Here is a 144,179-nt window from a genome sequence, read left to right as displayed (position 1 = left end):
CTGAATTATACTATAATATAAACAGGCTTGCATGTATAGAACAAACAATTATCACCTGAGTGTGAACTGTATAGTCAATAATACATATAGAGAAATACATTGGTCCTTAGCTAGAGTTAGATGTACGTCCAAAACAAAAGATCAAAATGCGCTTTTCAATACAAAAATACTAAAAAGGAGTATGTATCATTCAATATACATACTGAGACATATGAGGCGAGAGAGAGAGAGAGAGAGAGAATACTGTTTCTCAGCATTAACTTCTTGCAGGTCACACTAATCTAACTTTGAATAATCTGTACCCCACCCTTCTTACCTGGGTGCTCTGGATAAGCAGGCGGGTAGTCGGTGACTCAGCTCTGAGTGCTCGGTGTCTGTGCTCCGGATGGCTTATAAAGCCATCCGTTTCGGCACAAAGTGTTTGTCACTGAACTTAAGGAAGAATCCCTGACATCTCCGACCTGTTTAAAAATAGCATATATGTCCTTGGTATGTGTAACCGGAGAGAGGTGAAGAGGCAGCATGGTATCAGAAGCCGACTGCCCCAGAGCATTGCAGATTGTCTCAAGATAGCTGCTGGACGAGCTATCTTGAGACAATCATACAGATTAGCTGGATACAGCAGCCACACGCAGTAAAAAAATGCTGGATTATTCAGTCATTTAGTTTCACAGTGGAATGCATGTGCGTTTCGCTGACAGGAAGTTCGGCATTTGGAACTCACGTTTGCATTCTGCTTTTCCAATAGTCTAATTAAAGGAATGACTTGGCTCAAACTAGCAGAGTCTGCACTCACCTCACACGTCACAACTTCAAATGGTTTCAGAACCTTGCACAGCACTGAAAGGATTCCCCACTGTGCAAGAGTGAAATACATCCCCCCTCCTTTCCCGATGTCATTGCTTGTGCAATACGCTTGGATGGCTTTGCGCTGTTCCTCCATCCTCTGAAGCATGTACAGGGTGGAATTCCACCTAGTTACCACCTCTTGCTTAAGTTGGTGGCAGGGCAAGTTAAACTGCTCTTGGAGCTGCTGTAATCTCCTACATGCTGTGGCTGAATGCCTGAAATGGCCTGAAATTTTACGGGCCACCGAAAGCATCTCCTGCACCTCATGGTTATTTCGTAGGAAGCTCTGCACCACCAAGTTGATGGTGTGAGCAAAACAGGGAATGTGTTGGAAATCACCCAGCTGTAATGCTCACACTATATTTTTGGCGTTATCAGAAATGACATATCCTGGGGAGAGTCCGAGTGGTATAAGCCATGTATCAATCACATCTCTCAGTTTGCGTAACAAATTGTCAGCTGTATGCCTGTTAGTGAAGCCGGTGATGCAAAGAGTGGCCTGCCTATGACAAATGTTATGTAGTGGTGTAAATGCTCCTGCTGTTCCTGCTGGTGAAGGTGAATGACCAACCCAGTGGGCTGTCACAGTCATATAGTCTTTGGTTTGGCCACTTTCACTTATCCACATATCTGTGGTTAAGTGGACAGTGGGCAGAATGGCATTTTCAGCGCAATCTCTACATTTTGTTTTGGTAAAGTTGTGGAATTGCTTTACGGGAGAAATGGTGTCGCAATGGAATTTTGTAACGTGGACACAAAACCTCAATTAACTGTGAAAAACCAGCTGCGTTTATTGTGGAGATTGGACGCAGATCTAACACTAGCATTGCAGCCATGGCGTCTGTGATTCGCTTGGCGACTGGGTAACTGCTGTCATATTTGCTTCCCCTCGCAAATGATTGTTTTACAGTTAATTGCTGAAATGTAGGACTGCTCATTTTCTTGACCTGCCTCTGGGCTGACGATTCACCCCCAGCAGCAGCAAAAGCAGCAGCAACAGTGGGACTAACACTTTCTTCAGAGGAATCAATAATAGTGCAGGAGTCATCCAACCTTAATAAGTGGGATGCCGGGCTAACTCCGAGCACTACTGAGGATATTGATGAGGATGGTGTGGTGGGTGTATTTGGTAGACGTCGGGATGTCGGTGAGCGGAGGGTCTTAGCTGATGATGGAGAGCTTGTAATTTTTTTGCCAGAACTTTCAGCTTTTCCCAACACTTTGCCATGAACTCTCGTTAAATGGCGTAACATAGACGAGGTTCCAAGATGGTTAAGGTCCCTCCCTCGACTGACTGTGGCTTGACATACACTACAAATGGCTATACAATTGTTGTCTGGGTTTGGGTAGAAATATTTCCACACATAAGAAGTGGATTTTTTTGTTTTATGCCCAGGCATGACAATGGCCTTTTTCTTGTCACATGCCAGAACTGCTGCCACTGGTGCAGGACTTACACAAACAACCTCATCCTCATCAACATCCTCATTAGCGCCCTCGTCGCCTACACAAATCTCCCCCTCATCCTCTTCTAATTCCAAAGTGGCATCCTCAATTTGTGTATCACCGGCTACACTCAGGCTATTAAGGCACACATCAGCAGAATGCTCACAATTAGATATACCACTGTTGGATGGACTCTCCACAGGGATTGGTGTCATTTATGAATCAGAGCAAACATTATCCTCTAATGCCTTACTGGTATCTTGCAGCTCGGCTTTGACGCGTAACAGTAGTAACTTTTTGGGATCTGCCACTAATAGCCAAAGGTGAAGGCCTCCTTCTCTCTTTGTCACTGCGTGTGTAGAGTGGCATGTTGGCATTTTTTTTTTTATCGGCACTTAACTTTTGATCAGTAACACTTCTTTTTCGCTTCAACGCAGTAAATTTGTTTTTGGTTTTTGCTTTTCTGACTGATTTCGAAACACTGTGTAGTTTGAAATCGCCTTGCCCAGATGACGTACTGGGAAAACTAACATCAGGACTGGTGACAGAACCTGGTTGCTCATTCTGCTCATATGTGGACTGCTTTGAATCCATTCTTAGCTCAAAGCACTTGTAGTGCTAAAAATTATTTGGTAGATACTGCTGACAGATAGTAATTTTGACAACCAGAAATATTTATGCACAATTATGGGGGACACCCCAAAAGCACTGGGGAGTTCTAAAAATTATTTGGTAGATACTGCTGACAGATAGTCATTTTGACAGGCAGAAATATTTATGCACAATTATGGGGGACACCCCAAAAGCACTGGGGAGTGCTTATAATTATTTGGTAGATACTGCTGACAGATAGTCATTTTGAGAGCCAGAAATATTTATGCACAATTATGGGGGACACCCCAAAAGCACTGGGGAGTGCTAAAAATTATTTGGTAGATACTACTGACAGATACAAATTTTTACAGCCAGAAATATTTATGCACAATTATGGGGGACACCCCAAAAGCACTGGGGAATGCTAAAAATTATTTGGTAGATACTGCTGACAGATAGTAATTTTGACAGCCAGAAATATTTATGCACAATTATGTGGGACACCCAAAAAGCACTTTGAGTGCCAAATATTGAAAAAAAAAAAAAAAACCCTCTATCCTCCTCTCTTCTCTAGCGATTTTTGTTAGCACAATTGGAATCAGAATATTGTATTCTCTGTCCCTGCTCTAATCAGCCTGTGACTACACCCTGCTCTCTCCCTCTGTCAAATGGCGATGGATTGCTGTGGAGGCGTGTATTTATAATCTTCAAGTATCGCGAGAACCGAGCCCCGAGATCCGACGACGTCTTGATGACGTTCGGCCTCGATTTGGATTCCGAGCGGGCGGGAGAGTACCGGCTCGGTACTCGGATACCCAAAGTTCAGGTGGGTTTGGGTTCTCGGGAAACCAAGCCCGCCCATCTCTACTAAAAATCACTGTCAGCGATGGAATGAGGTCGGGTAAATCCTGCAGTGTGTACGCACTTCTGCCTACACTACTGATCATATCTCCATAGAGATTAGTCATCATTTTTTCAGCAAATAGTTATGACAGCTGATGAGCACAAATCTGAAGGTAATTTGTGTAGGTGTGTACGTAGAAATCGACATGCTGATTGGGACTTTCGGTCATTGGTAAAATCGTTAAAGATATCATCGGGAGAATTTTTTTGTAGTGTGTACCCATACTAGAGTCTGAGTTAGATAGCCTGTCCTATCAATTCTGTGCCTGTCAACTATAGAATAGAATGAATACACGGGGAAGGAGGGTGGGGGGTTACCAATAGCTTAATAGAAAAGGAGATACAACTTGTATCCTTGCCTAAATGCTGCAATATGGGATTCATGCAGAAGACTGCCATGAAAATGCTGGAAAGTAATAATCCATGTTAATGTTTCTGTAGGTAGGGCTGCAGGCATTAGCTGCAGTGGTGGATGGTCTGTGACATGGTAGGAGATTGCTGGAGGGTTATTTACTGGGCTGGCTAACCATGAGCTGCCTACATAGTAAAACTGTCAAATTTCATTCACTTATATTCCCATTAAATTTTTTCATACCGCCACTTCAAAAATTCTAAATTTCCACTTCGACCACTGATAAATACAAAATGTAACTATATAAATGACTTATCTGTTCCAATATGCCAGGAATATTGGCCAACAAATAAGCAACCAATGTTTCTAAACATAGTAAATCGGTATGCCAGATGACTATAATCATCTATTTATATATCACCACCAATATCACCACAGAGCTTTATAGAGAATATTTGTCATTCACAACATCAGTCCCTTCCCAAATGGAGCTTACCTAACAGACTAGGGTTCATTGTTGCCAGCAACGAGGATGTTTGTGGAGTGTGAGAGGAGACTGGAGCATACAGACGAAACCCACAAACATACTCTCCACCAAGAAGTCCCTGGTCAGGAATCAAACTCATGACCCCAGCGCTGTGAGGTAGGAGTGCTAACCACTGAGCCACCTTGCTGCCCTTTGCTATAAATAATACTACGCTATCTAGGTGTTTCATTCCTTATACATTTATACCCATATATTTAAGTGAACTTGCCAATATATGGGCTGATCTCTTGCAGCATTGTAAAATGCTGAATATACAGTAGAAGAAACTATACAGCTCTAATCATAGTTACATAATTACATACAATGGGACTTATGTACATCCAACTTTCAAGTGCAAATCTCTGCCTTGTTTTACTATGCATGTACAATAAAAACAACGAGGAATGTAGTTTCACATAAGTTACCCATGGTCACCTACAGCTGCTGCCGAGGTGGATTGGAGACATACAAATACAACTGAAGTACAGTAAGGGCGAACACACGTAAGCCACATCTCCATTGTTATGTCTGTATTATTGCTACCAATAAACATTTTCCAACGTGATTAATGTGGTTCCAACGCACAAAGATATTTAATAGTAAATGTAGCAGAATTGCAGCAAACTATGATAAAATACAAGAAATCCAGTTTAAACCAACCTATTAACATGTGCTGCATACAGTATTAATCTTGTGCGATTGCTTAGCCGCTGATACCGGATTTCTTCTGGTGAAATGAAGAATTATATAAGACCAAACACCATACATTTATTCGGACCTGAACCATAAATACCTTTAATTTAAATGTATCTTTCAATAAATAAACTTTAAGTCTTACTAATAAAATGATGTGAGTTGGAACGTTATTGAAAGTGAACTATTTACAAATGTACGTGTGAATGTAAGTGTATTTGTTGTGTTTTCCTATGTGATTGCATAACTAACCCTTTTATGCCATTGCATACCAATCACAATCGCATGGAAAAACCATTACAATTGTTTAATAATTGAAATGAGTCATCCAATTATTCAACTTCAACACCATATGCGAGTGTGTCCAGGCATATATCCCTTGGGAGCAAGGATGAGTGTTGATCATGATATTTGAAATGTTAATAAAAAGAACATAAAACAGCCACCCCCCTTCCCAAAAAAAGTGAGCCAACTACCTGCAATCATAGTATGGGACAGTTACAGCTAATGTGGGGGGAAGAAGGTTGTGCCGCCATTACCAGGCAATGTCTGTTTGGTGGGCCTCACTATGCAGCATGGGGTATCCCTGTTATAGTGGGACTATAAGGGGACAGCATGGGCAGGGCCGGATTAAGGGAATGGAGGACCCTGGGCTAAGGGGGCCTCCATTCCCACGTGAGGGCCCCCCCCCGTGATCGGAGCTGCCCGAGCTGCCCACACGCCCCCCTCCCCTCCCAGCACTTACCTCCTTCTCCGGCGCGCTGTGCTCTCTTTACTGAGGAGATCTCATGAGAGTGAGACTCACGAGATCTCCTCAGTAAGGAGACTACAGTGCGCCGGAGAAGGACTGCAGGGGAAGTGCTCAGCAGCAATGATCACGCTGGGGGCGCCCCCCGACCGATCAATACTGCTGCTGAGCACTTTAAAGGGCCCCCTGGATGCCATAGGCCCCTGGGCTATAGCCCAGTTAGCCCTATGGTTAATCCGGCCCTGAGCATGGGTCTGAATTCCCTAAGGTAGTCGAGGCTGCAAAAAAATGTCCCCTCCCCAGGAAAAAACAGCCCTATGTTGATAATACTGGGGCTCATTCCAACATCCAAGGCGATAGGTGCTGGGGTAGTAAGGTTAAAATGTAAAAATATATTTTTTTAATATATAACACTACTGTTCCCAGCAAGCCCTGGCAGCCATACACTGTTTGCATGTGCTGGTGCCTGAAGAACTTGTAGAACGAGTCTTCCAGGCTATATTTGGTCTCTGGCCTGGGTAAGGGAAGCTAGGTTAAATTGAATCATTTTAAAGTCACAAAGCTGATTCCAATCCCTAAGGTAAGAAAAACCAGTTCTTCTTACAAACTGTAACACAAGCAAGTGGTAATTTTAAACAAAAGATCCAATTGCTAACACCACAAATTGCTACCACCTCCCATATTATGATTGTTTCACCTCACTTACAAGTCATGGAATGTAGACAAGAATCCTTGGAATCAGGCACCTTATAATTGGTATAATACCCTAATAGACAATTAGACAACTCAGCTTGGGCTGTAAAACCAGATTGTTTCCTTTTTGTTAAGCACAAGACCATTCTCTCAACTACAAATATAAAAACAGGCTGCTAGTTGGAGGGTTGGTGATAAAAGAGAGCAACAGAGACAAGAGGTGTGCAGCAGACAAGTGTAACGGGGCAGATGGTTCGCACCCCAAAAGTAGTATAAGGAAGGATTCTACAGGCCCGGTGGTGTGGTGGAGAGGCGAAGCTCTCCCCAGTAGTCTTGGAATGAAACAAGAAACAAAGGGCTAAAACTGCATAAACTCATGGGTTTATTATCTTTGCTTGTGACATAAGGATTTACCACAGCAGCAGATCAGTAGCTATAGTGTAGAGAAGTAATGGCACAATACCATCAACATGCAATGTTATTCAACATGTGACAAAATAAATCACATTTTAGGAATCTTGGTTCAACAATATTCAAACATAAATCAACACAATACTTTTAATGCAATTTTACCGATTATACTTATCAGACAAAAATACCCAATAAATTATACCCATTGGGGTAAAGTATAATCCACAGGTTTAAGAGAAGTTCAGCTGACACATGAAGCTTATTTACTTGTACAAGTTGAAATCAGTAAGCCACTTAGCAAATCAGTCTAATGGAATAAGCAACTCTGTCCCAGCAACTGTTAAGGTTTTACACTACTTGCAATTCTCTCATCAGAATCCAGTTTAGGCAGCTTGTCAGCTTGTAGATAACTTTAAATACAGCAGATTTGGCTGGAACAAACTCTTCCTTTAGCCAGTGCTATAACACCTCTCAATAGCAATATTACAGTCCAGGCCAGAGGTTTTAATAGCACAGTTTGATGTCTCAATTAAATCACTTGAACATAGCAAAAAAAAGAAACTTATCTGTCTTCATATGAGTGCTGCTGACATCTCATGGGCAGTGGCAAGTTAGCTCTCTTCCTATATTGCGAAGGTGCTTCTTTCTGGGCTGGCTGCAAACATCTCTCAGGACAATTCAATCCACAGATTCAGTGGCTCTTTCTGGGAAGATCCTTCATCAGTTCAGCCAGCAGCTGATTAATTGGGTGTTAGAGAGTTTAGAGTAGTGGCTACTGGTTGTTATTAAAGCATATATATCTGTACTAGTATTTAGTGGAGGAAAAACAGGGTGCTGTTGCTGTATGACTCTGAGCAGCACACACCAAAAAACAAATGTATTTCTTTCTTTTAAAATCCAAAGTATGTAGCTGAAATCTTGTGAGGGGTAGTGACATCTGTATTAATTGGGCACACTGAGTGTTCTTTGACTCTGAGCAGCAAAAAACAATTGTCTAAATTTGAATTTTATTGTGGAATAGTTGCAGAAGAATTGTAAGGTACCATTATCTCCTTTCCCTATCTCATTTGGCATTCCTCTGGTATATTGGCAGGCATCTACAAGTAGCTCCAACTTGTCCAAGTAGTATTACTCCTCTTGGCAACAATGGGTCACTATACAATTCAGGAGCATCCCAGTACCAGTACTGGCAGTAGTAGCACTTTTAAGACCTCTACTAGTAAAAAAGGCAATGTGGGACAAAGGTGTAAGAAAGCGTCCTCAAAATCTAAACACTGTTTGTCAATCTCAAAGAAAACATGAGCTCTTGATGTAAGGAGGATTAAGAGATACACCATGCACCACCCGCACTATAGGCTCAAACCATGCTCAATTTTTGCTAGTAGGTGTCCTGCTACTGCTGGTACACATACTAGAATGCCCATTGCTAAAGAGAGTGCTCAAGACGGTCATGCATCTTACTTAACTTCCCATGTACAACCTTCTTGCTCACAGTGTAGATCTGTCACCTCCAAAACAGGTAAATCAGTGCATGAAAAGAACACTGAAGAACAACGTGGGTACTCACAGAAACCTGAGTCTAAGGCTATCCATAAGTGCTATATGTGAGTCTGACATTTCAGATTCTGACACTGTAATTACAGAGCAGCCTCCTTTCAAAATGTCTCAACCATTTAGAAATGTGAGGATGAGTAGCAGTAATGATAATGATATACACATACAAATTGAGAATGTTATTTTGGAACTTGCAAATGTGTAAGATGGTGGGGGGATAGTTGTGAATCTGAAAATGAATGTGTTGTACTTGAACAAGATAATGAGGATGATGATTGTGTTGAACTAAGGCAGCCATGAGTGATATCACCGCATGCCCATGATATGTGCATTGTCATGCCAGGGGACAAGACCAAAACAGCACCTGTTTGGAAAAAAAAACCCACCCCAGACAACATTTGTCATGGAGAGACATTCTTGCACGCTACAGCTGCTTCAGCTGTGGGTGATACATCTATTCAGAAGGGAACCATGAAGAGTTAAGCTGGGTACACACTACAGAAATGACCGTGAGTTCATCTTCTTCTTCTGAAACATTACCTTTGACATGACTTAATACAGAATACAAGTTAATAGTTTAATTTTTAACATTTTTGGTATCGGCTGTACTTACCACCCCAACCGCACTTGGCGGCGGGGGCACGCTTGCGCTCACTTCTTTTCACTTTGCAGCGCTTACTTCCGGTACGCATGTATTACCCTGCCACGTGTTACCTTCCTGTTGCCACAGATTTATGCAGTCATTGTGTTTAATTCTCTTTTCCTTTGATTTAGTCAAACATATTTTATCTCTAACAGTACTTAGTCCCTCTGAATCAAAACTACCTTCCTTGGGAAAAGGTCTCACACACTCCCGGGTCATCTTGACCCATTTGTCACAGTACACAGTTGCATACGCCCATATTTCTTATGCATAATGTACCTCGCCGAATCAATCGGCCAATCCATAGGTATCACCCCCCTGACCATCTCTAGCATTTTCATATACACACCTACCACTAGAGATTTTATTGGCCGTGGACGAATTATACAAGTTGCGTCCACGCGCTTCTTCTCGACCAAGTACACCTGAGCAATAACACACGATTGTCACCGTACTCACCGTGGAACTCCTAACACAACAACTGGGATTAGAAAAGTACCAACTTCTCAATACCCTGCCTTTCCAGTTTGAGTACTTTACAACTGTTAGAACTTGATATTTATTATAATATCAGCGGTTGCAGCGTATTTCCCCCCACAACTCCCTAGTCACAATCACGGTTGCACAACCAACCATATGGTCCAATCGCATCACTTATAGATACTATCAGTAAGCTTGACGATTATTATTGGGAGTGCGACGAAAACATCGTTTTCGCTTCCAGTATACCTGCCATGTATACTCTGGCATCTATTTGCACCCTGTTCTCTTTTAGAACAGAACGCCACAAAGGTTTCTTTACAAACTGTTCTCTTTTCAAACAGAACCTTTGTCCCTCAGGTTATCTCTATACCCTGTCTCTTTCAAAAGTAACCTGGAACCTCAAATTTCTCTTCACAATCACACAATTCACATACATATACACATTGTTTTCTGCGCAGAAAATTAGAGATGAGCGCACTCGGATTTCTGAAATCCGAGCCCGCCCGAACATTGCGGATCCGAGCTGGATCCGAGACAGATCCGGGTATTCCCGCCAATTGCAAAACTGAAAGCGAGGCTCTGAGTCATAATCCCGCTGTCGGATCTCGCGATACTCGGATCCTATAAATTCCCCGCTAGTCGCCGCCATCTTCACTCGGGCATTGATCATGGTAGAGGGAGGGTGTGTTAGGTGGTCCTCTGTCCTGCTATATCTCGTGCTGTTCAGTTCTGTGCTGTGCTGTGCTCTGTGTTCTGTGCAGTCCAGTGGTGCTGTGTCCTGTACTCTGTCCTTCTGAGTTCAGTGGTGCTGCTGGTTCCTGTGCTCTGTCCTGTTTAGTCCAGTGGTGCTGTTTCCTGTGCTCTGTCCTTCTAAGGGCATTGTTATTTCCCCATTATTCCCAAATTATAAAAAATTTCAAAAAAAGTTATAAAAAAAATAACATAAAAAGTAATTATAAAAAAAAAATATCCCAAAACAATCCTGCAGTATAAGTCCATTGGTACTGCAATATTACAAAGTTCACTCATTCTGCAGTATAAGTCCAGTGGTACTGCAATATTACAAAGTTCACTGATTCAGCAGTATAAGTCTAGTGGTACTGCTATATTACAAAGTTCACTGATTTTGCAGTATAAGTCCAGTGGTACTGCAATATTACAAAGTTCACTGATTCAGCAGTATAAGTCCAGTGGTACTGCTATGTTACCGGCAGGAAAAAAAGGCAGTTTGGAAGCCCCTGTACAAACTGGCTCTATTTTACCTGAGTTGACCCCCCTCCAGTGTGTACTCGGAAAGAGTTTTTAGTGCAGCGGGGAACCTGGTCAGTGAGCGGTGAAGGAGGTTGCTTCCTCAGAACATTGAAAAAATGATGTTCATAAAAATGAATTATCAATTCCTCAATCAAGTACAGCACTGCCCTTCAGATAGTACAGAGGGACCTGTGGTTGTGGAGTCCAGCGGGGATGAATTGATAATGTGTGAGGAGGAGGAAGTACACACTGTAGGGGGAGAGGAATCAGAGGTTGAGGATGAGGACCACATCTTGCCTCAGTAGAGCCTGTTTAGTTTGTACAGGGAGAGATGAATAGATTTTTTGGTGTGGGGGCCCAAACAAACCAATCATTTCAGCCACAGTTGTTTGGTAGGCCCTGTCGCTGAAATAATTGGTTTGTTAAAGTGTGCATGTCCTATTTCAACAACATAAGGGTGGGTGGGAGGGCCCAAGGACAATTTCATCTTGCAACTCTTTTTTTGCCATTATGTGACCATTTAACAGTCGTTTGCCATGAGCACAAAGTAAAACAAAATTAAAACAAATTCAACAAATTAAACCAAAAGTAAAATGCCCTGTCATAATCAAAAACAAGAGGTATTGACGTGCTTGAACTAATGTAGTGTTTATAACTTATAAACACTACACTTGAAAGCTTGAGCCTTTAAATGAAAAAGTCACTCTTCATTGCATGAATATTTGCAACAGGGACAGTTTTTTTGTTAACAAAGTCAACAAATAACACTTCGTCGCTGTCTGTCTTTCACATACTTGATGGGATCTCAATGATGAATGCTCTATACCATGGTCGTCTAAAACAAAAGTTATTGACGTGCTATAACTACTGTAGTTTTTATAAATTATAAACACTACACTTGAAAGTTGGAAGAGGTATTGTGGCCCCGGTACCAAATTGGGTACCGGGGCCACTCCACTATGCAGTCCAGATAGAGGCATATCAGATATTAAACAACGTTGACTGTTGCTGCCAAATCATAAATTAATGAAAATGACCTGTCATCTTCAAAAACAAGAGGTATTGAAACGCTCGAACTACACCCTGTATATGCTGCAGAGGATGTAGGAGCAGGCAGCTGTGCAGTGGAATTCAGACCATTTGAAGGCAGAGGTATTGTGGCCCCGGTACCAAATTGTGTACCGGGACCACTGCACTATGCAGTCCAGAAAGCTACCTCGGTGAAACGTTTTGGACTAAAAACAATATTGTGAGGTGTGAGGTGTTCAGAATAGACTGGGAATTATTGAATGTTATTGAGGGTAATAATAGCGTAGGAGTGAAAATAAACCAAAAAACTTGATTTTAACACTTTTTATGTTTTTTTCAAAATAAATCCGAATCCAAAACCTTAAATCCGAACCAAAACCTTTCGTCAGGTGTTTTGCGAAACAAATCCGAACCCAAAACCTCAAGCAAATCCGAATCCAAAACACAAAACACGAGACACCAAAAGTGGCAGGTGCACATCCCTACAGAAAATATGCTTTCCCAAGCAAACGTAATAATTTTTCAGAGGCTTTAACAAGTGATTATACTATAAATATATAACAGACTATCAAAACGACTGCTTAAACATGTGGCAACAATACCGGAAATACACATATGCAATGCAGGAAATACATATACGCTAATATACATTTAAAAAGCAAAATGACAATAAAAAGAAACAGTTTTCTTTCTTGTCCCTAGGTTCAAGTTAGCCCTCCTTGGATTACACAAAAACTGAGATTTGGTTTCACAACACAGAATGATTAACAGGTTTTGAACACATTGCGTTCTTACCCTTATATGACGCATCTCACCACCCTTTGTTGAGGAACCGAAATCAGTAGGCTTTGTGAATCTTCCGGTAGCCTAACCTCTGCTGCGAGCCCCCAAATTATTAAAGTTATTTTATCGTTTACCAAATATTCATTGTCTATGCGATTTGTGTGGTTCCAACTCACAAAGCGATTTATTAGCAAAAGCAAAAGAATAACAATTAAATAAATAAGTACAGCCGATACATGCGCCGCACCCTGGATCCAGCTTACACTCATTTAATCCTGAAGTCTGTGGTCAAAGAGACTGTAAACTGATTCCACAGAGCAATATATATACATTTGGTGTTACAATAAATACAATACAGAGGACTTGGCATATTTCCATAGGTTCAGGCTCCAGGACAGTCCAGTATAATTTAGTTCATAGGTCAGTTCAAATGATAATCTTCCCGCCAAAGGCTAGTTTATACTGGTCTATTTACATTATACACACAATACCATTCTGATCACTAATTCCCTATATTCCATAACTAACATACGCGAAGCGCGATCTCATAGCCGATGGAACCGAATGACTGAGGATAAATAGGGGATTAGAATGACACCAAACATGATATGTTTCCTGTAACCTGAACCTTAGATCTCAATAAAGTGCTTCTTAACATTATCATATATAACTATAAATTCAATAACATTTGTTCATAAATGACTGTGGGTTGGAACTATTATAAAAAATGAACTATGTACAAGTGAATGTGTAAGTGTAAGTGTATGCATGCGTTATTTATCATGCGATTGCGCCATGACACATGGCGTACTCATCGCAATCGCACAGTAAAGCAATATCAATCAATATTGTTTATTTCATCCAATTATTCGACTTTGACAATATACAGTATTATACGTAGTCAACTTTTTTTAAAAAAAAATCCTATTCATCATCATCATCATCATCATTTATTTATATAGCGCCACTAATTCCGCAGCGCTGTACAGAGAACTCATTCACATCAGTCCCTGCCCCATTGGAGCTTACAGTCTAAATTCCCTACTATAGACACACACTCACACACAGAGACAGACAGACAGACAGAGAGGGAGAGACTAGGGTCAATTTTTTTTTTTTGATTGCAGCCAATTACCCTACCAGTATGTTTTTGGAGTGTGGGAGGAAACCGGAGCACCCGGAGGAAACCCACGCAAACACAGGGAGATCATACAAACTCCACACAGATAAGGCCATGGTCGGGAATCGAACTCATGACCCCAGTGCTGTGAGGCAGACGTGCTAACCACTAGGCCACTGTGCTGTCCAATTATTCGACTTTGACAATATACAGTATTATACGTAGTCAACTTTTTTTTAAAAAAAATCCTATTTAATGTTTAGTAAAAACAATATATAAACATGACATTGTATAAATTAGCGTTAAACAGAAAAAATATAACAATAGTTGACCAGTCCGAATGTAATAAAAAATATCCGAGTCCAGGATCGATCATGAATTCAAAGAGTTAGTTAAAAGTTTTTATATATGTATGTGTATATGAATGTATGTGTGTATATATATATATTAGAGATGTGCACTGTTTCGGTTTTGTCGAACAAGCACAAAAGGTTTTGGATTTGGATCTGGATTTCATTAAAAATAGTGAAAAATAGAATAAATGACATTTTGAGCTGTTTTTCTCCTATTTATAGCATAAACATCCATTTCCAGTCATTTCCAGTCTATTTTCTAATGATCCCTTTACAGAGGTCTCAATTTTCACCAATTTTGGTCAAAGTCTGTAGCGATCTGGCTGGCCAAAAGTAGTGACAGAGCACTGGCACAAATATATGGTACAAATACATTGCAGTTTATTGAAAGATACAATCCCTAGACTAAGGGGCACAATAGATGATCTGGCAACCTTACAAAAAAGCACTTTAGACATCATAAGTAGCTTCATTAAAAGTGGATTACTTTTATGATACCTCTCTACTTTCTGATCTACTTCATAATCAAAATAGAATGTAACAGAGAATCCCTCATAGACACATATACTACAGAAACAGGCAACCTTCATTGGATAGATAGTGGTAGAATGTATACAGTTAATATAGACATTGATAAAACTAAATAGACAAAGGTGGCCTGCACCTTCATCTATTTCTTACTGTGCACTTATCGGTAAATAGAGTATTCACTGGGAACTAAGAGTAGAGGTTTCAAACACCTTGTTTTACTACTTTTACTAAAGTGCTTTTTATGTTATGAGTATGGTAGATCTGGGCTAAAAACCTCTTCCAAGCTAACTTTCCCTGCATTCTCTCCCAAATTAAATTGGTCCTTACTCATATATATTTGCAAGTATATAAATGTCAGGTATAATATGTCATATATATCAATATGGAATGTTTTTAAATATGGAATGTTTAAATACATATACAGATTTAGGGAAGTAGAAGCTACCTAATTGTAAAGTGTAATGTAATTTCATACCACTATATAAATACATTTGGATAATGACTAAGGTGGAGTGCATCCACAAGAAAAAAAATCAAAGACAAGGCATGCAATAAATTTGGAATGTAACAGAGCATCCATCATAGACACTTATGCTATTTAGTATGCACTTATCATTGGGGAGAGTATACATCAAGAGTCACGTGCATAGCTTTCAAGATCTTGTTTTACTGTAAGTGCCTGTTATGGTATGAGTAAGGTAGATCTGGCTGAATAGAGATTAGTGTGTGCTGTAATGTTGCCCTTTGAATCAAACAAGGGGACTCACCACTCGTATGTATATTTGCAAGTATATAAATGTCATGTATAAAATGCTTCCGAGAAATCCACGGGGAGGGGAGGGGGGAAGGGGCTATGAATCTTACCTGCATTAAGCTGCTCCTCTCTGCTCTGTCTCCTCCCCTCCGCTCACTGACTGTCGGGTGTGACATCATCATCACGGCCCGACAGTGTCTGTGAGTGAAGGGGAGAAGACAGAGCAGAGAGGAGCAGCTTAATGCAGGTAAGATAAGGAAACACGTGGGGAGGGGAGGGAAGCGCCAATTTGGACAGGGTACCCACGACGGCGAGCGGTGATTTTTAAAGTGGAGGGGCGCCGAATTTTCACAGTGTGCCTAGGGCGCCAAGGACCCTAGCACCGGCGCTGAATATGGAATATATATCCATATGGAATGTATAAAAAATACATATCATATATGTTGTAATAGTGAAAGGTAAAAAAATATGCAAACCTGTCAGTTCAGATTGGGCAATAGTTGGCTTTCCCACACAAGTATGTATGACTTGAATTGATGCAGATTTTTGTGCCAAGCATTTGTCTTGAGAAAATAAGAGTCATAATTTGGCATATTGCTTAACCAAACAGTAGTCAGTTGACAGTTTCCAGTTGGCAGCATTATTAGCTGACAACAGTTAGGCATTGCAATGAGTTACAAAAAGTCCCTCAGAAATGGAATTTTGGTGCAAGAATGTACTGCAATGAAGGGTTCAGAAGATTCTTGGGGAAAAGTGGAGGAGTCAGAATCATGCAAGATGGCATTGTCCTTGGGGCCAAACATGCACCCACCCATATGTTGAAAAGGACATGCACAAAGGTTAACAAACCAAGCAATCTAATGACATGCACTGCCCATTTTGTGGCTTAAGTGCTTTATTTGTTTAGGCCCCAACAAAAGCCAATTTTTTGGTTGTTGGTTGTTCAACTGCAAATTAGATAGGGATGTTAAGAAATGAATCATAGGCATTTGGATAACAGTTATCATCTTCCGAATGGTAACCAATCATTACCCTCATCATCATCCTCATTGAAGATGTCTGCATCAATTACATTTTCTTTAAATATAGATGATACACTAAGTAGGTACTCATTAGGCAGGGTGTGAGACACATTGGAGAGGGTCAACAACTAATACATTGGAGAGGGTCAGCAACAAATACATTGGAGAGAGTCAGCACTGCAGCAAATACATTGGTGAGGGTCCGCAGCAAATACAGTGGAGAGGGTCAGCACTGCAGCATGTACATTGGAGAGGAAGCATATGCATTGGAAAGGGTCAGGAACAAATATATTGAAGAGGGTCAGCAGCAAATACATTGGATAGGGAACAGCGGTGGCAGTATCAGAGCCCATTCAACAGACAGCATTTGTATCAGTAGACATTATTTAACAGATGATGATACAATAAGGGAACAATGTTAAATGGTGCAAGATGGCATTGTACTAGGGGCCACACATCCAGGTGTGATACATACATGGGTTCGACAGCTACAGGATTAATGATAGGTGGGAAGCAGAATAGACAGGGTTACAAAGTAGACAATATAATGACATTGACACTATTATTAGGACAGTCATTGAAATGTAGAGAGTATTTTTTAGGGTGACAGTATTATCCCTAACTCTAACCTTATCCCTTCACCTGTCCCTAGCCATATCCCTAGACCTATATCTGTCTCTAACCCTAGATTTGTTCCTATCCCTGCCCCTATCCCTATAATAAAAATGTCAATATTTGAATTGTCTACCTAATCATACTGTCCACTGTTAACACGTGAATTATTGACTTAACAAAGTAGATAGACCAAGGAAAAAATGTAAAATAGTGCAAAATCGAATTGTCAACCATATGTTAGAAAGGATATGCATATAGTTCAACAAATCGAGCACAGACAGTGTTTGATTTGTTTTTTGGAACACAAAGGAGAACATTTTGGTTGTTGGTGGATGAACTGGACAGAATAGATAGCAGTTTAATGTATTTTTATTTTTTTTAAAAATTACTAATGGTCATTTGGCTGACAGTGGTCATTTTCCTACATGTTGATGACCATGTCACCACCCTCATTATACTCATCACTAGTGTCATGATCATCATGACACAATATTAATTCATCCTCACTGGAATATACACATTCTGCTAGTATTTAGTGGCAAGAATGGTGCTCTTCATACAATCTGTGCTAAACACTGGCAGTTTGTACAAGAGGCTTCAAATTTCCTTTTTTTCCCTCCCAGTATTCAAAGGTACTATCTGTCATTAACGTAATCCTCCACCATACATCTTGTCTACTAAGACAAGGTGTAGCCAATCCAATTGAGACAAACTAGAGGTGTCAGTATACATTTGGGCAATTCTTCAAAGCCTGACCAGATGTCATATAACTTCACATTGGTGTGCTGCTGTGCTATGTTAAGAAGTTGCAAACCCTTGGGTCCTGGCGATGTCAATAAAGAACTTGATCCACAAGTCACACATACTTTGCCGAATCACTAACTTTCATCTCCTCCTTCAGCTTCTCCAGCTGCTTTTCAGTAGTTTGATTAGAAATCTGACTGGGCTCAGGGTGACAGTGTCTGAGCTCAATTAATTTGTTACAATTTTGAAGGGTTTCAGAAGCTTATATAAAACACTAAGGATTCTCCAATGTGCTGGTGTAAGAAAACATTTCCCCCCTCTCCCTATCTCATAGTTTGTTGTGTAGGTCTTGATGGCTTGTTGCTGTTCTTCCAGTCGTTGAAGCATATAAAGCGTGGAATTCCACCTTGTTACTACATCTTGCTTCATTGGTGGCATGGCAGAGGACATTTTTTGCAGTCTATGTAAAGGTCTACATGCGGACGCAGAATGTCTAAAATTTTACAAGCCACAAACAACATCTCCTGCACCGACCTCCCATTTTTTTAGAAATTCTGCACCACCAAGTTTATTGTGTGTGCAAAGCATGGTACATGTTGACATTCACCAAGTCATAATTTACACACAATGGTAGCTCCATTATTGGCAATGAGGAATCCTGAGGAGCGTCTTAGTGGGGTGAGCAATTCTGCTATGATATTCCTGAGTTTTTCTAAAAGATTGACACCAATATGTCCAGTCTCGGTGCCATTGCTCACACAGAAACAGGGGTAGCAGTGTAATTGTCACTCTCCAGTCTCCAGTCACATTGTCCTTGTCACTCTCCAGTCTCATTGCTGTTGCTCACACAGAAACAGTGGTAGCAGTGTTCTTGTCACTCTCCAGTCTCAGTGCTGTTGGCCACACAGAAACAGTGGTAACAGTGTTCTTCTCACTCTCCAGTCACATTGCTTTGTGCCATCGATATGGATTCACATCAGTCCACAGAAGACCAGAAACACCAAGCAGCTGCTGGCACCAGTGATGATGATACTATTACCTCTATGTAATCTGCTATAGCCAAGTGCATAGTGGTTCTAAGTGAAGGGAAAAAAAATGCAAAAAAAAAAAAGCTTTTACCTTTTTAAAGAAAAAACAGAGTAGATTGCAGGTTATTGTCATCATCCTCCCCCTCATCCGTACCCATATTAGTGTGTACATAATCCTCACACAATACGAATTCATCCCCGCTGGAATCCACCATTACAAAAGTCTCTGTACTTTGGTGTATTTGCCAGTAATGGCCTTCCTCATGGAATTTGTGGTTCATTTTACGAAAGAGCTGTCACAATTTTTTTGGAAATTCTTTTAGATCAGACCAAATGTCAAAATGTTGCGCTGACTCATCTGCATCACCACTGAGTGTCTTAATAAAGCTGAATATTTTCCTAGCAGCAGTTGCCAAAGAAACTGAGGAAGGATGAGTTGTCGTGTGATGTACCACATAAGCTGTCAGCTTGCTGACCAGGGGCCTGATTCATTAAGGATCTTAAATGAAGAGCTATCTTATTTCAGTCTCCTGGACAAAACCATGTTACATTGCAAGGGGTGCAAACTAGATTTCTGTTTTGCACATAAGTTAAATACTGCCTGTTTTTTCATGTAGCACACAAATATCAACTTTAAATTTCAGTGTACAAATAAGCTATCAAGTATTTATGTGATACATGAAAAAACAGTCAGTATTTAACTTATGTGCAAAACAGAAAACTAGTTTGCATCCTTTGCAATGTAACATGGTTTTGTCCAGGAGACTGAAATAAGATACCTCTTCATTTAAGATCCTTAATGATTCAGGCCCCAGGAGCTCAGTGCATCTCTTGAGAACTGGGTCAGTTGGAAAGAAAGAAAAGACATAGCCCTTTAACCTAGGATTAAGCATTGTCGTCAACATATAGTGATCCGATTTCAAGATGTTGATAACTCTTCGATCCTGGCAAAGCGAATAAAGTACTTGATCTACAAGTCCGACATACTTAACACAATTGCTTTGTTTCATCTCCTCTAATTTCTCAAGATGCTTTTCCAAATGTCTAATTAAGTAAATCACTTTGCTCAAGCTAGCAGTGTCTGGACTCACTTCACAGGTGACAACATGGCATGTTGGCAATTTTATGTTTTTCTACAATAAAGTTTCACCTTTATTAAAGATGTTTTTTCTTTAAAAAGGTAAAAGGTTTTTTGTTTTTTTTTACATTTTTGCTTTTTACATTAATGTCACAGAAAATTCTGTAATGGTGGATTCCTGCAGGGATGAATTAATATTGTGTGAGGATGATGTACACACTGATGAGGGTGAGGATGAGGCTGAAGATGATGACAACAACATCTTGCCACTGTAGAGTTCATTGACAGCACTGTTAGCTTAGCTGCCTTAAGCCCATTGTTAGCTTATTTTGTGGGAGGCCCAAACAAACCAAACACTTCAGCCACAAAAGTGGCACTCCTTGTCACTGAAGTGCTTGGTTTGTTAAACTCTGCATGTCCTTTTTAAGATCCAACATCAGGGTGGCTAGGAGGGCCCAAGAACAATTCCATCTTGCACCACTTTTCTTTCCTGACACTGCTGTGTGGCACTGGCAATGTTTCCTAGATGTGATATAAACTGCTGTGTGTTTGTGCCATTGCTCTAACCAGCTTCTTGCTGCAGTCTTACAGTTTTATGATAGCACTGTTAGCTTAGTTAGCTGCCTTAATCCCATTGTTAGCTTGTTTTGTGGGGGGGCCATAAAACAAACCAAGCACTTCAGCCACAAAAGTGGCTGTCACTCACCAGACTGTGAGTGCTTCTTCCCGTGTGTTTAGGAACCGTGGCCGTCCACCATCCTGAGGGTCTGCGCATGCGCAGCCCTTTCAAAACTTTCAGTACCTGTCCCTTTACTTAATTGGCTGATCAGGCAACACTCCCTATTTAAAGCACCTGCTGTCCATACCTGGTTGCCTGATCTTGGAGTCTCATTCCCCATGAGCCTCTGAAGGTGTTCCTGTGTTTCCTCGTGTATTCAGCGCTGCTGATTCCTGTGGTTTCCAGACCACTTCTACTCCTGTGGTTTCCAGTCCACTTCAACTCACCTGTGTTTCATCGTGACTGTTAGCTGATTCCTATCCGCTGCCTCCATGCACTACAGTCCTCAGACCACTTCAACTCACCTGTGTTTCATCGTGACTGTTAGCTGATTTCTATCCGCTGCCTCCGTGCACTACAGTCCTTAGACCAATTCAACTCTCCTGTGTTTCATCGTGACTGTTTGGCTGATTCCTATCCGCTGCCTCCGTGCACTACAGTCTTCAGCTCATCTCAACTCTCCTGTGTTTCCTCGAGACTGCTACAACTGATTCCTATCCGCTGCTCTCCGTGCTCAACAGTTCCAGCTCAGCTCTACTCTCCCGTGTTTCATCGTGGCTGCACCTGCTGGTTGCTATCCGCTACCTCCGTGTACCTGCAGAGTCCTGCTGGCTGCTACTCCTCAGTTCTACTCGTGTCTGCAGCAGCTGATCCGCTCTCCGTGCTTCTCAGTGTTCCTGCTGGTGTCTACTCGCCAGTCTGCATCGGATCTGCGCCTCACTGCTTTCATCTCGTCTAGACCATCGCTACTCTTCAGGGTCCTCCAGGAGTCCAATTCTACATACTACTGCTTCCTGAGTATTTGTTCCCCTGCTGGTCTACCTACCTGTGCGCTGCACCTACTTGATTACCGCTTCACCCTCCAGGGACTTCGCATCCTGCCGGCCTCCAGCCGTTCAGGTATCTCTGCACTCCTGTCTGACAGCCTGCTCCTGAACCACGGTATGCATACTTCTCATTGACTGTGCTGGTGTATTGCATATCTTGCTGGACTGAGTTGTTCTCCTCTGGAGCTTACTATCCGCTGAGACTTTTGCCATCATTGACTGTGTTATCTTTTGCCCGGATAGTTTCTATGACTTTGTATTATTGCAGTGCTGTTCAGTCATTATTATATTGTGCATGTCAGTGTGGATCAAGTTCAAGGTGCCCGTGTATCCTCTGTATTGCAGTCTCTCCCCGTGCTCCTCCTCACTCATATATTCAGTGGTACAACTTGCTAGAGGCAGACCACTGATTCCTGTTTCCTGTGTCACCTGTGCCAGTGTCCTCTCACATAGCAGTGGTATAACTTGCTAACGCAGACCACTGACTCCCCGGATACCTTCACCTGGATTCTATTCCTTCACCCAGACAGTGGTACAACTTGCTAAACGCAGACCGCTGACTCTCATCACCTCCTCGTTTCTGTTGGACATTCCTCCTCACTATAGCAGTGGTACAACTTGCTACCGCAGACCACTGACTACCCTCACGTGTCCTTTGTCCATTCAGTTCCTCGTGTATTTCCACATATATATTACCAGTGCTGCTAGTCATAGACTTTCCCGAGCATCTCTATCATCTGCTGTCTCCTGTTCCGTGATCACCCCGCTACCAGAGTACTATATTACCACCTATACTGCTCTGGTAAGCTTATCACCTGGTGATCCCTGGGTAAAGACTCCTAGTGCCCGTGACAGTAAGATCAGGCCATGACAGACCCAGATACGGAACCTACAGCCAAAGAGATGCTGCAGCATCTGGTCACTCGTGTGGAGCAACAGGATGCTCGCCAACAGCTGTTACTTCAATGCTACCAGTCGTTAGCCTCCCAAGGAACATCTGGACAGACCGTTACAGCTAATGTTGAAGCTGCTGTGCTTTCCTCCGTTTCCCCAGTGCCATCCCAGGTGTCTACGGCTTCCACGCTTCACCTGCCTACTCCGTCAAAATACGATGGAGACCCCAAAACTTGTAGGGGTTTTCTCAACCAATGCTCAGTTCATTTTGAGCTCCAACCTCAAAATTTTTCTACCCGTCGTTCCAGAGTGGCCTATCTTATCTCATTGTTTTCTGGACAAGCTCTGGCTTGGGCCTCCCCTCTGTGGGAGAGAAACGATCCTGTATTACAAGATAGTGCCAAATTCATTTCTATGTTCCGAAGTGTGTTCGATGAACCAGGTCGCGTGACCTCCGCTGCTTCCAGCATTCTTCGTTTACGTCAGGGTTCTCATACAGTAGGCCAGTACGTCATTCAATTTAGGATATTAGCCTCTGAACTTCAGTGGAACACTGAAGCATTAATTGCCGCCTTCTGGCAGGGGCTCTCCGATAAAATTAAAGATGCACTGACTACCCAAGAGCTTCCTACGTCATTAGAAGATTTGATCTCTCTTTGCCATCATGTAGACATGAGGTTTCGTGAAAGAGAATTGGAGAAAACAACTTCAGTTAAAGCACCTCTTCGCTCAACCCCTCAATTTCGTCCAGCTTCCCCTTCTGTGATCCCCATGGAGATAGGACGTTCCAAATTAACTTCAGAGGAGAGGAACCGAAGAGTAAAGAATAGACTTTGTATCTATTGTGCTGATTCCACACATATGCTCAGTTCTTGCCCTAAGAAATCGGGAAATGCCAGGCCCTAACTAGTTCTGGAGAGGTGAAGTTAGGGTCCCTGGAGTCCTCTCCATCTTCTACAAAATTAAAAGTCTGCGCTTTTGATGTTACGATTTCCTTTGCTACCAAATCCTTTGAGTCTCAAGCACTGATTGATTCTGGAGCAGCAGGAAATTTCATTTCTAAATCCCTAGTGAATCAATGGTCCCTACCAGTGATTACTTTGAAAACACCGATTACTGTGACTGCAATAGATGGATCACGTCTCATCAATGGTCTTATCACCCAGAGTACATCTCCAGTAACGCTTCAGATTGGTGTGCTACACCATGAAGAGATTTCGTTTTTAATTCTTCCTGTTACGACAAGTCCGATTGTCTTAGGCCTTCCATGGCTTCAATGTCATTCTCCCCAGATTGACTGGCGCACTCCTCAAGTTACGTCTTGGGGAGCTGAATGTCATCATCGTTGTCTTTCTCAAGTCATTCCTCTTAAAATACAGCAATCTTCCATCTCATCTTCCTCACCGGGACTCCCTCCTCAGTATGCTTCATTTGCCGATGTTTTTGATAAAGCTCAGTCTGAACGTCTTCCTCCTCATCGTTCATGGGATTGTCCGATCGATCTTCTACCTGGCAAGACTCCTCCTAGGGGTCGGGTCTATCCTCTTTCGTTACCTGAAACTCAAGCTACATCTGATTACATCCAGGAGAATCTCCAGCGAGGGTTTATTCGACCTTCCACCTCTCCCGCTGGAGCCGGGTTCTTCTTCGTAAAAAAGAAGGATGGATCACTACGCCCCTGCATAGATTTTCGTGGACTCAATGCCATTACTATTAAAAATCGGTATCCCATTCCGTTGATCACTGAGTTATTTGATCACATCAAGGGAGCTCGTATCTTTACCAAGTTGGATCTTCGTGGTGCCTATAATTTAATTAGAATCCGGCCCGGTGACGAATGGAAGACAGCGTTCAACACCAGAGATGGGCATTATGAATATCTAGTAATGCCTTTCGAGTTGTGTAATGCCCCCGCTGTTTTCCAGGGCTTCGTTAATGAGATCTTTCGGGACTTGTTATATTCATGTGTCGTTGTCTACCTGGACGACATATTGATCTTTTCACAGGACCTGCCTTCTCATCACCAACATGTGGCAGATGTCCTTTCCAGACTCCGGAAAAATTCATTATTCTGCAAACTAGAAAAATGTTCATTCGAGTTGCCCCAGATTCCATTTTTGGGGTATATTGTTTCCGGAGTTGGCCTAAAAATGGATCCAGAAAAGGTGACTGCTGTATTACATTGGCCCCAGCCAACTACTCTTCGTGCTATCCAGCGTTTTTTAGGTTTTGCCAATTGCTATAGACGCTTCATTCAAGACTTCTCGTCCATTGCATCTCCTATTGTGGCCCTGACTCGTAAAGGGGCCAATACTAAGCAATGGTCATCCGAAGCCCTCCAAGCCTTTCAATTTCTTAAAGAGTCCTTCTCCTCTGCTCCCATTCTTCGACAGCCTGATGCGACACGTCCCTTCTTCCTAGAAGTAGATGCCTCTAATGTGGGCTTAGGAGCCATTCTCTCCCAACGATCGGAGCAACAAAAATTCCATCCTTGTGCCTTTTACTCTCGGGGCCTCCTGCCTGCGGAGAAAAATTACACTATCGGGGACAAGGAGTTGCTGGCTATCAAAGTTGCATTAGAAGAGTGGAGATACTTATTGGAAGGAGCTCGTCACCCTGTGACGATTTTCACGGATCATAAGAACTTGTCATAACTACAGTCTGCCCAATGCTTGAATCCTCGTCAAGCAAGATGGTCTCTTTTCTTTTCCCGTTTCGAATTAATCATAACCTTCAAACCAGCTGCCAAGAACAAGAAAGCTGACGCTCTATCTAGAGCTTTTGTGACGTCCTCTGACGTTGAAGAGGTTCCCAACCATTCTATACTAGACCCCAAATGTATCTCGCTGGCTGCTTCTTCCACTAAAGTGCTACCATTTGGGAAGACCCCCGTGCCTCCTACTCTTAGGAGGAAAATCCTTTCGTGGTTCCATTCTTCTCGTTTTTCTGGACATGCTGGTGAACGCAAGACCTTTGAGATTCTCTCTCGAAGTTACTGGTGGCCCTCGATGAGGAGAGACGTCAAAGAGTTTGTTGCTTCTTGTGAATTGTGTTCTCAGTTTAAATCCTCCCGCAGAACTCCAGCGGGGTTGCTGCAACCACTACCCATTCCGTCCAAGCCCTGGACCCATATTAGTATGGACTTTGTTACTGATCTGCCATCTAGTAAAAATTGTAATACTATTTGGGTAGTGGTAGACAGATTTTCGAAGATGGCTCATTTTGTCCCTTTGTCTGGTTTGCCTTCCTCGTCTACTCTGGCTGAACATTTCGTTAAGGAAATCTTTCGTATTCATGGATGTCCGTCTGAGATTGTGTCAGATAGAGGAGTACAATTCGTTTCCAGATTCTGGCGGGCCCTTTGTAAAACCTTGGGCATACGATTAGCACTCTCATCTTCTTACCATCCGCAATCAAACGGACAAACTGAACGGGTCAATCAAGATCTCGAGACCTTTATAAGGATGTTCTCATCAGCCAATCAAGACAACTGGGTAGAATTGCTTCCTTGGGCTGAATTCGCTCATAACAACATGTACCATGAGTCATCGTCCAAAACTCCATTCTTTGTGGTTTACGGTCACCATCCGTCTTTTCCGGAATTTCCTGCCCTCCCTCCCACCCAAGTTCCTGCTGTAGAGACTGTTTGTCAGACCTTCAAAAATATTTGGTCTCAGGTCAAAACCTGTTTAAAGAAGACATCTGCCAAATATAAGTCTTTCGCAGATAAGAAGAGGCGGGCTATTCCACCACTGAAAATTGGAGATCGTGTCTGGTTATCTACCAAAAATATTCGTTTGAAGGTCCCATCTATGAAATTCGCTCCCCGTTTTATTGGTCCATATAGGATCATTCAAGTGATAAATCCAGTTTGTTTCAAACTTCTACTTCCTAAGAACCTTCGTATTTCCAATGCCTTCCATGTGTCCTTGCTCAAACCTCTCATCATCAACCGTTTCTCGGCTCCTCCTTCAGCACCTCAGCCAGTTCAAGTTCATCAGGAGGAAGATTTCGAGATTACTCATGTACTGCAAAAATTTCGCGAGGAGTTCTCCGTTTCCTCGTTCATTGGAAGGGCTTTGGTCCTGAGGAGCGTTCATGGATCAAAGCTGAAGATCTCAATGCCCCAGCTCTTCTTAAGAAGTTTTATTCCAAAAATCCGGACAAGCCCGGTTCCAGGTGTTCTGTGCCCACCTTTAAAAGGGGGGGTACTGTCACTCACCAGACTGTGAGTGCTTCTTCCCGTGTGTTTAGGAACCGTGGCCGTCCACCATCCTGAGGGTCTGCGCATGCGCAGCCCTTTCAAAACCTTCAGTACCTGTCACTTTACTTAATTGGCTGATCAGGCAACACTCCTTATTTAAAGCACCTGCTGTCCATACCTGGTTGCCTGATCTTGGAGTCTCATTCCCCATGAGCCTCTGATGGTGTTCCTGTGTTTCCTCGTGTATTCAGCGCTGCTGATTCCTGTGGTTTCCAGACCACTTCTACTCCTGTGGTTTCCAGTCCACTTCAACTCACCTGTGTTTCATCGTGACTGTTAGCTGATTTCTATCCGCTGCCTCCGTGCACTACAGTCCTTAGACCACTTCAACTCTCCTGTGTTTCATCGTGACTGTTTGGCTGATTCCTTTCCGCTGCCTCCGTGCGCTACAGTCTTCAGCTCATCTCAACTCTCCTGTGTTTCCTCGAGACTGCTACAACTGATTCCTATCCGCTGCTCTCTGTGCTCAACAGTTCCAGCTCAGCTCTACTCTCCCGTGTTTCATCGTGGCTGCACCTGCTGGTTGCTATCCGCTACCTCCGTGTACCTGCAGAGTCCTGCTGGCTGCTACTCCTCAGTTCTACTCGTGTCTGCAGCAGCTGATCCGCTCTCCGTGCTTCTCAGTGTTCCTGCTGGTGTCTACTCGCCAGTCTGCATCGGATCTGCGCCTCACTGCTTTCATCTCGTCTAGACCATCGCTACTCTTCAGGGTCCTCCAGGAGTCCAGTTCTACATACTACTGCTTCCTGAGTATTTGTTCCCCTGCTGGTCTACCTACCTGTGCGCTGCACCTACTTGATTACCGCTTCACCCTCCAGGGACTTCGCATCCTGCCGGCCTCCAGCCGTTCAGGTATCTCTGCACACCTGTCTGACAGCCTGCTCCTGAACCACGGTATGCATACTTCTCATTGACTGTGCTGGTGTATTGCATATCTTGCTGGACTGAGTTGTTCTCCTCTGGAGCTTACTATCCGCTGAGACTTTTGCCATCCTTGACTGTGTTATCTTTTGCCCGGATAGTTTCTATGACTTTGTATTATTGCAGTGCTGTTCAGTTATTATTATATTGTGCATGTCAGTGTGGATCAAGTTCAAGGTGCCCGTGTATCCTCTGTATTGCAGTCTCTCCCCGTGCTCCTCCTCACTCATATATTCAGTGGTACAACTTGCTAGAGGCAGACCACTGATTCCTGTTTCCTGTGTCACCTGTGCCAGTGTCCTCTCACATAGCAGTGGTACAACTTGCTAATGCAGACCACTGACTCCCCGGATACCTTCACCTGGATTCTATTCCTTCACCCAGACAGTGGTACAACTTGCTAAACGCAGACCGCTGACTCTCATCACCTCCTCGTTTCTGTTGGACATTCCTCCTCACTATAGCAGTGGTACAACTTGCTACCGCAGACCACTGACTACCCTCACGTGTCCTTTGTCCATTCAGTTCCTCGTGTATTTCCACATATATATTACCAGTGCTGCTAGTCATAGACTTTCCCGAGCATCTCTATCATCTGCTGTCTCCTGTTCCGTGATCACCCCGCTACAAAAGTACTATATTACCACCTATACTGCTCTGGTAAGCTTATCACCTGGTGATCCCTGGGTAAAGACTCCTAGTGCCCGTGACAGTGGCACTCCTTGTCGCTGAAGTGCTTGCTTTATTAAACTGTACCTGCTATCCCTTCTGTTTCTGAGTGAGTTTGTTAAAGTTTTTAAACATATGGGTGAGTGGGAAGTCCCAAGGGCAATTCCATCATGCACCACTTTTATTTTCTGCCACTGCTGTGTGGAAATGTTTCCTAGATGTGCTATGAACTGCCATGTGTTTGTGTCATTGCTCTGTCGCTTACCATCCAGCCAGCTCGCTGGCATTATCTTGTTTGAAAGTTTATGAAAATAATATTGTGACTAGAGATGATGGTTTTGGTTTTGGATCTGGATTACCGTCATGTTTTGGTTTTGGTTTTGGTTTTGCCAACCCGCCATTGCGTGTTTTGGTTTTGTTTGGTTTTGTTTTGCAATTTGTTAAAAAAATTTAAAATTTTTTGGGCTACAATAACATAATTTAGGTATTATTTTGTACCTACATTATTAGTAACCTCACTAACACAATTTCCAGTCATTTCCATTCATTTATGACCACTTCCTAGATCAAAATATGATTTTCATACACTTTCAAAGAAATATTGCTGCAGTTCTTGCCAGTGATAAGAAAAAGGTCATTGTCATGCCTGGGCATAAGACCAAAAATTGACGTTTAAGTGTGGAATTATTTTTACAGAAATCCTGACAACAGTTGTTTAGCCATTTGTAGCGTTTTTAAAGCCACACTCAGTGGTAGGGACCTTAACCATCTGGAGTCCTCATCCATGTTACGTCATTTTTCAGCGAGTTCTTAGAAAGCTGTTGGGAAAATCAGAAACTTAGGTTAAAAAAAATAACACCAAGCAGTCCAGCATCATCTTCCTCCCTTCTCTCATCTACATCCCAGCACCTGCAATCTACCCCCCCAACACCTTCATCATCAAGGTGTCATCCCCTGAACCAATAATTTACAGTTAAACAATCCTTTGCAAGAGGAAGCAAGTATGAAATCTGTCACCCAGTCGCAAAGCGGATCACAGACGCCATAAGGATTATGCTAGTATTAGATCTGCGTCCAATGTCCATTACTAATGCAGATGGTTTTAGACAGTTACTTGAGGTCTTCTGTCCCTATTACCAAATTCCATCACGACACCATTTTACTAGAAAAGCTATTCCTCACCTCTACCAGAAAGTTCAGAAAAATGTAATCATTGGGCTACAAAATGCCATTCTACCCACTGTACACTTAACCACAGATATGTGGGCAAGTGGAACTGGGCAAAGTAAAGATTATATGACTGTGACAGCCCACTGGGTTGGTCATTCGCCTTCACCAACAGGGTCAGCAGCAGCATATACCCAAGTACGTCACATTTTTCAGAAGTAGGCTACTCTGTGTATCAGCAGCTTCACTAAGAGGCATACAGCTGACAATCTGTTCCAAAAACTAAAGGATGTCATTGAAAGATGGCTAATCCTGCTTGGACTCTCCTGAGAATATGTCATTTCTAATGACGACCCCAATATTGTTCAAGCAATACAGCGGGGTTGAATTCCATCACATATCCTATTTTGCACACACAATCAACTTGCTGTTACTGAACTTTTAAAAAATCACATGCAGGAGATGCTGTTTGTGTCCGGAAAAATTTAGGGCCAATTTCTGTTTTCTGCAACAGCATGTAGGAGAATGCAGCAGTTGCAAGAAGACTAGCATTTGAGGGGAATGTACTTTAGTCCAGCGAAGTAGTCACCTGTGAAGAGAGCAGACACGGTTAGCTTGAGTCAAGTGATTTCCTTAATAATACATTTTGACAAGGAGCTACAGAAATTTAACGTGTGAAATAAAACAAAGTAAATGTGCTAACTATATTTTAATTGTAGACGAAATACTTAATTTGCTTTTCAAGAATCCAAGACCTATCAACATCTTGTTTAGACGTCTTCTCCTTCAGTTTCTCTGGCAACTGCTTGTTGTACAAAAAATTGCTTTCTCAAGACACCCAGTGGTGATGCAGATGATTCCACACAACATTTTGATATTTGCTCTGCTGTAAAAGAATTGGCCAAAAATCGTGACATCTCTGCCCTAAAATGAACTACTAATTCCATTTGAAAGGCCATTATCGGCAATTACATCATAGTACACAGACTTCTATGATGGGGGGATGAATTAGTATTGTTTGAGGAAGATTAGCACTGAACCCTGCCACCTCTCCTGTTTCTGAGTGAGCTATGGTACAATAAAATGTAACTGCAGATTTAGACCAAGCTGTCAGCCCTATTATTTCTATTTCAGCAATTACAATTAGCAATGGAGCAATGGAGCTCTTCTCTTTGGGTGTTACCTATATAACGCAGTAGAATTTGCCTGCAAATTCTACAGACAAGCCTGCTTGTCTTCCTCTCCATCAATGACTGTTAGCAATTCAGCACTCGACTTTGGGTGTATATTACACCCAAACCGTATTAGTGCAAATTATAAAAAATACAGTTTAATCCCTGCTAGGCCCTCCACCATCCTTTGCATGTTAATAGTAGGATTGATTGCAGTTATGGGCAAGGTCACACATTTTTTTGTCAAATCCTTCAAACCAGCCCAGTTGTCAAACTGTTGTGGTGTGCCACCTGCGTCATCCCTGCTTGTGTTGGAAAGTGCAAATTGGTGCCAGAACCTCACGTGCCAGAACTGCTGCCACTGGTGCCACCCTGCTGCCACTAACGCAGGACTTACACAATCAACCGCATCCTCATCAGCGCCCTCATCGGCTACCCAAATCTCCCCCTCATCCTCTTCTAATCCTAAAGAGTCATCCTCACTTGGTGTATCACCGGCTACCCTCGGGCTGTTCAGGCACACATCAGCAGAACTGCTGGAAGGGCCCTTCTTTATGGGTACATTATCAGAATGCTCACGATTAGACATACCACTGGTGGATGGACTCTCCACAGGGATTGGTGTAATTTCTGATTCTGAGCATACATTATCCTCTAATGCCTTACTGTTTTCTTGCAGCTCGGCTTTCACGCGTAACAGTACGTGTGCACCACTTTTAGACTCCAAATTACTTGGTCTTGCTTGCTCACGAGTGACCTTACAAGAAGAAGGCTTGGTAAAATTTTTGGATTTGCCACTAATAGAGAAAGGCGAAGGCCTCATTCTTTCTTTGCCACTGCGTGTGTAGAATGGCATGTTGGCAATTTTTTTTTTATCGGCACTTAACTTTTACTCAGTTACAATTCTTTTTCGCTTCAACACTGTAAAATTTTTTGGGGTGTGTGTTTTTTTCCCTGATTTAAAAAGACTATGTACTTTTACATCGCCTCTCCCAGATGATGTACTGGGAACACTACCATCAGGACTGGTGACAGAACCTGGTTACTGATTCTGCTCATATGTGGACTGCTTTGAAACCATTTTAATGAGCCCAAAGCACTTGTAGTGCCAAAAATTGTATTAGATAGATTCTGCTGACAAATATGATTTTTTTTGACAGCCAGAAAAATTTGTGTTTCACACGGGGGAATATGGGACACCCCAAAAGCACTTGGAGTGCAAAATATTGTTTAAGATACTACTAACAAATATGACTTTTGACAGCTAGAAAAATTACTGTGAAACACTGGGGAATATGGGACACCCCAAAAGCACTTGGAGTGCCAAAAATTGAAAAAAAAGCCTCCTCTATCCTCCTCTCTTACTGCTCTAACAATTGCTAATACAATTGGTATTAATATTAGAATTGTATAGAATAGAATAGAAACAATAATGTGTGCAGTTATTGCTCTGTGCCTGCGCTAATATAGCCTGTGACCTAACCCTGCTCTCTCCCTCTGTCAAATGGCGATGGATTGCTGTGGAGGCGGGTATTTATGCTTTTCAAATCTTGCTCAGAAATTAGAATATGTCACAATGGCGTTTTTCCTCAATTTAGATTCCGAATGGGCGGGAGAGTACCGAGCTTGCTCGGATAGGCCAAATTTGGATGGATTCGGATCTCGGGGGAACCGAGCCCGCCCATCTCTAGTTTATTGTGTGAGTTTAGTTCTGTCTGTGTATGTCATTAGGAAATTCAGTAACTGTTTTGCCTCTGTATGTTTCTCAAATAAATGTACGGTGAAAGCACCTGTATATATAAGATATAAGGGGCAAGTTTAATGACTAGGAAAGCCAGATATTTGGTTCTACGGTTTGAGCCTAAGTAGCCGATTTACTAAACATTCCAAAAAGGAAAAAGTGGAGGTGTTATCCATTGCAACCAATCAGATTCTATCTAGCATTTACTAGTACATTCTAATAAAAGATAGCTAAAATCTAATTGGGTGCTATGGGCAAAACCTCCACTTTTCCTTTTTAGAAAGAGAGGTCGGTTAAAAGTAAACAGGTTCCCCTGCACATATAAGTTTAGTGACATGTTGGTAGGTCAACATGCAGACACAGATGTACAGTAGTGGCGTAGTACACTCACAGTTCTTTGTTCAGACTGTGGCTCAAATGGATGATTACAATATCTGACACTCTCCCTTCTTCAGGACTGTCATACTCTCCTATTTGTCATACTTGAGGGGCAGACTTGATTGATATGCCCGTGCCAACCGTCTTCCTGGCTGGGCTTCTTAACCATCATTATTGAATTCAGTGTTACTAAACTCTGCACTAGTTTCTTACATAAAGCATTTATGTACTTAGCATCCTTCCAACTGCTCATGATATCCGCTGGCACTCACAACCAAAACAGATCCTCCCCCAAAAAAACAGATTAAGCCTAGTTCTGACAGCCTTGGCTGTTAGCAGCACAGTCGGGAGGACAAGCAGCGTTGGGTCCCACTGAGTTTAGCGCTAGACTTAGCCAGCCGGGGCTGGTGGCACTATAGCAGGGAAACCGCAGCATGGGGAACCTCTGCCATAATCACAGCCAGCCCCAAGCTGGTCAGTAGGGGGGCTGGATTCTCTAGGGAGATGGAGTCCACAATGAGTGGCCTTTTTCTTTAATTCAAAGAATCCAATACTTTTTCATCCAAACAGTGGCACAATCACTTTCATAATTTGAATAATATGATAAATATAAACTTCCAAATTCCAGAGAATAATGCGTGGCACATACTGGCATTTACTGTTTAGTTGTTCCAGTGTTATTTTAAATGCAAGTGGTGGTTAGAGAGCACTTTTACTTGCATTTAATGCAATATATGGAGGACACTCCATTGGCCTCAATGCGTTCAACTTGCTTTGAATGCAAAAAAATAGAGCAGGAAGCGTCCAAGAAACCACACGGCTTCTTAAATGCAATTACATACAAAGTGGGTATGGTGACCTTGGAAATCATGCGTTCCAGAGTCAGCCTCATTTACATACATATTACTATAAATAATAACGTGTGTTAATTTCTTTTAACCCCAGTGGGTATGAGGCCTTAGATGCCATATTAAGATTTGAATATAATATGTAGAAAATAGACAGCTGTTCAATACAGAAAAATATGGACCTTTCTAGGAGAAAGTCTTTAAAACCTGGGACTGTATCTTGAAAGTGGTTAAAGTTGACCACTAGGTTTGCTTCCTTCTAAGTATGAAGTTTTTGACCTTTTTTAAACCTCTAGACTTCATTGTTGCAACTTGAAAGCAATTGGTCGACAACTAAATCTCTCCAGAACAACGGAAGCAATAACATTTTAAGACTCAAAAAAATAAAAAATATTTTAATAAATGTGATCACATTATGTCATAGTTTCCGAGGGTGACCTATGAATCCCCTGAATCTGCCTGATGACGCGAATCTCCCAAGGGCGCGGAGTCTAACGAGTAGGTGGCATATACCAGGAACCCCCGCAAGGAGGTATGGTCTTAACAGTCCCTATCCCTCAGGTCGCGGTCCCTTTTTGAGGGAGTAATAGGCAGAGTGGTAGGAGGAGCCCGGAACCAAGAAAACAGGTGGGAGGTGCACTCTAAGGAGGTAACTCAGGGTGGAAGCAATGGAGTCACTGGAAAGTGGAAGTACAATATAGCCAGCGGGCTGGAGAGGTAGAACTGTAGCTGACACAATAGTAGTAATGCAGGATAGCAGCGATGAAGCCACTGGAATAGCGGAAATTCAATATAGTCAACGGGCTGGAGAGGTAGAACTGTAGCTGACACAATAGTAGTAACTCAGGATAGCAGCAATGGAGTCACTGGAACAGCAGGAGAACAATATCAGGAACAGGAAGAGAATGAGTCAGGTCCTTACTGCTGCAGGGAGTGAGCACAAAGAACAGGTACCTGACAGGAGAATCAGGTGCTTTATATACCCCTCCAGGAGTCTGTGGCCAATGAGGAGGGAGTGGGGGTTCAGAAGAAGGGGCAAGATGGCGCCCGGAATCGGACGGATGCGGCCGATGCGCCGGGATCACCGTCTGCAGTAAGAGGGTAAGGGCACCGGTACCCGCTCGCAGGTGTGTGACACATTATTAGTGATAAAAATGGTCTTATATTAAACCATAGAAATATCATCATATAATTGTTCTTTCAGACAGTGGTACAATCATCATCATCATCATCATCATTTATATAGCGCCACTAATTCCGCAGCGCTGTACAGAGAACTCATTCACATCAGTCCCTGCCCCATTAGAGCATACAGTCTAAATTCCCTAATATAGAAACACAGAGACAGACAAAGAGGGAGACAGACAGACAGAGACTAGGGTCAATTTTTGATAGCAGCCAATTAACCTACCAGTATGTGTGGGAGGAAACCGGAGCACCCGGAGGAAACCCACGCAAACACAGGGAGAACATACAAACTCCACACAGATAAGGCCATGGTCGGGAATCAAACTCATGACCCCAGTGCTGTGATGCAGAAGTGCTAACCACTGAGCCACTGTGCTGCCTTATGGCCATCACAAGACTTTTATTTTGTCCTCAGGCTGAAATTAAGATATTAGGAATGGGATTACTTGTCACTGATATTGTTTATGCAAACCCCTGCAAACAGCCGTCCCACATCAGATATACAGCCAAGCATGGAGTCAACAGGATGACGTTTGACTGAGAGCAAACTGGTCGCAAAGAATCATCCAGCTGGCGAGTAAGTGAAGGACCACAGTCTAGAGAACCCGCTTTTTTAGAATATGTCCCATACTCCCAGAAGACGCCACCCACACTTTTATCATTATCTGCCTTCACTAATGTACTTTCCCTCTATTTCAATAACAAGACTATCCCCATTAAAGACATCTACTCATCATGGGATTCCTTATCTGCTTCTCCATCCTGTTAGTCTTTACTTTGGGTTTCCACACTCCTGTCTTTAAAAACCAATTACTAACCCCCCCTTCCTTTCTATATTATAATACTTTGATGTGGGACCACACATTAACAGAATTTAGCAGGGTCCCCTCATTAACAGATAGCCGCAACCTATGCCGATCCCCTTTGGTGATATTTTGGTTTCACCACAGTAGGAGTCATCTGACCAATGTCCTCTAAATGAATGCCTAATAGCTGCTGTGCCTGATCTTATGAGAGAGCTGAGCCATGCTGATGGTAGTTGGCAGAGGTCTTGGCTATATGTGAGTGTAACACCCCTTTTCCCAGCTAGGAGGTGTGTACAGGTATATGTATGTGTGTGTATTATTATTTTTTGAGTATTCACCTTTTATCTTGATGTCTTCTACGCAGTGCCTCCACCTTAGTCAGGGTTCAGTAAGATCTTCATTGGGTAATGTTGATGGAATAATAACACCAGAAAGAGACTAAAGAACCCTCCAGCCACCTACTTAGGACAACAGACACACAAATGATATATCAATACACCAAATGGATCTTTAGAAGCCACACAAGCTCATTTATTGGTGGGTATGGACTCCTAAAGTTATTTATAAGTTTTTACTATCAAATATTACATATCTCAAGTTCAAAGGGGTAATTGGGGGTAGTTTGTAAGCCTAGAGTAAAGAGCAATTATTTACAATGTTATTTTTTTAAACTGTAGAAACATAGTTGTCAGGCAATAATCACAGTTAATTTTTATACAAATCACAATACTCTATATTTCTAAGAGGTACCGCTTTCCCACTTATCCTAGCTAACTACTAATCTACAATTGTACTATAATCTCTAAACCCGTTTAATATAAATAATCACATATCATAAACTAGCATTGACATCATAAACATATAATAGCAAGTATATTTTTCAAACTTGACTTTAAATATAATTCTCTATTTTGCTTCCTCAGAAACAACTTGAATCCACTGATCAGAATCCATAGAATAATGGGATAGTCCTCTGACTCTCTCAAGTGGGCACAATTTGCAACTTCTTAGATAATCATTTATGCTACAAATCACACTTGTAATATTTTTCCTTCATTTAAAAAATCCTATCTCCATTGTCAAAAACTTCAATTCTCATTTCGAACATCACACTTATTTACAGTTTCCATTCAATCCATTCAAATACACTATAATCCATTTTCACAAACTAGCCGACCCCTAATATAAATGGTCTTCCAGGCCACCTCTCACACACACAAACCTCCATTCCATTTCAGTGGTAGTCAGCATATCTGTAACGATACTTACCTTTCCTCGCTCCCCCGCCGCTCCGTCGGACCCGGAAGCCGCACTTCCAGGTTCAGCGGTCACATGACCGCCAGATCTGGGCGGGGAATTCAAATCTGGACTTCCTATTTAAACAGCGCTCTGACACTCTAGAAGTGCCAGAGCAACTTACCTCTTCCTGGCTCCTGATTCCTGTGTCCTCCTGGTTTCTGCTCCTTCTGTGTATTGATCTCCTGTGTACCGACCCGGTTTGCTTAACCCTTCTGGACTCTGTTACCCCTGTGTACCGACCCGGCTTGCTGACCTTCCTGTTTGCCTGTGCTCCTGACCCGGATTGTCTGATGCTCCTTCCTCTATACGTTTACCTGCATTGCCTACCGGTGTACCAACCCGGCCTGTCCGACTATTCTCATCCTGCTCCTACTCCGCTGTACTACACCTTGAGGCAAACCTGAGGGCCGAGACCTGCGACTCCTGGCAGCAAAGCCCATCCGGCCTTGAGGCGGTTCTTGGTGAATACCGGGGAATTCGTTAGACTCCGCGCCTCAGGTAAGCCAGCGCTAATCAAGGTTAGTAGCGTATCCAGTAATCCGTTACAATATCGTTGCTAACTACAGCGACAACACTTAGCCCGACGTCTGGAGTCCGGCTGCCTTGTTCCACGACGAGGATCCATCACGACTGTTGCACTTCACGACTTCAAGCAATCCCAAACACAGAAGACGCCGGCTGCACTGGATGACGTCACTGACCTCGCCGACGCTGTTATCGCTGCTCTTAAGAGGGTAATGTAAGTATGGGGCCATGTACAATGTACTTTACCGATATGGATCAGCAGCTTCTGTTGTATAGAGGTTAGAGAATACTTGAACAATGGTCTCTAAAAATAAACCCTCCGCTAATGCTAATATAGTAAGTACCTTCTTGTAAAAAAGACGGGACGTGGAGTGTGGAGATTTATCCAAGTGTAGCATTCACAAAAGCTTCACCATCTCATAACTTTCTTCTAATGGTGATGGACTTAATCTTAGTGCACTGGTCAATTATAATAATAGTGTATTGATTAGCAGGGGGTCACTAATCAGTAACTGAGGGAGAATAGCATTTGGGAGCAAACATAAATTGACAGGATGTGCAGGTTGGGGGATTATTCAGAGATGGATGGATTATATGCATAGTAAGACTGAAATAGTAACCAATAGAAGGCATCAGACAGAACAAGATAGAGAGTCCATCCCACTTATTCATATAGCAAAGCATTAAAATCATAACAGGTAGTCAGCTGGGCAAGGGTGACTATGAAGAAATAAAAATGAACAGGGCACAAACACAATGGTGTTATGTGCGTATTGTCGCTAACCAATAACGATTGCCGAGTCTCGATTTGTGTTCCCAACGCACAAAGATTTATTCGCAAAAGGTAGTATAATATGTTCAAGCGAAGTGATAATAAATACAGCCGTTACTTATCGCAGGCGCTCTGGATCCAGTGCAGTCATTCAATCCTGAAGTCTGGGGACAAGATGTCTGAACACTGGATGAGAAGCTGCTGCTTATATGCACACAGAATTACAGTAATACAATGGAGATGGTATAGCTTGCTTCTATTGGTACAGGTTTCAGGAAGGTCCAAGGGGTCATCATCATTGGCTAGTTCATACCAAAGAATCCAGAGGAGGGGGTCATCTCTGCAGGGGGTATGCTCTGCTCTTCCCGCCAAGATTCCTTAGTCTTAAGTAGTTCATAATTCCCTATCATTCATAACTTGTGTATGCACTCTGCGATTCCTTCGCAGAGTGAACCAAACAGTAGCAAATGTTAAAAGGTTTATTATGATACCACATATGATATGATTCCTTCAACCTGTTCCATATATTTCACTTATGTGCATATAACATATAATATATAACATAAATACTACTACATTTCGACATAAATGACTATGTGTTGCAACTACCATTAATGTGTACTATTTTACAAGTATGCGTGTTTGTGCGAATGTATGGTAAAAGACCAAATACTGTTGCTGCCACGTGTAGTAGCTGCGTACGCCCTTTTACGCTGTAGCGTCCCCTTTTACGCCGTAGCGTACCGTACGCATCTTTTCAGACAAAGACAACCAAGTTTGCTCGACTGTAATTGAAATGACTTTATCCAATTTGCTGACTTCGACAGCTCCACCCTTTGATAGTGTAATAAACTATCACCCAATCACTGTTTCAAGTACAGGATTATACAGTACTTCTTCACAGACCATGATCTCGGTATCTGGTGCCACACTTTCAGTCTCGTTCTCTGTGTTACTCCTATGAGACCATTTTCCACACTTCAACACAGTAGGAACACATTTGACAACTAAACCAATTGCTAAGATGACACCCAGTATAAGGAGAAGGAGCTTACCTACACTAGCAACCATTTCCTGTACCCACTCCCCCAGACCAGAGAACCATTTCACAGGTTTAACCACGAGAACCAACCCGCCACCTTTTCCCCGACCTCATATAACGAAGAATTATGGCTCTTTCAAAATTCCCATTTCAGCTGCAAATTTTCGTCCATCTTCCGGTCTATAACCTCTTTAGGGTCATCCGTATTATTAGTGATGTACATGCAACATTTGACACCGAACTGGGTGGCCAGTGTCACACAGTACCCACCAGTAATAGAGGTGAGATAATTTAGTATCAGTCTATGTTGCACCAACTCCTTCTTGTACGCTTGTAGCTCCCTTCCAGTATACCTGAAAGTGTCATCATACATCTCGGTGATATTATCTATTAATTTAGCTAGGTCTTGGATATATTTAAAGTTTAATGTTCCCCGAGCGGTCCTGGTGAGATCTAGAGCAACCATAACTTGAAAACCAGCAGTTTCACTAATCAATTTTGTAGCTATGGGTTCCTCACCAGGAATCATATTTCTCTTGCCACGGTGTTCATACTGTGTGTGTATGTATGGTGGTGATGTAGTCTTGTGAATACCAACCATTTCTTCATGAGTAATAGTCATGATTTCAGGAACCAGTTTAGCTAAGAAACACAAGCCCTTGGAACTCGGAGTCACCCAGGAATAAGCTTTCCTTCCACAAACAAAATACACATCATCAGGGAGAACATAAGGAACCATATGCCCATGAATTATATCACACAGAGTTTTAATAAAATTACCCATGCCTAGTGTCTCCATTTGCTTTAGACACGTGTCGGTATTAATGACATTTTTACATTTATCTGTAGAGACTTTTCCAATGGATACCTTCTTATGTTTGGTTATACGCCCTAATTTGTGACTTCCATCAACATTCCTGCTTATTAGTGACCTTGTGAGTCTCCCTCTAAAATGAGTGTGGCGAGCCATTGTCTGATCTGATAGGTCAGCCTCCCAATTCTCCAGGCGCTTTGCATGAGATATATTTAGGCACATCAAAGATCTGCCTATGGAGTATTGTCGAAGCGTCAGACTAGGGGACCTAGTGTTGTTGTACCTCCCGTCTATGGGCCTCCCACCCCTCAATTCGAGTACTTCGGATATGTTTAGAGGGAATGGCACTAGTCCTATATTATGCTGCCCTTGCGGCACGTGAGAGCACACCCAACACTCGGTCTGGTTTAGCACCTTACCCACCAGGGAGTGATAATCCTCCAAAGAATGCCCGCCTATATTCAGAGTACTGGGGGACTGGCATCGTTGGATGCATCTCTCTTCAACTAGGGAGTCGCAGAACTTGCAGATACAATACTCATCAGACAATAGCCCCTCACACTGCCTCCGAGTTCCTGAGCTAGCAGACCTTTTCATAACCCCCGGACCAAGCTTGATAATGGGCTGCTCGGAGTATCCTCATAACTTTTCCTCTGCCTCCATCTCATCCGTATCACTACCAGAACTTTCCTCCGTCCTCCATCCTCCTTCACAAAAAACGAATGTCCTAGAAAGAGTAAAAACAAGGAAAATCCTGGAACAAAAGAAAAACAAAAACCGCCACTCCATCGCTGGAAAGATAGTTCTGAGGCAACGTCTCTGGTTCAGGTGTCTCAACTGCAGGCTTTAGGTCTCCCGGAACAGGCTCACAAGTGACAGTTTTATGTCGTCGGTCTGAGTTTTGTCTTGCACTTTCTCCGGATTATGGACTCTCCTGCAGTGGGTGGAATGGACCCAAGTGTCTCTCTCTGCAACCTTCAGTGATGTAGTACTGGTCAGCAGCACTTGGTACGGGCCTTCCCAACGGTCTGTTAAACAACCTGAACGTAAGAAATTGCGGATCATAACATAGTCTCCAGGTTCAACATCATGACAGTTCGTTTCTGCCATACCAGGTGACAGCATTTTTAGTTTTTGTTGTTGGTGCTTTAGCTGTCTACTCATTCTTATAAGATATTGTACAATCACTTTATTATTACACTTCAAGTCGTCTTGTGGACTCACTGTTCGGACGACAGCCTCATTTGATCGTATCTCAAAGGGGGACAGATTAAGAGGAGGTCTAGGAGTGGTTCGAATGCTATGGAGGACCAATGGCAAAGCCTCAGGCCATGCCAACCCAGTTTCAGCCATTATCTTACCAAGCTTGTTCTTTATAGTACCGTTTACTCTCTCCACCTTACCACTGGCTTGTGGTCGGTAAGGGGTGTGAAGTCTGCTACAGATTCCCATGAGTTTACACATATTTTGGAAGATATCACCAGTAAAGTGGGTACCCCTATCACTTTCAATGATTCTAGGGATACCGAACCTACATACAAAGTCTTGTTTAATTTTCTTTGCAGTGAACACAGCAGTATTAGTGGCTGCCGGATATGCTTCTACCCAACCGGAAAACACATCGATACACACTAACACATATTTTAGATTCCTGCACTGTGGTAATTGGATATAGTCAATTTGTATTACCTGAAAAGGTCCGTCTGTAGGAGGGATGTGGGATGGCTCAGTTGGAATAGTTTTCCCAACATTTTTCCTCAAACAAGTAAGACGTGACATTGCTTTCTTACCAGCCTGAGAGGAAAATCCGGGAGCACACCAGTATGCTCTCACCAGTTTGCACATACCTTCTTTATCCAGGTGAGTCAGACCGTGTGCTGCTTCAGCCAGGCTTGAATAGTATGTTCGGGGAGCTACAGTCTTACCTTGTCCATCCCTCCAGAGTCCTGAGGACTCTTGACCACATCCCTTCGCCTTCCAGACCGCCTTTTCCTGCAGGGAACACAAATCTTGCATTTCAATTATTTTCTGCATGTCTAATGTCTGAAAAACCATCATAGTCTTGGTCGATACAGTCATAGGTTGCCCTGCTGCCCATTTAGCAGCTTCGTCTGCCCTGTTGTTGCCCAATGACACTGGGTCTTCTTCAAAGGTATGGGCTTTGCACTTTATGACGGCTACCGTTCTGGGTAACTGTATCGCTGTCAGAAGTCCTTTTATGTGTTGTGAGTGTGCCACTGGCGTACCTGCTGCTGTCGTAAAGTTCCTAAGATGCCAAAGGGCCCCAAAATCGTGCACTACCCCGAAGGCGTACCTAGAGTCAGTATATATATTGGCTGAATTACCCTCTGCCAACTCACACGCTCTCCTTAATGCTACTAGTTCCGCCACTTGGGCTGAGTAAGGTGGGCCAAGGGGTTCAGCTTCTACCACATCCTGATCGTCTACCACAGCGTAACCAGTACATAGCTCTCCCGTCTCTGTCTGTCTATGACAACTCCCGTCTGTATAAAACGTAAAATCTACATTTTCTAAGGGGGTGTCACGTATGTCGGGCCTTGCAGTAAAGGTCTGATTCAGGTGTTCCATACAGTCATGCGTGTCAGTATTCTTGCCTAACTCATCATCAGCCAGGGTCTCCTCACCTCCCACCCTTTGTGTATCTAGAGACACATATGGAAGGTATGTAGCTGGATTTAAGGTGCTACATCGTTTGATGGTGATGTTTGAGGGTGCCATCAGGGCTAGTTCCCACTTTGTGAATCTAGCTGAAGAAACATGTCTGGTTTGGGCTGAATTTAACAGAGCTGATACAGCATGGGGTGTATAGATAGTTGAATTATGTCCTAATACTACGTCCTCGCTCTTACTTACCAGAAGAGCCGTTGCTGCTACACTTCTGAGACATGTTGGGAGTGATCTTGCCACATTGTCTAATTGTGCACTGTAGTATGCTACCGGTCTGCTAGCGTCACCATGTTTCTGTGCGAGGACACCTGCTGCACAACCATCAGCTTCTGTACAGAATAGCTCAAAAGGCTTTTCATAATCAGGTATTCCCAATGCAGGTGCTCTTGTCAGACTATCTTTAAGATTAAAGAACGCTTGCTCTGACTCTTCTGTGTGTACAACACGTTCTGGTTTTGAGGAAGAGACTAGCTCCTGCAGTGGTAATGCCAGAATAGAAAAACCTGGGATCCAGGATCTACAGTATCCACACATCCCCAGGAAAGTACGAATCTGCTTCTGGCTCTGCGGCAGAGTCATGTGTTGTATGGCCTCAATCCTGTCGGTTGTCAGGTGTCTTAGCCCCTTAGTGAGGCAGTGTCCTAAGTATTTGACCTTAGTCTGACATGGCTGTAATTTATCCTTTGCCACCTTGTGCCCTGTTTGTGAAAGATGGAGCAACAACAATTTAGTATCATGTGAACATGACATAAAAGAATCAGAGCACAACAACAAATCGTCCACATATTGAATTAGAACAGACCCATTGTGGGGTTAAAAGGATTGCAAACAGTCATGTAAGGCTTGGGAGAAAATACTGGGGCTGCCAATGAACCCCTGGGGTAGTCTGGTCCATGTGTATTGCACTCCCCTGTAGGAGAATGCAAAAAGGTATTGGCAGTCAGGGTGAAGAGGGATTGAGAAGAAAGCAGAACATAGATCAATGACAGTAAAATGGCTGGCAGACGGTGAAATCTGCATGAGGATGACAGCTGGATTCGGCACTACGGGGAATTGGCTCTCAACAACTTTGTTAATTCCCCTTAAATCCTGAACTAATCTATAGCCCCTCCCCCCACTCTTCTTCACAGGGAAAATGGGACTATTTGCTGTACTAGCTGTACGGATTAAAATCCCTTGTTGTAACAACAGCCTCTCAATAACAGGCTATACCCCTAGTTCCACTTCCGGTTTTAATGGATACTGTGGGATTTTTGGAGCTATCCTACCACTTTTTAGATTGACCATGACAGGGGCTACGTTTGCCATCAGTCCAGTGTCCTGTCCATCTCTGGTCCATAGGGAACCTGGTATTTCCAGCAACATCCCCTTTACTTGAGATGGACTTTGTTCTATAACAGGAGAGTGTAACATTAACCTTTGAGGGGTGTCCAATATGTCCTGTACCTCATGTGCGACCTCCGGTATATCTAAGAACACACCATCAGAAGTACAGTATATGACACATCCCATTTTACATAACAAGTCTCTTCCCAGCAAGTTAGTAGGAGCCGCCGCAGCCAAGAGAAACGAATGCTTGGTATGCAGGGGCCCGATATTAACCTCAGCCGGTTTAGTTAGTGGGTAATGCAACACTCTTCCCGTTACTCCCATAGCTGGAACAGTTTTGCTGGTCACCTGTAGATTGAAAGGAGAGGTTATTACAGATCGGGCCGCCCCTGTATCTACAAGAAAAGTTTGCTTCCTACCAGCTATGTCAACTATCATTGTTGGTTCTTCCATCTGACTCTCAGTTAACCTCACTGGCTGTAGACTACAGGTATGACCTGACCCCTAGCGCTGACTATTGCTTTCCCGTGCAGCATTTACTGCTGTGACATGCGCGGGCAGGCGTGAGTCTTCTAGTCTATGCGAATCCCTCCTTGGAGGATATCTATGTGACCCTTCATTAGGATTATACCTTCCCTTTGTACAATCTTTTCTCATATGTCCTTCTTCTTTGCAATTGTAACATCTCAACATTCTGCGTTTCCCGTTATGTGGGTTATATGCTGGTGGTCATGTATGCATTCCCCCTAATGCCTGTATACTCACCGTCATCAACTTGTCACTCTATTCTTCCCTTTTCCTAAAAATAATTTTGTCATGTTCCACAGCAACTTCTCTAAGAGAATCTACCGTGCTGCCTCTCCAACCAGGGGTTGAGGTTTGTACTCTTGTTTTTAGATTTTCCTTTAAACTATCCATCAGTACTGTTACCGCTACTTCCCGTTGATGTGGGTTCTCCCTTATATCTGATACCCCTGTAAACTGTGTCATTGATGCAAGAGCTCTACCAAAATAATCTTCTGCAGTTTCACTGTCTTTTTGTTTTATGGTGAAAATCTTACTCCAATTTACCACTACTGGAAAATATATGGCTAAATGTTTGACAATTTTTTCTATATTCCCTTGATTAATCTCATCAGTCAAGGTGTCATCTTCATCCAACGAACAATCTTTAACAAATTTTGGTATGTCAGTATTGGGAGGAAGACACGCCCTCAACACTACACGCCAATCCTTATTGGTTGGTTCGTGAGCATTTCCTAAGTCTTTAACAAATTTCTGACACTTAGCCAACTCTTTTCTAGGATCTGGGAATTCAGTCATAATGGAACGTAATTCTAAACTAGTCCAGGGACAATGCATTGTAACATTTCTTAAAGGAACTACACCATCCTTATACGGTTTCCCATTGGGAACTGATATTGTGCGGACTGGGTACGCACCCGCTGGTTCACTGTCTTCAGGGGACACTACAGAATTTTCTGTTTCAAGATTTAGAATGCTTTCACTCCTAGTGATCACGCTACTCTCACCTATCTCAGCCATTTTCTCATACTTACGCTGAGCCTCTAGTACACTAACAGCATGGGCAATGGCCGAAATCACAGTGGGTTCATCTTCATCTTCTGATACACTTGTTTTAAACTGGCTTAAAACAGGATACAACTTAGCAATTTATCTTTTTTCAGTTTTAATAACGGCTGTACATACCCCTCCTGCCACATAATGTGGCGGGGGCGCGCTTGAGCTGAGTTCGCCGCGCTTCACAACGGTTACTTCCGCTTTGCGGCCGCTTTTCGCCACGCCTACTTCCGCTTTGCATTCACTGCTCTGCCACGTGTTACCTTCCATTTGCCACAATTTTAAACAATCATTATGTTTATTCCTCACTTTCGATGAGTTAATCACAATCTTTGGTCATCTTGACCCACGTGTCGCAATACGCAGTTGCGTATGCACCATATTTCTTACACATGAGAAATCTCGCTGACCCAATAGGCCCTTCCTTAGGCAGTACTTTGGCCTTCTCTAGCATTTGCTTAGCACCCATGTTCAACAATAGGGTTCCAGAAATATCACAATATCCTGCCACAAAATAGGGTTCCAGAAATATCACAATATCCTGCCACAAAATAGGGTTCCAGAAATAACACAATATCCTGCCACAAGTTTCAACACTACCGTTAGAGATATTTTACCGGCCTGTGGACGTATTTGCTACAAGCCGCATCCACTCGCTTCCTCTCGTATTAAACGAGGACCCCTAATACAAAAATATCATTGCGGACTAAGGGGTTATCAGCTCCTCGATTACCCCTGACTCTCCAACAAAATCTGTTGAGTTTATTACGCCCGGCAGCATCCGGTAAAGTCAATTACCAGCCTTACCAACGTAATTCCTCCCCATTACTCCCAAGTCACAATCGCAGCTTTCCTTGCCGTGCGGTGCAATCGCAACGCTTAAAGCTAATCTGTAAGCGATACGATTGCCCTTGGGTGCACGTCGCGAAAACGTATTCAGTTTCCGCCCCCCGGTATACCTGCCTTGTATACCGTACACCAGTTGGACATCTGCCTCGTCAAACAGCAACTGACACTCTGATTTACAATAAATAAAACCTTAGTGTATTTAAAGTCAACAAATCACACGACATACACCTTTTCTGCGCAGAAAATAAAAGAATTCCCAACAATAGTAATAATGTCCCAGAGGTTTTCACAAGTGATTTATACTATGCATGTATAACTATCAAACCGATAGTTTAACCACGTGGCAAAACTACCGGAAGTTCGCCTACGCACAGCAGGAAATACACATACGCAAAGCAATGTAATACAGTTAAAACGCACAATGACAGTAAAAAGAAACAGTTTTCTCTTTTGTCCCTAGGTTCTAGTTAGCGTGCCTTAGACAATGCAAAACGGACATTCGGTTTCACAACACAGAGTAAAAATCAGGTTTTGAACACATTGCGTTCTTACCCGTATATGACGCGTCTCCACCCTTTGTTGAGGAACCGAAATCCGTTGGTCTTGCGTATCATCGGCAACGAAACCTCCAAAGCTCACGAGCCCCCAAATTGTTATGTGCGTATTGTCGCTAACCAATAACGATTGCCGAGTCTCGATTTGTGTTCCCAACGAACAAAGATTTATTCGCAAAAGGTAGTATAATATGTTCAAGCGAAGTGATAATAAATACAGTCGTTACTTATCGCAGGCGCTCTGAATTCAGTGCAGTCATTCAATCCTGAAGTCTGAGGACAAGATGTCTGAACACTGGATGAGAAGCTGCTGCTTATATGCACACAGAATTACAGTAATACAATGAAGATGGTATAGCTTGCTTCTATTGGTACAGGTTTCAGGAAGGTCCAAGGGGTCGTCATCATTGGCTAGTTCATCCTAAGGAATCCAAAGGAGGGGGTCATCTCTGCAAGGGGTATGCTCTGCTCTTCCCGCCAAGATTCCTTAGTCTTAAGTAGTTCATAATTCCCTATCATTCATAACTTGTGTATGCACTCTGCGATTCCTTCGCACATACCAAGTAGCAAATGTTAAAAGGTTTATTATGATACCACACATGATATGATTCCTTCAACCTGTTCCGTGTATTTCACTAATGTGCATATAACATATAATATATAACATAAATACTACTATATTTCGACATAAATGACTATGTGATGCAACTACCATTAATGTGTACTATTTTACAAGTATGCGTGTTTGTGCGAATGTATGGTAAAAGACCAAATACTGTTGCTGCCACGAGTAGTAGCTGCATACGCTCTTCCACGCCGTAGCGTACCCTTGTACGCCGTAGCGTACCGTACGCATCTTTTCAGACAAAGACAACCAAGTTTGCTCGACTTTAATTGAAATGACTTTATCCAATTTGCTGACTTCGACAATGGATATCAGATGAGACTGATACAGTAATAACACATAAGTGAGAATGGGAAAGGGCCTCTCATCCACACCACAACAGGAGAACAGAGTTATGGTCTCAGTGTGCTCTTGGGCCTATATCTGGTTCTTTTCCCTTTATGACTGTGCTTAGGTACTCAGATGCCCCAGATGTCACTGATCTGTTGAACTACAGCAGGGAAAACTGAGGGTGACAGGACCGTATCAATGTCTTGCTCATAGAGCTTGCTCTAATCCTGTATACTGGATGTTAGGGGGAGGAAAGCTGGACTGGACTCCGTACTGAAAGAGATGACTGGAATCTGGACCAGATGTACCGGAACCTGGACGTGGGGATAGGGATGACCTGAACACACGACCAGAAACTCAGTACCTCCAGGAACTCAGAAACTCAGACAAATATAGTACCACAACTGTAATTGGGAAGACTCAGAACTCAGGCAGAGGATATACAGGGGTGGCAACCTCCTGAATAGAATACGCCTGGAACTGCCCCTGGACAACTCAGAACCTGGGTTAGGCCTGGAACTGGAAGTTGGTATCCCGAGACACAGAGATGGCTCCAGAAAGTGGATGACTCAGATAGCCAGTAGGAGAGAAAGGAATAGATTGGTGAGAGGAGGATCCACACAGAAGGTAACAACTAGAATCTGTACATGAGCAGATAGAATGAAGGTGAATCCAAACGAGGGATATTTAGCCAAAGTCTTTATTTAAGCAGGAAGAATGAAGCCAAAATCACACAAAGGGTTAATGGCTAAAGTTTGTATCACAGCAAGCAGAGTGAAGCTGAATTCACACAAAGGGTTAATGGTTTGAAGTCCATATAACAGCAACAGGATGAATTAGAATTCACTTAGAGGGTAAATGGTTGAGATCTGTATACAGCAGGCAGAATGAAGCAGCAAACAAACTGCAACTGTGGTAATCTGGAATCAGGAACTAGGAAAGTGTTGCACTGGCAATTGGCTGAGTGTAGGAGGAGACTCTTATAGTTTGCAGAGGAAGCTAATTGGTAGATGAGATCAGGTGTTCAGACTTAGCAGGATGTTTAGCAAATGTCTCACCCAAGATGGCAGCCTCCAGTACTGCAGACAGAAGTCACGCTTGTCCTAGGATAGAATGCTGCATTAGACCAGGAGGGAGATGTACAGTGATATGGTACAACCGAGTGGTGTAAACAGGACTAAGACCCGGATTTGTGACAGGACTATGGCAACTGGGGAAAGGAGGATGACAAGATGGACCGTATCAAAAGGGGAAGAATGAGGACAATATGTACTGTGGCAACAGGGGGAAGGAGGAGGACAAGATAGACTGTGGCAACAGGGGGATGGAGGGGGACAAGATGGACTGTGGCAACAGGGGGAAGTATGATGACAAGATGGACTGTGACAACAGGGGGAAGAATGAGGACACAATGGAAATTAGCAACAGAGGGGTGGGGAGAGGAGGACTAGATGGACAGTGGCAACAGACAAACTCCAGACATATAGCACCCACGTTGTCATCAAACTCAAGGCAAGTCTACCACTTTTAAACGCCCTTACCACCACTTTGACCACTGGCCACAGTTATAAAATATATAATAATGTTTCTGGTAAAAATGTTCAATAAAGTTTATTTTAGAATATAATATGTAAATGAAAGGAGTATATTTAAGAATATATAATCAGTATATGTTAGAAATAAGACAGATAACATGTGATGCACCACCACAGTAAAAAGCAAAAGCTAAATATTCTGCAATTAGTATTGTATATGAAAACTTAAAATGAGAAAAGGCCTATAGATATATATTGCTCAACTTGTGATAGTTTCTCAAATATCTTCTATTTTCTTTGCTGAGAATGTAATTCACATTTGGAGAAGGAAATCCGTTAAAGATGGTTCTCAGAGTCATGTGATAAGCTCCCATATTTTGGAAAATGATCCAATCCCCCATTTCCAGCTCTGGTAGCTCAATTTCTTCAAAGAGTATATCCTTTTCTGTGCAGCAGGGTCCCCAAAGTTTACTGGGGAAACATTCTGCCAAAGGGAGCATGTCCTGTGGGGAGAGAGTTATAAAACATGGTTATACTTATTAGATTGGCTTATTAGAATAGCTGGGACCTTCTCTCTAGGAAGTAAATTACATGGATTGGTAAATCCAATAGTGATAAGGTTTGAATGACATATTCAGAGTCAATGGTTCTCCTAATCAGACGGCTTCCTCCACTGACATATAATAATTGAATCACTGTGGCTAAGTGGTTAGCACTTCTGCCTCACAGCGCTGAGGTCATGAGTTCAATACCCGACCAGAGCCTTAACTAGTAGGTTAATTGGCTGCTATCAAAATTGACCCAAGTCTCTCTCTCTCTCTCTCTCTCTCTCTGTCTGTCTGTCTGTGTATGTTAGGGAATTTAGACTGTAAGCTCCAATGGGGCAGGGACTGATGTGAATGAGTTCTCTGTACAGCACTGCGGAATCAGTGGCGCTATAGAAATAAATGATGATGAAGATGCTGAAAGTGTTAGAATAAATCTACACACTGAAGGATGGAAGCAATAACCTTTATGCTCACCAGAGTTTCTTTGTTATGTTAGGGCTCAGGGTAGTGATGGGTTTAAAAAAAACATTTACATTTAGGACCTAAAGGACCCACAAAAAAAAACATATTTTTTTTTAAACCACCCCTCTCCCATCACAATAAATCATGCTTTCCAATTTTGTAGACCTAGCTTCTGCGAGATACAGAGGAAAGGTCTAAAAAGTCAGGGCAACCTAATATATGTATGTATGGCCGTCCAAAGGATGCTGTCACGGGCACTAGGAGTCTTTACCCAGGGATCACCAGGTGATAGGCTTACCAGAGCAGTATAGGTGGTAATATGGTACTCTGGTAGCAGGGTGATCACGGAACAGGAAATAGCAGATGATGAGATGCTCAGGAAAGTCTATGACTAGCAGCACTGGCAATATGGAGGTAGTAATACACGAGGAACTGTATGGACAAAGGACACGTGAAGGTAGTCAGTGGTCTGCGGTAGCAAGTTGTACCACTGCTATAGTGAGGAGGAATGTCCAACAGAAACGAGGAGGTGATGAGAGTCAGCGGTCTGCGGATAGCAAGTTGTACCGCTGTCTGAGTGAAGGAATGGAATCCAAGTGGAGATATCCGGGGAGTCAGTGGTCTGCGTTAGCAAGTTGTACTACTGAATATATATGTGAGGAGGTGCACGGGGAGAGACTGCAACACAATATATACACGGGCACCTTGACTTTGATCCACAGTAATATGCACAATATAAATGTATAAATGACTGAACAATACTGCCAATATAGAAAGTCTCTTGAAGTAGTCCAGCATAAGATAACACAGTCAATGATGGCAATAGACTCAGCGGATAGCACACTCCAGAGGAGAACCAACACAGTCCAGCAAGGTATGCAATACACAGCACAGTCAATGAGAAGTATGCATACCGTGGTTCAGGAGGCAGTCAGACAGGAGTGCAGAGATACCTGAACGGCAGGAGGCCGGCAGGATGCGAAGTCCCTGGATGGGTGAAGCGGTGGTCTAGTAGGTGCAGCGCACGGGAAGGTAGACCAGCAGGGAACACAGGAAAGCGTGGAGAGCGGATCAGCAGTAGATGGATGAGTAGTGCTGAGGAGTAGCAGCAGCGGGTCTCTGCGGGAACACGGAGGTAGCCAATAGCAACCAGCAGGTGCAGTAACGATGGGACACGGGAGAGCAGAGTTGAACAGGCACTGTTGATCACGGAGAATAGCGGGTAGCAATAGTGGAGGCAGACTCAAGAAAACACGGGAGCGTTGACAAGGACTGAAGACTGAAGCGCACAGAGGCAGCGGATAGGAATCAGCCAAACAGTCACGATGAAACACAGACGGGTTGCAGGTTGAAGACTGTAGTGCACGGAGGCAGCGGATAGGAATCAGCTAGCAGTCACGATGATGAAACACAGACGAGTTGCAGGTTGAAGCCTGTAGTGCACGGAGGCAGCGGATAGGAATCAGCTGGCAGTCACAATCATGAACAGGTGAGTGGATGTGGTTGAAGCCTGTAATGCACGGAGGCAGCGGATAGGCATCAGCTAACAGTCCCAATGATACATGGTAGAGTTGAAGTGATTAGAAGACTGTAGTGCACGGAGGCAGCGGATAGGAATCAGCTCACAGTCGCGATGATTCAGCAGATGGTAGAAGTGGTATGGGAACCACAGTAGCAGAAGTGGTTTGGAAACCACAGAGGTAGAAGTGGTTTGGAAACCACAGGAATCAGCAGGGCTGAATAAACAAGGAAACACAGGAACACCTTCAGAGACTCACGGGGAATGAGACTCCAAGATCAGGCACTGTGGTGATGACCACAGGTGCTTAATATAGGGAGGTTGCCTGATCTGCCAATTAAGTTAAAGGAACATACACTGGAGGTATAGAAAGGGCTGCGCATGCGCAGTCCCTCAGGATGGAGGACGGCCACGGTTCCTAAATGTCCGGGAGGAAGCACTCACAGTCCGGTGAGTGACAGTACCCCCCCTTTTAAAGGTGGGCACAGAACGCCTGGAACCGGGCTTGTCCGGATTTTTGGAATAAAACTTCTTCAGAAGGGCAGGAGCATTAAGATCTTCAGCTTTGATCCATGAACGCTCCTCAGGACCAAAGCCCTTCCAATGAACGAGGAAACGGAGGACTCCTCGCGAAATTTTTGCATCCAATACCTCAGTAATCTCGAAATCCTCCTCCTGATGAACTTGAACTGGCTGCGGTGCTGAGGAAGGAGTCGAGAAACGGTTGATGATGAGAGGTTTGAGCAAGGACACATGGAAGGCATTGGAGATCCGAAGATTCTTAGGAAGAAGAAGTTTAACACATACTGGATTGATAACTTGAATGATCCTATATGGACCAATAAAACGAGGGGCGAATTTCATAGATGGAACCTTCAAACGAATATTTTTGGTAGATAACCAGACACGATCTCCAATTTTTAGTGGTGGAATAGCCCGCCTCTTCTTATCTGCGAAAGACTTATATTTGTTAGATGTCTTCTTTAAACAGGTTTTGACCTGAGACCAGATATTTTTGAAGGTCTGACAAGCAGTCTCCACAGCAGGAACTTGGGTGGGCGGGAGGGCAGGAAATTCCGGAAAAGACGGATGGTGACCGTAGACCACAAAGAATGGAGTTTTGGATGATGACTCATGGTACATGTTGTTATGGGCGAATTCAGCCCAAGGGAGCAATTCTACCCAGTTGTCTTGGTTGGCTGAAGAGAACATCCTAATAAAAGTCTCAAGATCTTGATTGACTCGTTCCGTTTGTCCGTTAGATTGCGGATGGTAAGACGATGAGAGTGCTAATCGTATGCCCAAGGTTTTACAAAGGGCCCGCCAGAATCTGGAAACGAATTGTACTCCTCTATCTGACACAATCTCAGACGGACATCCATGGATGCGGAAGATTTCTTTAATGAAATGTTCAGCCAGAGTAGACGAGGAAGGTAAACCGGACAGAGGGACGAAATGAGCCATCTTCGAAAATCTGTCTACCACTACCCAAATAGTATTGTGATTCTTACTTGGTGGCAAATCAGTAACGAAATCCATACTAATATGGGTCCAAGGCTTGGACGGAATGGGTAGTGGTCGCAGCAACCCTGCTGGAGTTCTGCGGGAGGATTTGAACTGAGAACATAAATCACAGGAAGCAATAAACTCTTTGACGTCTCTCCTCATTGAAGGCCACCAGTAACTACGAGAGAGAATCTCAAAGGTCTTATGTTCACCGGCGTGTCCAGAAAAACGAGAGGCATGGAACCACGAAAGGATTTTCCTCCTCAGAGTAGGAGGCACGAGGGTCTTCCCAAATGGTAGCATTTTGGTGGATGAAGCAGCCAGAGAAATACATTTGGGGTCTAGAATAGCATGGTTGGGAACCTCTTCTACATCAGAGGACGTCACAAAAGCTCGAGATAGAGCGTCAGCTTTCTTGTTCTTAGCAGCTGGTTTGAAGGTTATAATTAATTCAAAACGGGAAAAGAAAAGAGACCATCTTGCTTGACGAGGGTTCAAGCATTGAGCAGATTGCAAATATGACAAGTTCTTATGATCCGTGAAGATCGTCACCGGATGGCGAGCTCCTTCCAACAAGTATCTCCATTCCTCTAATGCAGCTTTGATGGCCAGCAACTCCTTGTCCCCGATAGTATAGTTTTTCTCTGCGGGCAGAAGACCCCGAGAGTAGAAGGCACAAGGATGTAATTTTTGTTGCTCCGAGCGTTGGGAGAGAATAGCTCCTAAGCCCACATTAGAGGCATCTACTTCTAGGAAGAAGGGGAGTGTCACATCAGGTTGTCGCAGAATGGGAGCAGACGAGAAGGACTCTTTGAGGATTTGAAAGGCTTGGAGAGCCTCAGATGACCATTGCTTAGTATTAGCCCCTTTCCGAGTTAAGGCCACAATGGGAGATGCAATGGATGAGAAGTCTTGAATGAAGCGTCTATAGTAATTGGCAAAACCTAAAAAACGCTGGATGGCACGAAGAGTAGTTGGCTGAGGCCAATGTAGTACAGCATTTACTTTGTCTGGATCCATCTTCAGGCCAACTCCGGAAACTATATACCCCAAGAATGGAATCTGGGGTAACTCGAATGAACATTTTTCCAATTTACAGAACAATGAGTTTTTCCGAAGTCTGGAGAGGACCTCTGCCACATGTTGGTGATGAGAAGGCAGGTCCTGTGAGAAGATCAATATGTCGTCCAGGTAGACAACGACACATACATATAATAAGTCCCGAAAGATCTCATTGATGAAACCCTGGAAAACCGCGGGGGCATTACACAGCCCGAAGGGCATTACTAAATATTCGTAATGCCCATCTCTGGTGTTAAACGCGGTCTTCCATTCGTCACCGGAACGGATTCTAATTAAATTGTAGGCACCACGAAGATCCAACTTAGTAAATATCCGAGCTCCCTTGATGCGATCAAATAGCTCAGTGATCAGCGGAATGGGATACCGATTCTTGATAGTAATGGCGTTGAGTCCACGAAAATCTATACAAGGGCGTAATGATCCATCCTTCTTTTTGACGAAGAAGAACCCAGCTCCAGCGGGAGAGGTGGAAGGTCGAATGAACCCACGCTGGAGATTCTCCTGTATGTACTCAGATGTGGCTTGAGTTTCAGGTAACGAGAGAGGATAGACCCGACCCCTGGGAGGAGTCTTGCCAGGTAGAAGGTCGATCGGACAATCCCAAGAACGATGAGGAGGAAGACGTTCAGACTGAGCTTTATCAAACACATCGGCAAATGAAGCATACTGAGGAGGGAGTCCCGGGGAGGAAGATGAGATGGAAGATTGCTGTACTTTAAGAGGAATAACTTGAGAGAGACAACGATGGTGACATTCAGGCCCCCAAGACGTAACTTGAGGGGTGCGCCAGTCAATCTGGGGAGAGTGACATTGAAGCCATGGAAGGCCTAAGACAATCGGACTTGTCGTAACAGGAAGAATTAAAAACGAAATTTCTTCATGGTGTAGTACACCAATCTGAAGGGTTACTGGAGACGTACTCTGGGTGATGAGACCATTGATGAGACGTGATCCATCTATAGCCGTCACAGTAATGGGTGTTTTTAAAGTGATCACTGGTAGGGACCATTGATTCACTAGTGATTTAGAAATGAAATTTCCTGCTGCTCCGGAATCAATCAATGCCTGTGACTCAAAGGATTTAGTAGCAAAGGAAATCGTAACATCGAAAGCGCAGACTTTAGATTTCATAGACAATGGAGAGGACTCCAGGGACCCTAACTTCACCTCTCCAGAACTAGTTAGGGCCTGGCATTTCCCGATTTCTTAGGGCAAGAACTGAGCATATGTGTGGAATCAGCACAATAGATACAGAGTCTATTCTTTACTCTTCGTTTCCTCTCTTCTAAAGATAATTTGGAACGTCCTATCTCCATGGGAATCACAGAAGGTGAAACTGGACGAAATTGAGGGTTTAAACGAAGAGGTGCTTTAGCAGAAGTTGTTTTCTCAGATTCTCTTTCACGAAATCTCATGTCTACACGATGGCAAAGAGAGATCAAATCTTCTAGTGACGAAGGAAGCTCTTGGGTAGTCAGTGCATCTTTAATTTTATCGGAGAGCCCCTGCCAGAAGGCGGCAACTAATGCTTCAGTGTTCCACTGAAGTTCAGAGGCTAAGATCCTAAATTGAATGACATACTGTCCTACTGTATGGGAGCCTTGTCGCAAACGAAGAATGCTGGAAGCAGCGGAGGTCACACGACCTGGTTCATCGAACACACTTCGGAACGTGGAAATGAATTTGGCACTATCTTGTAGAATTGGATCGTTTCTTTCCCACAGAGGGGAGGCCCAAGCCAGGGCTTGTCCAGAAAACAATGAGATAAGATAGGCCACTCTGGAACGATGGGTAGAAAAATTTTGAGGTTGGAGTTCAAAATGGACTGAACATTGGTTAAGGAAACCTCTACAAGTTTTGGGGTCCCCGTCATATTTTGACGGAGTAGGCAGGTGAAGCGTAGGAGCTGTAGACACCTGGGATGGCACTGGGGAAACGGAGGAAAGCACAGGAGCTTCAATACTAGCTGTAACAGTCTGTCCAGATGTTCCTTGGGAGGTTAACGATTGGTAACATTGAAGTAACAGCTGTTGGCGAGCATCCTGTTGCTCCACACGGCTGACCAGATGCTGCAGCATCTCTTTAGCAGTAGGTTCCGTATCTGGGTCTGTCATGGCCTGATCTTACTGTCACGGGCACTAGGAGTCTTTACCCAGGGATCACCAGGTGATAGGCTTACCAGAGCAGTATAGGTGGTAATATGGTACTCTGGTAGCAGGGTGATCACGGAACAGGAAATAGCAGATGATGAGATGCTCAGGAAAGTCTATGACTAGCAGCACTGGCAATATGGAGGTAGTAATACACGAGGAACTGTATGGACAAAGGACACGTGAAGGTAGTCAGTGGTCTGCGGTAGCAAGTTGTACCACTGCTATAGTGAGGAGGAATGTCCAACAGAAACGAGGAGGTGATGAGAGTCAGCGGTCTGCGGATAGCAAGTTGTACCGCTGTCTGAGTGAAGGAATGGAATCCAAGTGGAGATATCCGGGGAGTCAGTGGTCTGCGTTAGCAAGTTGTACTACTGAATATATATGTGAGGAGGTGCACGGGGAGAGACTGCAACACAATATATACACGGGCACCTTGACTTTGATCCACAGTAATATGCACAATATAAATGTATAAATGACTGAACAATACTGCCAATATAGAAAGTCTCTTGAAGTAGTCCAGCATAAGATAACACAGTCAATGATGGCAATAGACTCAGCGGATAGCACACTCCAGAGGAGAACCAACACAGTCCAGCAAGGTATGCAATACACAGCACAGTCAATGAGAAGTATGCATACCGTGGTTCAGGAGGCAGTCAGACAGGAGTGCAGAGATACCTGAACGGCAGGAGGCCGGCAGGATGCGAAGTCCCTGGATGGGTGAAGCGGTGGTCTAGTAGGTGCAGCGCACGGGAAGGTAGACCAGCAGGGAACACAGGAAAGCGTGGAGAGCGGATCAGCAGTAGATGGATGAGTAGTGCTGAGGAGTAGCAGCAGCGGGTCTCTGCGGGAACACGGAGGTAGCCAATAGCAACCAGCAGGTGCAGTAACGATGGGACACGGGAGAGCAGAGTTGAACAGGCACTGTTGATCACGGAGAATAGCGGGTAGCAATAGTGGAGGCAGACTCAAGAAAACACGGGAGCGTTGACAAGGACTGAAGACTGAAGCGCACAGAGGCAGCGGATAGGAATCAGCCAAACAGTCACGATGAAACACAGACGGGTTGCAGGTTGAAGACTGTAGTGCACGGAGGCAGCGGATAGGAATCAGCTAGCAGTCACGATGATGAAACACAGACGAGTTGCAGGTTGAAGCCTGTAGTGCACGGAGGCAGCGGATAGGAATCAGCTGGCAGTCACAATCATGAACAGGTGAGTGGATGTGGTTGAAGCCTGTAATGCACGGAGGCAGCGGATAGGCATCAGCTAACAGTCCCAATGATACATGGTAGAGTTGAAGTGATTAGAAGACTGTAGTGCACGGAGGCAGCGGATAGGAATCAGCTCACAGTCGCGATGATTCAGCAGATGGTAGAAGTGGTATGGGAACCACAGTAGCAGAAGTGGTTTGGAAACCACAGAGGTAGAAGTGGTTTGGAAACCACAGGAATCAGCAGGGCTGAATAAACAAGGAAACACAGGAACACCTTCAGAGACTCACGGGGAATGAGACTCCAAGATCAGGCACTGTGGTGATGACCACAGGTGCTTAATATAGGGAGGTTGCCTGATCTGCCAATTAAGTTAAAGGAACATACACTGGAGGTATAGAAAGGGCTGCGCATGCGCAGTCCCTCAGGATGGAGGACGGCCACGGTTCCTAAATGTCCGGGAGGAAGCACTCACAGTCCGGTGAGTGACAGATGCACAGTGGTGGGAATAGTCTTATTGCACATCTATGGGTGGGGTGTGATGATACGATTCAGGTTTCTACTGCTGTGTGATGACGCATTTCGCATCTTGATACAGATGTGAGTGGGTAGTGATACAGAGCCAGATCTAGAGGCATTTTATATCAGTTTGGCAGAGAATGGGGCCACAATAAATTTTTTACCTTATTGCCAGCCCTGCTTATGGTGTTTTCCACCACCATGACAGCTGACATGTGTTTCTTACATGCTGAATTGGTAGATAACGTCAAGGCCTGTTTAACATATAGGCAAACTGGTCACATGCCTAGGTAAGACCTATTCAGTGGGCAGCAAAACAAATACATTTAAATTTACTCATTTTCTTCACAAACCACCAATTTTATATAATTAAAAATATAAAAACATTATTTATTTTTTTCCAATGAACTGATGCAGAATGTGCGACATGTTCACTTATGGGCAGCATCAATTGTAAATATCGTCCTGCTTGACATTCATATAAATATCATAAGCACATAGTAAGTGTATAGCTATACTCCTATCATACAACAATTAGTTACAGGTATTTATAAGCATAACATAAGCACTGGAAGAATGTTTGGCACTAGGATATCTGATGGCCTGCAAGAACAGAAGGTCTAGCTCATTACTGGTCTATGACTATGACAGCCGGAAAGTTCACAGGTAGGTACTTGATCTGACCCTGTAGCAGGGCCGGACTGGGACTAAAAATCAGCCCTGGCATTTAAAGCACACGGGCCCACCTCTGTTGATGAGCAGGAAAAAAAACACGTGCCACAGCGCATTTGGTGCGCCGCCAAGAGCATGGCTACATTATGTTGAGGGCGTGGTCAAAATGGTGCATTGATACATACATTATAATAAAACATTACATTTATCAGGCCCTCCCCATCCACATTACGTCACCCCCCCAGACACATTTTGACACCCCTAGCCCACTGTACTTATCTATGCTTCTAATGCTGCTGACATTCCTGTAGAGTGAGCAGGGAAGCTCTTAGTCTCACGAGATTAATAAATCTCATGAGACTTAGAGCTCCTCGGCTTGCTCTGCAAGCTGTGTCCTGCCCTGGACTGGAAGCACAGATTCCTCCTGCTGACCAGAACTGGATTAAGGCTCGGGGGGCCCTGGTACTTAAGTCAGGGGGGCTCCTATGATGTAATTTGGCTATTAGACACATTTTTGACAAATACACAGGCAATACTATGTGCACTACTGTTAGGTGCACGCAGTTCTGCCTTAACAAGCAGTACAGTGTGAAGCAGGACATATCTCCCAACTGTTCTTGTAGTTGCTGCTTGTCTGGATCCTGGAATGTTGGATGCCCTATTTAAAAAAAAAATTGAGTACATGAAATTTAGCCCCGGTGTTAAATCAATATAACACCCACGTTTTATAATTAGGCCTCACTGCAGCCCCAACATTAAAATACTAGTATTCACATTTGATAAATACATCAATTTCCCTCCAACTAGCCATGACATTAAATAGTATTCCAATTTAATAAATAAAACTATTTACCTCTCTCCAAACAACTCCAGCAAGAAATTAAATAGCATTTACGTTTAATAAATATATCCATTTCCCACAACCCCCCCAGGCATTAACTCATAATCACATTTAATAAATAGACCTCATTTTCCCCAAACAGCCCCACATTCAATTAATAGCTCCCAAACCACCCCAGCATTAAATTAAAAATCCAATCACTCCATCTTAAATTGTTAGGCCCCACTATTAAATAGCCCCACCATCACCTCACAAAAAAAATAGCACCCAATAATTAGCCCCTACCTGCAATTCACCATTAGATTAATAGCCTACCTCCCACATTATATTAAGACCCTCCCCCCTCACACATTATAGTCATACACCGGCCCCCACACACATACAGTAGTCATACCCTGTCACACACATACACACTCTATAGTCATACCCTGTCACACACAAAACATACTATAGTTACACTGTAACACACACATTCTAGTCATACACTGGCCCAAACACACATACTATAGATCCCCTGTCGCACACATACTATAGATCCCCTGTCGCACACAAAACCTACCATAGATCCCCTGTCACACACACAAAACCTGTCATAGATCCCCTGTCACACTCACAAAACCTGTCATAGATCCCCTGTCACACTCACAAAATCTGTCATAGATCCCCTGTCGCACTCACAAAATCTGTCATAGATCCCCTGTCACACTCACAAAACCTGTTATAGAACCCCTGTCACACTCACAAAACCTTTCATAGATCCCCTGTCACACTCACAAAATCTGTCATAGATCCCCTGTCACACTCACAAAACCTGTCATAGAACCCCTGTCACACTCACAAAACCTTTCATAGATCCCCTGTCACACTCACAAAATCTGTCATAGATCCCCTGTCACACTCACAAAACCTGTCATAGATCCCCTGTCACACTCACAAAACCTTTCATAGATCCCCTGTCACACTCACAAAATCTGTCATAGATCCCCTGTCACACTCACAAAACCTTTCATAGATCCCCTGTCACACTCACAAAATCTGTCATAGATCCCCTGTCACACTCACAAAACCTGTCATAGATCCCCTGTCACACTCACAAAATCTGTCATAGATCCCCTGTACACAAACTACCCCCCCTTACCTTGTGCGCTCCGCGGCGCGCTCTGTAGTGTCTTCTATCACATGGGACGGCACTTATCACATGGTGCACGTCCCATGTGACAGTCTTCGGCAGATCCATTCATTTCATCGGAGGGGAGGAGGGGACGCGCGGCAATCAGTAAGTGTAGTGCTGGCCCCATTGCTCAGCGCACAGACTGTCATGCCGAATTCCGGCATGACAGTCTGTGCGCTGAGCAATGGGGCCGGCCAGCTAGCAAACGGCCCATCTGGCCATCGGCCCTTCTGGCATTTGCCAGAAGTGCCAGATGGCCAGTCCGGCCCTGCCCTGTAGTAATGTGCATAACATTCATATTGAGCAATGTAGAGGATCGTGCAGTCTCATATTATAGAAGATCGCTAGACCACTGTGAATTCACCATGTAGCGTTCCCCGGATATTGTACATTATGATCTCCCCAAGCAGGGGAAGAGGAAAATACCTGGATTTCTCTCTGCACTGGGACCAGTGCCCCCAAAAAATAAAACCCTCAATAAAGGACTCCAAAATTAATAGTATTTAAATGGTTTAAAAACATGGTAACATGGTAACATTGATATTTTAAAATAAAACAGATTACATCATATTAGACATTTTACAAGTGATTTTTGCACAACTAAAACAACTTCTTTGTGTGTGCTGTCCCAGTTCCTTTCTGTATTGATCAGCAATAGTTATAATCACTTACCTTTACCACTGTTGGTTTTATGCTTTTCTCTTCTCTGAATATGTTGGAGTATAAAAATGACCCAAACAGCCCATCATTTAGATAATAGGAGAGTTTTCTTCTTTCTTTCCCGTCAGCTCCTATAAGATGAAGAGCATTGGTTACGACTCTATATTTATATTACATGGGATGACACATTGTGTAATAGAAGGATATTAGAGGTCTCTGAGTAGTTCCATGACCAAATAAAAACACAAAGATACAGAAGCCAGTTCTCTTTTTCAGAGCATCACCTGTGGGGTAAATATACTGTTATTAAAATATGTTCTGGTATACTTAAAAATGTGTTTAATTTTGTTATGTTGGTTTTAACGAGAGCATGGAAAGCTGCTAGACGGAATCGTATCACGAACCACAGCTGTAATTCGGTGACTGGCTGCTTGGCATAGGGTTGGGTATAATGTGGGCAGTGTAATCTCTAGCCAACTTATTGAACTGGAGGAAGTGAGGAAAGAAACACAGATGTGTCATGGGCACTAGGAGTTTCTACCCAGGATTCACCAGGTGTGATTATGCTTACCAGAGGGGCGGAGTTTATCACAGCGATCCTCTGGGCAATATGGTGAATGGTTGGAACAGTACAACAACTTAGGATAAGGAATGTCAATGGAGAGTCAGCGACTTGCAGCTATGCAGCAGGAGAATCAGTGACTTGCAGCAGGAGATAGGTATAACAACTGAGGGACAGTGAAGGCTCGTGCCAGTGCAGGTGAGTAGCGGGGAGAGTCAGTGGACTGCACACAGCAAGTTGTACCACTGCTGAGATGAGAAGAGTTATCAAGGTAAAGGTAGGTAGTGGAAGCGTCAGTGGTCTGCGGATAGCAAGTTGTACCACTGCGGTAATGGGAAGAGTTATCCAGGTGCAGGTAGGTAGTGGAAGCGTCAGTGGTCTGCGGATAGCAAGCTGTACCACTGCAGTGGAATAGTGGGTAGTCTGTAGCGGCAGGTATACCCCTGATGAGCAAGGGAGACTTGTCCAAATGCCGGCAAGCAGCTGCATAGCAAATAGTCTGTGGCGGGTACGTAACCACTGTTGAGCAGAGCAGGCTTGTCCAGGTGCTGGTATGCAGCGGAATGGCAAGCAGTCTATAGCGGGTACGTTTACCACAGAAGAGCAGATAAGGCTTGTCCAGGTGTAGGCATGCAGCGAAGGAAACACCTAGGAGTCTCAAGGGAATGAGAACCAAGAACAAACAAACAACGATACTAAGGACACAGGTGCCTTAAATAGTGAGTGGTGATTGATTCACCCATAGGATTAAAAGCAAGGTTTTAAGTTCAAGAGACCTGCACATGCGCAATCCAGTCAAGATGGCGGACGGCCGCGGCTTAGGACAGGCGCTGGCAGGAATGAGAGAGAGCCACGTACCAGACCAGAGGCACTAACCGTCCGGTGAGTGACAAGATGCCATAATTATTGTATAAAATCAATGAATGAACACGTGTTAAGTATATTGATATCTTTGTCACATAAAGCAGTTAAGAATGCAGACATTGTAGCAGTACATACTTGTCACGAAATCTGGTGAGTATTTAGTGAGCCCCAATCTGACCTCCCCGGTACAGATCAGTGTTTGGCATTTCCCGGCCTCTTGTGACAGGAATTGAGAAAGTGACCGGACTCGCCACAGTATATGCACAATTTGTCTCGGTGTCTCCTATCACGTTCCTCAGGGGTTAACCGGGACCTCCCGATTTGCATAGGTTCATCAGTAATAGGGGGGTGTAAGAGTGGTCGTGGAGTTGATCGAGATGTGAATCGCCGGAAGCCATCCTTCTCTGCTGACCTCTCTCGCAAGTCTACACTGTTACAGAGGGAGATAATGGCATCCAAGGTGATAGGTAGCTCATGGGATGCCAGTACATCTTTGATGCGATCCAACAAGCCTTGCCAGAAGGAAGGCACTAGGGCATAATTGTTCCAGGATAGTTCAGAAGATAATGTACGGAACTCAATGACATATTGAGCCACGGACTGGTTTCCTTGACGCAATCTGAGGATGCCAGCAGAGGCTGAGGTGATCTGACCGGGTTTAATCAAAAAATTGGCGGAAGGTGACCAGAAAGGATGCATAGTTACTGAGCAGGGGGCCATCCCTCTCCCAGAGTGGAGAGGCCCATGCCAAGGCTTGGTCGGTTAATAGAGATACTACATATGCGATTTTAGTTCTGTCCATAGGGGAAATTGTGAGGTAGTAGCTCAAAATGGATAGAACATTGATTAATAAATCCACTACAAAATTTTGGGTCCCCATCAAATTTAGCAGGAGTGGGGAGTCTGAGTGCAGAGACAGATGCAGAAGAGGCCTGGTGACCAGGAGGTTGTTCAGGTGGAGGAACTGGAACAACAGGTTGAGCTGCTTGAAGTGCATTAAGACAACCAGCCAGGGTCTGGAAGCACTGTAGTAGCTGGCGATGAGTGTTGTCCTGCTGTTCAATCCGTGTGATGAGGTGTTGTAACATGTCCTTAGCAGAAGGCTCCACCTGGGGGGTCAGACATTTGAGGACTGGTTTTACCATCACAAAATCTGGTGCCGTGCAATTGCCAATAAGAGATGTTCGGTCAGGGGTGCAGAGTCTAACGGTAGGTGGTATTCACCATAGACCCTACGAGAGGGTATGGAATTAGCAGCACCTATTACTGCAGGTCACGGATCCCTGAGAGAGCGGTGGCAGAACAACAGGTAGAGCCTGATGCAGAGGAAGAACAATGGTAGAGAAGAGAATCACCGAAGGCAATAACAGGAATCTGGTCAGATCATATAGCTGAGCCGAGAAGAGTAACAGAGCTGCTCAGAGATGATCAGGCTAACACAACGATGGAAACTCAGAACATCATCCGTGAATATTAGGATGACGGTAGTGCAGAGAAGTAAATACATCCAGGTGGAACTACAGCTGCAGTTCAATTAGAGACAGTAGTAATGTAGAACTTAGCTGATCCATTTGATGGTAACTCAGAGCAACAGCAGGTGAATTACTTGTACAGCGGCAGTCCTATTGGAGACAGTAGTGATGTAGAACTTAGCTGATCCGTTTGATGGTAACTCAGAGCAACAGCAGGTGAATTACTTGTACAGCGGTAGTCCTATTGCAGACAGTAGTGAAGTAGAACTTAGCTGATCCGTAGATGGTAACTCAGAGGAGCAGCAGGTGAAATACTGGTACAGCGGCAGTTCGGTGAGAAACAGTAATGGTGTGGAACTTAACTGATCCATAGATGGTAATTCAGAGCAGCAGGTGTGGAGAGTTCCTAATGGGGCTGGAGTTCCAATAATGTAGAAGCTGTGCAGGAGCGGCAGACCTGAACATGGAACATAGGACACGGCTGAGGAGTACAGATGCAGCGATAGTTCTAGTAGAGACAACGAAGAGAAGCTATAGCTGAACACGGAGTGGTAATGCAAAGCAACAGCAGGTGAGTCAAATCGAAGGAAGCCCAATCCAAATGAGAGTGAGTAACTCGAAGAACAGGCATTGGATAGCAGGAAATGGGAGGTTTAAATAGCACTCCAAAGTGCCAGGACCAATGGGAACAGGTAGGAGGTCATAAGAGAGAGTGGTAGCTGACACATGCGCAGAACAGGAGTCCAGATGGTAACTGTAGAACCAAAACTTAGTTCAGGATACCGTGATCACCGCTTATGAGAGAGAGGTAACAATGCCCATCTGCGGGACCAGTGTGTGACAATACTAATGAGTACTCCTTGCTAAGAAAATGTACTCATTGGAGAATGGGGGGAGTAAGGCTAAAAGTACTCATTACAGAATGGGGAAGGGGTAAATGTACTCAAAGGAGAATTGGGGGACTAAAAGTACTCATTGGAGAATGGGGGGAAATGTACTCATTGGAGAATGGGGGGTAAATATATATATATATATATATATAGGCAATCTGGTCACATGCCTATGTAAGACTTATTAAGCAAACAATTTAAATTAAATGAATAATGATAAATGTACTCATTTTCAGCATCTTGGTCTCCACGAACCACCTATATTATCTAGTTAAAATAGGTTTATAGTTAAAGGGACTGAGGAAGTGTTGAGAATGTTGGACATATTCACTTATGGGCAGCGTCAAGTGTACACACGACCCTGCATGACATACATAAAATACAGACCTATAATTACCATAATAAGTTTACAGATCATGCTCATCCTATCCTACAACAATGGGGAATATGGAGTTGAACATCAATCGAAAACTTCCAAATATACAATCCTAAATTTCTTTGCTTTTTGTCCCTTCTGTGGAATGTGTTCTCCATTTATTGATATATAAATAATATAATTGATATAATTATGGTTGGTACTTTTTTGCAAGTAAGTTAAGTAGGTTTTTTTTTTAGAATTTCTATATATGTGTATGAGCACTAAAATTAAAATTGCAAAACTACAGGTGGAATTGTCAAAATTCTTCTTAAAATCATACCAACATGATATTCACAGAGTTATTTACACTGGAATGGTAAAAAAAAAAGTTAAAAAAATTAAAGGTTGTTGAGACCAATTTGTATTTTTAATGGAAATTAAAAATTGTGTTATTGTAAAATCATCTATCCACATCTATATAATTATCTTGACAGAAGCCCTTAATGAAATTTTAAAAAAATTGTACATAACTGTTTTCTGAATTAATTGCAAACACAATTCAAAATTGACTTTCATGTTAGAAGCACATTAATTTGTAATTCTTTATTAAATTAAAAATTGTTAAAACGTACATGAAAACCCCACACATAACTATGTGATATCCACATTAAAAGGGGTTTTCCACTTTCTAGCCTTGCCTTTTACCACTTCCCATATCCCCACACTAATACTTTGGTGGGCTCCTGTCATAGTCACCCCTAAGGACCTTTTGGTGTCAGAGTCTGATCCATTGCTATATAGTTGGCTTTATTACATGATTGTGGCAAACTCCCAAACAGGAGCCGACGGTTACTTCTAGTAGTATAGATTTCACCCTTCTCCAGCACTAAGAGATCATTATGTAGGCTTTCCACGGAGGATATGAGTAACTGTTAGTACCAGAAATGGTAGTTGTTCCATGGAAATCATTAAACTCAAGCAAAGAGAAGACAAATATTATCAAAGTGGGTTTCAGATGAATGGTGAAAGTGTAACTTGAGTGAATACTCAGTATACACACACACACACACACACACATATATATACACACACAGTAATTCTACTTACTGACCTTTCCCATAATAATCTTTCTTTGTGATTATATTGGTGGCAAGAGTAAAAGCAGAGGACACATAATATCTCCCGGGCTCTGCAATGATTTCTACGTCCTCTTTACTGGGAAAATACTGATCCAATGATTCAACAATCACAGCAGTAAACTGGGAAAAGAAAAGGAAATGTGATTTGAACCATGAGCTTCTGAACTGCCAACATACGCTATCCCTATTTATACTACATGGCCAACAGTATGTGGACACCTGAACATCACATCCATATGTGCCTCATGAACAACCATGGGCATTAATATGTAGTTGGTCCTCACTTAGCTGATATATTAGTCTCTAATCTTTGGAAAGCCTTTCAACTAGATCTTGGAACTTGGCTGCAGGGGTTTGCACCCATTCAGGCACTGGAGATTAGGAACCGATGTTGGGTGATAAGGCTTGGCTCACTGTAAGTGCTAAAAATCATCTCAAAGGTGTTCAATTGGGTTGAAGTCAGGGCTCTGCAGGCCGGTCAAGTTCTTCCACACCAAATTTGGGAACCTACTTTTTGATGGACCTCACTTTGTGGACGGGGGTATTGCTATGCTGAAACAGGAAAGAGCCTTCTCCAAACTTTTGCCACAAAGTTGGAAGCATACAATTCGCTAGAATGTCATTGTAAACTTATCTTCACTGGCACTAAGGGACTGAGACCAAATCATGAAAAACAGCCCCAGACCGTTATTCCTCCTCCACCAAACATTACAGTTAGCAGAACGCATTAGTGTAGGAAGTGTTTGCCTGGAGTCCGCCAAGCCAATATTCATCTGTCTGCCAGATGGTGAAATGTGATTCATGACTCCAGAGAACCCATATCCAATGCCCTAGAGTCTAATACTCCAGATGACTTTTGGCATAGCACATGGTGATCTGAGAATTGTGTGCAGCCCATATAAATGGAATACATGGAGCTCCCAATGAACAGTTCCTGTGCCAGAAGCAGTATGGAACTCAGTAGTAAGTACTGCAGTCAAGGACAGACAATTTCTACACATTTCAGCACTCAACAGTCCAGTTCTGTAAGCATGTGTGGCCTACAGTTTCAATGTGCCTGCACTAGCGAGGTTAAGAGGGTCAGAGGTACATCTTAACACATAGTTCGTAAGGGGGTAAATGTACTGACTGTCTTCAGTGTATTTTAATGTTTAGAGTGTTAATTTCATCCTACCCCTACCTCTTAAATATTGGTTGACATACAGGAATATATTTTGATAGTAAAACTAAGAAAAGCTTTAGCAGACCACGCCGTCACTAATAAATATCCATGGCCTTATCTGTGTGGAGTTTGTATATTCTCCCAGTGTTTGTGTGGATTTCCTCTGGGTGCTCTGATTTCCTCCCACATTCCAAAAACATATTAGTAGCTTAATTAGCAGCTATCGAATTGACCCTAGTCTCTCTCTGTGTATATGTTAGGGAATTTAGATTGTAAACTCCAATGGGGCAGGGACTGATGTGAGTGAGTTCTCTGTACAGCGCTGCAGAATTAGAGGCGCTATATAAATAGCTGATGATGATGATGATGATTTGTGGGTGCCTGTGGTCTAGAATAGGGGGTGGAGTTATTACAGCTGAGAAACTACCTAACAAAGACCCTATCACACCAAGACCAAGGTGGAGACACTGTGCGGTAAGGAATACAATATAAAAATTTCATTCGCAGACAGAACACAAAAACTGATACATACACCCTAGCCGGAAAAGGGGGTGTTACATGTATAAATGTATAGCAGTGTAATCTTATGCATGTAAATGTAACATACATGTACTATGACAAAAGTGCCACAAGTCAGATATATTTATTGATTTTGTACATTAAAAAAATCAGTATAGAAAAACGGCAATATATTACTTCTATTTTGCCACTTTGTAGGAAATAAGTTGAAGAAAAGCTACAAATTTTTAAGGAAAATTATGTAGAGGGTTTTGGTCTACCAGCGCTGATAGAAACGGTGCTATTGTGGGGTGATGGTAATGGAAGAGGAAGTTCTGGGTCCTATTTCTTTGTAGTACTTGAGGTTTCTGTGTCACAGGTTGTGGTCTTCTCATTTACTCAGATTACTACAACCTGCGCTACGGACACGTCAAAATTATGTTTAAACCAACCTTAAAAATGCTAAATTAACAATTATTAAAATGCAAGAAAATGCCTATCTGTCTGAGGAGTAAGGCTGGATACATACTACAGAGCTATCAGCCAATTACCGGGCCAATCATACAATGAATGACCGTTCGGCTCGATATCGCATTAGAAAGATTATCATTCCAAAGCATATTATATTGTTTAACTTTGATATTTAAACTAACTAAGTAACTCGTTCAACGATGGAATGATCTCATTCCTATTCTGCAATTTTTTTGCACTCAAGACCAACGGTGTCCACAGATCTCCACGGAGTGTGCAGAGTGACAATCATTTCAGCCGATGGTTATGAAAGATTAAATGCACAGATCTGAAGGTAAGTCTTGTAAAACATGTATAGTGTGTACGATATGTGTATCGGCATACTGATGGGTAATTTTTTTTTTTCAGTTGTTGATAAAACACAACGGGAGACATTTTCTGTAATGTGTACCCAGCCTAAGAACCATTTTGGACCAATTAAGTATAGATCAGTGCAGACCTTAAAAAATGCACAAATGTGTTTTCTAAAGATTGCACAAAAATACAAGTAACTGTACATCTTCAAATAAATAAGCCTCATTGTTCTCTTTTCATATCTATCAGTTTACATTGATCTCTAATCTCACCTTCTCAAATCTTGGTTGGAAATCAGGATGACCAGGAAACCCACCTCCAATATCCAAGACTTTCATCTTGTGCCCCAATGTGTTTCCAATGTCAAACAGACGTCTGGCATTCCCAATACACTGATGAAAACTCTGGGGGTTACTGGAGCCAGAACCAATATGGAAACTGCAAAAGATGAATGTACCACAGAAGGTAGTAATACAAACACTTTTCTTTCATTGCCTAAATAGCTCTGGACCAATTAGTATTATCCTTTATTTATAGGACACCACAAATGGTCGGCAGAGCCGTGCAGAGGGCAAACTACAAAACAGTACATGGTATTACAGGAAAATACAGTAAACAAATAACAATACAAATCTCAACACAGCTAATAAAAGCCTAAATGGGCAATGGAGTGCAAGCAGTCTGTTCAATAAAACCTGTGCCCATGAGCGTATCAGAGCCACTGATAGAGGCTCCAGTGGAGGAGTGGGATCAAGGGCAGATAGCCCAAGGAGGAGGTGCAAAATGTACCTGGTGAGCACAAGTGATAGGTAATGAAAAGAGGAAGAACAGGAGAGAAGATCTACCTGCTCCTGAGAGCTTACAATCTAAAGCTTAATTGTTAGCTAAAGATAATTTCTGCTAAGTTTCTATGCTGCACATAACTTTTACACCTTGTTTACACTTGTAAGTATAAAAACTATATACGCCACTTTGTAGCTCAATTAAGGTATGAGGAAAGTTATGGGGGATGTAGGGCTTTCCGTAAATTAGCTGCAGCTCGTTAGAAGCCTTGGGCATGTGATTTGTCACCATTTATAAAATTAATAATTGAAATATGTCCTGTTAGTTTAACAATTTGTTTCTATAGAGAGCCATATACTGTATATTGGTAGAATAGGCAAGAGGCAGCTCAAATAAATTGATATTTACTCTTCTAATCTAAAGAATAGCCATCATCATCATCACCATTTATTTATATAGTGCCACTGATTCCATAGCGCTGTACAGAGAACTCGCTCACATCAGTCCCTGCCCCATTGGAGCTTACAGTCTAAATTCCTTAATATACACACACAGACATGTTTTTGGAGTGTGGGAGGAAACCGGAGCACCCGGAGGAAACCCACGCAAACACGGGGAGAACATACAAACTCCACACAGATAAGGCCATGGTCAGGAATTGAACTCATGACCCCAGTGCTGTGAAGCAGAAGTGCTAACCACTAAGCCACTGTGCTGCCCTAGCCACGGGGTGGGGCCAGACCAATCATGGACAGGGCATGAGCAGATGGACATGATCTTGTCCTGATAATTGATATATTGTTGGGAGGTATAATAGTGACCTATTATTATTAATTTCCCAAAAAAGAAAATTACACTAGTTGGGTAAGTGTTAATTAGTACTATTTGTTAAATTGTGCTAATTGATGATACGCAAATGTTCTCGTGGGGAAGGCTTGATATAATGTAATATATTTCTGTAGTAACAATCATTTTACGCAGCGCTGTACATAGAATATGTGCTCATTCACATCACTCTCTGATCGATTATGAGCTAATCGAAGATGATTATGAAGAACACGGGATATAAATCTATTGCGAATAGTTGAATATTTTCACTTTTTACTTGAGGTAAATCTATGTTTGAAATGTTTGTTTAAAATGAAAACATGTGACCCATTAACATATCCAAAGGGCAGGGACTAAAGATTCCTTTCATTTTATGGAACAGAGATATCCCCTCTTACAACATCTATGGAGAACAGTTATATAACATTGCTAATTGTTGCCTACATATTAGCCAGACTAGATGAGATCCACAAATCTACGGGTTTACCAGAGGACTATAACAAACTTGGGGCAGCAAAAGCTGAGCTAAATCTCCTGATTTCCACTAAAGCAGAGAACTTTCTTAAGTATTTAAACCAAACCTTCTATAAATAAGGTGAGTAAGCAGATAGGTTACAATCTTCCATGCTGAGGTCAAAATTATCCCAGAGTAATGTCCTTCGGATTAAATCACTTTCTGGTAAAGTTACACATGATCCTAATTAGATTACAGAGTTCAGACGATTTCACAATAGTCTCTATAACATCTCACAAAAGATGAACCCCTTCTTCAGAGTCATCTCGAGACTTCCTCTCCCAGTGTAATTTACCCAGACTCTTACCTAGTACATGCGAGGTGCTGGATGCGGACTTGCCCACTCAAGAAATCTCTGATGTTATTAAAAACTTGAAATCTAATGAATTGCCAGGCCCTGATGGCTTCACAGTCACATATTATAAAACGTTTTACTCACTGCTCTCACCTTATCTTGCTGATGTGTTCAACAGTGTTTGTTCTTTCTCAAAAGAGGCTCTCGAAGCTCGGATCATTTTTATTCCGAAAGAGGGCAAAGACTGTGCACATTACAGACCTATTTCACTCTTGAACATGAACTACAAGTTCTATGTGAAGGTACTTGCAAAACGCCTTAACATAGTGCTCCCCCAATTGATCCGCGATGACCAAGTAGGCTTTATACTGGGTAGACAAGCCTGGATAACACGAGATGAATTATTAGCCTTGTTCACTGTATCAACTCTAAAAAGTCCCCAGCCCTGGTGCTTTCTCTGGATGCAGAGAAAGCATTTGATCGCAACAGTTGGCCATTTATGATAGAAACCTTCAAGAGATTTGAATTTGGTGTCAACTTTCTTCAGAGGATTTAGGCCAGGGTCTCTGTAAATTGTGTATTGTTGACCCCACTCTCAATTACTATTGGCACACGTCAGGGTTGCCCCTTGTCACAGCTGATTTTCGCTCTTGTGAAGGAGCCCTTGGCAGCGACAATTCACCTTTCCTCTGATATTAAAGGCGTTGTAGTTGGATCTGGAAACTATAAATTAAGTACATCGACCTCTCCTCATAATTCCCTCCCAAACTTAACATTCTCTCTACTTATGGAACCCTTTTAAAATTTAATTTTCTAAAAGAGAAGCCTTTCCTCTCCATTTGCCACCCCACACTGAGGGACTCCTTAAGAGCAGCTTTAACTTTTCCTGGCAACATTTAAAAATCAAATATTTAAGGGTTTATTTCACCTCAAGGTATGAACCTGTTTATGTGGAAATTTTTTACTGAATTGTCAAACTAATGAAGTTGGATCTGCTCAGATGGCGCAAATGAATTACCTGCTGCATGGGTAGGATTATTTCTCTTAAGATGAATGTCCTGCCTCGTCTGATGTATCTCTTCCAGACACTCCAGTGAAGGTACCTAAGTCTACTCTAATTCAATTACACTGCTGGTTCTCCCAATTTGTGTAGAAAAAACCCCCATGCGCACCAGTTTGTCTACTCTGCGCAGAGCTACCTTTAATGGAGGCAGGGGCTTTCCAGATGTTTGTCTTTATTACCTTGCTACTCACCAGAGCCAGCATAGCATTGTTTGCAGGTGGCCGTGGTCTGAGATGAATAGCTCTGGAAACCTACTTCTGTAAATTGTCCTTTCTATGTTCCGTTATGAACATTATGGCTGGTGGTAGGCCTTCATTTGGTGAAGTTGTATCCAGTTTCCCTTTTACCTATCAAATCTGGGATCACAGTAAGTTTCATTTTCAGACCACTTCAGTCCCCTCTGAAACAACCCTGACTTCTCTCCAGGGCAATGACTCTCTCGTTTTATACCCTGGCAGGAGAGAAGTATCAGGTTAGTTGGAGTGTCTTCGCTTTGTCCAATGCAATCCACGGATGATCCTGTAGGAGCAATTTCATTTCTCGACCATCAGTCCATGTGCATACCTGCAGGTGAAGTACTTTGTCATTTCCCTTTCTAAGTCCGATATTGTGAGATCTTTAAATCCACTCGAGTCTCTCTGCATTCACAACCTTCATCAGAAGTGCATTATCTCTATTTTTTATAATCTTCTCCTCTTCTCTAAACAGACTTCTGTACCCCTGTACATGAACATAAATGAGAAGTTAATTTGGGCAGACCACCAAAGAAGGACACCTGGTCCACAGTGAGAGAAAGGGTCTCCAAAACCTCTATTTCTTCCTTGGTAAAGGAGAATGCCTATAAAATATACTTTAGGTGATATCTGATCTGATTCATATCTGATTGAAAAGGATCTACAGTATGTCCTCTGAGCAATTTTGGAGGGGATGTGTTGGGGTGGAGTCTTTTCTTCATATTTGATGGTCTTGCCCAAAGATTGCTCTGTTTGGGGTGATATTCCGATTTCTAAATGTCCATGGTCTTTTCTCCTCGGTGCCCCCCTGGAGGTACTTGATAAATATTCAGAGAAACTCTCTGTGCAGATCCTTTATGCAGCCAGATGCTTTGTGGCAAAACACTGGAAAAATCCTGATTCCCCCCTCCAGACGTCAACTTTCAATAAAATATGGTATTTGTCATCCATAGGAAAAATCTCTGCATTTTTGAATAACAAGATCCACAAATTTTCCAAAATCTGATGCGACTGGTTTATTGGTTTATATATAATAGCCCCTCTGCTCCAAGTGATCCTTATCTGGATATTTTGGACCATTTCTATTAATAATAGCCATTATTATGGTTTGATTAACTATGTTAAATCATTCTCAAACCCTCATGGGGATCCTGTGGCTGCTGGGGGTCTCACCTCTGGGCTCAGTTATTCTTTTCTTGTTAATTCGCCTATCCTATAATTTTGGTCAGATACTCATCAATACCCTTAAACACAGTTGACACCCGAGCATTTGCCTATCCAAGCAGGGAACTATGGGCACATAAATATCTAAAATTATCAAGCAAAATGTTTTGGGTTTTTTTTAAACCAAGGAACTTTTTTATCCACAAAGGATTCACAAAAAGGACAATTTCAATGTAATTTGCTCTACCCTAAATCAGTCTATCTTAGCAACAAAGAGTCCAGGATATTCACTGCCTTTCCCTTCTTGTTACTTAAGGTCACTTCATTTTAGACTGGTTATTGCTCATCCACTGTCCTCTCCATCATCGGAACAATCTAATACAAGAAATCGGTTACATCTTACCTGACTCCAGTTACCATTACATGCAGGCTCTTCGCTAACTTCAGGAGGTGTTCACATATCCCTAAAGGGGCTCCGAACTTCTTGCTGAGACAAGCAATTGATCCAGTATCATCAGTGCTGATGCGAAGGATCATCCTGGACAGGAAGGACATTAACAAATTGAACATTCTTTTGGGCTGCAGGAGCAAGGTACTACTTAAGGCAATGTCTAAGTTAAATTGAATTCTGCCTAATGATTTACCACCCCTATCCATACAAAACTTATATGTTATTAAAATGACTTCCATGTAGATCCTGCTGCATCATCCAGCTCTGTCTATTCCTTGCCAGCCTCACTGTTTTCTGCCTCGACATCTATCTATGTGCAGTTTTTGTCACAACTCTTCCTTAATGTAGTGTTTTGACCAGCCCAACAAGGATAGCCAACTGTAATACAGGAAGGAAGTGGGTTAGTGTGATAATAGCAAAATGGAGATAACTGACGACTTAAATGGAGGACTGAAGTATGCAGATGGATATAGGGAACTACACATATTAAAGAAAAATTATATCTAACAGTTTATCATTTATTTATTTTATCAAAATGCAATTATAATACTTTTAGATCCAACAGCATCGTCCAGCTCTGTCTAGTCCTCTTGAAACTTAAAACCTTACCCATATTGTATTATGACTTGCTGGCCCAACCTGGAAATTCAGCTGTAGAAAGGAAGTGGACAGGGGTTGCAAGGGCACCATGGGGATGGTTAATTAAATACGGAGACAGAAGACTGAAGTAGAAAGAAACCATGGGAAAATTCAATTCTAGAACTCTAGTAGTAATCTTGAATAAATTTTACTACACCTTCGAACAAACCACTAACTTCCCTTTCCAATAATAGTATTTTGGTTGGGGTTCCTTAACATTTGCACGTTCAAAGTTCTCAGAACCATGACCCTGCCAATCACGTACTGCACCGCTCAGCTCTTTCTGTAGCAGGAGAGATCCAACACAATCGCCCTTAGGCTTTCAATTAGAGGAGATGTGTCAGATCTCTCCTAATATAGAGAAAACCAAAGGGGAAGTTCATCATCATCATCATCATCATCACCATCTATTTATATAGCGCCACAAATTCTGCAGCTATGTACAGAGAAATCACATCAGTCCCTGCCCCATTGGGGCTTTAAATCTAAATTCCCTAACACACACTCACACAGACAGAAAAACACAGACAGACATACTCGGGTCAATTTTGTTAGCAGCCAATTAACCTACCAGTATGTTTTTGGAGTGTGGGAGGAATCCGGAGCACCCGGAGGAAACCCACGCAAACACAGGGAGAACATACAAACTCCTCACAAATAAGGCCATGGTCGGGAATTGAAGTCATGACCCCAGTGCTGTAAGGCAGAAGTGCTAACCACTATGCCACCGTGCTGATATATATGACTGCGTGGACCCTCATAAATGGTGTTACCGGTGGGGTCCCAGGGGAGACACCCACACCAAAGTACTATAAGTAGGAAGGGAAGATGGGAGTTAGTAATTTATTTGATGAAGTTTGAAAGCTCCTTCAATTTGTTGTTAATGTGGTGGAGATCACAAAAATATGTGACAGGAGTTCTGGTGGGATTTGGAGGCAAGGCTCAACACTGAAATTTATTGGGGAAGTTATGCGAAGCCAATGTAAAGACTACAGTAAAACATCAGCAGATGAGGAATCCCATGTTGTGTAGATGATTGGAGGGATAATCTTTAAGTTGGGGTAGAATGAACATTCATTTATCAAGATTATTAATTTATAGGTGGGGGTGCCATCTTGTGTGAGGAAGGGACAACTTCCAGAAAAGTCGGCTCTAGACTGTCACTTACTCAGCAGCTGGATGATTCTTTGTGACTTTCACCAGTTCACTCTCACAGTCAAAGGTCATCCTGTTGACTCCATGCTTGGCTGCATATCTGATGTGGGACGGCTGTTTGCAGGGGTTTGCGTAGATAATGTCAGTGGCAGGTACTCCCATTCCTAATATCATCTTTATCTCAGTCTAAGGACAAAATATTGTGATGGTCATAAAGTGCTTGTAGAACTGTTAGGTAGAACAAGAACATAACGTTAACTCGACGATGGATTATTTGAAAGTGAAACAATTTATCAAAATATTTTAATTTTAGAGACTGATAACATCATTGTTCTAGAGAGGTCTAGTTGTCGACTAAATGCTTGAAATGTTACAATTTGTTTTTTACAATTTCAGTTAGGTGCATCTTCCTCCCTCCAGATGTACTTTATTTGGAAAACTCATTAACATTTCAACCAACATATAGATATAATATATACAAATATTAATAAAAAAGACACACCCAAGGTTCCTTCTCTCATTTTAGACATGAATAATACTTGCCTACTTTTTTGGACCTATCTTTCAGGAGATCACGGAGGGAAGATCCAAGTGGCAAGTTTGGGGGATGCCATGATGTGATTTGAGTCTTCATGGCCCTGCCTCTCATTGTGCATTGACGCAATTAGAGTCATCACATAGTAGGGGGGATGAGGCCATGATGAAACGATTCCCATTATCAGGTCCTGCCCAACACGGAAATCACATCCTCACACACCAGGGGCAGGTCCTAATGACTCAAATCCTTCTCACCACAGCCCGGCACAACACACAGCAAAGAGGCTGCATATGGAAGGGTGATCCTCTCTGACAGAAGTCCATAAGGAATACACAAAATTTTCACGCTACGCAGGGCCAAAAATTGCAGAGGAGCAAAATAAATCAGCAAAATCAGTTAATTTATGTTTGCTTAGATTGGTGAGTACATTCACTGAATATGCAGTATTATCCCATCATAGAAAGGAGTCAGTATGTGCTTTAGTTATAACCAAGTCTGTACGAGAACCAATACACCGCCATAAACTTTAGGTGAGAAGATCCCGCTAATCACTACCAGTATTTATACCAGCCCACTTTTGCTTTTCCCTCTTTTATTTTTTCATATTTGTAACAATCTTTCTGTAATTAATTCATTGATGTTAAAATGAAAGAAATCCATCCCAGGTTACTGCAACTAGAAAACAAGTGGATAATGCAGAAACAGAGGGTTATAGTGCTGTGAAAATGATTATAGCTGGCAGGTGTGTGGTCAGTGAGTATTCTCACATCAGCCACTATCTTATTACTCTTATCATTGTGACAGTTTCATGAAGAACTGATAACATGAGCTGTCTGCTGCGCAGTGTGAATGTGTTACATATTCTAGGCTGCCATTACCTGGCTGGCACAGTCAAATCCTGTACCCAGGGCTGCGAGCACCTGAAGAATCTCATCACTGCTGTTACACTTCACAGCATAGAACGGCCTCACCAGGGGCAACTCCTGGAGAAATCGCAGATGTTTCTGTATCACGTCATTTAGATCAGCCACAAAGAAAGCGTCTTCATCTCCCTGCTACAGAAAGAGACAATATTCCAAAAAGAAACAGAAGTGACTTTCAAACTTTTAGGGGTTTATGTTCTATTGTCTTACAATGGGAAGCACCTAGTGATCAATATAGGTGGGATTTATGTCAGGACTTAGATAAGTAATTTAGTATTTTGGGTTCTTTCATGTTAATACTGGACTCTGGTCATCCAGTGTAAAAAACTGACAAGGTTTCAACCTATTTTGAACAAGTTAGTTATTTAGCACCAAAATCAGAACACATGGGAGCCCAATGTGAAACCTACATTTACTGAGAGACTGTGGATTTTCTTCTTCATGAACTGCAGAGCGGACGTCTCCTCTTCCACTAGAGTCACACTGCTCTCCCCCATTCTCTTCCACTTACCATCCTCACAGCTGTTATCCACTAAGGGAGTCTCCTTGTCTGTAAAAGTAACCACAAAACACAAACACTGAAAAGGTCATTAAATAAGGGTAGCGCACATGCTGTTTTTATGCCAGACCTGATTTGCTTCAGAGGGGCATCTGAGGGGGGCACAATTCTATGTTTTCCAATGTTGAGTGTAGTCATGAAGCCTAGCATTGCAAATTATTATTATTATTATTATTAATTATTATTTGTAAGGAAACATAGTGCTCAGCAGTGCAGGATAATGGGGAAAATAGAACAAATGTAAAACAGGGACATACCAGTTGGATAGAATAAATACAGACATAAAGACAAAGGGTAAGGGCAATTAAAACAAAATTAAAAATATTAGTTAGGGCCTTGCTTATGAAAGAGATTACACATACATATATATATACATATATATATATATATATATATATATATATATATATATATATATATATATAAATAAATAAACTGTACTCCACACTCCCATTTATAGTCAGAGAATTGTGAATTGTATTAATGCCAGAGATGGTCACATATCCATTGGTTTAATCTGATAATAGAAACCAGCTATAGTCTTTTCCCCCAGTTATCTGAATAACCATAGTATCATTCAGTCTCACATTCACACTTATGTAATAAATGCTGATTATATTGTTGTACTTTTCACCTAAGTGAGGAATAAACATATAGTTATCTTAATAGCTACAATGTCATAATTATACAATCTCACACTCTCCTTTATGATCAAAGGGTTATGATTTATTGCTGCACTTTGCACAGAGATCATTACATATTCATTTATTTGGTCTAATGATGGAAATCAGCTTTAGGGGTAAATGTATCAAGGTCCAATTCTGCAAATCCAGCGATTTTATCGTGAGAATTGAAACTTGCAGATGTATGAAGCTGAGATTTCATGTAAAATCGCCAGAGTTGTGCTTTTGTCAAAAGCACTATTTGCAAAATCGCCAGAGATCAAACTCCGACTGCTATACAAGTCTCAAATGTATGAAGCTGCAAGTAAGCAAACTCAGGAGAGTTTGCTTTCAAACACGCCAGATACAACATGCTGCTTGTCAGTGTAAAAAATGGTAAAGAATAGATGGAAGTTTTTTTTTAAAAAAAAAAGAGTGTGGTCCTTCCTGTATTCATGCTTAACCCTAGTGCTGCCTGACTACTGCTGGTTCCGTGAAAATCAGGGAAAAATTTTGCGTGGGGTCCCCCCGATTTTTACTTAACCAGCACTAGGCAAACCAGCCAGGGTTGGCGGCACTATAGCAGTGGGACACGCAGCAGGGGTCCCCCTGCCATAATGACTAACCAACCCTAGACTGTTCAGCCCTGGGCTGGATTCCCTAGGGAGTGGGGTCTGACAAAAAAAACAAGCGGGCCCCCCCTTATGAGACACCCAGCACAGTGCTGATAGCACTAGGGCTCTTCCTATTACCCCTGGGCTGTGGGCAGTAGTGTAATAAAGGCAATAAATAGTTAAAAAAATAAACGGATGCCATTTTATTTTGTGGAACTACAAGTCCCACACAGTCAGGTTGCCCAAAATAGTGTGGCCATGCTGCTGCTTGTATAACTACAAGCACCAGCATACCCACGGCAGCCAGGGCATGTTGTCACTTGGAGAACCACAAGTGCCAACATGCCCTGACATCCATGGCTGGCTGGGACCTGTAGTTCCACAAAACAAAAAAATGTTTAAAAAACCACAACACCCTCGTAAACACCATTAACATTTAATAAAATTTTAAAACCCACAATAAACACAGTAAGCATCCTCATTTACACCATATATTTTTATTAAAAATAATAAATCCCCAAATACTCACCAATGAAGTCTTCTGTCACAAATGTCCAAAAACAATTTGTAGTTCCAAATGTCTGGCTTGCACCAGTCCCCAAGTATTTATACCATCCAAAGTCCTGGCTTGAAAAAGTCATAAAACAAATTGAAGATCCAAATCTCCAGCCTTGCCCCAGTCCCCAAGTATTTATACCATCCAAAGTCCAGGCTTGTAATCTCTTCTTTGTTTCACCCAGGAGGGGCCCCTTGTTGATAGTAGTCTTCATTTCTTCGGCCAGGAGGGCCCCATATTTGTACATCCCCGAATCTGTGTTCTTGATTGAAGGAAAATAAAAAATGACAAAATCGGACCTTGATACATTTACCCCTTAGTCTCTTTCCCTAATTAGCTGCAGTACTATGGAATTCAATCTCACATTCACACTTATTATCAAGGAGATACTGATTATATAGTTGTATTTTTCATAGGGATTAGTGCATGTCACTGATTAAAGTTAGACATAAGGAATCCGCTATATTCAGCTATCCAATGTAATTAGATGGTGCCTGTTGTATACATATATACAGCCCAACTTGGGTTGTTATCGATCTCTGGATGATCTAAACTACTTAATATATAGAAAAGAGGCATACAAGTATTTATTTTACATATAGTAAGCAGTTAATTTATATCATCCAACGATTACAAGCTAATCGCTATTGATACTTTACCTTTAATCTAATTAGGATGTAAATATGTATACAACAGGCACCATCTAATTAAATAACATTGGTTGGAATCATAGAAGTGTGCTGAATCTCTATTTTCCTTGTGATTAATTTTAGGACTTTGGACTATCTTAAAAGTTCTAGCTGTCTATAATGTTTAGTATAAACTATAGATAGCTAGATATCATTCTGAACTAAGTAGTATATTTAGTGGAGGAAAACAGTGTGCTTTTGCTATATGACTGTTAGCAGCTGTAACAAAAAAAACAAAGAGATTTACTTCTTATAAAATGTAAAGGTTTTCTAGTGAAAGTAAACTTGTTCGGGTTACGGATGTCTCAATTCATTTTGAAAAAAACTGGGCTTTTGCGTATGAGGGTCCACGTAGCTGCACATCCCCCCCAAAATCTTTTGTATTTTTCAGTGCTTGTTAAATATGAAAGGGTCATTCTGTGACATCTTAATTGATTAATATTTCCTTACTCATTTCTGTTTCAAAAGGTTGTTCCCACACTTATGGACCACCCTATACATTTTTTGATAGACAGAGCATTCATCAGTATCTAACAGCAGAGCTTTCATACTTTGTTTTATTTATCTGCTCTTTGCCATAATGCTGTCCTTCTGAATGAAACCAGGGGACTCATATATTTTTTGGGGGAGGGCTGAAGAATCAGTCTCCCAGGGGAAACTTCGTCAAACCCTGTGGTAGAGGGGATTGCCCGAGACATGCAGTGGAGGTTGTCCCCAAGACCTATGTATATAAATATGGAATGCAATGTACATAAATAATATTTATATATTCTATAAGTGAAGTGCAAGAAATATGTAAAACATACCATTCAGACAGGCCAATGACAGGCCAATAGTTGCCCTTCTTTGGGAACTTACCTGCTCTATGCTCCTGATCACAGCACTTTCTTGTTACTTCCTGCTTGGTGCTGCAATTATGTGACTCTGGGCAAGGAATTTGAAACTCCCTGCACTATATAAGATCCACTCTGACACTGTAACGGACTTACCTGATCCCCGCCGCTCCTTCCGGATGCCGCACTTCCGGGTTCGGCGGTCACATGACCGCAACCCAGAGGCGGGGATTTTGAATCCCCGTCAGCATAAAAACCGCACTCTGACACTCGCTGAGTGTCAGAGCAACACTTACCTGTTCCTGGCTCCTGTTCTTCGTGCATTGCAGTGTCTTCCAGTTTCCAGTGTCTTCCTGTGTGCTGATCTCTGCCTGTTTGACTTTCCTGGCTCTCCTATCCCTGTGTACCGAACCGGCTTGCTGACCATTCTCCTATTCTTGTGACCCGTGTACCGAACCTGGCTTGTTGACTCCGAGTTGCCTTCTGATTCTGCCTGACTCCATTCCTGTGTACCGAACTGGCTTGTTTGACTCCGCTACCTTCACTCCACTCCGCTGTACTACATCTTGGGGCGAACCTAGGGACCACGACCTGTGACTCATGGCAGCGAAGCCCACCCCGCCTTGCGGCGGTTCTTGGTGAACACCGGGGAGATCGTTAGACTCCGCACCTCAGGTAAGCCAGCGCTAATCAAGATTAGTAGTTGAAGTATCCAGAATCTGTTACAGTTTGCTCTGACCATGGATACCACAGCTAAAGATCTGTTGGAGCATTTAGTAGGAAGGATGGATAAGCAAGAAGCTAACCAAGAGCAACTTTTTAAAAATTCCTCAATAGTCTATCTACTCGGTTGGATGTTGTCCAGAACACCCTGGTGTCTGGTGGACCACCTGGGCCGGCAGTGGCCCCTGAACCTCAGGCTGTAGTAGAGGCTTCTTCCTCGCAGTTACGCATACCTAACCCACCCAAGTTCGATGGGGACCCCAAGTATTGCAGAGGATTTTTAAATCAATGCTCCATACAATTTGAGTTATTACCAGGGAACTTCCCTTCTGAAAAAACGAAAGTGGCCTATGTGATTTCTTTATTGTCCGGTCAAGCCTTAGCATGGGCTTCCCCCTTATGGGAGAGGGATGATCCCATTCTACATAACTTCAACGTCTTTTTGTCCACATTTAAGAAAATATTTGATGAGCCAGGAAGGGTGTCCAATGCCGCTTCCGGCTTATTACTTCTCCGCCAGGGAAACCAGTCTGTGGGACAGTATGCGGTCCACTTCAGAACTATGGGCTCTGAACTTCGCTGGAACGATGAGGCCCTAGTAGCTACGTTCTGGCAGGGCCTTTCAGACCGGATTAAAGATGAGCTGGTATCTCAGGAACTCCCTACGTCTTTGGATGATATTATCTCTCTCTGTGTCAAGGTCGACTTGCGTTTCAAGGAACGTAATTCCGAGAAAGAACAGTCTCGGCGTAGTATGATTCGCTTGGCTCCCAACTTCCAAACCCCTGTTCTTCCTCCAGAAGAGCCCATGCAACTGGGGAGGACCCGTCTGTCAGCCGAAGAAAGGGAGAGGAGATTTCGGAACAAGTTGTGTTTATATTGTGGAGAGAGCGGCCATCTGCTGAGTTCTTGTTCTAAACGCCCGGGAAACGACAGGGCCTAACGAGTTCAGGAGCTGTATCGTTGGGCCTCTTCTCTCAGTGTCAGTCAGTTCCCAGCAGTAACGATTGCCTGTCTATTCCCATTTCCCTTCAGTTAGGACAAAAGACTTTTCCGCAGTCAGCTCTTCTTGATTCCGGAGCTGCAGGTAATTTCATCTCTGCCGCAGTAGTTAAACAATTTGTTATTCCCACACAAGCTTTAGAACAACCCATCTCTCTGATGGCCATTGATGGGGAAAGAATTCCTGAGGGGTCCATCCTGGTATGCACCATTCCTCTCCTGCTCCAGATAGGAGCGCTTCATCGGGAGAAGATTTCTTTTCTAGTAATTCAGAAATCTACCAATCCAGTCATCCTAGGACTTCCATGGCTTCGTCTTCACTCCCCTACCTTAGACTGGAAATCAGGTCACATATTGTCCTTTGGACAGTCCTGCTTCTCTCACTGCCTTCAGAGAGTGGTTCCTCCGAATAGTTCCAGACGTTCCCAAGAATTTCCTGTGACTCTCTTGCCTGAACCATACCAAACCTTCTCTGATGTTTTTTGTCAACAAGAGGCCACTAGACTTCCTCCTCACAGAATCTGGGATTGTGGCATTGATCTGATACCTGGTAAACCCATTCCCAGGGGCTGTGTTTACCCCCTTTCTCACCCGGAGTCTAAGGCTATGGAGGAGTACGTCCAAGAAAATCTAAAAAGGGGCTTCATCCGCAAGTCTGCCTCCCCAGTCGGGGCTGGCTTCTTCTTTGTAAAAAAGAAGGATGGGGGCCTCCGTCCCCTTGCATTGATTACAGAGGTCCGAATGCCATTACCGTTAAAAATCGGTATCCACTGCCACTGATTTCCGAATTATTTGACCGGATTAAGGGTGCCACCATCTTTTCTAAACTTGACCTCAGAAGAGCGTATAACCTCATACGCATTAAGGAGGGGGATGAATGGAAGACGGCGTTCAACACCCGAGACGGCCACTTTGAATACCTGTCATGCCCTTCGGGTTATGCAATGCCCCGGCCATCTTTCAGGGCTTTATGAATGAGCTGTTTCAAGACCTCTTGTACCAATCCGTAGTCATCTACTTGGACGACATTCTCATCTTTTCTCAAGATCTAGTATCTCATCGCACTCATGTATTGGAGGTCCTCTCTCGTATCCAAGAAAATCATCTATTTTGCAAATTGGAGAAATGCACCTTCGAGCAGAAACAAATTCCCTTCCTGGGATATATTATTTCTGGCACCGGTCTACAGATGGATCCCACGAAATTGAAAGCCATACTTGACTGGCCCCAACCTTCGGGCCTTAAGGCCACTCAACGCTTCCTAGGATTCTCCAACTATTATCGTCAATTTATCAAAGGGTACTCTCGTGGCTCCCATCACAACATTGACCCGTAAATCCTGCTGATGCTAGTATTTGGTCCACTGAGGCTATCCAAGCCTTTATATTATTAAAGTCTCTTTTTTCATCTGCACCCATTCTTCAACAGCCGGATTGTTCACGTCCATTTGTCCTGGAGGTAGATGCCTCTTCTGTTGGCACTGGAGCCGTACTATCAAAGCGAAGCCCTTCTGGAAAACTTCATCCCTGCGGATTCTTTTCCTGTCGCTTTTTACTTGCTGAGAGGAATTATGGGATTGGCGACAAAGAGCTCCTGGCCATCAAGTTGGCTCTCTCCGAATAGAGACATCTACTAGAAGGAGCGCAATTTCCTATCACCATATATACCGACCATAAGAATTTGCTTTACTTATGCACTGCTCGATGTCTAAACCCTCAGCAAGCAAGGTGGTCCTTATTCTTCTCACGCTTTGATTTCAACATCACTTTTCACTCTGGATATAAGAATACGAAGGCAGACGCCTTATCTCGCTCTTTTGATCCAGCTGACATGGAATCCTCGGAAGACAATAAATTCATTGTAGATCCATGTCAAGTATTGGCAGCTACACACCTGAAAAAGGGTTGTCCTCCGGGCAAAACATTCATCTTGCCACATCTACGCAGGTCCGCGCCGAAGGCCCCTGATCTACTTTTTTGGTTAATGTAGCAGCGCTCACTATGTCTTTTTATAGTTCTGAACAAAGACTACGTAGAAGGAATGAGTATCTCAATAATGAGGTGGAAATTAGTTTGAATACAAGGATAAGAAACATAAGATCAAAGGGTTTATTAATTGTAACATTTGTTATGTTATTTATGTATTAAAATGTAGTTGCAACATGCTCTTTGTCGGTAGAACAATGAGGCCATTGAAAATCAGATTTTTAGAACATAGATGGAATGTTGTGAATAGAAAGCTTAACCATAGTGTTTCAAGGCACTTTGGTCTAGTACATGAAGGGAATATTGAACATCTTAGTGTCTGTGGTTTGGAATATATACCACATACACTAGATAGATATAGATAGATATAGGAAGCTTTGTACACAGGAGGTTTACTGGATCCAACAATTAAATACTTTGAGTCCAGTAGGACTAAATGAGGTGGTTGAATTGAATGATGTTTTTTCTTAGAAGCATATGAGTTACGGGTTCTGAGTTTTTAGAGTATTCATTATTATTATTCTTACTTCTTTCTCATTTGGGAATAATGAGTGGTTCTATTGGCTATTTTTAGGTTAACGATAGGATGTTAAATATTGAAGTGTTAGAAAAATTGAAGATATGTATAGATTTATTCAAGAATAGATTAATGTGTTGATAAAGAATAAGAAAATTAAGATAATAATGGATTTATCATGTGTTTTCACTGTGGCCATATAATGGCTAATCTGCTAAGAAATGATGATTCTAATTATAATAGTTGGTTTAAGATTGGAGATTCCTCAATGGGTTTAAGAGGGTGTTTATTTCTAATATCTACTAATCAATTATCTATATAGGTATTATTACTTTTTAAAAAATTTGTTAATATGTATTTCTGCGTAAGGTTAATTAATGATCCAGACTATGTTGATCATAAGGTACATATTTAGATAAAATTGTTCTGGAGTAATGTTCTGCTGTGTTGTAGATTTTATTAATATTAACAGTTAAATATATGTTTTTTTATATATTTAATATTTTTAGTTTTTAGTTTTTATTTATAGTTTTTATTATTAGTTTGTATTATCATTTTTTGAATCTAAGTTTGTCTAATTGAAATAATTGTTCTGGAGCAATGTTCTGCGGTGTTGCAGATTTTATTAATATTGACAGTTAAACATACTGTTTTTTATATATTTAATATTTTTTGTTTTTAGTTTTTATTATTAGTTTTTATTATCATTTTTTGAATCTAAGTTTGTCTAATTGAAATAATTGATGGCGACTTATGTATGAATTGGCTAACATTGATTTTCTTTAATTCAACTCCTTGCCTTTGGCGAGGGAATGGTTAATATGAAATCCCACTAATTATCCGCACACTTGCCGAAAGAGGCCGATCATTGTGTCCATAAAGCAACCTATATAAGGTGTATCATTCACTTGGAATGGTATTACATTTCCTCTGATGAAATCACTTCGGTGAAGAAACGCGTCAGGGCCTTTACAGCACAGCCTATTCCACTCTTTGAACACGAATACAGATGTGGACTTATTTGTTACCAACTCTTACTACCACGGAGATAAGCGCAGACACGGCTCTGTATACCTATGGTCTTTAACTTCACGCTGACATGGAGCTGAATGATCTATACAGGAGTCTGGACTGGTGAACCCTGTGTGAGGATCGTGAACATATTATCGGCATCTACTCCGGGGCTGTTGATGAACTAGCTACACATTCAGGAAAGTAACGGATTATACAATAATTCCTATTGCAATATTGCTAATTATCAGAACTTTCCTGGTATAGTTTCTACTACTATTTATTTACTTATACTCCGATGTGTAGTGAGAAAATTGTGAATTGATTGGCTATCAAACTGCTATGACTCTAAAGGAATGATACTATTTACATCAATGTATCATTTCTGATTTTGGTGCATCTTGAAATATCAATATGCTATGAGGAGCCATTATATTCAAACACCTATCAGGATCTATCGGAAACTATCCTTTTTAATATTGGAAGGATTTTGGGTCTGTGAATTACCGACTCCCCTATTCTTTTGAATAAGTGATTAGATCACGCTGTTTTTATGCTGCAGACTCATTAACCTTTCAATTCTATACTGTGCATGCAGTTTGTAGCAGAGTGGGATTTGCTATCAATGCACTGATATTTTGTTATTTATATGTTGTGTATTGGATTGTTATATGTTTATAATCAAATAAACAATTTTATTTATTCAAACGTGGATTCAATACTTGGTTTCATTCTAGGTCTCAGCGCTGTTAAAATATCCTTTTTGATTGCTTCCATTTGACCTGCGGGTTTATTACAGCAGCGGGACCTGTATTAATACTTAGTTTATTTAACTTTTAAATTCACTAGTGATTCAGCGCTGAATTTATTGTGTTTGTCAGAACAAGTGACAGACTGTCCTACCTGTTCTTGTCACTTTTACCACCTGTGGTTGCTGGTTTCTTTACTTGTGGCTTGTCTGGATCCTGGAATGCTGAGGGTCCTATTTGGAAAAAATATGGGTACATTTAGAAAACTCCAACCATGCCCACCATTATATCAACAGCACTCACATTTAATAAATAGGCCTCTCTCCAGCCCCAACATTAAAGTAATAGTACTCACATTTGATAAATAGATCTATTTCCCTCCAACCAACCCCAACATTAAATTAATAGTATTCCCATTTAATAAATAAATCTATTACCCTCCCTCTAAACAGCCCCTGCTATAAATTAATAGCATTTACGTTTAATACATCCATTTCCCACGACCATTCCCAGCATTAAATAATTAATATTCACATTTAATAGATAGCCCTCCTCCCCACACTCAGCCCCACATTCAATTATAGACCCAAACCACCCCAGTATTAAATTAAAGGTCCCATCACACCCTCCCTATAGTGTTCTCTGTACAGCCCCCCTCCCGATAGTTTAGCATAGACAGCCTCCCCTTACTATAGTTTAGCAAAGGCAGCCCCCCTCATTATAGTTTAGTATAGATAGGCAGCTCCTCTATGCCACATAGTACTGCCCCCAAAACAATATTATGCCACACAGTAGTGCCCCAAACAATGTTATGCAACACATTAGTGCCCCCAAACAATGTTACGCCACACAGTAGTACCCGAAATTCACATATGCCACGCAATAGTGTTCCCAATTCACATTATACCCGCAAAAGTGTCCCCAATTCACATAATACTCGCAATAGTGCCCCCCAATTCACATATGCCATGAAATAGTGCTCTCAATTCACACATATTATATATATATATATATATATATATATATATATATATATATATAGAGAGAGAGAGAGAGAGAGAGAGAGAGAGAGAGAGAGAGAGATAGATAGATAGATAGATAGATAGATATATTCTCTGCAGTTAGCCTCTGCTCTCCCAGTAGCTAGAGCACAGATGGAAGATATATATAGAAGATAATTCTGTGTCATGCTGCAAGTGCAAGTCCTGGAATTTGGTGGAAATTAAAAGATATATCCAATAATATTAAATAAAATAAAAAAATCTACTTACCCATGTTTTGATTGCTGCAGCCTCTCTGCTCCTTATTCTTTAGTCTTTCAGTGGCGGGAGCATAAGACAGTCAGCTGACAAGAGGAGGGGCAGGTCACATGATCGCAGCTGCGATCGCATTTGAAAGATGACTGGCTGTCACTGACAGCCAGTCATCTGCAGCAGCAGGGATGCCAGGGAGGGCAGCGGGAACGCCGAGGACACCGACCCCCAGGTGAGCTGGATGGGCTGACCTGGGGGGGTCTTATGATCTGTATAAACTGTCGTCACAGGATAACAAGCCCCTTTCAGCAAATATCGCCATTCTTCTAGAGCCAACTTAATGGCAAGTAATACTTTGTTTCCGATAGCGTGATTGCGCTCAGCAGGGAGAAATTTCTTAGAGAAGAATCCACACGGATGCCATTGTTCGTCAAGAGACTTCTGGGAAAGTATGGCCCCCACACGGAGGAAGCATCAGCCTCCAGATAGAATGGGCAGTTAATGTCAGGTTGCGAGAGGATAGGAGCTGAAATAAATGCTTGTTTCAATTGCTAAAAAGCTGTCTGTGCTTCGAGAGACCACTTAGAAGGGTTCGAACCTCTTTGGGTTAAAGCTGTAATAGATGCTACTACCATAGAGTAGCCTCCAGTAAATTTCAGATAATAATTAGCGAACCCAAGGAAATGTTGTATTGCGCTCAAGGAAGTAGGTTGAGGCCAATTTATAATGGCTTGTACCTTGTCTGGATCCATGCATAGACCGCTTCCTGAGATGATGTAACACAGGAATGGAATGGCGTTAACCTCGAAGGTGCATTTTTCCAGCTTACAGTACAACTTGTTCTTACGGAGGCATTGATGAACCTCCTTGACATGGGTTCTATGAGACTTGATATCGGGAGAGAAAATAAAAATATCATCCAGGTAAACTACTAAGGTGTTGTACAAGAGATCTCAGAAAATTTCTTTCATGAAGCCATGGAAGACCGCAGGAGCATCACTGAGTCAGAAGGGCATAACAAGATACTCATAATGTCCATCCCTGGTGTTAAATGCTGACTTCCACTCATCACCTTGTCTAATCCAGATCAAACTATATAGGTGCCACGGAGATCAAACTTGGTAAAGATGGTAGCTCCCTTGACTCGATCAAAGTGTTCTGTGATCAGAGGCAGCGGATATCTGTTTTTTACAGTGATGTCATTAAGTCCCCGATAGACTATACAGGGGCGAAGACCACCATCATTCTTTTTAATAAAAAAAAATCCGGCCCCAGCAGGTGAAGAAGATGGGTGAATGAAGCCCCTTTCTAAATTCTCCTTGATATATTCATAAATAGCCTATGTCTCAGGAATAGAGAGAGGGTAAACCCGTCCACGGGTTGGAATCTTTCCTCGTATCAAGTCTATGGGACAGTCCCAGATCCAATGAAATGGCAAAGTCTCTGGAGCCCGTTTACTGAAGACATCTATGTAGTCTCGGCAGGGCACAGGAATAAGTGGAGTCTCTTGGTTGGAGGTTTTGCGATGAGGCAATAGCTTCTGAAGACAAGTTTTTGTGCAATCCAGGCCCCAGCAGAGCACTTGGGGAGAAGACCAGTCGATAGGCGGGTTGTGGCGTTGGAGCCACAGGAAACCAAGAACAATGGAATTGGTGGCCTCGGGAATCACTAGAAATTGAATGATCTCAGAATGTAGGACCCCTACCTGCAAGGTCACTGGAGATGTAAGGCAGGAGATGGTGCCACCAGGGATATAACTCCCATCTACAGCTGTTAGAAAAATGGGTGGAAACATCTGGACCAGAGGAATGGCTATGCTTGACTAACTGAGCCGACATGAAGTTGCCTGCAGCTCCTGAGTCCAAGAGGGCAGAGGTGTACACATAATTTTGAGACAGTCTTAAAGTCACAGGGAGAACACAGTCTCTATCTTGAGGAGGACAAACAGTAACTCCTAACCCAATCTCCTCACTGTTGGTTAGAAGGGGGCGTTTCCCGACCTCTAGGAGCAAGATTTCAGTTAGTGACTGGAAGCACCACAGTAGATGCAGAGTTTCAGCTTGACCTTCCGCTCACGCTCGGTGGGCAAGAGCCGGACCCTGCCCAATTGGGTTCTTCTTGAGGAGGAGAAGGAGACCAGATTCAAGGAGTCTGACGTGATTTGATATACTCTGAACTCCTTTTCTCTAAACTACTTTCTCAGAACCTCAGATCTATCTGATTGCACAACGTGATCAGTTCATCCAGATTGATGGACAAGTCTCATGTGGCTCACTCATCCTTGATGCGGTCAGAGAGACCTTGTCAAAAGGCTGCCACTAGTGCGTCATTGTTCCATGAAAGTTCAGATGAAAAGGTTCTGTATTGGACTACATATTGTCCCACAGATGATTGGGCCTGTCGCAACCGCAGGATGTCAGCAGCGGCAGATGATGATCTCCCAGGCTCGTCAAATATTCTCCGGAATAAGGTTAGGAACTCATTGATGTTGGACAGAAAGAGATCAGATTTCTCCCAGAGGGGAGATGCCCAGGCTAAGGCTTGCCCTGATAGAAAGGAGATAAATTAGGCAGCCTTAGTTCGATCTGTAGGAAAATTAGCCGGCTGTAGCACAAAGTGAATAATGCATTGGTTCAGGAACCCTCTACAGTTCTGTGGGTCTCCATCATATTCGGCTGGCATAGGAAGAACCAACCGGGACGGTGGACCTGGTACAACATTGGCGCTGGTACTCTCTGAAGGGATTTGGGCAGGTGTCCGTGTCAATGCAGTCTGAAGGTTTGCCATATAAGCAGATAGCTCTTGCAAATATTTCATCACTTGCTCCTGAGTAGTTTCCTGTTTTTCCATGCTTTCAACTAGACTTCAACTAAGTCCGCCCTTGGGGTATGTTCCCCTGCCGGATCCATTGGGCCAGTGCAAACTGTCACGGCAATAAGGTTTCTGGGATCCATCTCGGGGGCCCCAGGGACTAGCTAGGGCAGGAATGCAGTGGAAACTGGGGGACTGGATTAATGACAATTGTGGATTGGGATCAGGTGTTCAGACTCAACAGGAAGCTTAGCAAATGTCTCACCCAAGATGGCAGCCTCCAGTGCTGCAGACAGAAGTCACGCTTGTCCCAGGATAACATACTGCATACGACTAGAGGAAGATGTATGATAATATGGTACCGCCAAGTGGTGTAAACAGGATTAAGACCCCGATTTGTGACAGGTTCTTGGTGAAGACCGAGGCGTCCATTAGACTCCATGCCTCAGGAAGGCCTACTCCAATCCTGATTGATAGTTGCCCTCAGTGATCGCAACACCTTCCCACACATGTAAGTATGTATAATACTCAAATTGATGCAGATTTTGTTGCCTAAACCATGTCTTGACAATGCAATTGAAATTCCACATTTTGAGAAATTAAGAGGACAGATTCTGGCCCTGGCAAATAATACATGCAGAGATGGAGATATGATAGCTGCCGATTTATGCTAAGTACACAAAGAGGGAAAGACAGGGCAGAAAAGGGGCACTCAGAAACTATAAGTGGAAAGGCAAATAATGAAATAAAACGTAACCTTTATTATCATTTGTAAAATATAGGGTGCTTCTCCTGATGAGAAAAAACTAACGAAATATTAAAAACCAAAACATACAAAGTGAATTAAAATTGCAGTTCAACTGCAAATGCTCTGTGGTCCTGTCTAAATTATTGTAAAGTATATAGGACAATTAATCTTTATATATATAGTACAATCTAATACATTTGTCCACTAAATCATTTGTCGTTATATAATAAGGAGCTACTCATCCTCAGTATATCAGAAAATTCCAATATCTAGCTCTGAGAAATTATATTTCTTATACGCTTTACGTTATAATAGAATTCAAGATAATTGGATTAATCCTTATAAAGCGTTTCAATTGGTTTAATACATAGTCTGATAGATACAGTTATTATTAAGTTTTGCAATAATATCTCAATTTTCAAATTTAGAACACAGATCTATATTTTGTCTTGCAGGCTTAATAAAATATTTATCCAAAATTATGGTCTTTGTTTGGTATGTTTTTTATTGTTTCATTCATCATCTGTGAAAATTGTGCACCAGACAGTCTAATTTCTAATAGCCAAGTGTCTATCCAACATTAATACACAGGGTTAAATACTTTTAGTAATGCCAGAGTTCAAATACTCCCCAGCTTGAATATACGAGAGTTCGGTTCCTCCGTGTACAACCTATCAGGTTAATAGCATTAGCATTCTAAACAGTACAAACAGTCTGCCTGTCAGCTGTAGCGCACTATTATGCAGCATGGAGAGACTGCTCCTCAGTGGTGGTTAACCCTGAAATGCAAAGCTATAATTCCTTTGTTCAAAAAACTTTAGTCAGTGTTATTAATACTTCAAATAACGATAGGGATGTCTTTGTCAGCTATTATTTAAGCATGTATGGTACATAGAGGCTGATTTGCAATAGTAATAAGCTCTAAAGACACACGTAACTGTAGTTCCTCTGTCCGTAGCTTATTGACTCAAGAAGATAAACAATCTAGATAATACTGGCAAATTGCCTATTAGCTGTTGTAAAACCGTCTGAAGTAAAGGGAGACTGGCAATTGATATTGTCTAAATTTAGAAAATGATAGGATAGTTCTTTCATTTGTAGCCTGTTGTCTTGATATAATTAGCAGTCTTATACCCTATTCATACTGCACCAAAATCCCGGGTTTTTGCCGGTGCGAGCTCAAACGACCCGTGTCTTGGTGAAGTATGTATGGTACAAGTCAAAAATCCCGGGTCTAAAAACCCGGGTCTTCAACCCGGGATTTATTGAGGGGTAATTCCCGGGTCGGACCCGGGTTGCCTGCATTATGAATGGTGCAACCCGGGTTTTTCAACCCGGGTTGCACAGAAAACAAGCTGATTGGCTGTCTGCTTGTCTCTGGAGGATGATGTCATCGGTGGGAGCCCGTGGAAGATTGGAGAAGGAGTTTAGGAGTGCAGATCAAGCTGAAGCAGAATTGGATTTTTTTGGAGAAAATTGTTTTTATTTCACTGAAAAAGTGTGTATTAACAGCAATTATGACACACTGGATGGAGGAAGAGGTGCGTGAGCTGCTGAATGTCAGAGGGGAGGAAGAAATTCGAAGGCAAGTGACTGGGACTGTGAAGGATGCCACAGTGTACTACAACATCGCCAAAATACTCACACAACGTGGCATAAAGAGGACATAGCAACAAGTCCTGAACAAATTGAAGTCCCTGAGGAAGCAGTACACTAAAGTCCATGACCACAACAGGCACAAAAGTGGCGCTGCAAGAATGGACTGGCCCTTTTATGACCAGTGCAATATGGTCTTTGGACATTCTCCTCTGACAAATCCAATTGCACTGTCATCTTCTAGCAATGTGGATGCGGCTATACCAACACCACACAGACAAGCGAGGCCGCAACGGTAATAATAGAAGATTCTATAGAAGACACCCCAGAACTGGAGTGCTCTGCCACAACAGATGACACCAACATTTCTTGCGACGAACTGAACGATTCACAGCCATTCCCTGCTGCGCAAGTCGTTACAGATACTTCGCAAGAAACGCAGCCAGAACCAGTGCCGGTGTCAAAGTCTACGCCAGGTCCCAGTTTACGCTCCAACAGTAAGTATCTTTAATAATCTCACATAATAACCAACTATATATACATACCAATATATCTACATAATTGGCAAAAAAAAAAAATAACTGTATAAACATAACTGCCAAAAACAGAGAACTATATCAACAGAAATGCAAGCCAAATACCAATAAATATATCTACATAACTTTAAAAAAAAAAATGTTTGAACATAACTGGCAAAAAAAGAGAAGTATATAAACATAAATGCAAACCAAATACCAATATATCTACATAACTTAAAAAAGAGCACTATATCAACAAAAAGCCCAAAAGAAAAATATAATACACTCCAAAGTATTAAAACATTAACACGCATATTTTGCAGCGCAAAACTACTGGGCAAGAGGGAGGAGGCCTCAAGCACATAGCTTACAACACTGCTGTTTTATTCTGCCACATTATATATTCTAATGTATGTTTTACTGTGTTTTTTTCTACGTACAATTTACAACGTTCCTAAAAAACGCAAAAGGCCCAACAAAATGGAGTAAGCAACTAAAACAATGACAACTTTCATGATGAATCAACTGCGGGAGATGGAAAGCAACATGAGGGAACACGAGAATACACAACTGCAGCGTTTCATGGACAATGAGCGGGAACTGCAGGACTCTTTCCTCATGCAAATCATGAACATGCAGGAACGCATGTTACGCGAAAATCGTGAGTGTATGATGGGATTCATGGACAGACTCCTCTCACGGGTGCAGGCAAATCCTCCAAGTCCTTACTATTATGACGGACATTATCCTATGTACCAGCGGGGGCAACCCATGTTAGGCAACAATAGCCCTCCAAACCTGGTACAGAATACACAACATGCTCGACCTATGGGTAACCCCAACATAGAATACCCACCTGGTAACCAAACCGCTCCACAACCAGAAATGCCACAATATTGGCAATTGTAATAATCATGTTTTATGGACAAATGTTTAACAGTTAACTGTTATCATGTATGTTACGTGTGATCTGTAAACACGCTGTTAGCTTCACATATTACGTGAAAAGCAAATTTGCACTTACTGTTTGGGCACATTTGTGTCTTCTGTTTACTACTTGTGTATATATATATTTTTTTTTTCTACATGCAAGTAAGCACTTTTGTATTGTGTCATTTTATATTTTTGTGAAGAGACATATGAGGAAATATGTACAAAACAAAATACAATATGTGAAATAAACATTTTTTTTTTACTTTTACATTTGTGTGGTACATTCAAACAAGTGAGGTCAAATTGGCAGTGAGGGTGGTCCTAATAAGTTCAACAGAGGCCTTTCAATGACATCACCATTTTTCAGCCAATGAAAACTGCTCTGGTGATGACTCCCACAAATTGGCAGGACACAGACTTGTGCAGTATGAATGGGGTCAACCCGGGAAATTCCCGGGTCCGAGGTGCAGTATAAATGGTGTTTCAAAGCTGGGACGCTCCGAGCCCCGGCAAAAACCCGGCTTGAAAAACCCGGGATATTGCCGGGGCGGCAGTATGAAAGTGGTATAAATAGGACTGGTGATCTGCCTGTCAGCTATTGTTGCAGCATGTAAGGCACAGAGATAGATCCTAAGTACTGGCTAGATATAAGAGTTCCCCAGACTAGGCTGAGAGAAGATAATATGTGTCATTATTGAAACATTAGTAGTAGACTCCTTAATCATATAGGACAGGTACACAGAGCAAATGCCAACGCGCGTTTCGCTAGATAAGCTTTATCAAGGCCTTATTTGGCCAAGGTCAGTCATCCTCCATGCCTCTCACACTGCTTGCTTCCTCCATGTAGGACTCTCAATGCAGCCACACTGCTAGAGGCAGCAATTCCCCATCAAAAGCTCCTCTCTGGGTCTCCTCTTTGCTCTACTATGGCTCCTGGTCATATTCATGGCTCATACACTCAGCTGATGGATGTGCATAAGAAAAAGTGTAGACTTCTGTTTTAATAACTATGTACATGTCTCACAAACTGGGTGTCTACAGTGAATACATAACATCTTATCACCCTTTGATGTGGGGGACGTCCTGTGGGATTGAAGGTACTACCCCTCCAGGGCCTGGCAGATAGAGGGATCACAGTTTTAAAATGAGGGAAGGGGAGTCATCTTTATCATTGATCATTCATATGGCAACACATAATTACACATTGAGATCTTAGCACCTGTGCAGGTGGCAAAGTAACGTCTGATTGTATCAGGGCCCGAACATGCTTTGGTGCACATTGGAGGTCTGTGTAAGCATACAATCAAGTCCTTTCCAGTTACTCCTGACTGTGATTGTCTTTTGGTATAAAAAACTGTGGCAAAATCTCATTTGACTGTAGTGAGAACACGAGTCTCAGAATGAGCTGACAGTTGGGTGTTCGGAGAAGGATGCCAATTTGTCACGAACAACACTCACCTGAGTCTGCATGATGCATATGTGACACAGGGTCAACCACAAAGACAACCACCTGGTCTGTCTAAAATGATTAAATACTTCCCTATCTATGCCACACACTAGCTTTGCGATACTAATTACCACCACCAAGGTTTTTTCGGATAAGAGCTGACACTCTTATTTAGGAAGCCTTCGGTTCTCCCTAGCATTAATCCAACACAATTTACTTTAATCAGAGTTCACTTAAACCACAAGGTTTGCACAGTTTCAATTAGGTAGCGTCTGGACCAAACTGTCGCGTGAATTCATAAGAACACAGAGACTAGTACTTATTAAGTGTAATTTAATATGGAAGACACATCCACAATGCTTAAGATAAAAAGATAATAAAATGACATACAAATATAGTGCAATTGTTTATTATAAAATAAAAAGGATAAAACACAGAATTGATACCTCACTTAGAATCAAGTTTGTGGTGCCGGGAGGAGCAGAACAAATGGGACTTCTTCAATTAAATGACTCCCTGAGAAGAACTACTACAGCCTTATTGCCTTATTGCAAACAGTCTGATCTGAATTAAGAAAATGCCGTTTTATTTCTAATGGTAATTAAGGGGGGGGGGTTTATTGAGGGCTTGATTGAAGTACTCTGATCACATGTGTCTGTTAAGCAGATATATTCATAGTAGAATGGCTGCAAAGCCAATGATGGCTGCTTAGTTAGTGTGTATAGCTCTAAGTGTATAGATACAAGTGTGAAACAAAAAATTTAAACAGCATAATTCGGAGTTATACCGGAGTTACACTGGAGGAAACAGGAGAAGAACATTCTGCCTATTAACACATCTTCACAAGGACAACAGTCAGTATTCACCTGAAATTCCATATTCTACCTCTGATGTTTTCAACTCACTCTGGCTACAAGCTACATGCAACATGAGGATTGTTTTGGACTCTGATCTCATTTTCCTCTCATCTCATGAAAGTTTGTTCTATTTGTCAGTTTGTTTTCAATGCAAAATCAACTCTGTTTAATCAGACTGCTGTACTACTTGCTCAACCACTCCCTACCCATGCTACAGTTATTTCAGTCCCCTATCTCAGCACTATACTTCAATTCTATTTAAGCTTTGTCTCCCTTTACAAGTAGGAAGAAATTATACTGTCTTTCAACCAATCTCCTCTCTCATGAGTCTGCAAAATCTCAGCAAATCAATTACCTGCTCTTTATTACTCTCCATTTAACACTTCCACCCACTCCCCCACATGGCTCCCCACATCATTACATACTATCCAGACATCCAGGAACACATTACATTTGCTGCAGCCTAGCTCTACACTACTTATCTGATTACACTGGACATTGCAATTAGGCAACTCCTTTAATTCCTCATTTTTGCTATTTGACTACTAGTCCCAATGCTTGCCAAAATATTTTTCTCTCTCTCTTTTCATGGCATTATCTTTAGGACTTTATCATCCCTCACCCATCCTGCAACACACACCTCTGTCCACATTGCCCCTTCATTACTTCACTCACCTCTAGTGAACACTCATGAACTCTTTTGCTATTTAAATTCAATAACTTTAACAGCCTCACCCTGCCGCCAGAAACTAAAAGGACACACATCTTACAATCATCTTTCCTACCTTTCTTCCTCCCTGCTTCTATTAGCTGGTGATATATCACCTAATCCAGGTCCCCCTCACTTCTCCCACACACATATATCTGAACACTACAGAAATCTGGCAAACCTCAAACACATAACCTGTCTCCCCTCTCTTCCAAAGTCCTTTAGATGTGCCCTTTGGAATGCACGCTCTGTTTGTAACAAACTTACCTCTGTACATGATCTCTTCCTCTCATACAACCTCAACCTTCTAGCAATAACAGAAACATGGCTCACGCATTCAGACACTGCCTCACCTGCAGCCCTTTCACATGGTGATCTCCATTTCACCCACACCCCCAGACCAGGAGGCAGACAAGGAGGGGGGGTTGGACTACTTCTCTTCCCACAGTGCACATTCACAGTTCTACCAAGTATCCCTTCACTCACATTCACATCTTTTGAAGTACATGCTGTTAGGATTTTTAACCCATTCACTATGCGTGTTGCTGTCATCTATCGCCCCCCTGGTCCACACCAACAATTTCTTGAACACTTCTCTGCATGGCTCCCTCACTTCTTATCTAATGATATCCCCACCATCATCATGGGTGATTTCAACATCCCTATTTCTAATCCACGTTCCAATGCTGCTTCCAAACTACTATCTCTAACCTCCTCACTTGACCTCTCCCAGTGGATTGAATCTGCTACTCATCAGGATGGCCACAGTCTTGATCTTGTTTTCTCTAGACTATGCTCAGTTTCTAATTTCCTTAACACTCCTTTCCCTCTCTCGGATCATCACCTTATTAGCTTCGCGCTCACCCCCAGTTCTTTACCCTCCCTGGTGTCAAACTCTTCCAAGCCTCCTCGTACCCGCAGGAATATCAACGCTATTGATTTTCAACAGTTTTCCACCTCTCTCCAACACCTTCTCTCCCCAATTTCTACATTCTCCTCCCCTGATCGGGCAGTACCCCATTTTCATCAAACCCTAGAAACTGCTCTGAATCAAGTGGCTCCAGCGACACTACATACTTCGCGTAGAATTCGTTGCCAACCATGGCACACTTCAGTAACACGAACTCTACAAAAACTTTCTCGTAAAGCAGAACGTCACTGGCGTAAATCTTGTGCCTCTAATGATTTCATCACATATACTGATATCTACCACTCCTACAGAAATGCTCTGGACACTGCTAAACAAGCATACTACCCATCTCTTATCTATGCTCAGGCTTCTAAGCCCAAACGCCTCTTTAACACATTTAACTCTCTTCTGAATCCTCCCGCCCCAAATCCTCCAACTAACATCAGTGCACAGGATCTTGCTTCCTATTTCAAGGACAAAATATATAAGATCAGGCTTGAAATGGTATCTCCCTTGACAAGCAATCTGCTCAATTCCTTTGTAGCACCCTCTGACACTCTCTATTCATTTTATCCCACAAATGAAGAGGAAGTTTCTACTCTCTTCTCATCTTCCTACTCTACCTCCTGTCCTCTTGATCCCAATCCCCTCACAAATGGGTATGTCTCTGTCTCCTGTGCTCATTCCCCCTCTAACTAAAATCTGTAATCTATCTCTTTCTACTGGTATTTTTCCATCTATATTCAAGCATGCAGTGATTACTCCCATTTTAAAAAAATAGAATTCTGACCCTAACTCTCTCATAAATTACCGCCCCATCTCCCAGCTCCCATGCCCCTCCAAGCTTCTAGAGAGAATTGCCTACACACGCCTCACACACTTTCTTACAGCAAACAACTTATTGGATCCTCTTCAGTCAGGCTTTCGCTCTCAACACTCCACAGAGACTGTGATGACCAAAGATGTCAATGATTTGATCACAGCAAAAAATAATAACCAATACTCTTCTAATTCTCCTGGATCTCTCTGCTGCATTTGACACAGTTGACCACTTTCTCCTCATACAAACGCTGCAATCTCTAGGTCTTGAAGGCACTGTCCTATCCTGGTTCTCATCCTACCTCTCTAATCGCTCTTTCAGTGTTAATTTCTCTGGATCCACCTCTGCTCCGCTTCCTTTATCAGTTGGAGTTCCACAAGGCTCAGTCCTAGGTCCTCTGCTATTCTCTATCTAGACCACTTCTCTTGGAAAACTAATAAGCTCCTTTGGATTTCAGTATCATCTCTATGCGGATGATACACAAATTTATTTTTCCTCTCCTGATCTTTCACCATCTGTGTTGTCTCGCGTTACTGACTGTCTTTCTGCCATTTCATCTTGGATGTCTTCTCGCCAACTCAAACTCAATCTTTCAAAAACTGAATTAATAATAGTCCCACCCAAGAACAGAAGCTTCCTGCCTGACATTTCTATTTCTGTCGATAACATGACCATAAATCCCACCCCGCAAGCTCGTTGCCTAGGTGTAATCCTTGATTCACAACTGTCGTTTATTCCCCACATCAACTCTATATCTAAATCATGTTACATACACCTAAAGAACATTTACAGAATACGCACGAATATCTGACACATATCTGACACCGCAAAAACATTAATTCATGCACTCATCATCTCCCGCATCGACTATTGCAATTCCCTCCTTACTGGTCTTCCCAAAGTCAGACTTGAACCCCTACAATCTATTTTGCACGCAGCGGCTAGACTGATTTTCCTTACAAACCGTTTGTCACAGAGGTGACTTCAGTACCTGCAAGTATTGGCACAACTACACAAGGAGGCGCGGAGTCTAACACGCCGCCGGTATTCGCCAGGGACCCCCGCAAGGAAGTTTGGACTTCCCGGCAAGTGATGTGCAAGTCGCGGCCCTCCCAGGTAGGTACTTGCGAGGTAAAAGGCAAATCCGTAGTCGTACAAACAGAGTCAGGAACCAAGCGGGCAGAGAAGGTACCGAATCAGGAGGCAGAGAATAGTCAGCAGGCCAAGGTCAAACCGGAGTAACAAGTCAGGACGCAAGGAGAATCCAAAGGCGAGGTCAGGAAGCCGGGTCGGTAACAGGAAACAAACAGGCAGGATATAATTTAGGTATCACAGGAATGCTGGAGGCTAGATAACTAGTTGCTCTGGCATCCTAGTGATGTCAGAGCAGGATATATATAGGAAGTCCTTAATCCTCATTGGTGGGCAGAGATTCGGCGGTCAGACAGGCTGGCCGCCGACAGGAAGCTTCAGCAGCGCGTCCCGTTGTCATGGCGAAGGGCGCGCATGCGCACCACACCGCGGGAAGACGCGTCTCTGTTGTCTAGCAACGGGACGCTCAGAGGAAGACAGACGTCTGTCCCTGCTTAGCGTGGAGGCGCGGGGACGGCGTCTGACACCGTTATTCCTCTGCTGAGCCACTCTGTCAGTCTCTACATTGGCTGCCTGTATTTCAACGAATCCAATATAAAATTCTTCTACTAACATACAAGGCCATCAACAAAATTGCACCGACATACATTTCCTCACTTGTCTCGAAATATATCCCTACTCGACACCTCCGTTCTGCACAAGATCTACGTCTCACCTCCACTCTCATCACATCCTCCCATTCTCGGTTACAGGATTTTTTCCAGGCTGCACCTACTTTGTGGAATTCCCTCCCTCGCACAGTAAGACTTTCCTCTAGTCTTCAAACCTTCAAGCTTTCACTGAAAACCCACCTCTTCAGACAAGGTTATGATATTCCTCAACCATCATCTTAATTTCCCCAGATTACCCTATTGCCATCCTCTACACTGCTAACGCAAGACAACAACCTTCTGACCAACATTGCAACACACACAGCCCACTCAGTACTTTTACCTTTGCAGTCTGGCTGGTCCATTGTGCAATATGATGAAGCACATGCCCTTGTGTTTCTAACTCCCATTGTCCTATAGATTGTAAGCTTTCGAGCAGGGTTCTCTTACCTCTCTGTCTGTATGTATTACCCAGTATTGTCTTATTAATGTTTGTTCCCAATTGTAAAGCGCTACGGAATTTGCTGCCACTATATAAATAAATGTTGATGATGATGATGCCATGAGTGAAAGCCATGAGGAGACGGAGGGATGCTGAGTGTGGTGCCCCAAAATCTGAGTACCCTGGGGTGTATCTATATGTTTTTAATTTGTTGATTTAATTTGTTAATTGTTTAAAGTGTTTATAAAGATTTAAAAAAAACAAAAAAACACATTTCTTTAGGGAGAAGTGACAGTTGGGAGTGGTTGGTGGTTGCCGGGAGTAACAGGAAGGAGGAGTGTGTGGCATAGCAACAAGTCCACTGACTTTGGTAATAACTGTGAACTCCCAGAAGGCAGTGGGAAGAGGAAAGTTCTAGACCTCTGAGGGAGAGAGATCCCAGTGTCTGCATAGACTGAGAGAGAAAAATAGGAACAGAATGATAATCGGACAAAGTGATCTATAAGCAGATTAAAAGTGAAGTAAGTGTAAGAAGAGAAGAGGATAAAAAGTGAGCCAAAGAGAGGTGTGAGTAAAAAGGAAAGTACTAAAAACAAATAAGCAGTATAGAGATCTGTGACATCACACTAAACAGACTGAGCTATGTACTGAGAACAGTGTGAGAGGAGAGAAAATAAAGAGACTGTGTAATACAAAAGATCATCAGTTTATTTGGCATGAAAAAGTAATTTATGGGCCCCAACCACGTGCACCACTTCTACAAAATTCCTGTGCACAGTTCCACCCAGGACTGAGTGTAAAATATAGTAACGTTACCAGGGATAATATTGGTGCACCAAATGTTTTAGATGATGTTAATGTTATGTAATTTACTTAAAAATTGATTTATTGGGGGGGCGTGGCCTGGCAGCCATCTAAGCTAGACGGAGTTTTGGTCTGCACTCCACCGTTGGCCCCAAACAAGGAGATATCGCAGTCCACAAGCCCCGGGGGTACCTTAACAGGTGTGCCTCAGTGTGGGGAACACTGCCCCAGTCCACCAGTGCGTCTTTCCCCCGGTGAACGGAGTTTGGGTGAGCGCGGGAATCAGGGCCGGAAGACTCAGGGAAATATGCGCCCTTGAGTGAGTAGCCGCCACTAACACCTACCTGAGCTGGGAGCCCTCCCGAGGTGACTGTCCGGCCGAAAATAGAATATCTCGACAGATCGTGAAACCGGAAGTGCAGGGTCGAACTTCCGGTCGGCGAGATCGGGCCCACGGGCGGCAGTGACAGAGCGACAGTACCAAGGAGTTGAAGGAGGGCACCAGGTGCAGGATATATTCAGGTCAGTGCAGAGGGAGCCCATTATAACCAAGAGGGCCAAGCTCAGCCTCCACCTGACTTCTCCTGGTGCTCTGGAGAGACAGTCTACGTGCCCTGACAAAAAGATGGAGGCCAGACCTTAGATTACAGCAATGACAGCTGCCCGCATGCAAATAGTAATGTCCAACTGAATATAAATTGTCCAAGACCATAGGTGCCTCAAAGAAACAGCTGGCGACCCTGGATTAAGCTGCAAGCCTGCTCAAGCAGAATCACCCTTGGACCTCTTCTCTTGTAGTCTGCTACTATGCTATCTCAATATACCTGGATATGGCTCCAAAAAAGATTAAAAAAATTAAACCATCCAAGCCTGCATCTCAGGCACCCTTCTTCAAGCCTCAAGGCCAGAGAGCCCTGCCCTCAGCAACAAGTACAAAGGGAGGATCAGACGAAGCGCTCGATCAGGCGGATGCCGCTATTGCATACACCTCTCCATCTAGAGAAACAATGCAACAGATAGATCCTGAAGCTCCGATCTCATACAAGTCAATGCAACACCTGCTGGCCGCCCTGAAAGCCGACCTATCCGCAGAAATGCGTTCATCCATTAAAGCACTTCAATCGGAGGTGGCGGCGTTGGGGAACAGGACGAACCATCTGGAAAAAAAATCGGAAGAGATAGTGGCATCACACAACGAATTAATAACATCGCACGAGCAGCTGGAGGCTGAAGTGAGTTCCATGAGAGTTAAAATGACAGATATAAAGGATAGATCTCGCCGGAACAACATAAAAATTCGGGGAATTCCGGAACAAGTTTCCAATGCGGACCTTTACTCTTTTGCAACTAATCTATTCCAGAAACTTCTGCCCACAGCCTCTACACAAGACCTGCTCCTGGACCGCATTCACCGTCTACCCAAGGCTAGAAATATCTCAGAGGCTCTCCCCAGAGATACATTATTGCGAGTCCATTTCTTCCACATTAAAAAGCGCATTCTGCGAGTGGGAAGAGAGATGGGCAACTCAGGGCCCCTACAGGGACTCCAGCTGTTTCCGGACCTATCCTAAGCTACAGTCACAAGACGCCGCTCGTTTCAACCGGTAACAAAGCTTTTGAGAGATAACGAGATCTCATACAGATGGGGATTTCTAGTGAAGCTTTTAGTCCACAGGAACGACGTCCTTCATGTTATATCCTCGGTAGAAGAAGGAACTAAGCTCCTAGCAACCTGGAGTCTCCAGTCCCACCAATCTGGTCTACGCAAAGGGGTGCAGCAACTCAAGAGGAATCATCTTAGTCGGTGAAGCTGGGTCTTACAGTCTACAAGTTGTAGTTGTGTTTGGCTTTGGCGTCCCCATCGGACCAGCAGAGCCTACAAAGGGTAAAGACTCTTTCCTGTTACAGAATAACAACATCCTTCTCTCACACTACAGCTGGGCCTGAGACATGGAAAATTACAAGCAAGAATCCTTGCGTATTATGATAAGCCTTATCCATATGCCATTTTCAAGACTTGTGGACATTAGGGAGAAAGTTTATGGTCGTTATTGCCACTAATACCTGTTTAACTGCCTAATGTTTTGATGTTCCTGTATTCTATTCCCATTCCCAGCTTTTCCTTCTTCCATGCTCCTAAGCAGGTCTATCCGTCTCATCATGTTAGATGAATCCAAGGAGGGCTGCCATATATCACAGATCGAGGAGCTGGGTGACACTACTTGGTTGAAGTATGTATGTGGTTTTGTTTGCCTTCCTCACCAAAATGTAATGGATGGAGTTGGGCTGGAGGGAAAGACGGAGTTAGTATGTTATTCACATGATAAAGTTAGACCGAGTGTTAGATAGTTATTGAAATAGGTAGAGTTAAGTTTAACAATTCGTCTCAGTCTGTTCCTCCCACCTGCTATTTCGTCAAAGGCGCACTATAGTGGCATATGCATATTTGACTAGTCAGTTGCCAACATGTTAGGCTGAAAAGGTCCTCTAGATATAAGTATATATCCATGTTCTATACCCTGGTTAAATGGTGCCAACTTCTGGTTTTGGTTCTTGTGAATTTGCATGCGGGCGGTGGTGCAAGGAAAACGTTGCCATGCACCCCGTACAAAGTATTTTGCCGGATTTTGTCCCTTCTGGCAAAAACTCTAACCCTATGGACAGGGTTATTTTTGTTTCTTCCCCCTTAGAGGTGAGTCATAGACCCCTCGTATACCCCCCTATTTTAGTTTCCTCCTTCCCCTCCCTGGAACACAACACTATTAGTGCTTTGCATACTTCCTTCTGCGAAATCCATGAAACACTTGTTGACATCAAACCCGCTGATCTACATTTAATCCATATCTGGTTCCTACCTTTTAAAGATGGTTAAGTTCCTATCTCTGAACGCTAAGGGCCTAAATTCTCCCAATAAGCAGAGAATGGCATTAGCCTCCTTCCATAAAGCTAAAGCGGACATCGTGGCCCTCCAAGAAACCCATTTTGCGGCTAAGACCCCTCCGACCCTTAAAAACCACCAGTACCCAAATTGCTATATGGCTAATGGCCCGCATAAGAAATGTGGAGTGGCAATATTGCTCAGTTCCAAATGTCCCTTCAAGTTCTTCTCAAAAGTGTAAGATAAGAACGGTAGATACTTAATAGTCACTGGCCAAATGGAAGGTACTTGGGTTACCCTGGTGTCATTGTATGCCCCTAACTCTAGGCAGATATCATTTTTGAAAACCACACTGGCACTAGTAGATAGAGTTAAGAGAGGAAAGGTGATATAATGGGTGATTTTGATCTGTGGTAGATCCAAAACTGGACAGATCATCTAAGTACAATCCATTACCCCGTACAGGCCAGGACCAACCTTCATTGGCAATGGGGAAACTTCTGGGAGAATATGGGCTATATGATGTATGGAGAGTGGCTAACCCCAGCGAAAGAGATTATACCTTCTTTTCAGCGGTCCATAACTCATACTCTCGGATCGACCTTATCCTCTCGGACAAATGGTCGTTACAACACACACATAGTGCCAGAATACTCCCCAGGACTTGGTCGGACCATGCTCCTGTAGTCTGGACATGGAAGCTTGGTGGCTCACATCCTCCGTTAAGGCCATGGCGTTTACCAGCCCACCTACTGTCTGCCCTGGAAGTCAAGTTGGCAGTCACAGAGTCTATCCGCTCATATGTACAAACCAACGACCCTAAAGACACATCTATCTTTACATATTGGTGCGCTCTTAAAGCGGTAGTTAGAGGGACAATAATTTAGGTGGCCGCTGGATTACGCAAAGCAAATCTGTACCGGCAGACAGAGTTAGAGTCTAAGCTTACTACCCTAGAAACAAGGAATAAAAAAAATCCTTCTAGAACACTGGGAACTGAGATCTCTCAGGTGAGAGCAGAGTTACAAAAACTGCTTCTGGACCGCACCCTCACTGCGTTAGCAAAGTTTCGACAAAAGTTCTATGTGGCAGGAAATAGAGCAGGGAGGCTGTTGGCAAGGAAGCTAAGGGGAGTTCAGGCTCGTAACCGTATCAAGGCCATTGTAGATCCCAAGGGAACGAAACGCTCCAACCCGAAAGAGATAGCAGATATCTTTGCGTCCTTTTATGCTAGCCTATACAATTTGCAGACGGACCCATCCACCCATTATCCAAGTATGGTAGATGTGTCCTCGTTCCTAGAGGGACTTCCTCTTCCTTCCATAGACCCCCTCACTAGGAAAGTATTAAACGCCCCATGGACCCAGGAAGAGATCAAACAAGTAATTAAGCAGCTCCCTAGGGGCAAGGCACCGGGCCGAGATGGATATGTTAACAAATTCTTTAGTTCCTTCCAGGCAGACCTACTCCCCATACTAGAGAAACTATATAATGCTGGCACTGAACAGGGAAGCTTCCCTCCCGAGATGCTAGAATCTCATATTATAGTCATCTTCAAGCCTGGGAAAGATCCCTCTGACTGTAAAAACTATTGGCCTATAGCCCTTTTAAACACAGATATCAAGATCTTTGCAAAGCTCATTGCCAATAGACTGTCCTTTGTTATACCCAAACTAATACATCCAGACCAAGTAGGTTTTGTACAAGGCAGGCAAGCTCCGGATAATTCGAGGTGTATTTTCCATCTTATCGAACAATCCCACAAAACCAAAGAAGCCATGCTCTTACTTTCACTTGACGCGGAAAAAGCGTTCGATAGACTGCACTGGCCCTATATGATAGAAGTTCTCAAACAATTTGGATTTAGGGGAGATATTATGAAAGCTATTCTAGCACTGTACTCCAATCCTTCTGCAAGAGTAATTAGCGACGGGATCCTGTCCTCAAATTTCCCTTTTTTAATGGTACTAGGCAGGGCTGCCCCCTGTCCCCCCTCATTTATCTTTTAGCGATAGAGCCATTGGCGGTGAGAGTGAGAATGGAGCAAGAGTGCAGGGGGATGACAGTAGGTGGAGTGGTACATAAGTTATGTTTGTTTGCAGACGACGTCATGCTTTTTGTCACAGAACCGGAGACCTCGTTGCCTGCAATCCATAACATTTTATCCCAATTTTAGCAGAGCCTCTCTATACAAACTCAACACTACTAAAACGGAAGCCCTTCCAATTAATGTTTCTTTTGAGAGGCTACGATGGTTGAAAGACAAATTTAATTATAGATGGAAATCCACAGAGATATCATATCTGGGTATACAGTTAACCTCGGGTCTAGACTCAGTTATAGACAAGAATTTCTCTTTACTGCAGACACAATTGATATCATTAACAACAACCTGGATGTGCTACGAGGTCTCCTGGTTGGGCAGAATTTCAGCATTTAAGATGACACTCCTCCCGAAACTAATGTACCTATTCCGCATGCTGCCTTTCCGCTTACCCCCACGCTTAATGAGCAAACTGATCTCAATCATGAAGTCATACATTTGGAGAGCTAGGCCTCCTCGTATGGCAATGCAACGCACGACTCGGGGGAAACCCCAGGGGGGTCTAGCCCTTCCCAACTTGAGAAATTACCAAGAAGCTTGTCTGTTGTCCCAGGTGAGAGACTGGTACCTGCTCTCATCATTTACTTACCTATGTGATCTTTACCACTTGCCAAGAGGGGACTTCTACAAGTACTTGCAGATCAGGCACTGGCTTGCAACCCCGCCACTTAAGAACAGACTAATCGGCCCGCCCATAGTACTATACTACTCTAAATTGACTAAGGGGAATAACAAAGCAGGCATAACCAGTTGGTATAATATTTTGCAAGCGCAGGCGGATCCTCCCAAGTCCAAAGTTCAGCTTCAGTGGGAGGCAGATCTCAGATTGGATCTTTCGGAGAAAGACTGGGAGCATATTTTTCTGAACTCATTTAAAATGACTAAATGCCTTAACCACACAGGAATGTTAGTAAAACTTGTAAACAGATTATATGCCACCTCAGAAAAACTACACAAAATATGGCCATCCATAACTCCATCTTGCTGGCGTAACTGCTCGGAGAAGGGAGACATACTCCATGTGTTCTGGTCTTGCCCGGTGCTGCGGCCCCTGTGGAATGAGGTAGCTCTACTCCTTAAGAAAGTATTTAGATACCACGTACATTTGACCCCTGAATTGGTTCTATTACACCATTATCCAGCTTCAATCCCGAAGTGGGATAGATACGTGATGGGTCAGATCTTCATAGCCGTTAGAGCGGCGATAGGCCAGGCGTGGAAACAGCCCCTTCATCCTCCAATGGCAAAAGTTATTTCTAAAACCAATTTCAGTTTTGAAATGGAAACACTTGGAGTGCCTTATTCCACAGCGACTGCTTCTCCTTTGGTGAAATGGCGAGCGTGGCATGTATATATGACAGAGGGTGAGGGGGCACCGAAACGGGATCCACAACAAAGTACAAGAGCTCAGGCCTTAAATATATAGAGTATGACGGATCTGGAGAGCTCAAGAATTAAAGTTGTGTATAGTATATGCCTTTGGTTACTTGGATGACATTAGATTGGGCCACCCTGTACATTCATGTGCCCAATATAACGCATTGAAAGGGTTTTTGATGTATCTTCTTTGGTTAAAAGGTGCCGATATATTGTTGTGTTCCTTACCCACTATGTACCCCCCCTCCCCTTTTACCCATTTGCTTATGGTCCTTCCCTCCCCAGCCCCTTTATTTCTGTACCCCTTAAAAACTTTTGCAAAATTTAATAAAAACTTTTAAAGGAAAAAAAAATTGATTTATTGTTATTATATGTTAAATGCTATTGTGCTCTATGTTGATCAAATTAATATTTTGTAATTACCATTGAGTTGAAGGGGTCAGTGGCGTGGTTGCTTACCAAAATTATCTTTACCGCATTATTAATAAACCCAAGTTATTTGTCCAATCCTTGTCCCTTTCATTGAAGAATTTATCTCCTAACCACCGGATATCCGACCAAAAAAGAACCTGACTCGTGTCTGGAGGACAAGGTAAGGGAAGGAAGTCCCTTCATACTCGGTCACCACATAAATTTGGCGTCAAACTGAACAGGATCCGAGTGCATCAGGAGAGTAATGCCTTCAGTGAAAAATGGATCAGCAACAAGGCGGGTGAACAGCGCAACCGGCAGGGCCCATAACCCAACCATACTATTTCGGGGCCCCATGGCTCCCGAAGTACAGCGGGGACGACGACAAGCTACAGAAGACTGCATTTACAGAATTCGAGAACAAACTGGAATCCATGTTCCGACTATACCCGTTGAATGAACAGCAGAAAGTGGAGATCCTAATAGGGCAACTCACAGTGTCGGCGCTCAGAGAAGTAATCTCATGGCCGATGGACGACAAGAAAGAAGCGGCACAAGTTTTAAAAAAAAATTCCACCACGTTTGAGACAAGAGCTCTTCCGGAGCTGAAGATTAAACTATATGTTCGCAAGCAACAACCAAACGAGACACTGCCGGACTATGCCCTGAGCCTACAAGAGATGCTAAGAGCCATTCAGGCAGTGGACAAAGAGGAAGTACGAAACGCGGACGAAGCCCTGACCATACAGTTAGTAGAAGGAGTCGCCCAAGAAAGCGTTAAGATTCAGCTACGACTGATGAAGGCACAGATGCCAGGCAAAACCTTCCGAGAGTTTAAAGAGACCGCCATCGCCATTGTCGGTAACCAGCGGAGAAGGGAGGAAGAATACCCAGAAATGGTGGGCTTTAGAGAAAGCGCAAGCTCAAGAAGAGCCATGGCAAGCAGCACAGAAAAATTAACATGGGCCCAAGAATCGGTAATACAGAGCGGTCAGTATCCCACCGGAGACCCAATGCAAACGCTCAAAGAGCAAATGGAGGAGCTGGCCGTCGGAATGGCAGAAATCCAGCGAGAGATGCGCCAAATGGCGAGGCCACCGGCACCCACCTACGGGGAACCAGAGTGGAGGCCCGAAAGACAAAGACCAGTCCGAGGCAGGTGGGAACCACCTCGCGAGTATGTACGGCGATCGCCCAACCAATTCGATAGTCAAAGGCGCCCAATATGCCGCCAGTGCCATGGGATAGGACACATAGAAAGAAACTGCGACCAAAATGAACATTTAAACTCCGACACCCCGAGATTGAGGGCCGAATCTCGGGGCAAGCCCCGGGAATAGATCCGGATCCAGAAAACTGGAGGCCCCAGTTCATCGGACAATGTCCCACGTTACCCGTTACAATTAATGGTGTGGAGACCCTGGCTATGCTTGAAACGGGGTCGCAGATTACGACCATCCAGCTCCCTACATTCCACAAGTATTGGGGCAAAGAGCAGCTGTTATCACCACCCCCAACCTGGCTGCAGCTGACCGCCAGTAACGGCCTCGAGATTGCGTGTGAAGGGTATTGGGAAGCGGACATCCAGATCGGAGCGACCTTGTTGCCAAGACAAGGCTGTCTTGTTACCGCCCCCTGTAAAGGGAACATAGCCCCCATCATCCTGGGGATGAATGTGCTGCAAAGATGCCCGGATGAGCTAGTGGCGACTTTGAAGGGTAAATTAACCCAAGCAGCTTCCCCCGGTCATCAGGCCTTTCAACATACTGTTCGGCTCCTACAAGGTTACCAAAAGTCTGCTGGTTCCCATGTAAAGGTTTCGGGCACTGTCAAGTGGTTTAATGTGCGGAATGGATATGGCTTCATCAACAGAAATGACACCAAAGAAGATGTCTTTGTCCACCAGACAGCAATAAAGCGAAATAACCCACGGAAGTTTCTGCGCAGTGTTGGAGACGGGGAGACTGTGGAATTTGATGTTGTGGATGGAGAGAAGGGTGCCGAGGCAACAATCGTGACTGGCCCTGGTGGTGTACCAGTAAAAGGAAGCAGATTTGCACCCTACCGACTAAGGTTCCGCAGACGTTTCTACCGGCCAAGAGGAGAGAATGCTGCAGAATCTGGTGGGGAAGTAAGTACAGAGCAAGTGAGCGAGGGAGAGAGAGCAGAAGAAGTGTCCTCTCAGCAGAGACCTGTCCAGCGCAGACGCCCTCCTCCGTTCTTCTACAAACGGCAGCAGAAAGACTACGACTGGGATGCGCAGGCCTATCGGCTGTCAGAAGGAAGCATCGTCCTCAAGAAGAAACATCAAGGGATGACTGGGACGAAGAACCAGATGATAGACAAGGGACTTTGCCTCAGCTGCCCACCGACCCTTTCGAGCTACTATTGGCAGTATCAAGATTAGAGATCTTTCTCACTGAAACTGTTGTATATAATGTATATAATGTATATTAAAACTGTTGTCATTGAAAATGTTTGCAATTATAAATGTTGTAGATGTGTGATTTGAGTTGATAAAGAACAACCACCTTTATGTCTTAATGCGTGAGGACATGCACCTGAAAAAAAGCCTCAACCATCATCTTAATTTCCCTAGATTACCCTATTGCCATCCTCTACACTGCTAATGCAAGACAACAACCTTCTGACCAACATTGCAACACACACAGCCCACTCAGTACTTTTACCTTTGCAGTCTGGCTGGTCCATTGTGCAATATGATGAAGCACATGCCCTTGTGTTTCTAACTCCCATTGTCCTATAGATTGTAAGCTTTCGAGCAGGGTTCTCTTACCTCTCTGTCTGTATGTATTACCCAGTATTGTCTTATTAATGTTTGTTCCCAATTGTAAAGCGCTACGGAATTTGCTGGCGCTATATAAATAAATGTTGATGATGATGATGCCATGAGTGAAGGCCATGAGGAGACGGAGGGATGCTGAGTGTGGTGCCCCAAAATCTGAGTACCCTGGGGTGTATCTATATGTTTTTAATTTGTTGATTTAATTTGTTAATTGTTTAAAGTGTTTATAAAGATTTAAAAAAAAAAAAATTCTTTAGGGAGAAGTGACAGTTGGGAGTGGTTGGTGGTTGCCGGGAGTAACAGGAAGGAGGAGTGTGTGGCATAGCAACAAGTCCACTGACTTTGGTAATAACTGTGAACTCCCAGAAGGCAGTGGGAAGAGGAAAGTTCTAGACCTCTGAGGGAGAGAGATCCCTGTGTCTGCATAGACTGAGAGAGAAAAATAGGAACAGAATGAAAATCGGACAAAGTGATCTATAAGCATATTAAAAGTGAAGTAAGTGTAAGAAGAGAAGATAAGAAGTGAGCCAAAGAGAGGTGTGAGTAAAAAGGAAAGTACTAAAAACAAATAAGCAGTATAGAGATCTGTGACATCACACTAAACAGACTGAGCTATGTACTGAGAACAGTGTGAGAGGAGAGAAAATAAAGAGACTGTGTAATACAAAAGATCATCAGTTTATTTGGCATGAAAAAGTAATTTATGGGCCCCAACCACGTGCAGCACTTCTACTAAATTCCTGTGCAAAGTTCAACCCAGGACTGAGTGTAAAATATAGTAACGTTACCAGGGATAATATTGGTGCACCAAATGTTTTAGATGATGTTAATGTTATGTAATTTACTTAAAAATTGATTTATTGTTATTATATGTTAAATGCTATTGTGCTCTGTTGATCAAATTAATATTTTGTCATTACCATTGAGTTGAAGGGGTCAGTGGCGCGGTTGCTTACCAAAATTATCTTTACCCCATTATTAATAAACCCAAAGTTATTTGTCCAATCCTTGTCCCTTTCATTGAAGTATTTATCTCCTGACCACCGGATGTCCGAATAAAAAAGAACCTGACTCGTGTCTGGAGGACAAGGTAAGGGAAGGAAGTCCCATCATACTCGGTCCCCACACTGAGCACATAAGTCTGCCCCTTTGATGATCAATCAAAGCTAGGAGCGTTTGACAGCCCTGAGGGAGGGAGAGTGTCAGATCTTGTGATCCTCTGTTTGAGCCACAGTCTTTACAAAAAAACTGTGCCGGAGAGAGAAAAGTGATGTGATAAAGTGTATTTATTCATCATGAGAGTCTGAAACCAATTCTTTACAACAACTGTGCGTGTTCTATCCTAGTACTGTACATCTGTGTCCATGTTCCTACAGCTCTGACCTACAGCTCTGAGTGAAATCCTAGGCTTTTGCAGACTGTGCACAATCTTTCTACTGTACTGTGTCTGCGATACCTAATTATTAAACTTTACCCTTATATGTCTGCAGGTGCTTACACATTGGTTTAGAAAACATATAGAGGCATAACGGATACATTTTCTAATGACATACACAGGCCTGGGGCTACCAGGCTCTCTATCTCTCTATCTCTATATAGGTAGCTAGATATCTATCTCTACCTATCGCTAGATCTATCCATTGATAGCTAGATCTATCTACTCATAGCTAGATCTATCTACTGATAGCTAGATCTATCCATCGACAGCTAGATCTCTCTCTCCATCGACAACTATATCTCTCTCTCCATCGACAACAGTATCTCTCTCTCCATCAACAACTATATCTCTCTATCCCTCCTAAGATATCTATATCTCTCCATCCCTCTTTACATAGCTATATCTTTCTATCTCTCTTTACATAGCTATCTCTATACATATCTATATCTAGATAGATAAGGGATAGATAGACAGTTATAGATATATAGATATGTATATATAAAACTCTACAGTATGAGTATTATTTTATCATTTTTAATAATGTATAAATTCCAACATATTCAATAGCAGTGTACAACACCTAAACAGAATAATATAAAAAGGTAAAATAAGAATATCTATATATATATGGCTAACACTTTTCCTCACCTTTATAAATACACACAAAACACAAACAAATTTGGCAAAATGTTTGCAGATGACTCTGACATATCTATATTAAAATGTTATCATACTTACACATCTCTTCCATCAACATCCTTTGTACCGTGTTATTTGCAAGTGATCAAGATCGGAGGGACTTACAAGATTTTGAGTCATTTAGAACAAACAAAAATGTTAATATCACAAGACTGATAGTGCTGGAGGCAATACATAGTATCATTTCTCCTCTTTCGACAAGTCATTGTATTGTGTATTGCTCTGCTTTAAGTAAAGAAAAGAATGGAGGGTGAAACACAAGAAACATGACATATTTTGAGTATGTGTGTATATGTGTGTATATTATTGTGGCACGAGCAACCTTCAGGTGCTTTTTACTTTGCTTTTATTGTCAGGATGGTAAAAGTATTTGACAACATAAAATTCGACACACTTTCTTGTGACCCTCATGCTAAGATAACAAAGACCAGCTCTCTAGACACCGGCCGACTTACTCAGCATCGGTCACACTGAACAATGAAAACGGACAGGTTTATATACTTTATGCTCCTCCCACAGCGCTAGCTTGAGGGACAGATGCCCACCTTGTCTTTAAAAAGGAGTTGTGATGAAACTAGGTATTAAAATTCCCTCAACCAGTCTGCACCCCATTTCTCACAAACTGTGGACTACAAAAGCATATACTTTTTTATAGCCCTCTGGTTCCCCATATGTGTCAGTCATATTTAAAGTTGTGTATATTCTATTTGTAAGTAGCTAGAATGTTTGGCAGTATGATTTTCTGTCTTGCAGACTGGCCCATTGTTTCAGCCTACTCAAAAGGATTATTGCCCACTATTCCTGTATGAATGTACAGGACACCAGGGATCTCATGTGTTAACATAGGGAAAAGGTTAACAGATAGAGCTCTATGTTTAATTACAGAGGACTACATTGTGTATTTAAATGTAATGTTTCTGAATTGTGATCTCTCCTGTTTAAACAAACTCTGCTGTGTAGCTATAGAACAATAGCTGCCCCTAATTTTATCAAGAGCAAATTATCTGCTATCTATGAAAAGGTAAACACTGGAAAGAACTAATTGCTGCCTTTAAAAACAATCACAGGAGATCAGCAAACTGGCATTCAACACCCAGTGATTGTGAAGTCAGGCTGGCGTTGAGATCTAGATCTCTGCCCCTGACAGGAAAGGGACAATCAGTCCCTGGAGTACTGCCTTTGCCCTGATCTACCTCTCCAGGTCTTGGGGAGCTGTGTGTCCGCCAAGCAGAGTGACAGTGACTCAGGACCACTGCCTTGCTGGTAGAGGTAGAGAAGCTTGGATGGATAGACAGCAGTTCCTGAAAGTGACTAGGAAACTGATGAGTTGTTCTCATTATATCCTGTATGTTGTCTGTGCCAGATTGTAGTGTTATTTGTTGCAGGTTATTTAAATATATTTATTGCAGTTTGGTGCTACCATTTTGTTAAATAAACCTGTCTATTTTATTTTGGATATTTGCCTGGGTGATTTTGAATCTTGGATAGGTACCGAGTAGGCCAGCTGTGCAGCACTGAAGGTTAAATTAAACCCGGTATCATCACAGGCAGGGCCGGACTGGGACTAGAAATCAGCCCTGGCATTTAAAGCACATAGGCCCAGCTCTGTTTCAGATAATAATAATTACAGTACATTTAGCAAAGCTCATTGTTATATGGTGTCCCGTGATATATTAATGTATTACGTGCAACTTGACTCTCTATTTGCAGCATAGGGCGCACCAGTATCAGATAATGGTATGCACAGGACTGGCAAGAGAAATTTGGGGCTGGGGTACAGTGAAATTTTGCCCTCCCCCACCCCCACAGGTGCACAGGAAGAGAGATTTATTCCGACGCGCAGCGGCGTCGGTGAAAGGGGTGTGGTCGCATAATGTTGGGGGCGTGGTCAATATTTGGCGTGGCATAACAAATTGGGGGAGACTCAATTGCTGGTGATGTGATACATGGGTATCGCGCAGCCCACATTGCTGGCAATTACGGTAGAAATCTCTGCTTATTTTTCCTTGAGAGGAAAAATGAACAGTGATTTCTGTCAAATTTCAGCCGCAAAGTGTCTCGCGGATGTTCACTTTGCAGCTAATTGAATTCCCCCATTATGTATTAAATGGTGTTACTCTCACCTACCGGTTACTGCAGCTTTCACAACCTGGTACTGGATCCTGGAATGTTGGGACCTGTTGGAAAATGTATATATGGAAAACCGAGCAATAAGTGAACATCGTACATGACACAGATCACACAGTATAAAATATATACATTATAATAAAATATTACATTTATCACCAGCTACATAACACCACCCCTCAGACACATCACGCCACATCCTGCATCCCGCTACTCCCTGCCACATCACCCATCACACCACAATACCCCCCAGACAAATCACACCATGCCACCCCACAGACAAATCAGGCTACTACCACCCAGTCACATTATCATGCCACCCCAAGGCACATTATCATGCCACACAAGACATATTATAACCCCCCGAGACACATTATGACACACCCCTAGTCTGCTGTACTTACCTATGCAGCTGACATCAGAGTAAAACAGAACGCCTTGCAGAGTGAGCAGGTAAGCTCTTAGTCTCGTGAGATTTGAAGCTCCAGGCCTGCTCTGCAGGCTGCTGGACAGTATATGATGACATATGCTGTCACCACACACTGTCCGTGGACAGCTCCCCCCAGAGTTGGATTAAGTCTTTGGGGGGCCTGGGGCACTTAAGACAGGGGGCACTATGGTCTAAAATTAAGAGCATAGTATCATAATTCACAAAAGAGAGAGTTACTAACTAATACACAATGTAGAAAAAATTTACCATTCAATCGCTTATCAAAAATTATTAAAATCAGAATTTTGAGGTTCAGGTTCAGTTAGGTGGCATCAATATTATTATTTATTATCGTAGATTTCTAAGGCACCACAGAGCCATACAGTAGGGAAAATAGTACATTCGTAAAACAGGGACATACTAGGTAGACTAAATAAATGAAGACTTGAAAACAAAGGGTATGGAGGACGCTGCTCATTAGAGAGGAACAAGAGGAGCGAGTGTTGTTCAGATTGGAGATTATGACAGTTGTGAGGGTGTATTAGTGTGAGTAGTGTTTTCGAGGATAAGGTCACCTCTAAAAAAAAGATAGGTTTTCAGAGAGTGTCTAAAGATTTGAAGACTGTGGGAAAGCTGGATTGAGCGTAGTAAGGAATTCCATAAGAGGGGAGCAGCACAAGAGAATTCTTGCAGGCGGGAGTGAGAGGTGGCATTGGACATGGTTGCACAGGGGAAAAATAGATACTGGGAAATGGTAGAAAAAGGTGAGGAGATACATGTGATATTAGGGGCAAAGAGAGACAGACACATAAAGGGGGCGAAGGAAAGGACAGACACCCACAATGCGAAGACAAAGAGACACAAAGGGTATAGAGGTGAGGTTAGAGGATGCACATTGTATGTATACAATAAGGCCGTGCACTGTCTATATACAGCATTGTGCAATCCTTTGGGCAGAGGAATGGAGGGTGGTCCTGCTGGTGTCACCTATGCGGTCACCCTGACTGACTGTGCCTTCAGCATCTAGTGTGTTTTACAGAACTGGCGGAGCCCCAGAAACAAAAACATACATATAGCAACCCTGGGTGGTAGTGCAGCTCTAAAACCAACATTTTAAGAATATCACTAACCCCAGCTTACAAACAACCCCGACGGATTATACAGATCATATACAGCTTTAAATACTGGAGACCAATAACTTCATAATAATCAATATCAATAACAAGTTTATTCTGACTTATAAAGTAAAGCAAAATAGATATAACTGTATATTTCAATATCTCAATAGTTCAGTGCTAAATAACCATTATAAAAATGAGCTAATCAGTTATCTCTATGCCTTAGTGTTTGCTCATATATAAAAGAATGCAATTTCCAGATGGTTTTTGTGCAGTATATTACAGTCCTTTTTTTTTTTTAAGTTACCTTACCTGTTGTATGCTCCAGGCTTCCTCCTTCAGACACTGCAGGCGGTCCTCAGCAGCATATAGCTCCACCCTGCCATGTACTTGCCACTGGAACGCCGGCTCCTTCACTTTTTAAAATTGGTGCCCAGTTCCTGGACCGTGCCCTCTGTAACTCTCCCCCCCACTTGCTGGTGCACGCGCGATCACAGGTGCACCACCTGTGGGTTTTTTTAACACTGCTTGCCCCGGCCCGTTAAGCCATCGGCCCTTCTGGCATTTGCCAGAAGTGCCAGATGGACAGTCCGGCCCTGATCACAGGAGTCTCTGCAGGTGTGCTGTTTTGATTAGCCTCAGTGCAGACCCACCCTGTCAGCCTGCTGCTAGCTGTGGAAAAAGACAGCTACAAACCATTTCAAAACATGTAAGTTACGTTACTATTATTTTGTCACACATGTCCTCTACCTGTATCTCTTTAACCTAGGTGCGCTGCTGCACAAATGTGTAAATCTGCAGCCTTGCTCTGCAGATTCTCAGTTAAATACCTAACTCCTCTCTTAGAAGCCTGTGACAAACACCTCCTTTTTTCACAATACATATATACGACAAACTGTAAACATACAAGACCAGTTGGCTACTCCTATTTGACCACTGTTCGCTTACATAGGCGCACACCAAGTTTTCACTCTTTAAAAGTGCCCCGCTGCAGATGCTTTGCACAACCATTTATGGAATTGTGGGCTGGGAACACACAAACCTAAAAGCAAAAATGTCACTCTTTGCTATAGCTTGGGCACCATCCTCTTAGTTAAGTACAATGTTCCTCTAGAAATAGTGCTCACTTGGGCCTACTTTATAGCTTTAATAAGTGTTATGATACAGAGGGTTAACTTTGCCCTACCTCATTTTTCACAGAAATTGGACTGTGTTTAGGGTACTTTTTATTAATTATGTCGAACAGGTTCAAGGAGAAGCGGGTAGTGGTATGTTCAAATAAAGGTTTAGCCCGCCAGGACCCACACTCTTTCAGGTATAACACTCATATTTCCCAATATGAATACACATATTATACATAATGTTTTCCAAAACTAAATCTTAGAAAGAGCTGTGGTCATCCTGGGAGACCAATCCACCAAAGACTGTTCTGAGCACAGGCTGTCCAGAGGTGCGCTAAGCGTTGGCTCTTGCCATTGCTTTTAAAGGGGCTATACTCGCATAAGGCCAGCTAATGCACACAGGAAGTACCAATAAGTCTTGAACTTTGCAAGGGGTTAATTCATAAGGATTACCATAGCTAACCTAATTAGTTACCAGATGGACTTACTTCATTGCCTGGTCTGGGGGATCTTACACAGTTTTCTGGATTGCTTTCACACCATCAGTTACTGGCCGCTTCTACTAGTGTCACCTGCCACCAGACACCCACCAGCTTGTGCATGCCAACTATGCAATAATTGTAGGAGGATGGGGTTGCCACCACTAGGCTTCTTCACCGGCACTTGGAAATGCTTACTCCTGGGGAGCTGGTTAGTTGCTGTGTAGGTGAAGACTCCAGAGCAGCAGCCTCTACTGGACCACCAGGGACCTGGAACACCATCAGAAACCCAGCACTCCAGTCCCCACGAATGGGAACCGGAGCAGGTGTGTTAAAATAGTCGGTGGAGCCAAGATCCCCACTGGACCACCAGGGATTGTAGGAGATGTAATTATTTTTCTTAAAAACATTCAATATACACTTAGTTTAAATGTACATATACACTTTACACTCCAGGTGCCTAGCCAGTGCTGCAGTGTCCATATATTCAATATTAGCATATATTTAGATAAATATATATATTTTTACACTCCCAGAACCGGGGGTTAACCCATTTGATGCCGGGGCATCGGGTATTACTCTTTGTATTTATCATATACACTTTGAAATAACTATTTAATACCACTTGGAAGCCGGGCATTAACCCACCCGGAGCCGGACACGTTTATAGATGGCTGCCTGACACATGTGGCGACCAGACACTGGTCCTGGCCACACTCAGTACTATGGCACCACTGTGCAAGCCTGTTATCTTCAGACTTCATGGAGCCAGGTTGATAGGGGGTTCAAGAGTGAGAAGGGCACCTGTTAGTCCATGTGCAGTCCCCAGGAATAAATGGCTGCCAACTGGGTAACCAGTAGAGATAGCTCCCTTCTCTACTCAGAAGCTGAAAACATGGGAATCAGAGCCAGATTAAAAGTCTTTGCTGGGGGAACAGACTAGAAGATTCTGCTGTGAGATTATGGAAGTTGGAAGTCAGGACTGGTGATGGGTTATAGCTCTTAAGTATAGGATACAGCAAAGAACTACCAGGACTAGCAGTCTACTATCATTTGTTTTCATTCCCACGGATCTTATGGATTTGTGTGCTGCCAAAATCGGGTGACGGTGAAGTAGGAGAGTTGCCGTGCTGGCAGCAGCAGGAGATGAGCCTCATTTTCACTGAATTGAGCCTGAAGCGGAAACCCCAAGTTGGCTATAAGTAGACCTGTATTGTGTTCCATGTGTGATCTTGAAGATTACTGTATTTTTCGCTCCATAAGACGCACCTGACCATAAGACGCACCTGACCATAAGACGCACCTGTCCATAAGACGCACCTGACCATAAAACGCACCTAAACCGGCAAAAAAATATTCTGAACCAAATAGTGTAATAAAATATTTAATAAATATACATTGACAGTGAGTATGCAATACAGAGAAAATCATAAAATGCAATACAATAATATGCGTTATGTATAACCAAGCAGATGTTAGTCACTGTTATGGTGCTATAACAAAGTGTCAGTTTAGCAGACAAAACGGCAGTGCTAGTATCTGTACCTCTGTGGATTAACAGCGAAGAAATGTTCGGAGTGATGGCAGCTGAGGTGAACGAGGTGCAGCGATATATTGCAATTACCTTGAGATGGTAGTCAATGTGCTTTTGACTAACAGCACGCGTGATGTCTTGGACCCTGTGTGGAGTTCCGACTTTGGTTGTTATGCTGTGCGCAGTAAGTCCGGTCTGCCTGTAGATGTAGGATGTCGTAGGAGTCAGGCGGGCGCTGGTGGTCTGGTTTGGCTATGTAGTATGTCGCCGGGTGCCAATGCGACCTCCCGCTGTTCTGGCTTGGACTAGCGCTGAGAGCCGCGCGTGCGCGGTATATGAGGCTCGGTGAAATAAATGAAGACTACATGTGATTCCATTTTGCAGTATTCGCTCGATAAGACGCACACACTTTTTTTCCCACTTTTTTGGGGGGAAAAAGTGCTGCTTATGGAGCGAAAAATACGGTATATATAATCTATTATTATAGATGCCATTTCCTTTCATAGGAGCCATTGATAAAGGAACGGTTTTCCCTGGACATTTCCCTCCTCCACTTTATATGGCAGGTAGCATTTGTCTAAAGAGATATGAGGCCAAGTACATTTACATTTCAATAGAACTGGCTTCCAATCATGTACATCAGCCACTCTCACAGAAGTTTTGTAACTCTACATAAAGATTTACTATAAATACTAGGGATGTGCACCGGCGACTTTTGAGGTCTCGTGTTTTGTGTTTTGGATCCGGATTTTCGTTATTTTTGAGGTTCGGATTTGTCTCGCAAAACACTTGACGAAAGGTCTCGGTTCGGATTTAAGGTTTTGGATTCGGATTTTTTTTGAAAAAAACATAAAAAGTTTAAAAATCAAGTTTTTGGGCTTATTTTCACTCCTAGGCTATTATTAACCTCAATAACATTCAATAACAAGCATTTCCACTAATTTACAGTGTATTCTGAACACCTCACAATATAGTTATTAGTCCAAAACGTTGCAACAAGGTATCTTTCTGGACTGCGTAGAGGAGTGGGTCACCACAATATATATTAAAAACCCTGAACTTTTATGATTCGCACCAATAAATGTACCTGGACTGCGTAGAGGAGTGGGTCACCACAATATATATTAAAAACCCTGAACTTTTATGAATCGCACCAATAAATGTACCTGGACTGCGTAGAGGAGTGGGTCACCACAATATATATAATAAGAAAACCATCAACTTGTTTGATTCGCACCAATAAATGTACCTGGACTGCGTAGAGGAGTGGGTCACCACAATATATTAAAAACCCTGAACTTTTATGAATCGCACCAATAAATGTACCTGGACTGCGTAGAGGAGTGGGTCACCACAATATATATTAAAAACCCTGAACTTTTATGATTCGCACCAATAAATGTATCTGGACTGCGTAGAGGAGTGGGCACTGGGCACCACAATAAAATATATAAAAAACCTTCAACAGGTCTGCATTACACTACACATACGGCTGCTCCTCCATCCTCTCCATCATATACATGTTGGAGTTTTAGCGTGTGACAACCTCTTGTTTTTGATAATGTCAGTGCATTTTGAATATTTTTCAATTTGCCCCACACCACTGAATGTACTTTATCTATGATACGCATCTATCTATCTTGACTGCGTAGTGTGGTGGCCCCGGTACACAATTTGGTACCGAGGCCACAATATAATTAAAAAACCCTCCACGTGTCAGAATTCCACCAAACAAGTATCTGGACTGCGTAGTGGGGTGGCCCCGGTACCCAATTTGATACCGGGGCCACAATACCTCCTCCAAACATGGTACAGACAATTCGTCATTGAGATCCCATCAAGTATGTTAAAGACAGACAGGGTCCAAGTGTTATTGGTTGACTTTGTAAACCAAAAAACTGTCCCTGTTGCACATAGTCGTGCAATGAAGACTGACTTTTTCATTTAAAGGCACCATCTTTCAAGTGTAGTGTTTGTAAGTCTAAGTCATATTATACTTTTGGTAAAATTGGTTTATTTTGTTCCTCTTTATGGTAATTAGTAATAGAATTAAAGTATTAAATAGAATTAAAGTATGAAATAGAATTAAAGTATTAAATAGAATTAAAGTATGAAATAGAATTAAAGTATTAAATAGAATTAAAGTATGAAATAGAGTGGTATAGAGTTGTAGTGTGGTATAGATAGAGTGGTCCCCACAATATAATAATAAAACCCTCAACTGGTCTGAATTCCACCAAACAAGTATCTGGACTGCGTAGTGTGGTGGCCCCGGTACACAATTTGGTACCGAGGCCACAATATAATTAAAAAATTGGGCATCAACTGTCACCGTTGTTTAATGTCTGATACACCTAAATATGGACTGCACAGTGGAGTGGCCCCGGTAGTAAATTTGGTGCCGGGGCCACAATACCTCCTCCAACTTCCAAGTGTAGTGTTTATAAAGACAGACAGCGTCGAAGTGTTATCAGTTGGCTTTCTTAACCCTAAAATTGTCCCTGTTGCAAATATTCGTGCAATGGACAGTTACTTTTTTATTGAAAGACTCAAGCTTTCAAGTGTAGTGTTTATAAAATATAAACAACAATACAGTAGTTTTAGAGCACGTCAAAAACTCTTGTTTTAAATTATGACACGGCATTTTACTTTTGGTTTAATTTCTTGAATTTTTTAAGATTTGGTTTTACTTTTTGAACATGGCAAACGACTGTTGATTGGTCATATAATGCCAAAAAAAAAGTTCCAAGATGGAATTGTCCTTGGGCCCTCACACCCACCCTTATGTTGTTGAAATAGGACATGCACACTTTAACAAACCAATCATTTCAGCGACAGGGCCTACCAAACAACTTTGGCTGAAATGATTGGTTTGTTTGGGCCCCCACACCAAAAAAGCTATTCATCTCTCCCTGTACAGACTAAACAGGCTCTACTGAGGCAAGATGTCGTCCTCATCCTCAACCTCTGATTCCTCTCCCCCTACAGTGTGTACTTCCTCCTCATCACACATTATCAATTCGTCCCCGCTGGACTCCACAACCACAGGTCCCTCTGTAGTATCTGGAGGGCAGTGCTGTACTTCATTGAGGAATTGATTATTCATTTTTATAAACATCATTTTTTCAACGTTGTGAGGAAGCAACCTCCTTCGCCGCTCACTGACCAGGTTCCCCGCTGCACTAAAAACTCTTTCCGAGTACACACTGGAGGGGGGACAACTCAGGTAAAATAGAGCCAGTTTGTACAGGGGCTTCCAAACTGCCTTTTTTTCCTGCCAGTAACAATATGGACTGTCTGACATGTCTACTTGGATGGTGTCAGCAAAGTAATCATCCACAATTTTTTCTATTGTGACAGCATCCAATGCAGCGAGAGTAGACATGTCTGCAATGGTTGGCAGGTCCTTCAGTCCGGACCAGATGTTATCAGCATCCCCGCCAGTGCCTCTTTTGGGAAAACTGAGCTTTTTCCTCGCAGCCATAGATGTGGAAGAAAATGAGGGTGGAGCTGTTGGCATGTCACGGTCCTCTTCAGAGGACAATCTCCTGACCAGCAGGTCTTTGCACCGCTGTAGACTTGTGTCCGCCGGAAACAGAGACACAACATACGCTTTAAACCGAGGATCGAGCACGGTGGCCAGAATGTATTCCTCTGACTTTAAAAGAGTGACCACCCTCGGATCCTGGCAAAGCGTACGAAGGGCTACATCCACAAGAGCTACATGCTTGGTGTAATCGCAATGGCTTACCAGCTCCTCCCTCACTTTCTCCAGCTGCTTCTGCAACAGCCTGATCAGGGGAATGACCTGACTCAAGCTGGCAGTGTCGGAACTGACTTCTCGTGTGGCAAGTTCAAATGGCTGCAGAACCTTGCACAACACGGAAATCAGTCTCCACTGCGCTTGACTGAGGCGCATCCCCACTCCTTTGCCTATGTCGTAGGTGGCTGTGTAGGCCTGAATGGCCTTTTGCTGCTCCTCCATCCTCTGCAGCATATAGAGGGTGGAGTTCCAGCGCGTCACAACCTCTTGTTTGAGGTGATGGCAGGGCAGGTTCATGCTTTTTTGATGTGCCTCTAGTCTGCGGTAGGCACTGGCTGAATGCCGAAAGTGTCCAGCAATTTTGCGCGCCACCGCAAGCATCTCCTGCACACCCCTGTCACTCTTGAGGTAATGCTGCACCACCAAATTAATGGTGTGGGCAAAACATGGGACGTGCTGGAAATTGCCCATATTTAATGCCCGCACAATGTTACTGGCATTGTCTGACACCACAAATCCCCATGAGAGTCTAAGTGGGGTAAGCCACTGGGAGATAATTTCCCTCATTTTCTCTAATATGTTGTCAGCGTTGTGCCTCTTATTAAAGCCTGTAATACACAATGTTGCCTGCCTTTGCATGAGCAGCCATTTTGTAGATGCTGCTACTGATGCAGCTGTTGCTGTTGCTGCGGAAGGGGATGCATCTACCCAGTGGGCTGTCACAGTCATATAGTCCTTCGTTTGCCCAGAACCACTTGTCCACATGTCCATGGTTAAGTGGACAGTGGGTACAACCGCATTTTTAAGAGCACTGAGGACACTTGATCGTACTTCTCTGTACATTTTTGGTATCTCCTGCCTAGTGAAGTGGAATCTCGAGGGGATTTGGTACCGGGGACACAATACCTCCATCAACCCTCTAAATCCCACTCCACTGATGGCGGACACCGGGCGCACGTCTAACACCAACATTGCAGTTACAGCCGCAGTTATACGCTTTGCAATAGGGTGACTACTATCGTATTTTGTGGTCATGGCAAACGACTGTTGGATGGTCAATTGTTTTGTGAAAGACTTAGCGGTCTTACGACTTCCCCTCTGGGAAGATGACCGACTAACAGCAGCAACAGCAGCAGTGGCAGTAGTAGGCGTACCGCTGCAGGATTCCTCGGATGAATCCCGTATTGAGGAGGACTCAGTCTGGCTGCTGACTTGGGCTGCAGGACTGAATCTGATGGAGATTGTGGAGGAAGTTGACGAGGAGGGTGTTGCTGGTGTGTATCCAACTGGACCACGGGATTTAGGTGTCCCTGTACCGATGAGGGTCCTAGCCCCAGTTCCTGAACTAACCACTGAACTATGAAGGTTATTCAGGTGACGTATAAGGGAGGATGTTCCTAGGTGGGCAAGATCCTTACCCCTGCTTATTTGAGCTTTACATAAGCTACATATGGCCATACATTGGTTGTCTGGATTTGGATAAAAATAACTCCAGACCGAAGAGGTGCATTTTTTGGTCTTCTGACCAGGCATGACAATGGGCTTTTTCATCCCATGGACATCAGCTGTTTCCCCCCCTGGTGCCTCATTTACAATAACCACATCACCATCCTCATCATCAAGTTCCTCCACAGCGCCAGCTACATCATCAATAGCCTCCTCCCGAGCCACCTCTTCCCGTACAGTGATGGGAAGGTCAGGCTTGACAACCACCAACATCCTTGGACTCGCCTTGTGGATTTGTGATAATTTCTCTTTAGAAGGCAGAGTTGTTTGCTGTTTTGTTGCTGACAGCATAACTCTCTTCAATTTTTTGTAGGGGGGGGGGAGGAGGAGGAGGGCTAAGATCCGTGGGTGAAGCTGAACCACTAGTCATGAACACGGGCCAGGGCCTAAGCCTTTCCTTGCCACTCCGTGTCGTAAATGGCATATTGGCAACTTTACGTTTCTCCTCAGATGATTTAAAGTTTCTCTTTTTGCTACTTTTTCTTAACTTGGGCTTTTTGGATTTTACATGCCCGGTACTACGAGATTGGGCATCGGGCTTGGAAGACGACGTTGATGGCATTTCATCGTCTATGTCATGACTAGTGGCAGCAGCTTCAGCATTAGGAGGAAGTGGGTCTGGATCTTTCCCTACTTTATCCTCCAAATTTTTGGTCTCCATTATATGTAGCACAAGATACTGCAGAATGTGTGAACTTGGTAATATTGCAGTACCAATGGACTTATACTGCTGGATTGGTTTTGCAAATTTGGTTATAATTATTATATATTTTTTTTTTTTTAAATTTTTTATTTTTTTTTACTTTTTTTTATTTTTAAAAAACTTGGGAATAGTGGGGAAATAACTATGCCCTTAGAAGCACAGAGCACAGGACACAGCACCACTGGACTGAACAGGACACGGCACAGGACCCAGCAGCACTACGGAACTCAGCAGGACAGAGCACAGGACACAGCACCACTGGACTGATACTGCAGAATGTGTGAACTTTGTAATATTGCAGTACCAATGGACTTATACTGCTGGATTGGTTTTGCAAATTTGGTTATAATTATTATATTTTTTTTTTTTTTTTAATTTTTTTATTTTTTTTTACTTTTTTTTTATTTTTTAAAAACTTGGGAATAATGGGGAAATAACTATGCCCTTAGAAGCACAGAGCACAGGACACAGCACCACTGGACTGAACAGGACACGGCACAGGACCCAGCAGCACTACGGAACTCAGCAGGACAGAGCACAGGACACAGCACCACTGGACTGATACTGCAGAATGTGTAAACTTTGTAATATTGCAGTACCACTGGACTTTTACTGCTGAATGTGTGAACTTGGTAATATTGCAGTACCAATGGGCTTATACTGCAGGATTGGTTGTGCAAATTTTGTGGTAATTAAAAAAAATTAAAGTAGTTTTTGGTATTTTTTAAAAAAACTTTTTTTTATTTTTTTAAACACAGGGGAATCTTGGGGAAATAACTATGCCCTTAGAAGCACAGAGCACAGGACACAGCACCACTGGACTGAACAGGACACAGCACAGGACCCAGCAGCACCACTGACCTCAGAAGGACAGAGCACAGCACACAGCACCACTGGACTGATACTGCAGAACACAGCACAGCACAGCACAGCACAGAACTAAACAGCACAGAGGACCACCTAACACACCCTCCCTCTACCCTGATCAATGCCCGAGTGAAGATGGCGGCGACTAGCGGGGAATTTATAGGATCCGAGTATCGCGAGATCCGACAACGGGATTATGAGTCAGAGCCTCAGTTTCACATTTGAATTTGGCGCCAATACCCGGATCTGTCTCGGATCCGACTCGGATCCGCAACGTTCGGGTGGGCTCGGATTTCATAAATCCGAGTGCGCTCATCCCTAGATAAAACATCATCATTTATGAATATAGCGACACTAATTCCGCAGCGCTGTACTGAGAACTCACTCACTTCATGATCATGGGAGCGTACACACTAATGCGGACCTAACAGTCATTTATCGTATGATCAGCACAATAGTTGAGTGAAAAACCTGTTATGTGTTCCCAGCTTAACCGGCGGACCAGATTTTTTTTTCCCCTCTGCAAAAGAATTGGTTTTTCATGACCCTTGGAGGCAAGGATAAAGCCTCGCAGTTAGACTTTCAGTCCCAAGTCTTTTCCACCTTCCAGGTGTACTTTATATGGAGAACCATTAACATGCACATTTCAACCAACGTGGTCATCGAAATGGAAATGTAGAAGTGGCGGTTTGAAAAATGTATCAGTAATGTAAGTGAATGAAATTTGATAGCTTTACAATGAAGGAAATAGGAGAAGTGGCGGTATGGCATACCACCGTATACCAGCCCACATTCACCAGGGAACCAATGTATAAAAAAATAAAATAAAAATAAACAAACATTAATCCATACTATAGTGACACATAATAAACATAAGAAATCCGACACTGGGGACACCTTCAAATAAAATCCGAATTGATCAAAGAACGATTTAAATATAAACAGACAAACAGACGTACCTGAAAACCGACGCTGCAGATCACCGATGGGACCAGCATGCTGACAGCAAGTTATTCCGAATGGACAGCTGTTTGGCAGTACAGTGTGATGTCATCGCGACCTCTATAAATGTTAATTTAAAGCGGCAATGTCGAGTTAAGTGTTTAAACACTTGGCCTGCGGGTTCCCGATAGGCTGGATTCCCAGGGAATGTTACATACAACAGCCTTTCCTTGGCCCCTGTAATAGCTGCAGAGGTTTTTCCACTAATACCCCCAGGGCTGTGAGGGAAATTGAGGAGCCCCTGGGGACTTAGATAGGAGGAGGGCCCGCATTTGGGAAAATTATTTCCTAGGTGGGATAAATATTAATAAATCAGTATTAAACAGAGATAGCTTAAATTACATTTGTATTGTACCCTCAGTAGGGGATATGTATGGATTTTCAAACTTATTAACTAATTAGATGCCATGGACAAACTATACAGCAGATAAGAGTTGGAAATAACAGCAAAATGACAGTCCCATAGACTACTCAGCTGCCCGGCGAAACTGGATGAGTCAGATATACTGTAGTACTGACTTGATTATCTTTATTGAACACATATATCATTCTAAAATTTACTAATTATTGTAAGCTTATCATTTATTATACATAAACAGAAATTCGGTGGATAGTGAGTGTTCTGATTGGTGCACATTTATCCCACTATTCACACAATCTTCTTCTAATGATTCGTTATCATTCGTGGTTTCATTTCTGAACCAGATTTCAGGTCTTTGATGTCAGTCACGTTGCCAGTATCTCAGGTCTTTCATCTCACTAGTGATGCCTTTATCCAGTTTTACTGAACATATACCAACATTTGGAGGACAGTGGGAGTTAATTACCCCACCTCATTGTGTGCTTATTGGAGCACACTGATCTTTATATTATAGAATTTCTCCTAAACGATTGCTCTCCTTTATGGGTTTCCTTTTCAAACAGGTCTTGAGCTTTTGTTTTACTAAATATCTACATCCTAAATGCTGATAGTTTTACTTTATTTTAGTGAAAGCAAAGAGCAAAAAGGTGGCCAGTAGGCACATCTACCCTCCGCCTCTAACACTCTGATTGGTCTATTACAAAATCCAGCCATATCCTTTGATTCTACCTGTTGGCATAGAATACATTGGTTTGTTGTACTACACTATACATTCACTAAAGCTGCCTCCCCCCTACATCTCTGACCTCATCATGAGACCTCAGCTTGACCGCTCCGATCAGCCTCGGACCTTCAACTCTATTTAGTCTCTCTCTTATAATCTTCTCCCACTCCCATCTCTAAGACTTCTACAGTACTGCCTCCCTCCTATGGAACTCCTGGCCTCACCCCACCATACAATACATCAATGGCCCCCTCAAAACTCACTTCTTCATGCTTGCCTACAATCAAGAATTTACATGCGCTCTACTTCCCCGAACATCAAATCCATTCATGTCCCCTTTTGCCCCTACTGCCTCTAATTACCCCTCCTGTAGATGGTAAGCTCTCATGGGCATAGTCCTCTCTACCCTATGTCTCATGTCTGTCTCTCTTGTATGACCCTGATGTCACGTCTTTAGCTGAATCTTCTGACGTTTTTCACACACACACACACACACACACACACACGGAATTCGCATTTGTATTCATGCTTGCTTCTATTGCTAGCTCATAGTTATATATATATATGTATGTGTTATTATGCTTAATTGTTTCCATGTATCTGCTATCATGTTTATTGTATTCATGTTATTATGTTTATTGCATTCATGTAAGTCCTAATTGTAAGATTGCCCAGCGCTATGGAATTTGTGGCGTCTTGTAAATATATAATGATGATGCTAGGATATTTTATTTAGACTGTAAGCTTCAATGAGGCAGGGACTGCGGTATTAGTGGTGCTATATAAATAGATGATGATGATGAAAATCTTTTTGTCTGGTATGGGAGGCTGCCATAACCCTGAAGAAGTCTGAATGGTGAAACGCGTAGTGTAGCCTCCTGTGGTTGATCTGTCAACTTGTTTTAAAAGATGTTACTTCAGATCCAAATCCCTGCAGTCGGACACACTGAAGTACGGACGCCTATATCATCCAGTGTCTGCTTGTACCACTCTTCGGCTAGGCTAGAGACAACAGATAAACTTATAATTTTATTTTAAATTGTGAGTAGATTTAAATTATTTGTTTTAATACATTGTTTATATAAGAATTGCATAAAGATGGTCTGTTTTTTATTCTAGGATATTATATGCTGGATGGATTCTTTCCACACACTCAATTACCAAGGAAAAACTCAGTGAGACCTCATCATTTAGGCTATTAAAGATAAGCCTTTATTTCACTTAATTAAGTTTACAGTTTACAACTTCCTAATCATTGTACATGGTTTACTAGACCATAGTTTCTTTTAAACTTGGAATTGTTTAGATTAATCTGTTACTTGTTGCGGAATGTAACAGGATTAAGCTGCCAACCACGTTTACAATTCATATTTCTTAGACTTTATACTGATATAATTTAATTGGTGGTGAAAATGTTGGTTTAGAACTAATTACAAGAGTTTTCCCTCAAACAATGCCCCGTCCCAGGAGAGTAGCTGCCCGTCCAGCCAGATTTGGCACTTCCCCCCCCAGCTCCATAGGCCGCCATCTTGCACCCTTTCCTGCGGCCAGTTTCGTCGGTGTGGTTGAGTTACCCAGCTCGGGCTTGCATGTAGCAGGCTTGGGCTGCCCCGATTCTCCTGCTAGCTTACCTGGCAGGAGGAGAAGCAGGTGCAGCTCCACGTGCGCATGTGCAGATCGCGGGCTCCAGCACAGGGAGTGATACTCGGAGCTGGAGCAGTTACAGGGCAAGGCAGAAGGCGCAGACTAGCTGCAAGGGTCAGTGCATCCCCCACTAGGGCAATAAACTCCTCTCCCTACCTCCGGCACACTACCCCTCCTGACCCCACCAACCGCCATAGGCAATACCTGGCTCAGCCACAGGGGGGAGCATCTCACCAATCTAGGTTTAACTCTGGATTAGAAATTCAACTAACCCCTCCTATGCCGGATTTAAATAGACACTTATCTGTACAACACCGCCAGGCCCCCCATCAGCTTTTTATCCCACCGATCCCATTTTTAGCAAACAGTAGTAGAGTCTCTGCATGGGGGGGAACAATTTTATAGGAGTCCCCGTCACGCACGAAGAGCACTATATCAACCGCAGCATGTTCGTCTCATTGGGACAACTCCCCTCAATGTAGGTGACTAAATGTTCAGGTAGAAGGGAGCACGTATAACACCCTAGGGGTTTTGCCGCTAAGGGAGTTGTCCGTGAGGCTATTATCCCAGCCACTCTTTGGGTTAAGCACCCTACACCCCAAATAGAAATACCCATAGACATAGTCGATTACAACAGCACAAGTTATCTCTCCCCCTTTTTTCTAAGGTCAACGAGAGCGTAATTTCAGATACTGCTTGGTTTACAGACAGGGCGCGGCACAGACACTGCAAACCCTTCCGCACACGGCAGTCTCCGTTTCAACCCCACAGTTGAGAATATTATTGATTATCACCATGTCAGTAATGATATCCCATCCCAATGGCTATTTTCCCCATACCAGGCATCAAGTCAACCCATCTCAATCTCAATCCATTATCCCGCCGACATATTATAGAAGGGGTGGCCCCTACATGGAGAGATACAAATCATAGTCCCTCATTCATACACGCAGCAGGCCAGTCGCCACATCTACATTCTCTTAACCTAGTTTAGCCACGCATGAATTGACCCGAGCAAATGAAATCAGCCCCAGCTTGTAAAGTAGTACCGTGTCTTTATTTCCAGTTTCGCAGAACCAACCTTCACCTACAATGTCAGCTTTACTCCAGTTCTCGAGTGTTTGCCAGGGTGAGCAGAGCACTGCAGCGGACGCTTTGCCAGCTGTTCAAGGGGTTCAGGCCCTACCAGCTGCTTCGGAGGAAGGGGATAAGCAAGCGAATATCGGAAGTACAGATGGAGGGGCAGCGTCCGAGGTTGCACTACCCAGGCCAGCAGGTAAGAACAATCTTCCTAACACACGCAAATCTCGTGACACTAACCCGCCTATATCAACCACAAGTGAGTACTCATCCGAGGCTGATCTAAGGCCACGCAAACTGATTAAAATTCTTCAGACGCAGCTGCTTGGGAAGCAAACCAGCAAGCCCCTGTAGGCACTAGGCCCTGACATAGTTTTATGGGCGGGGGATTTAGGGCGAGTTTAGAATATAGCTTTAATGTGCGGCATTAGGCCAAGAGCCAGGGACAAAATTTAAGAGGGGAACATACGTAGATATATTCACCCCTACAGATGAACGGTGAACAGTTTTTTAGCAGCTTGCGACAAACATGGCTTGGGTGAAGAAAGTTATCGGTCATTCCCCGGGTGAGTCAACGGTTTCTGTGTATTTCCAGCCCTTTACACGGAATTCAGACCAGAGGAGCATATCGACGTGTGGCGGAATCTACATTTGATCAGTGACATGTATATAAAAAAGGCCTCACTATTTAGAGAGCATATGATGAGATCTTTAGAAAGAAAATGACCGGTAGATGTAGGTTCCCACTTGAATTTAAGGACATTGACACTTGGATGGACCCGATAAGGCCCAGTAGTCAGGTTCCAGATTTGACAAACACTAGACAGTCTCCCGAGTTGGGGAGGGCGCTACCACCCCTCCCCACCAAAGGGTCTCTGCCAAAGGGGCTCAGCATGTAAGTACAAGCATGTCTGCTCAATCTGTAGTGGTCACCATGCTGCATCGGAGTGTAACTGATTTAGAGCAGGCGGAGATAGAGTACGTGGAACTATATCAGCAACTCCTAGTCAAAGTTAGGTCCCCAATTAAATTAGAAGAACTGGATTAGTGGTTTAACCTTTATTCTGCAAACTTGATTAGAGACAAATTCAAGTTTGTTTTAAAAATCCCAGTACTAAGAATGTTAAAGCACCCAATGCTCCGTAATCTTAAATCGCCCTTTACATTCCTAGGAGTTCTGAACAATAAAATAGCTAAAGAAATCAGGCTAGATCGGATGTTAGGTCCATTTACCCACCTACCTATAGCCAATTTAGTTGTGTCCCGATAGGGGTGTTCCCCAAGAAAGCAGAGGGTAAGTTTAGGCTTATTCAACATCTGTCATACCCTGCAGACGAATCTGGTAGCAATGCCATCAATCCCACAGTTAGCACGGTTAAGTACCAATCCTTCGAGTATGCCCTTTCCCTTGTACAAGAGTATGGCAGAGGGGCCTGATGGCTAAAATCGACATAGAATCATCTTTTCGCCTGCTACCACTCCACCCTGAATCGTTCAGTTTATGGGTTTTAGACCCTGCAGCAGCTTCTACGTAGACCATTGCTTACCCATGGGCTGTTCGATCTCATGTGCCTTGTTCGAGAAGTTTAGCAGCTTCCTTCAATGGCGCATTCAGGCTGGAACTGGTCACAAGGGAATAGCTCACTATCTGGATGACTTTTTGATAATAGGCCCGGATAATTCCACTGCATGTTTGGATACTCTTCAATCGGCACAGGCTCTATTCACAGTCACAGATGTTACTATTGCCCACAAGAAAACCGAAGGCCACACACAATGTTTATCGTTCCTAGGCATAGAAATAGACCCATCAGCGGGTTGTTGTAGGCCCCCTGAAAAAAAAGGTGATAACGGATACCAATCCGGCAACAATAGGGGCTCACACATGTCCACTGCACAAAGTCTAGTCTCTCCTAGGCCTTTTTCACTTTGCATGCAGGGTTATCCCTATGAGCAGAGTTTTCTGCCGTAAGCTACAAAGAGCCACGGCGGGAAGGAATAGGCCACATGCAGCAGTCCGCCTGTCCATAGAGATAAAAGATAATCTTAGAGTATGGCTGATATTTTTGAAAGATTTTAACAGCAAGAAAATATGGCACACTCCTCCAATCGATAATTTTAATCTTAATATGTTCACTGACGCTTCAGGCGCTCATGGCTTTGGTGCATATTTAAATGGTCAGTGGTGCGCCGAGCCTTCGACAGAACTCTGGCACAAGAGCGGATTAGTCAAAAACCTTCTGGTCCTTGAGCTATTTCCCATTATAGTGGCCGTTGAGCTGTGGTCTGTCTCCTTATGAGGCAGACACATAATTTTTTGTGTGATAATTTGGGGGTAGTTCAGTCCATAAATAAACAGAGTGCGTCTCTACCTCAGGCTGTATCGCTGTTATGACACCTCATTCTACACTGCCTGGAGCATGAAATAACATTTAACGCCCGCCATGTCCCGGGAGTCAATAATGGCAAAGCCGATGCCCTATCTAGCTTTCAGTGGTGTAGATTCAAAGAATTAGCCCGACAGGCCAACAGCATAGGCACTCCCTGTCCCTCTTGTGTTTGGCAGATCATCGCGCCGGCATAAAGGGACTGGTGGAACGCGGGCTAGAGTAATCCACTTTATGGGCTTACTGAGCGGCTGGGCACCAGTGGTCCCAATTCAGCAGAACTAGGGACACATCAGAGTAAGGTCAGAGTGATGCAGTCATAGAATTTATGTGGCAGAAATTCAATGACGGGGCCTCTAAAACGAGTATGTCCGCTATGCTGGCACGTATTTCCTTTATTTCACTAAGGGGTTTATCATATCAAAAGCGCTTTAGGGCTGGGCACGGGAGAGACCCATTCCAGCAGACCCCAGACATCTGATCACTTTACAAATGTTACCACAACTGATACGGGCCCAGCCAGCAGTCGTTAGAGATGATTATGAGGTACTGTTATTTCGCACCGCTTCCACACTGGCGTATTTGTGGTGCTTTTAGGATTTCAGAGTTAGTCGTCCAATCTAAAGCACAGAGTGCATCAGGATTGCTTTCCAAACATTTGATTTTATGGGACGTTCCTCTGAATTGTAAAATAACTAGATCTAAAATGGACCAGGACGGTAGGGGGTGTTGGCTACAAATTCACGAGCAAGAAGATAGGGAGATATGTCCAGTTACCCTCGCATCTCAAGTTAACTTAGACAGACCAGACAGCCTGGTTTTCCTAGTTCACCAAAACGGTTTACAGCTCATTTAATACCATATTGAAGCAGTCAATAAAATATCTGGGTTAAGGCCTATTGTTATATGGCACCCATTACTTCAGGATTGGGGCGGCTACGTCCGCAGCTTTGGCGGGATCGTCCATGGAGGCCATAAAGTTGTTGGGCAGATAGAAGTCAGCAGCCTACAAAACTTACATTAGGCCTAATGTTTAAGTGCTGTGTGGGTTTGTTGTTCTAATTGCCTTCATCTTTGTTTTCTCTATTCCCCTCATTTACTCAAGCCATCTCTTTTCCACACCTCTCCTCTACACCCAAACCCTCCCCCCCAACCCCCACCCCTCCTTCATTGGAATCTTTCCTTAACCCTCCTTAACCCACCTGGTTACCCAAGGCACCTCCGCTCGTCGCGTTAAGGGAGGGCATGAAGGGTTTTTTCCCTTTTTTCCCTGGATCAAGGCCTGATTAGTGATGAGCCTCCAGGGTTTTATTCAGGTTTTTACCTTTGTTTGGGTGACCTACACCCCCCCCACCTCCCAACTCCATTCCCCCCTTTTGTTTACATTCACTTTATTCTCCATGCTTACCATACTATACGCTTTACATCATCCTATCTAGCGGCACTGTGGTGCTTTATGTTCAACTCTTAATGTCTATGTTCCGGTGCATAACACATTATCTCTCCCCGCAGGTTTTACATCGGCTGTTAAAAGCATTTGGATCATCGTCCATTCGTATATAGTTTGGGCTGCCCAGCAGGCAAGGGTTAAGACAAGGTTTGATAGATTGGGTGATGTTCAGATTACACGGCTAGGTTGAAGGGGTCTCTGTTGGTCCAACCTCCTGCCATGGTTAACTCGGCAAACAGAACAATGGGGTCAGAGCCGTAACTTAGAATTCTAGCGCCTGGGGAGAGAAAGACAAATGCCGCCCCCCTAGCCCTCAATTTTAACCAAATGAACCTAAAACATTCCTAAACTGCGCCCCCCTTCAGTGTTGCACCCTGGGCAGTCGCCCCTATCACACAGCCCTAGTTACGGCCCTGAATGGGGTGCCCCTGATATTTTGGTCAATCATTTGGGCGGTAATGATTTAAGCAAAGGAAAATCCCTGGATCTTATTATACGTATTAGAGATGACCTACAGGTTTTTAGAATCAAATGGCCGGCCACTATGATAGGCTGGTCTGCTTTAATCCCATGACTAACTTGGAGGTCAGTGTGTGGGGGGAGCCGCGGTGTGTGCGCGCGCACACACGTACATAGTGCAACTGCGCATGCGCGACTACAGTGCAATATAGGCACGTGCGATATCGGCGAATACGCAGTTACATAGCAGAACCCCACTGACTTGACTTGAGTCGGCACGTACACAGTGGGGAGAACCGCCAGGGGTGATGACATCATCAACCCTGGACACACACAACATCCACGTGTGTTTGGTGAATCACCACACACACGTTGCTGCTGAGGAGGCTGGGAGTTTCCAGGCCTGGACTATATAAGCCAGACCCGGGACACACCCTTGCTCTCTCTCTGCCTGCCCCTGTACAACGAGCACTGTCCTACACTACACTAGGGACACACTACACTACAGACACACTACACTACAGAAAATATATATTATACCACACCACACTACACTACAGAAAATATATATTATACTACACTACACTGCAGAAAATATATATTTTATAGGGATACACTGCACTACAGAAAATACACTATACTACAGAAAAGCTACACTAAGCTACAGGAAAGGATTCTATACTACAGGAATGTTCCCTACATTGCAGATAAAGAATTGGATCCAGGATACAAGGATTTGATACGTATCATTGATAATATATGTATCTAAAAAGCTATATGTGTTTGTAATGTGGATGTAACTATTTATATACATATAACTGTGTAGCTATTGTCTGATCTCTGTGATAGTTAAATCAATATTATAAATACTAATTCTTATTAAGGATACATATGTAAAGCAAGGATAGTGTAAGGAATAAAGGTGGTGAACCTAGGGTTAATTTTATATTGATATACTATGTTATGTTGAACAACGTTATGATATATGTGTGAACTGTGAATACAAGCTTTTCTGTTTTAACAGTAAAATACTTTGATTTAAATACATACATATGTTGTGATTAATGATTATTTATAATGAATATATACTGTGAAGTACTGCTGAGATACAGTGCTTATTGGATAAATAATTCTGTAATGCTTATGTCATCATCATCACCATTTATTGTTATTTAGTGTGGTCAAAAGACTGAGTAAGGCAACATTGTGTAAGGAAAAGTGCATAAAAGTGCGAGTTTAATAACGAGTGTATCTGAGAACAGAAGAGGATAACATGCGCATGTGAGGCGCAACCACAGGTCCTTTTACAGTCAGCAATCCCATTAATAACTATCCTAATAATGGCTAGAAAACTCAATAGCGCCATTCGGCAAGTCACTAGGTCCCTAGGAGGTTTTATCATAGATCACCCAGCAATAACAGCGGACAAGGAACAGCTTTACAGGAGAGATGGATTGCACCTATCGGATCAGGGGCTAGATATTTTCATGGAGAGGGTATTGTCGGAATTGAGGAATCGGATTTGTTTGGATGGTGGCGGGCTGCTTTGCCCATAGGGCAGCAGCATGGTTGGAAGGCACTGCGATCAGCGACTGATACTTACGGCACTATCATGATTGGCCGCAGGTCTCTGTCCCCTTCGAAGCAACGATAACTCTTGGCCCTTTAGTGGGGAGGGTCCTTGTCCGGCTCAGTGAGGGAGGGCATGTGAGTTTAGAGGGGGTGCTGTCACTCTGATGCCAGGCTAGTGCCGGGAAAGCATTTAAGGGCTATTTACATTTTAAGTGGATGCACGGTGGTTCGCCATGTCCAGGCTTTGTTTTGGGTATCAGTCTGGTAGCTGTCCCGCAGTGCTCTTTCTCCACCACCAAATTTAATTAATAAAACTGTGACCTTGTTTAGCCACTTAAGTATGTAATTAAGTATTATTTAATGACTAGATATTTGTACAGTCTTTACATAAATAAAATACAAAGAGAGCACAACATGGAGAAACCTACTTACTATAAATAAAATCATACATCAATATGAAAAATGTAAACAGAGAGTAATGTAATATATATCTGAATATTTCATTAAACCTATAGGCAAAAATGCATCTGAAATTTATTTTTGAAAAATAGAATAACAAGCCTTGCTTGTCTGCAATGCCCATAGAGAATAGGTTAGACTCCTGCAATGGGCACAACCCAAGGCAGTCAGTAGTGCTGTAAGTTTAAAATAAAATGACTCTATAATAGATACAGTATAATTGGCGTACAGCAAAAGATTGTATAGAGCACATATGTGGTGTTGCTATGTGAATATTCCAGAAGCTAAAGATTCCTTATGCCTCTTAAGCACAATATGGTGGCATCAGTGAAGAATCCTGAAACGCGTCAGGGTTCCTTTCTGAACAGTTCATGTGATGTTATATGTTAGCTACGGTGCCTCTGGTGATCAGTTGGATGAATAAATCCAGCTGCTATTGTGGACATGAAACTGCCCAGCGGGATAAAGTTCGATTTTAACTCTTGTAGCCAGGGGAGGCCTGGCACATTTTAGCCCAGGGGGACTCAACTCAGCAGCATATAAGGAACATTTTAAAGGTAAAAAAAAATGCCCCCCAGCCCAACCTGCCCCTTCTTAGAGTACATTTTCCTAAATTTAGCTTAAAGAAGTATTCCAGGTAAAAGTATAAAAAGCCAAATATCCTACACAAATCAGAGAAGAGAAAAAAGTAAAGCACACAATTCTAAGGACCTAAAATAAAATTACAATGAAGAAACATCAACACCACAATTGTTTTTATATGTAATTATATTTTTAAATGCACATGCTCCTGTTCATGATATATTTATTGTATGTGTACATTCAGGGGCCAATTGGGAACTTAAAGTGGCCCTGGAAAAAATTCTAAACGTGGCCTCATGTGGGCGGGACCAAATAAATTGTAGGCAGGGCTAATATTAGGCAGAGTTAGCACACATTTAGCCCTTGCCACATCAGTTTTAGGCAAAGCAAATCTATGTGTGCGCAACCAGAGTGTGTACCAGTGTGTAAGTGCCTAGTGTGTGTACCTGTAGTTTCTGAAAAATGACTTACCATAAGTTGTCCAGGGACAGCACAGCGTGGCCTCAGTGCATAGGAAGTATCTGGATCCTGGAATGTTGGGGGGGCCTATTTAGAAAAAATGGGTACATGAAAGTTAGAAAACTCCAAACAGCGCCGGCGTTAAATCAATAGCACCCATGTTTAATAATTAGGGCCCCCTCCAGCCTCAACATTAAAATAATAGTACCCACATTTGATAAATAGATCTATTTTCCTCCTACCAGCCGCAACATTTAATTAATAGTATTCCTATTTAATAAATAAACCTATTTTCTTCCCTCCAAGCAGCCACAGCAATAAAATAATTACATTAATATTTAATATAACCATTTCCCACAACCATCCTCGACATTAAATATTTAATATTCACATTTATTAAATAGCCCTCATCCCCAAATTCAGACCCATATTCAATTATAGACCCAAACCACCCCAGCATTAAATTAAAGATCCTGTAACCCCAGCTTAAATTAATAGGCTCCACTATTAAATTAAAAAGCCCCATAAATAAATTAAATTGCCCCACCATCACGCCAGAAATAAAATAGCACCCATTAAATAATTAGTTCCTACCTGTAACCCCCCCTCCTCCCTACCCTCACATTAAGGAAGGTGGCTGGTCCCGGAGAAGGAGCCACACTGCCGCCCCCCTGCCAGCACCCTGTTAGAAAAGGAAGGGGTGGACTCTATTATTATTATTTTTTTAATTATTTAGGAGGCCATGGACCGGCCGAAGTCTAAGTACATGTGAATACGTTTTTTTATTATTATTATTTTAAATTCCCTGGGTGGTTAAATAATTTGGTCTTACTTTGCCTTTATGGAGTGTTTGGCAAGGTTTACTATGCCCGGCTTGATGCTCACTTATACAATGACATTAAAACAAATAAAGTTGTTTTTTTTTAAAAAAAAAAAAAAATTGACCTAGAGAGTACCCCTCCTTGTACCTCTGGCCATTGGGTAACAAGTTAAAAATGTCAAAATATAGTGCAGCCTCTAGTGGTACAGCATGGAATAGCATTGGCTGTCTATACATGCTGTGCGGTGAGCATTCAGGTTACGTCATAAATTACCTTCACAGGATTATACACACAAGTTCCTGCCTGATGTCATAGTGTCTACAACAATCACTACGTCACAAGTAATCATCCTGTTTTAATTTTTTAGGCTAGACCATTTATTTCTGTATCTATATATCTATAGTCAACGTTTCTTTAACAATATTAATCTTAACAATTATTTTATCTTTATTATTTTTTTTCCCGTTGAAAGGTTCCTGCTGCGAAGCCCCCAGCATAATAAGACACACATTCACGGAAATTAAACTTGTAGAAAATTCTAATTAGAACAAATCTCCCCTGACTTGTAACTGTCTTTTTCAGGACCAGAGAAATCTTTTCCTGTCTGTACCTTTGTACTAGCAAACTTTGCCTAATGATGTGTCAAGCCAGGGGATGAGAGCTGTTTCTTTTATCTAAAACAGTTTAGTGTGACTCATGCTGTCTTATGACAGATATCTGAGATATAAAAATAAATCATGTCAAATATATAGGGCAGTTAATGTGCCTTGGGATAATAGTTTGTGGGCATGGTTAAGAACTGTTAGACTCCATTGATTTGTTTAGAGATTCTTTTGTTGTTTGCAGATGTACGTGTGCTGGGAGAAGCAGCCTATTGAAGTGTTAACCGTTAAAGGCTTTACGGGCTGATTTATCAAAGAATGGAAAGCTGTATTGCTATGGGAGTCTATGCCAGCAAAAGTCTTGCTTTGCTTCAACCCTTACTGCACATGAAATAGCATGGCTATTAAAACTTATTTAACAAGTGGTGGCTTGACATTTAAACCATACATGCCAATGTAGGAGGAGATCCCGGGGGAGAAGTCATGTGACAGGGGGTAGGAGGGGGCGTGGTGATGTTGTTACTTTATAAAATGCTGAAACTCACGGCATTGAATAGCGGAGGCGGGGCTTAATGACACAATTAAGCCCCGCCCCCGCCATTCAATGGCATGAATTTCGGCGAATCCGGGAGGTTAGCCCACTCTTCCGGGAGTCCAAGAGGACTCCCCGAATTTTGGGAGCCTCCCGGGAATTTTGGGAGAATAGGCAAGTATGATTTAAACATCAGGTTTCAGCCATGATCAAATCTTCATTCTTTCATCCTCAGAACATAGCCAGAATCAAGCATTTGATTCCCCTAGAATGTCTTCCTACACATCTGCCAGAAAAAAGAATTGTATCTGGTACACAATGCAGCAGCCAGGCGGTTACCAACCAGCCCCGCTCCTGCCACATAACCAGATAACACCTGTCCTCCGTTCTCTTCACTGGCTGTCTGTAAGATGGTGAATCTCTTTCAAGATTGGCTTCTTGACATTCAAATCCCTTTGTAACCAGGGTCCGGGGTGCATTAAGCAGCTTCTGATTCCCTACACCCCACTTACACACTGTGATCCATAGATGACGGGCTACTAACAGTTCCAGGAATTAGCTGACCTGGCTAGCCTATGGCTCTCCAGATGTTGTGAATCTACAAGCCCCAGCATGCTTTGCCAGTAGATAACTAGTTGAGAGCTGGCAGGGCCTGCTGGGGCTTGTAGTTTCACAACACCTGGAGAGCC

At 42.8% G+C, this 144,179-nt stretch overlaps 2 protein-coding genes across 3 annotated transcripts in view; both read right to left on the bottom strand.

The window, feature by feature from the left end:
* The window catches only part of LOC142140738 (ornithine decarboxylase-like), a 45,016-nt gene extending 44,557 nt beyond the window's left edge, over window positions 1-459 (bottom strand). For both annotated transcript variants that reach the window (XM_075198576.1, XM_075198577.1), the window contains exon 1: window positions 317-459. The gene's annotated coding sequence lies outside the window, so the exon portion shown is untranslated. The remainder of the gene's footprint in view (window positions 1-316) is intronic.
* A 49,506-nt stretch (window positions 460-49,965) lies between these two features.
* Window positions 49,966-115,786, bottom strand: LOC142140739 (antizyme inhibitor 2-like). The gene is made up of 9 exons (XM_075198580.1): window positions 115,748-115,786; window positions 78,916-79,055; window positions 78,461-78,637; window positions 77,058-77,230; window positions 75,203-75,337; window positions 70,192-70,357; window positions 67,407-67,554; window positions 62,162-62,280; window positions 49,966-50,302 (listed from the first exon to the last, which is right to left on the bottom strand). Exons 1-9 carry the CDS (start codon window positions 115,764-115,766, stop codon window positions 50,042-50,044), a joined length of 1,338 nt encoding a protein of 445 aa, XP_075054681.1. The 5' UTR covers window positions 115,767-115,786; the 3' UTR covers window positions 49,966-50,041.
* Window positions 115,787-144,179: the final 28,393 nt, after the last annotated feature.

The sequence above is a fragment of the Mixophyes fleayi genome, chromosome 2, assembly GCF_038048845.1.
Source record: "Mixophyes fleayi isolate aMixFle1 chromosome 2, aMixFle1.hap1, whole genome shotgun sequence".
In the NCBI taxonomy this organism is placed as follows: Eukaryota; Metazoa; Chordata; class Amphibia; order Anura; family Limnodynastidae; genus Mixophyes; species Mixophyes fleayi.
The sequence above is the reverse complement of the archived record's forward strand: the minus strand, read 5'-3'. Positions and strand labels throughout refer to the sequence as shown.

Excerpts from the sequence above, each read along its gene's own strand:
- LOC142140739 (XM_075198580.1), bottom strand. Across the intron at positions 70,358-75,202 it reads GTAATGGTAACTGGAGTCAG|TTTCCATATTGGTTCTGGCT; the intron begins GTAAGATGTAAC and ends CATCTTTTGCAG. Across the intron at positions 50,303-62,161 it reads TAAAACCAACAGTGGTAAAG|GACATGCTCCCTTTGGCAGA; the intron begins GTAAGTGATTAT and ends CTCTCCCCACAG.